Here is a 144,179-nt window from a genome sequence, read left to right on the forward strand (position 1 = left end):
TGCATAATCCTTTCCTAGACCATTCAAGGTCACTGAGACTAAATCATCATCTTCCACTGGCGACCCAATGGAAGCAAGTGCATCTGCAATCTTCTTCACCTTCATGTGGTAGTCATTGATGCTCATACTTTCTCTTTGCACATTGTGCAACTCTTGCTTGAGCTGCATTTTCCTGGCTTGCATATTTGTGCTATACATTTTTGACAAAGTATCCCATGCCTCCTTTGGCGTACTTGCATCTTGAATATGCACAATTATAGAGTCTGAAATGCTGATAGACAGCCAGTACATAACTTTCCTGGCTCTCTCATGCCATGCTTTAAATGCCTGCATTTGTTGTTGATTGGGAACATCAGCAAGAATTGGTTCTTCTTCATTTCCTGCAACAAATTCCCAATATCCTTTTCCCATAAGGAAATTCGTCATTCTAAACTTCCATGCTTGGAAGTTGTTCTTGTCAAGCTTTTCAATGACAATCTGTGAAAGAGAATCAGATGCCATTACAGAACACTGCAAAAAATTCTATCACTACAAAAAACACAGCTTCACCCTCACAAGGGAAAATCTGCAAAACTGGCGAAAGTGGTATTTGACCACACAGTCACTTCCTAGTGACGATTTTGCATCAACAGGCAACAGGGATGATTCTATAACTCCCAATGTCTCTGCGCACAAGCATACGATGCAATTTCTACAGCAACTTTTCACCAACCTGTAGAACAGTGGCTGCACAGCATAAAACTGGGCCTTTTCCTGAGTGCATGCAGAAAACTTTCGCCTCCAAAACAGGCCCCGAAATGGCCTCAAATCAAAAAAACAAGGTCGCCGACTGCCCTCGTGTTTCACCACGAAGGGCGTCTCAACCTGAGACAATGCACTCCTACACTTTCCGGCTGTGCTACCTGCAAAGATCTGCTCCCAAAACAGAAAATGAAAGCAACACTGCTCCTCTTACGAGAACACCGCGAGTTGGCTTGCTTTCTTGAGCTCCTTACCACGAACAAGGCTCTGATACCATGTCAATATTGTGGGAGAGAAGGAAGGAGTCTCACTTGAAGTTTTCTTGCTTGCACAATGGGGGAATACACACAAGGGTGGAGGCTGAAAACAGTTTTCCTCTTCTTAGTTGTCTAAGCCAAAAGAACTCTCATACAAAGAAATAGAAGAACCCTATATATGGGTCTTAAACCAAACTCAACTAACTAAGGTGGCATACTAACTGAGCCACGAACTAGAGTAGATGAGGATAGCTGTCATGTAGCTATTATTCATGGGCGGTGTACCAACCACGTCTGCAACTGACAAGTCGGTGACATAAATACACAACGGTCACCCTGGCGTATCACGAGTGGAGCTCGATATCTCAACACTTTGCAGTAGGTTTTTTCAGCTAAAATAAGTCCCTTCCCAAGTAGATCAGGAAGGCAAAGAAACTTGTGCCATCAGTTGATCCAGTAACTGAGCCCACACTATATCCACTCCACAAATTCTTTGCTTGGTACAAAATCCTGTTGTTCCCACAGAGGGCTCAAGGTTGCGCATAAGAAATTCAACAAACACTCTGCTCTAAGGAATCAACTGCCCTATTTTTGTGATGATGGACTAGGCAGCCATTTTGCAATGTAGCCTGTGCCCTTGCAATCTTACATGGTACGAACCCCTGCCCCAGGTAAATTAGGTATTTCGTGTTCCTTGAAGGTACTTCATGTTAACCCTCAAACGAATGAAGGTGGAAAATCCGGAAAAGCTAAATAAGAAGACAAAGACAAAGGCCAAGGCAAAAAGAAATTGAAGACAAAAACACACAAGGAGAAGAGTCCTAAATAAGGGAGAAAGGCGCACGAGGAAAAGCGCAAGTCAAAACTTTTGTAAAAGAGCGCAAGCGCATCATGGTTTAATTCAAGGAGCGCCGAGCTCTCACCCGTGCAATTTGTAAATGTAGATAGGTGGTGCAAAGGAAGATAGGAAGATAGAAGAACAATGGGAAAAATGGCCTAGGCTACGGCCAGCCATGTAAAAAAGGGGAAAAGGGGATGACCGCCCAAAAGGGATTTAGGGTTTTGTATATAAAGTTGAAAAGTGAATGAGAAGCTCATTCTTGTGTGTGGCCAAAAGTGGCTCTCCTCTTCTTCTTCTTCTCCTTCTTCTTGCTTACTTGAGCTTGTGCTTGAGAGAGGGAGTGTGAGAGTGTGAGGGAGTGAGTGTGTGAGGGTGAGGGACCGAGCAGGAGAAGCTCTCCATCTTCTCCTCTCTTCTTCTCTTCTCTTCTCTTCTCTTCTCTTCTCTTCTCTTCTCTTGCTCGCGGCAATGGAGCTTGGAGCGTGGAGCTTGAGGATGGAGCTTGCTTGAAGCTTGCACTTGGATCGTGGAGCTACCGGAGTGCACGGGAGAGGAGGTAACTCGAACGGCATGGAGGTAAGCTCACTACACCCGTAGATATGGATAGCGCGTCGGCTATGTGAGAGGTAGCCATTAGTGCTCGGCTTGGAATGCTTGAAACAATAAGCGGTCCAAGGGTCTTGGCGGTGGAGTGAAAGCTCCCACATTTTTGTTCCGTTGCCGGGACCAACGGATTCAAGCCTTGAGCGCTTGCGTGCTTCGAATCGAGCATCAAAGTAAGGGGTTTCCCCTGAATCGGTGCTTGAGATAGGTAGGAAGGGAGGGGGTTGAAGATGGTATTCGATCTCCTTAGCAAATAGGTGTTTTGCTTTCTTGAGATTTATATTGTGGAATGAATTAGTGTAGGTATTTACTTTGTGTTTTGGATGCATTTAGGATAGGAAAAAACAAAGAAAAAGAAACAAACAGTAGGGTTCTCTATTGCTATATAACAGGCTAAAACAGGAAAATAGGGGCACAGATCCTTGGAGTGCCATTCGATTCAAGCACCACAGTGGTTCCAAGCATGTCTGGCATTCCCTTGTAGTGTCTCGCACCTATCTGGAAGGCACTGGACGATTCGGTGTAGTAGGCGTCAGTCTAGATGCATGCAACCCGCGGGCCATCAGCCGCGTAGTCGGACCAGGTCGTCCGAGTCCCAGAATCGGACTAGTCCATACTTGAACACTCGGACTCGGACCACTCAGACCAGTCCATAATCGGACGCTCGGACCATCTTGTCCAATCGGACCACTCGGACCAGCCTGTCCAATTTTGGAACTCGAACCACTCGGACCAATCCGTCCGATTTTGGAAATCGGACGCTCGGACCACCATCCAATCGGACCATCCTGTCCGATCAGACCACTCGGACTAGCCAGAATCGGACCAATCCAGAATCGGACCGTCCGACTACTAGAATCGGACCACCCTGTCCGATCCGATTCCCAGAATCGGACCACTTTGAGAATCGGACTACTTTTTTTATCCGAGTCCTAGAATCGGACGTGACCAAAATCAAACCACTGGACCGATCGGACCAACCCAAAATTGGACGTCCGATTCTGATAATCGGACTCTTGAAAATTGGACATCTGAGAATCGGACAAAAAAGTGTCAAAATGGGACATGTATCTAGAACACAAATTTTGACACATCTAAACCCCGAGATTGACCCCAAAGGCTATCTAGAGCTAAAGGCACATGATAGATCCATCACTAGGCTAAAATTTAGAGCACTTAGTTCAAAATTTGGCTATAAACGGTCCTCCAAATTGTGCATGGCTTTGACTGTAACAGCCCTACGGGCCGGGGGGGACTGCCCCCCGGACCCCCGCAGAGGGGGCTCTACCCCCTCCGCATCTCCCCCGAGTAGGGTGGAGAGAAAACGTACGCCGTGACAGGTCTTGCAAATTGGACCGTAGTGAAGTGATGGCTCTACACGAGCATGGATTCTCACATGCAAAAGAGCAGCCAAAAGCCCATACCCGAACAGAGACAAACAGAGACCCTAGAACCTCAACGGGCCAATCTAGCCATCAAGGGCAAAAAGGCCACATCACTAGAACACAAAGACATTGTGTTCATACCATGTCTAGTCAAAGCAAAATGCAACATCAGCAAGCTACAAATGCCAAGATGACTAGACATGACACTCTTGACGAGAGATGTACCCTGAGCAACACTGCACAAACAACCCAAGATATTGGTGGAGAATTCACGTCTGGTCATGCAAGTGGGGACTCAAGGGCATCTATCAGAAGGCTTAAATTTACAAGCCAGGACCCGGAAGATGAAGACATAGTACCATCGGCTTATCTTAGGGTCAAACTCACCGCAAAAAGAGAGCATACTATCGATGCTCTAATTGATGAAGGAGCAGATTTTAATATCTTGACCTATGAATCATGGACCCTACTAGGCCAACCAGAGCTCACATCGACTGATGCAACTCTTAATCCTTACGGGGAACACCCACAAGCACTTCTAGGGAAGTGCAGAATCCTTGTAACAATTGAAACAGAAAGCTTGCCACTCCTGTTCTATGTTCCTCCCAATAGCGAGAATGGTGGAAAGGAAATCCTCCTAGGAAGGCCCTTCAAAAAGGCTACCAAGTGTGAGGCTGACTACGTAGCTCAGAGGATACACTTGACACTACCGGGTGTGAGGATTGTCACGACCTTTAGCAAGGGTGACCTCAGCAAACCTCGAGGGGGAGGCAAGGAAGGTGCTGACGTAACAGTCAAGCCCATTAACGAGAGCAAGGACTTGTTGTGGAAGAGTTAATACAAGCGCAGGTCGAACAACGAGAGCCAGTGAGTGAGGCCATGCCTGAACCGAGAAGGTCAAGAGACAATGCCAAGGACAGACCTTGGACTTACAAATATCGTAGAAGACCCCAAAAGGAGCCCAAGCCTTATAGACGCAAGCATCGATGGAGAGCTAGGACAACGCCACAATGGATATCCAAGGCATTGCTTCGTGCTCAAGGGTATTATGCAGGCAATCATTGGATTTGGGTGCCCAAACTCCCTACTAGGCCACCTCTATCGGAAGCCCAAATTATGTCCAAAGCAAAGAGGCGTAGGAGGAAAACTAAACGAAAGGCCAAGTTTCGAACCAAAAATATTGGAGTGATTGAGCCCCTCACTACTGAAATCAAGAAACCAAACATGGCCTATCAAAAAGTAGATCCTCAGCCTAGTGTGCTAGACAAGCGGACATCAGATGCAGCCATTGAGCGTGCACAAAAATCATTAGTGCCCAAGGAGCCTTTGCTTTCCCAAGGGGAGAGAAAGCATCATAAGCACAACATTGCTCAAGGCAAGGCTGATCGCTCAACAAAGCAAATGGCACAATCATCTAAAAGCCTCAAGCAAATCATTCAGCCAGTGCCAAGTCCACCTAAGAGTCCTGGATCTCCTACATCCTCTTTTTCTGAAAGGACACAGGAAGCACAACAGCGGTTGTCAAGGGAAACGGCTCAATTCCAATCTCTATCTCCATCTAAGTTTCCAAATGTTCAAGAGGTGGGACATGACGCCATCTGTAGCTCTCGACCCAAGGATATGCATGAGCAACCTAATGTGACTAAATCAACTCATGCTCGATCTACACAAATGAGTGCACAAAGGCCAACAAAAGACATGACCACTTCTGATCGCCCTAGGGACTTGACACTGCAATCCACCAAGGGTAGCTAGCCCACTAAACTAGCTGCTACTACTTCCAATCAGGGATCACAACAGTCACAGCCCTTGGCCGTGACAATGCCCTATGTGGAACGTGTCCTTAGAAGTTCACCTATGGAAGAGGTGTCACAACCAACTTCCTCAAAAACTCTAGCACTTTCAAAGGGCCTAAAGCCTAGGCTAGAGGAGTTAAACTCAAGGGAGCTGGCAGAAGAGCTAGACCCTCCGAAACGAGAGGTAATTGGGCTCTCACAACCTAGCAAGGCTATTCAGCAGGCCACGGCCATGTCCCGTAAGGACACACTAGAGAAAGAGAAGGCTGAGGCCCAACCAAGCACATCAATGGTTGATCTAGTCCAAGGTCCTGAGTCGTTGAGAGGGGCACCTTCATTGACCAAGAAAAAGAGGAGAAAGCAGAGAAAACAACAACAGTTGCAGGTGGTTGTGGACCCCAAGAACATTGAGACGAAGGGCGTTGGAGAGTTGATGAATAAAGCATCGAGTCCATCCATCAATGAACCCACTGATGCCTCTCCTAATAGCAGTGAATCCTTAGACACATCTGTGTGTTCTGAAAAACCAAAGCAACCGTTGCCATAAACAGTTGCTTGCAACACTCTATCCACTGACAATGGAACTCACATTGACCAATCAAGAGTGGATACAACGTCGTCACATCATGACAAACCTATACCAGTCACATCTGAGAAGAACCATGACAAAAGAGCAGCAAAACCTCAAGAGAAACATGAGAACCCCAAGAGCATAAGAAATCCTGGCGTTGACCAGTCTTGCTCATCTAGGCTTGAGCCCCCAGCCATGCTAAAGCCTAAGGAAACTCTTAGAACTTTGCATGAGATAGCAACCGAGAAAGCCCTCGTTGAACATAGAAGTGTCACAGAATGCTTAACTGAGTTGGATGCTAAGCTCAAAGTGGTCGCACATGTCTACATCCTTTCGGACATGGGCACAATCCCCAAGGAGCAGCTCAGAGATTACTTGACCTTTCCTCTAATATGGGAAGGACAAGAACATCTTAACGGGCACTAAGACAGGCTCATGCATGAACGCATGCGACTCATCCCTGACGAGGAGGCTGACGAACTGCGCTTAACCGTCACGTTCAATGAAATGCTCTGCCGACCGAATCTCGTAGACATAGAGCAACTAAAGCGACTGTCAGCAGGCCAGAGTCAATTTGAGTAGCGTTGGTGCGAAAGCCGCGTTGTAATGGCCGAACTAGGGGCTCAGATCATGACAGTTCTCAGAGGAGCGATTGGTCAAGTGGCGGTCTCAAAGAGACCCAACCTACGTGGCACCAACTTCCCTTCGAGTGCTGACTGCCATTCAGGGTATGGACTTAGCTGGAACTAGCCAAGAGAATGCTCTGTTTGATAAGGTTCTCACTAAGGAGGAGTTACATATAGCCAGTAGACTTGGGCAAGGTTCGATGCTACTCAATGTGGCAAAATATATGTCGGTATTAAGTAAGCTGCCATGAATACTAGATGTGTGTGCCACGCTCCGATACAACCCCGAGTTCTACACTTGGTTCTTATCCTCGTGAAGTGACATGGATTCATAAATATGTATATAAATAAACACTGCTTTTTGTGTCACCGTGTATAAACAACGTCAACACACACAAGCAATGATAGTCAGGCGCAGGGAGAAGAGTGGGGTCAGATAAACTAAGCTCCTCAAGTCCTCCTCTCATCACGCATTTAAAAGTGTGTGACCAGCCCCACCTCCAGGTTAGAGCATGCAACCCACATCGTCGCCATAGGAAGCCTTGACCAACAACTCTGATGGTGTAGGCAGGGTGTAGTCCTTTCCAATACACCTGCTTCCCTTTTTGGTCTATTCTTTTGAGGATGTGTCCTGTCCCACTCCACGACAACTTGTCCACGCGACTTAGCATAAACTAATATCCGCTAATGATTGGAGACCACGCGAACATAAGCATGGGGGCTATTCCTCTACAACAAACACCGCATGCCTCACCCCTTCCCTTCTTGTCATATGCACTTCATAAACCACACTAAAACCCCTTCCATGCAAACACTTGTATCGTGTATCAAGGTCTAACCCTTGGATTGCATCTTGCAGGTTTCCTTTTGCGGCGGAACGCATGGAGAATCATAGAGATCTAGCACGCAAAGACGCTCTTCGCAAAAGGCGGGAGCATGTGGCACACGCCCCTCCACCGGAGCGCTATGTGCCCACCATCAAGAGGTATGCCAAGAAGCGAGGCCCTTAGCGACACTGCCCAAGGCGAAGGCCAAAGAATCCTCGAGTCAAGAAAGTCGAGACTCGAAACGCGCAACAGGTGGCAGCACTAGTGGCATGAACTCCCAGCTCCCGCTCGGGCCCCAGATGCTCAAAGGCAGAAAGGACAGCTCAGGAAAGAGAAGAATTTAATGAATTATTTAAAGACATTCTGGAGACGGTAGCGGGCCGGGATTACACCATTCATGTCTCGGCTGACATGTTCCCTGCTCACCCCCACGGGAGCCTCACACCAGCAGAGCCCCAATCACTCGGCCACCCAGACTCGCCCCGCCTCGTACAAATCGAGTAGCCCATGATGCATAAAGGGCTTATCAAATGATAACTGGCCATAACTTTTTGTTTTTAAATGGTTAAGTGTTCCCGACTTGTATGAACTTTTCATATCTGCGTTTAATATGTTTTACGCCTTTAGCAAAAGAAAAAGCTAATCAAGCGCAGGTGATAAATGTCTAAGTCAACACCATAGAATTCAGATCAGTGATGTCTCCTTGCATTGCACTGGCTTATTATAATTGCGGCATATGCCATGCTTGTACTCTCATGAAGCGACAGGTGGATATAGGATGGGACAGATCTTTGGGCGAAAGTGTTCAATGCTCGATCACCGGAAGACCATCGAGCCCCCAAGGAGCCGCGGCAAAGCCACCCTGCCGAAATCACGAATCACCCTTGCCAACCGCCCACATTGCATGGCCCAAAACACATTCCTGGGCCACGCCCCCTTTCTGGGTCAAGCTCTATAGTTGGCTCGCGGCAGTCGTTACCTCAACTGTACCCACATCGCATGTGCTGCAAGGAGGGTTGCAATATCTCAAGTGTATCTCCCCCTTTCGCCAACTACTTCTCTAACAACGAGGCTAGGGCACAATCATCATTGTACTATCCATTTTCTGAGCCTTCGAAGCTTGACATTTTCCAACCCATTGAAAGGCTGATAGCCTCAACATATTGTAATGGCTGTACTCAAGCAAATCAAAAAAAAAAGGAAAAAAAAGAAAAGAAAAGAAGAAAAGAAAAGAAAAAGAAATGACTAGAAAGATAAGAAGCACCCACGATCACAGCACAGCACCTAGGGGTCCTCAAATTAGGTACTCTGGTGACCTTGGTCGATCGGCTTCGTCCCTAGTCCCCTAGCCCCTTACAATCACCCACAATTGTTCAGGGCACATCAAGGGCAGGACATACCTGGGGAGCTTGTCTCGCCTAGGGTTAGACCTGTCACCCTGACCCACTTGCACAATTTTCTTTTGCACTCTGCCTTAGTACCATTGCAATCAGTGGTGATAAGCACCGCACGATTGGCCATGAAAAGTCCACCGTACTCATCAAGCAAGTCCAATAGTTTCCAGCTACTGAAAGTGCGGTGTCCTTGTATTCAATTATGCTACATCGTGCAGTCACAATGCAAAGGATGTCTCATATACCTTCACGTGTACTCCTTCTCCACATGGACAACTTTGCTTCATCCACGCATTGTTATGAGAAACTAGCCCACGGTCTTCTAACTACGTAATATCTAAGTATGCATGAGCACTCACATAATATCTGCACCGAAGTATATCCATAATTTGGGTCCTCAGGTGTAGGACAATACTCTAGGCTTGCTTAGAGTTCGACCTGTCTCCCAAACTAATCAAATATGTCTTGTGCACGATAAGAAGACTAGCACTACCCCTTAGGGAGAGACCACACGAGAGGTTTTCAAATTGCAGGTGTTGAAGACTCCACAGAAAGTGTCGTTCGATCTTCATCAACAACCAACTCTGAATGCTTATCCTTTACTATCCGACAAGCCCGCAAGGGATCATCATGTGTGGAATCCCCAACAAAGCAACACTTGTGCTGGCCATCAATGCAATCCCCAACACAAAATAGCCCTACAGCCAACTCCAACAACCTTCCACCAGCCACCTTGGCCACCAACAGGCCCCCAGGACCTTCTACCACACCACCACCAACACTCCTCCACGGAAACCACCGGCGTCCTTGTCATCCACGTCTTCGGTGCATGCTACAGCCTACTACCTACGACGGTGAGTGCCATGGGACTGGCACTCGTCTAGGAGGGGGGTAATGTTAACCCTCGAACGAATGAAGGTGGAAAATTTGGAAAATCTAAATAAGAAGACAAAGACAGAGGCCAAGGCAAAGAGAAATGGAAGACAAAGACGCACAAGGAGAAGAGTCCTAAATAAGGGAGAAAGGCGCACAAGGAAAAGCACAAGTCAAAACTTTTGTAAAAGAGCGCAAGCGCATCATGGTTTAATTCAAGGAGTGCCGCCATGCAATTTGTAAATGTAGATGGGCGGTGGAAAGGAAGCTAGGAAGATAGAAGGACAATGGGAAAAAGGGCCTAGGCTATGGCCGGCCATGTAAAAAAGGGAAAAAGGGGATGACCACCCAAAAGGGATTTAGGGTTTTGTATATAAAGTTGAAAAGTGAATGAGAAGCTCATTCTTGTGTGTGGCCAAAAGTGGCTCTCCTCTTCTTCTTCTTCTCCTTCTTCTTGCTTGCTTGAGCTTGTGCTTGAGAGAGGGAGTGTGAGAGTGTGAGGGAGTGAGTGTGTGAGGGTGAGGGACTGAGCAGGAGAAGCTCTCTATCTTCTCCTCTCTTCTTCTCTTCTCTTCTCTTCTCTTGTCTTGTCTTGCTCGCAGCAATGGAGCTTGGAGTGTGGAGCTTGAGGATGGAGCTTGTTTGAAGCTTGCACTTCGATTGTGGAGCTACCGGAGTGCGGGGGAGAGAAGGTAACTCGAACGGCATGGAGGTAAGCTCACTACACCCATAGATATGGATGGCGCGTCGGCTATGTGAGAGGTAGCCATTAGTGCTCGGCTTGGAACGCTTGAAACAATAAGCGGTCCGAGGGTCTTGGCGGTTGAGCGAAAGCTCCCACACTTCACAGAGCATGTTGTCACCGAGTATGAAGAAGCATGTACCCCTGCACCAAAGGCACTCTGTGTGGCCCTCTACCTTACAATATACACATGGCACTGGACGAGTGGAGATCAACCAGGCCTATTCCATCTGTCGAACGAAATTTTTTACGCTCTCAGGGCACTACCAGAGGGATCGACAACAAGCACAAAGACCCTATCAGCGAGGTGCTTTTAAGTGCGGACGGGGCCGAATCGAGACCCAACATCGAGCAACCTCCCTCCGTTTTCTTCTGGTTCTTTCTCTATGGCCATCTGCAACCAGCGACGTACTTAATCACCTTCATCTGTTTCATTAGCAACAGAAGATGAGGCAACCTCATCATCATCTTCTACCGGTCAGACGTTCATGGTCTACTTCTCACAGCCACTTCGTCATCGATGTCACCACCTTCTGGATCTCTGCTGGCACGTCGTCCTCTCCATGATTGATTGTGTATGTCTGGTGGCCGGAGCAGGCTCGATTAATCCACTTGGTGCAAATGGATATGCTTGGTGCTTTAACTTATCGAATTTCTGTCAATCCAAGCTTTTTTTTGTTGTGATGTGAGCTTTCTGTATTCAAATTATTCGAATCAAGGCTGTGTGTCTCATTGAATAATGTTAATGTGAGCTTTCTGTACTCAAATTATTCGATTGCTCTCTGTCTCTCTTCTTGTGTCGAAGAGATGAAGTCTACAAGATTCATTACCACTGACTTGCCCCTCCGTTCGATTCCCACTGATGGTCAATACCATAAAAGTATCAGCCCTTCCCCCATCCTGATTCTGTGCATATTGCCCTCAAATCAGCTCCTCCTTCTCCTTTTTTGTTTTTTGCTTTTTCTTTTTCCCCTGTCGAGCTTCCTTCCACCCCATACAAAAGCAGGTTCCATTATTGTCCTTTTATCCAAACTACGCTCCACACTAAAATACCAAAAAGTACTAAACCAAAAGGCACCGAGAGCATAAAAATAACCAACTATGAACACATTTGGCAAAATATATTTGTGATGTCTAAATCCAGGATGGATTAGCCTTTGACAGTAGTAAAAGTTTGAAGTAATTCTGGATGGCATTTCTGCACTCCAACCTTGAGACTTGGTTTTTCCTCAACAAACATTTCACTAGATATAGAGTCATATTCTTGAGTTTTTTGCTTGACCACTATCAAAGTGGCTGAATGTGGCACCCGAGGAAACCAGAACCCGACCATCTCCTTGTAGTTACAGTTAAGTGCACTTGAATCCCTTGTCACATGACAATAACAGGTACTGCATTGCCTTCATTCATCTGGCCCTCACTTGCAAGCCTTGGCAGAAGATGATCTCCACCTTCTACACTTCCAAATTTGAGAAGCTGATCTCCGAACATGAGGCCATCAAGTGCTGCAGGTGACCCTTCTTGGATCTCATCAAAAACAGCAAAAGGTATTGCACGCTAAGAACCCTCACCAAGGTTTGAGTGCTCCAAGGAGAGAGTATGTATGGCAGGGTTGGAGTATTCAGCTCTATGAACAGAACTCATTCTCTGATGTGTTGATTCTTCCACCTCAGCTGTTCTTAACTTGAATTAGTATTCAGAGCCTAAATCCATTAATTGCAAACTTAATAATGTCTCTTTACATTATAACTAGAATGAAATTATCGTCACTGTTGACAGGTAATGAGCCATAGTTCTATAGTATAACCACTTGAATGCAATATGTCAGGGTTGAGAAATCATGATATACAATGACGTCCATAATATACTATAGAGAATGAAGATCTAAAAGTGCCTTCTTCCCCCTAGTCTAGCTCTACATAAGTGGTGAGCACTGCAGTCCACGAGACAACATCCGGACTTGATAAGCCATCAAACACTATCTCTGCTTTCGCAATGCTTCCACACTTGCCATACATAGAGATCATGGTATTCTCAATAAATATGTCTAGATGAATATTTCTGCAAGCATCAGCATCTGGTAGGTTTCTATACTCGACATACATGCCAACTAGAGCATTACAGATAAGTTCCTCTTGCTCCAAACCCCTCTCCACTATACTGCCCACACAGAACAAAAATGCAAACATAACAACTAAGTATGTACAAAATATCAACTCCCATACACAACTTTTGGTGGATTCCACACCTCGGATGCGCAGCAGTATGACAACAATTGACAGGCTGTAGATCTTGAATGAATCGTAAAGATCTATTTTTCTTAGGCACAGTAAACTATCGGTTTGAGTAAGGTGCTGAAGAATGTTCTAAAATCTTCATTCTGATCTTCTCATTTAGAAGTTCTAATAATTTGGGCAAATGCGCCCTTGGAACGAGAATGGGCTTGAGGTTCCAAGGCATATGTGGAACCATAAAAATGACCATAGGAGCCACAATATTTGGATCCACACAGCCTATTTCACTTAGTTGAAAAGCAAAAGCTTTTCCATGTTTCATTAGCATTTTCATAAAAGAGTGTTTTTCAACGAGCGAAAGGAAAGAATTTTCACCTATTTTGAGCTCTTTTATACTTTCAGATGTGAACTTGTGACCAATGTTGGAAGGATCATGAAGACTTGGCTGATTTGCTGCCCTGTCAGCAAGCCCTTCACTTTCAAGAGGCAATGGGACTGCCACAGGTTTGACTTTCTTATCCACTGTCTTGTATTTTGTCTCCACTTGTGCTTCAGCCTTGTTGAGTAAACCATTGTCTTCCTATTCAACAAATTCTTGAATTGTTTGATTAAAATCCAATGTACATACTTCTATGGACTGATTTTCTGCCTGATTTTCTGCATGAGCAGTTGCATATATTTCAGCCAATGTGTTTGTAGTAATCAGTCCAAAAAAAATGTCCGAAATATCTTCATTTTCAGCCATCATTTCATAAGTTTTCAGCTCTCTTTTTACATGACATAAATATTTTCTTTCAGCCTTAGTCATGGCTGGAAGAGACTTATAAGAGCCCATACTATTGGCTATACATACATATAAATTTGCTAGAGACAGAGTTTCTATTGCATGAGGAGGTTCAATATTTTTACATGACGCACTACCATAGCCTCCCTTTATAGTAGTACAGCCCAAAAACCCTTGAATTCTCGGGCATTAGGAGGCACAGGATAATCACTCAATCGATCTCTGTTTCGATGATGGTTAACACAGACAATGAGAGATTGGACAACTCATTCATTATCCTTGCTTCGGATTCGAGCATAGGAAGAACCATCATCAAGAGCTTTTGTTTCCAAGCGAGCTTCAGAAATGTAAGGTTTCCCAAGAATGATAGGGTAACTACAAGAGTCTTGAACAAAAAAGTGAAAATTGTCTTTTATGTCTCCAATAGTTACCTGCACATTAGGACATGCAGTATATAACTCTCCAGAAGAGTTGTTTGCAACTCTCATTTGCCAACCTGGATCAACATCTATGGGCCATCTGCCACTTTCATAAGGACTCCTTGCCATAACATTTATCTCTGAGCCATGGTCTAAGAGTGCAATACATGGTGTTTCTTTTTCTCCAATTTTGACAAATGTCTCCGTTGTTGCTCTTGCCCAATGCGTACGGGAGTAGTGACTGCTTGGAATGAATCGAGTCTCTTCTTCCTCATGCATGTGCTGTAGACGGCCTTCTTTTTGAGAGGTGGGCTGCCCAACTAGTTTGGACCAGCCGACCATTACATTTTTAGCTTTCACTTCTTTAATTTTTACATTCATGTTTTCTTTATCTTCAGCTTCAATTGCTGCAATTAATTCTTTAACTGCTTCAAGTTGAATTCCTTGTGAAGTCAGCTTCTCTTCATCCTGCACAAAAACTCGAAGAACTTGCAAAAAAGCATGCATTATTTCTTCATCACCAACATATTTTCTTTTCCTTTTGATTACATTAATAATTACATCATGGAATTCGCGTTTGGCAATTCCAAGAATTTCTCCTAAGGTGAATTCAATTTTGCTTCCTAGAATTCAGTCTTCTAGGACTCATTTGAGATCGGCAGATTCTATGTCAGACTGCAATTTGTAGCCTGGCTGCTTGCCTTTCTTCTTTTCTTCACTCTTCTTTGTTTATGGCACATCTTCCATCTCTTGATGTGGGGTTATATTTTCAGCAATCTTTGTTTATTCAGGTGTTCTTCTAGTTACCCGTTTTGGAGGGCTAGAAGAGGAAGGCCCTGGTTCATCTTCTCTTTTTTTTAATCAAGACTTCTTTATGATTGACATCAGCCAAATGTGCAAAGGCAGAAAAAGAATCTACCGGTTCTTTCCAACCAATTATTCCTCAAATATACTGGCTAGCATTAGCCAAATCTTCTTTGGCTGCTTTACCATGTTCCATTTGATCTAATGCCTACATCCATACTTTAGATTGCACATTAGCTTTACATGCATTCAAACTTGATTTAACTGGCTCAATTTGCAACCCATAGGTAGCTGCATCAATTGCTGCATAGGCATTCTCCACAGCTAAATCTTCTAATCTTTTCTTCATTCTACCATTGCCAAAATTTGGCTCCAGTGGAAGACCAATTTTAGCCACATGAATTTTTTCGTCTTTCCAAAAGATGAGCTTCTGTGCTTCAGCCTCACGGAAGGCAGAACACTCCCTCTTGTCATGTTGTTGGCTGTCACACCAAATACAACTCCTCTTAAAGCCTTCTCTCATGGGTCTTTGAGTTGATGCTCGTCCTCGCTCTTTGACTTTGACATCCAGTTTTTCTACTTTGGAACTAATTTCTGTAAGATTCACATGAAGGTCACGCATGCTTTTAATAAGTTCATCCATTACATCATTTTTTGAAAGAACAGAAGAAAAAAGAGCCGGTTGATTAGTCAAAGGAATAGGGGATTTTGAAGGTGGAACAAGCTCCATCAATGGAGTTGTTGAAGTTGAAGTAGAGCCCAATCTTAGTCGCATCCGCTCTCTTCGAGCAATCATGTTAACTGCATCAGTAATATCTGTCCATGAATTCTTGACTCTTGATTCGGAGGTAGCATCTTCTAGGCGATCAGCAAGCTTCTCTTACAGAATGGGATCTGCAGCCTTAAGTAATAATTCAATCTTCTGACCTTCCATACTTTGTTGGTCTTCAACATCAAGTTGTCCAAATTTACTTTCAAACTCATGGTATAGAGATGTGGTAGCTAAACCTTTGTTGGGTTTTTCATTAACCCATTCAGTGAAACTTTTCTTCGTCATTAGTCCAAAGTCTTCTAAGAAGAATTCTTCACATAGGGCTTTTTTGAATGCAGCCCAATCTGCATCTTGTTGAAAAAGGCCATGGATTCTTTCTTGAAGACCATGCTTGGCTAGTTTGGCAAAATAACAGCTCCATGCATGTTGTGGTACACCAAAGAAGAGCATTTTTTCAACATATAAGTGAATAAAAATAGAGACATTTTAACCATTAAATTGTTTTAATTCACGTCCAACTCCCTCTAGGGCCTTGATGGCTATGGATTCAATCTTCTCTTTGTCTTGCCTTTGTTGTTGTTGTTGTAACATTTGGATTTGTTGTTGTTGAGTTTGTTGTAATATACGCACCAATTGTTGTAGAGTATCTCCTGAAGAATCCCCCACCTTGGAGTTCTCTTACACTGACCTTCACGTCGGGTTCACCAATGTCACAGCGTGTAGGGTTGAAGGTAACCTTAGGGGTTTGGCAAGAGAAGAATGTATGGGGGTTCAAGAGCTTAGACTTCGAAGGTGGTAGAGATAAGAGAAGGGTTGAAGGTTTGAAGCCAAGTTCTTGAAGATAAGAGATAGCAAGGTGTAGGTAGATTCAAGGATAGGAGTAGACGGAAGAGAAGAGGTTCGAAGAGATTGAAGATGTAGAAGAAAACTCTCAAAAAGAATTAGAAAATATAGAAGAATACTAACAGAGATGAAGCCTATCAGTTTCTTTCAGCATTATGAGAAAATAGAACTCTAATAGACAAAAACGTATACAAAATAATATCTTTCTCTATGCTACTCAGATCGCCAATCTGATGCCTCCAATGGCTTTGAAAGGGGGGTTAAATACCAGGACACCTAGCTAGAATCCTGCCATATCACTCCTTCATCTCCCACTTTTGGAGTGCTATTCACTACCTGAAAACAGCGATCGCGCTTCGCAAGATTTTGCTAATCTTTTTTTTAATATAAAATCCTCTCAAATTGGCTAAAAGCTACATACTTTCTTTTACATGTCCTCCTAATCTAGAAGTTATCTATAGTTTTATGGATTTTTACAAGAGATAATATTTAGAAAATCAAAAATTGACTTAAAACTTGTCCAAAAAAATCTAATATTTTGAACCATGGACACTAATACTAATGTCTAAAGTGGCATTGGCTCTCTAAATCTAAAAGGCTGCCACACTCTAGATTTTTTTACACGGTGTGCGTGTAGCAGCATGACAATGTCAATATGCTTGTGTAGACAATAATGGATGGAAAGAGCGAAAAAGAAAGAATTTTGACTGCTTGTCAACACGTGAATTACCATTAGTTCTCTTTTTGCAAAATTTCCTCATCTCTTGTTTGTTAACACTCCTCAATACCAATTGAAGGGAATGAACCCTAAAGTGGAAGCACGGAACGAAAGCAAGCACTATGGTGGAGGGAGCAAGAGTAAGAGAACGAGAGAGAAACACACACACACAAGATGTGGAAACTCCAATAGTCACAATGTGTGTCCAGCCTTCCCTTTATTCAAATGTCACTGAAAGAATAAAGAATGAAGTGACAGTGATGAGCACTCGTCACCTGCAGTGTATAAGTATGCGAATAACTAATACACGGTGTGAGTACTATTAGTGTAACTAATATATGGGCAACTAGGCATATGTGCCTTTACCCCTAACATATTGATACTCATGATCATTCTATTGATGTGTAGCTCATATAGTTCTAGATGCACAATGTAGCCATGGTACACTAAGTATCCACCAACCTTGCTATGCTTGTCAATCCTCTTGCCCATTAGGTTGGATGGTCGAGTGTGTGAGGGGGAAGGGCCTTATGTTCAGCAAGTACACACATGTGCAGGAGGATACACATGGTGGAGATAAAGAAAAAATCATTAGCCTCTTTTACCCAAATTAAAATATAATAATAAATAATTTAATTATTCTATTTTTTTTTGTGCCCAAGTATGTGTATGGCAATCAATATACCAACATAAAAAAAGCAAGTGCCAAGGCTTCACTCTTCTTGCATGCACTAATGATGCCAGGAGGCATATTTCATGGTGGATTCCGTGCCACGGTGGATTCCGTGCCACGGTGGATTCCGTAAACTTTGTTGACAGGGGCTCATACACAAAGTGGATTCTTTGTGCGAGAAGTTGATGGGGACGCCTATCCTTTTCGGGTGTTTCATTAATTTAGTGTGTACATGGGTGATTTCATAGCGGGTGATTTCGTAAAATACATATTAAATTAATAAACGTTTATGAGTTTAGAGTGCGCACTCGTAATAAATTAAGGTTAGGATTGATTTCTAACCAGTTGATTTATTTATGTAGCCGAAGACTGCTAGGTATTCACTTTTATTGGTTTGATTGTATTATTTTACTAACGATTGTGAAGCTTCAGTTGATGTGTAGAGATAGCAGCAGTGGCAGAGGAAAGCATTGGAGGATAGCATGTATTCGAGTTATCACTTATATTTTGGTGGGCGCATACCTTAGGCATGGCGCCTATAGTTTTTCGCGCCTATTTATTGTGGTGTTGGATATTTATTTATTATTTTGTATGTGCATGGGCCCACGATTATGATATTTATATTTGGACATTGTATTGGATACGCCTAACTCTTTGGGCGCCCGCCCATTAGCTTTATTTCTATTTTGTGCTAAAGCAAACTCAAAAGCCAAAAGTGTGCTATTTTGTAATTTGGGCTATTATTTGAGCTTGAAGAATATTAAAACATAAAATACATGCTTTGTGGAGCGCTCACACAAGGCATGGGGAAAGATTGCACCCAATTGGTCTCTTGTTCATGTCGTGCATGCTTTTTACCTTGAGTTTTGTGCAAAAAGTAGAGTTATTTTGTTCTTGGGGACCTTCCGGCATTCATTACGCAAGCATACGGTATCCGATCTGCGCACCAATGGTATCAGAGCAAAGCTGAGATCGAGGGCTTCCAATCGCTACCCATCTTGTGCGAAGGCAGAGCTCTTGGAACGATCGAGCTCTACGGTCAATCTCATCGCGAACGGTCGATACGGGTGGATTCTTGGCGGTCAAGAACCTCTGTTTCCAGTCTCTGATCGCGAAGGACCAGCCTACAATGGTGGAGGACCACTCCTACATCCTCTTCTCCAAGTCGTGGATAAACAGAGATAAGTCTCCAAATTCTATAAGCTTAAAAGCTTAAGTAAGCTTAATAAGCTTAATAAGCTTAGTTTAAGCTTAAAGAAGCTTATAATTCAAAATCATTGATCAACAGCGGCAAGACATGCAGGGCAGCGAAAATTCCACTAAGGACATATTCATGTCCTAAAAAACGACAACTGGTAAAGAAGCTAAAAGTTTCTTAGTAACCTAAGTCTACTAAGGCTCTCCAACTCTTCAAGTTCAAAGTTACCTATCTTGCAAGTTCTGTTAGTCAACAGTCACGTAAATCTACCAAGTTGATCAAGTTTCGTAAGTCTGCAACTCTGCAAGTCATCCAAGTAACCTGAAGTCAGAACTGACTTGTGTTCAAAACTCCTATAAGGACTGTTCCTGCGCAGAAGTATCGAACTGCAAAGTTGTTCCCTGGAAGGTATTGTTCGCATACGTAGACTTGCTGAACCAGTTTCAGCACACGCAGAAGGTCAAAACGAAGATTTTTCAAAGATTTCAAATCCCGTGATTGCCAAAGACGAAGACTGTGAAAGCCACACACAAAAATATATAAGCCTTGTACACCCGATCTTGAGCTACGCTCATCCCGCTAATTGGATTTTGAGAGTGTGAGGTCTTTTGAAGTTTTGCAGGATGACGGAACAAAATATGGATGATTTAATGGCTGAAGGCAATCTTCCTGAACCTATGATGGAGCAAAAGCTAGATTTAATTATGATGCAGTTGGACGAAGAACAAAGAGACTGGCAAGCATTGCAAGTTCAATTGGCCAATTTACAAAGATCAACTACCGACAAAGAGGAACCACAATCTGAAGATCTTATCCGACGTACCATCAATGCGACTCTCGAAGCTCAATCCATCCACAAAGAAACAAAGATAAGTAAAAGAAATTTCAAATTCCGTACTTTCAATGGCACTCGAGATGGAAAAACTGTTCTTGCATTCATCAGTTAGTTTGATGATTACTTTCATGAGGAAACATACGCTGAAAAAGATAAAATCAAGTGTGTCACTAATCATTTAGTGGATAGAGCATCTCTTTGGTGGACCGTGGTTCGTAAGAGCATAGATTGTCCCACTACCTGGGAGAGTTTCAAGAAGAAGTTTATGCAGAATTTTCTTCCTCCACAATTCCATGAAAAAGCCATAAAGCAATGGGACCTTCTTCAGCAAAGAGATTGTGAGCCTATTCCTCAGTACACCGAACGCTTTTGGAATGCATTACTCCAGTTACACATGCTTGAAGACGTATCTGAAGCGACTCACAAATGCAAGTATATGTCTGGATTACTTGGGCATTACTACGCTGAAGTCAATATGTTCAAGTCTGCAACTCTTGAAGATGCAATTTCTTTAGTTCATGACACTGAAGACAAGCTTCGAGGAAGAGACAAGCGTCCACAACAATTTCAAGCCAATGGTAACTATGGATCTAAGCAATTCAATTCAAATTTTAGAAGATTTAATCAAGGTCGATTTCCTTCATCATCTTTCCATAAGTCTTGGGCAAAACCACCTACTTTACCATCGAACACCAATCAAAACCCTAAGCCAACTTCACAGTCAAATCCTAATATTCCTAGACTTCTTGCCATTGCAAACAATGTATCTAAAGCCAAACCTATAGTGTGTTATAAATGCCACCAACCTGGACATCTAGCAGCCAATTGCCAATCGAAGAAGCCACCTATCCATATCAACTATCTTGGAGCAATGGAAGATGAAGAACATGAAGAAATGCCTGACTTTACGGAAGATGAAGACGACATTACTACTCCTTCGGATACTTTACCAGGTATGCCAACTCCACATTCTTTATTGACAATGAAATGTTTAGTGCATGAAAAAGAAAAGATTATTTTGCATGATGATGGTAGTACTCATGATTTTATTTCTGCAAAGTTAGTGAATGAATTAAAATTACAAACTGTTCCTATGCATTATCACATTAAAGCAGCATTCTTAGGCACAAGGTATAATGGAACACAAGAGGTGCATGATCTAGAAATTCAAATTAGTGAATATATTGAAAGAATGAATTTTCTAGTTATACCATTACAGTCCAGTGATATTATTTTAGGTATGCCTTGGCGTCATCAGTATAACCCTAATATAGATTATTCCACGCATTCAATTGATATTCATTTTCAAGGAAAACATATTACATTGTATGGTATGCATGCATCTAATGCTTTTCCACTGCTTTCTCATACTCAAGCTAAACGTGCATTACGCAAAAGTAGTAAAGCTTATCTAATTTGGGTGAATGAACTGCAGGCTAAAGAAAAACATATGCACCCTAGGCATAAAGAATTTCTTGCATAATTTAAAGACTATTTTGCAGAAGATCTACCACCTGGTTTACCTCCTTCACGTCCTGAAGACCACAAAATAGATTTAATTCCTAGTACACAACCACCTTGTAAAGCACCATATAGGCATAACCAGATAGAGCAAAAAAAAATTCAAAATCAAGTTGAGGAATTACTAAATAGAGAATTGATTAGACTAGTTCTCCATTTGGTGCACCTGTTTTGTTGGTAAATAAGAAGAATAATACTTATCGTATGTCCATTGATTATCGTGCTTTAAACAAGATTACAGTAAAGAATAGATATCCAATTCCTAGAGTCGATGATCTTATGGATAAACTGTTGAGATATCGAGCTCCACTCGTGATACGCCAGGGTGACCGTTGTATATTTATGTCACCGACTTGTCAGTTGCAGACGCGGTTGGTACACCGCCCATGAATAATAGCTACATGATAGCTATCCTTATCTACTCTAGTTCGTGGCTCAGTTAGTATGCCACCTTAGTTAGTTGAGTTTGGTTTGAGACCCATATATAGGGTTCTTCTATTTCTTTGTACTAGAGTTCTTTTGGCTTACACAACTAAGAAGAGGAAAACTGTTTTCAGCCTCCACCCTTGTGTGTCTTCCCCCATTGTGCAAGCAAGAAAGCTTCAAGCGAGACTCCTTCCTTCTCTCCCACAATCTTGACATGGTATCAGAGCCTTGTTCGTGGTAAGGAGCTCAAGAAAGCAAGCCAAGCTCGCGGTGGTCTGGTAAGAGGAGCAGTGTTGCTTTCATTTCCTGTTTTGGGAGCAGATCTCTGCAGGTAGCACAGCCGGAAATTGCAGGAGTGCATTGTCTCAGGTTGAGACGCCCTTCGCGGTGAAGCAAGAGGGCAGTATATGCTGCAGGCGAGGGCTTTAGCCCTCGGCGACCTTGTTTTTTTGATTTGAGGCCATTTCGGGGGCTGTTTTGCAGACGGAAGTTTTCTGCACGCACTCAAGAAAAGGCTCAGTTTTATGCTGTGCGACCACTGTTCTACAGGTCGGTGAAAAGTTACTGTAGAAATTGCATCGTATGCTTGTGCGCAGAGACATTGGGAGTTTCAGAATCATCCTTGGTTCCTGTTTATGCAAAATCGTCACTAGGAAGTGACTGTGTGGTCAAATACCACTTTCGCCAGTTTTACAGATTTGCCCTTGTGAGGGTGAAGCTGTGTTTTTTGCAGTGACAGAATTTCTTGCAGTATTCTGTAATGGCGTCTGATTCTCTTTCACAGATTGTCACTGAAAAGCTTGACAAGAACAACTTCCAGGCATGGAAGTTTAGAATGACGAATTTCCTTATGGGAAAAGGATATTGGGAATTTGTTGCAGGAAATGAAGAAGAACCAGTTCTTCCTGATGTTCCCAATCAACAACAAATGCAGGCATTTAAAACATGGCATGAGAGAGCCAGGAAAGTTATGTATTGGCTGTCAATCAGCATTTCAGACTCTATGATTGTGCATATTCAAGATGCAAGTACGCCAAAGGAGGCATGGGATACTCTGTCAAAGATGTATAGCACAAATACACAAGCCAGGAAAATGCAGCTCAAGCAAGAGTTGCATAATGTGCAAAGAGAAAATATGAGTATCAATGACTACCACATGAAGGTGAAGAAGATTGCAGATGCACTTGCTTCCATTGGGTCGCCAGTGGAAGATGATGATTTAGTTTCTGTGACCTTGAATGGTCTAGGAAAGGATTATGCACAGTTTCGGACATCCATTTCAGTTCGTGAAAGATTTCCTGATTTTGAGGAGTTGATTGCTCTTCTAATTTCTGAGGAACAGAGAAATGGTGGTGCATCTTCTTCAGGAGGAACTTCAAAAGAAGCTGTCTTCTACTCAAATGCTGGAAGAGATAGAGGCAGAGGTAGAGGAGGCCGATTTGGAGGCCATGGCAGAAATCAGAATATGCAACAGACTCAAGAAAACCAGTCCTATGGAGGAGGACGTGGTAACTCTAGAGGCAGGGGGAGCCAAAGAGGTCGTGGTGGATGGCAAAGAGGCCAAAATGCAAACAGTAATGTTGAATGCTACTACTGTGGTAAAATGGGTCATATGGCTAAAGACTGCTATAAAAAGCAGAATGACATCATGAATGGAAAACTGCAACAAGGGAATTATGCATCTTCTAGTAGACAGGGTGATGACAGAAATGAGCACTTGTTTATGGTGCAGCACATGAACAATTCTATGACAAGTGCAGAAGAAAGCAATGATGTATGGTATGTTGACTCAGGTGCATCAAACCACATGACAGGTCATGCAGAATGGATGGAGGATGCAAGGAAAATGGAAAAACCAGGATTTGTGGAGACTGGTGATGATACTGCACATCCTATTGTGCAAATTGGAAAAATTCCCTTGTCTATGCAGGGTGGGAAAAAGAAATACCTGTCCGATGTATTTCATGTCCCGAATATCACCAAGAATCTGGTTTCAGTTGGTCAAATGGTTGAACAGGGCTTGCAGGTCAGATTTAATCCTCATGGATGCTTTGTTGAGGATATGAAAAATAAAGGTCACTTGATAGCAAAAGGAAAGAAGAAGGGCAGAATGTTTACATTGGATGCAGACATGTCTGAATTGAGTGCAGCAATGTTTGCACATGGGACCGGTGTAGTTGCAGATATTGATATCTGGCATAAACGCATTGGTCATGTTAATGTACAGCGACTTAAATCAATGCAGGCCCAAAATATTGTTGCAGGATTGCCCAAATTCAAGGTTGCAGAAATGCATAAGGTATGTGAAGCCTGTCAGTTTGGAAAACAGGCAAGGAAACCATTTTCTAGACATGTTCAAGAGAGTGAGAAGCCATTGGAATTAATTCACTCTGATGTGTGGACAACTAAAGCTGCATCTCTTGGAGGCTGTCATTATTTTGTCAGTTTTATTGATGACTATAGCAGAAAAGTTTGGGTGTATTTTATGAAAAAGAAAAGTGAAGTTTTTGGGCATTTCAAAACTCTTAAAGCTATGGTTGAAAAAGAAACAGGCTTGCAGATAAAATGCCTAAGGTCAGATGGAGGGGGAGAGTACCTCTCAAATGAGTTTGCAAAGTTCTTGCAGGAGCATGGCATAAAGCAACAATATTCATGCAGTTATACCCCACAACAAAATGGAATTGCAGAAAGGAAAAACAGGCATATTGGAGAGGTATCTCGTGCCATGCTCAATGAAAAAGACTTGCCAGATTTTTATTGGGCTGAAGCAGTTGCTACAGCAGTCTACATAATGAACAGGACTCCCACTGCAGCAATACATGGAATGACTCCAGAGGAGAGGTATACTGGTAGGAAACCAGATATTTCTCATTTGAAAATTTTTGGTTGCATTGCCTATGTACATGTGCCAGATGAGCTGAGATCCAAGTTGGATCCAAAAGCTGAGAAGTGCATCTTTATTGGTTACTCTCTGCAGCAAAAAGGGTATAGATGCTATAACCCTTCTACTCGTAACTTTACAGTGAGCAGAGATGTTGTTTTTTATGAGATGAGTAGCTGGTATAAACCAGTAAATGTGATTGATGATGAAGATGCACAAAATGGTAATGCTACACAGAATTCACAGCAGCAGTCACAAAATATTAGTGGACCTGGAGCGTCCTCTAGCAGTGGTTCACATTCTTCGCCATGGACAGGCAGATTGAGATCAGGAGAATCTTCTCAAAGCAATGCAGATAGTGGTATGCAGGTATCACGAAAAGGAAAAGAGAAGGTTGATCAGCCCATGTTTGATGTGAATGCAGGTCACTCTTATGTGGATGGTGAATCCAGTGGCTCAGAACAGAGCATTGATGATGAGTTGGGTATTCCTTCTATTGTTACACCTGGAGTAAGGAAGACCATGGATGTTTTGAGAGCACCTGGGAGTGAACCTACTTTGCGCAGGTCTACAAGAGCTAGGTATCCTGTGGATAGGCTGAAATATGATGGATTTACAGCCATTCACTATGCATATATGGTCAAAGTGATACAGGAACCAGAACCCACATCTTTTGAGCAAGCCATGGGAAAAGAAAAATGGGAGAAAGCCATGGATGAAGAAATGGATGCCTTGGAAGCAAATGCTACATGGGAGTTAGTACCTTTGCCTAAAGGTAAGAATACAATTGGCTGTAAGTGGGTTTATAAGGTGAAGCACAATGCAGATGGTTCTGTAAACAGATACAAGGCAAGATTAGTAGTCAAGGGGTATGCACAAACATATGGCATTGACTATGAAGAAACATTCAGTCCGGTTGCAAGGATGGCAACCGTAAGAGCAGTCATTGCTATGGCTGCATCAAAGGGATGGTCTTTACATCAGATGGATGTAAAGAATGCCTTCTTGCATGGTGATTTGCAAGAAGAGGTCTATATGGAGCAGCCACCAGGTTATGTGCATGTTGTTCATCCTGAGTTTGTTTGCAGGTTGAAGAAAGCCTTGTATGGCTTGAAGCAAGCACCTAGAGCATGGTCTGACAAGATAGGACAGTATCTTATCACTATTGGTTTTCAGATTTCCAAGGCAGATTTCTCACTTTATGTGAGAAAAACAGAGAAAGGTATTATGCTACTTGTCATTTATGTTGATGATTTGATTATGACAGGTGACAGTGTTGAAGATATCCTTCATGTGAAAATGCTATTGAAGCAGAAGTTTGAGATGAAGGATTTGGGAGAGCTGCGTTATTTCTTGGGCATTGAGGTGATTAGATCACCAAGTGGGATACAGCTCTTGCAGAGGCAGTATGGATTGGACATGCTGTCCAAATATGGGATGACAGGCTGTAAGCCTATTTCAGTTCCTTTGGAGCAAAATGTGAAGCTGAGCACAGATGCAGGTGAGCTTCTAGAAGACCCTACTATGTACAGACGCATAGTAGGAAGTTTGATTTATATGACTATTACCAGGCCAGATTTGAGCTATGCTGTTGGATTGGTAAGTCAGTTTATGCAGGCTCCAAGGAAACCACATTTGGATGCGGCTAGACGCATACTTAGGTATGTGAAGTCCACATTGCAGTATGGACTATTTTATGAGACTGGGGTTCAGATACAGTTGCATGGATACACTGATGCTGATTGGGCTGGTAGTATTTCTGATAGACGATCTACCAGTGGATATGTATTCTCTTTTGGGAGTGCTGCAGTCATATTTAGTAAAATAGATCTTAAATCTGATTATCATCAGGTGAGATTAGATAAGTCTGACATATTCAAGACTGCATTTAGAATACAATTTGGTCATTATGAATTTTTAGTGATGCCTTTTGGATTGACTAATGCACCTGCTACATTTAGTAGAATGATGAGCTGTCGTATATTTTTGAAATATCAGCATTGTGTTATTGTATTCTTTGATGATATCTTGGTGTTTAGTAAAAATGAGAAAGAACATTATGAACATCTGTCCTTGGTTTTCAAGTTGTTGAAAGATAATCAATTGTATGCTAATCCGAAAAAGAGTGAGTTCTTTAAAACAGAAATTGAATATTTAGGTCATATTGTGTCATCAGATGGTATTAAGATTGACCCTAAGAAGATAGAAGCAATATTGAACTGGCCTATACCTAAACATGTGCATGAGTTACATTCTTTTCTAGGTCTTGCTAGTTTTTACATGAAATTTGTGCAAAATTTTTCATTACTTGCTTTGCCTTTGACTAAACTTTTAAAGAAAGGTATTGTTTATCATTGGTCTGCTAATCATCAGAAATCCTTTGATTTATTGAAACATGCATTAACCCATGCTTCTGTATTACAACTACTTGATTTTAATAGACATTCTTTTTAGTAGTTACTGATACTAGCGGATCTGGAATAGGAGCCGTACTTATGCAAGATAATCATCCCATAGCCTATTCTAGTTGTGAACTGAAACCTTTTGAACTTAAATATTCCACATATGATACAGAATTATTAGCTGTGGTACAAGCTTTAAGACAATGGAAACATTACTTAATGGGTTCTGAGTTTATGATTAAGACTGATCAACAAAGTATTAGACATTTACTTAGCCAACCTCAAATATCTGACCGACATATCAAATGGGCAGCTTTTATTCAGAGTTTTCATCCCATTATCCAATATCAACCAGGTAAAGAAAATGTAGTGGCCGATACATTAAGTAGAAGACCCACCATTCATAATATCTTTGTTATATCATTTGATTCTCTAACTCCTATGAAAGATACTTATCATCAGGACATTACTTTTTATGCTGATTGGAATAAATTAGTTGGAAATAACTGGATTCCTATTGATTCTCTGTCTTATAATGATGGATTCACGTTTTATGAAAAGAGATTATGTGTTACACTTCCATTCAGATCTTTTATTTTGAATGAGATTCATTGTCCTCCATATCAAGGTCATAGAGGTGTCATATCTACTTTACGTACATTAACTGAAGATTTTTATTGGCCACATATGGACACTGATGTATCTAACTTTGTTTCTGAATGTCTGATTTGTCAAAGAGTTAAGAGATATCATGGTGAACAATATGGATTACTTATGCCTTTATCTATTCCATCAAGACCATGGGAACATATTTCTATGGATTTTATTACTGGTTTACCTAATACTAAAGCTAACCATGACATGATTTGGACTGTAGCAGACAGGTTTAGTAAACAAGCATATTTCATTCCATATAAGAAAACTTTAACAGCATCTCAGACAGCATAATTATTTTTGAAAACTGTTTTCACTAATCATGGATTACCAAAAGTTATTATTTTTTATCGTGATTCTAGATTTTGTAACAACTTTTGGATTACTTTGTTTGCTAACCTAGGAACAAAAATTGATTTCTTATCTACATTTCATCCTGAAACTAATGGACAAACAAAAGCCACTAACAGTACTATTTTAGATCTTTTACGTGCTTACACTATTTCTAAACCACAGACATGGGATACACATTTACATTTACTACAGTTTGCATATAACAATACACCACACACATCTACAAAGAAAGCACCGTTTGAAGTGATTTATGGTTATAGATTGTCTACACCTGTTGCATCTTTATCAAATAGAATTCAGAGTGGTGATGATATTGCTACTATGTACGCTACTATTTTTGATGAAGTTAAAGACATGATTGCTAAAGCCCAGCAATCATATACCAAACAAGCTAATAAGAAAAGACAAGCAATGAATTTCAAAGTTGATGGCTATGTTTGGTTGAGAATAGAAAAACGTAGATTACAAAGTATAGATAAACACCCAGTTGTGAAATTAGCACCTAGATTCTATAGACCATTTAAGATCATTCACAAAATCAATGACAATGCATTCAAGTTAGAATTACCACCTCACTGGAAAATTCACAACACATTTCACATTAGTTTATTACGACCCTTTAGAGGCCAATTACCTGTACACTTTGTTTATGAAAACCCACCTTTGTTAGATGAAGAGACTGAAATACTTGAACCTGAAGCTATCATGGATATTGACTTTATGACCACTAGAACTGGCCGAAGATATTCTAGATATTTAGTCAAGTTTAAGAACCATCGTGTAGAGGAAGCCCAATGGATGCACGCTAGAGACTTAAATGCTTTCCCCACTCTGTTAGCTCCACATTGAGCTAATAGCAATTGAGGCTAATTGCTATCCCACCCCGGGGGTATGATGCCAGGAGGCATATTTTACGGTGGATTCTGTGCCACGGTGGATTCCGTGAGGTTTTACGATGGATTCCGTAAACTTTATTGACCGGGGCTCATACACAAAGTGGATTCTTTGTGCGAGAAGTTGATGGGGACGCCTATCCTTTTCGGGCGTTTCATTAATTTAGTGTGTACATGGGTGATTCCATAGCGGGTGATTCCGTAAAATACATATTAAATTAATAAACGTTTATGAGTTTAGAGTGCGCACTCGTAATAAATTAAGGTTAGGATTGATTTCTAACCAGTGATTGTGAATGCTTCAGTTGATGTGTAGAGATAGCAGCAGTGGCGGAGGAAAGCATTGGAGGATAGCATGTATTCGAGTTATCACTTATATTTTGATGGGCGCATACCTTAGGCATGGCACCTATATTTTGTCGCGCCTATTTATTGAGGCGTTGGATATTTATTTATTATTTTTTATGCGCATGGGCGCACGATTATGATATTTGTATTTGGACATTGTATTGGATACGCCTGACTCTTTGGGCGCCTGCCCATTAGCTTTATTTCTATTTTGTGCTAAAGCAAACTCAAAAGCCAAAAGCATGCTATTTTGTAATTTGGGCTATTATTTGAGCTTGAAGATGATTAATACATAAAATACATGCTTTGTGGAGTGCTCACGCAAGGCATGGGGGGAGATTGCACCCAATTGGTCTCTTATTCATGTCGTGCATGCTTTTTACCTTGAGTTTTGTGCAAAAAGTAGAGTTATTTTGTTCTTGGGGACCTTTTGGCATTCACTACGTGAGCATACGGCATCCGATCTGCGCACGAACTAAGGAATCCTTTTATTTGTGCAATCATTAATGGCACCTAAGTATCCATGTTGTTATCTAGCACACACATTTCCCCTCTGGTCAATCACTCACCCCACCAAGATAGGTGAGAGTTACCAAGAAGGTGAGGCACGGTCCCAACCTATCATAGATACTCCGCTTCTCAACCACTTCACATGTAAGAGGTTAAATGCCCTAACTATGATTGATGTTGGGTTGCCATGGCATCCTTGGTAGTGTTGCTCTTGTCTTGTGGTGGCTTTGGGCTATTCCTCCTCTCTGATGGCTACTCCTCCCCTTTCATAGCCTTGCTTGTATTTTCTCTTCCTCTTGTTCTCGGAGTGATGCATCAATTTAGAGGTCCTTCTTTTTGGCAACACAAGTGATGACAATAATGAAGATAATGGTGTAGTAGATGATGACGGTAATGATGGTGCTGAAGATGATGGCAAGGATGGTGTAGTAGATGATGGTGTAGTCAATGATAATGATGGTAATTATGGTGCTGAAGATGATGTAGTAGATGACAATGTCGGTAATGATGGTGCTCAAGATAATGGCAAGGATGGTGATGAGGATGAAGATGATGGTGGTGAGAGGTGAATGATGATGGTGGAGAAGATAAGGATGAAGGTGATGATGATGCAAGTGAAGAGGGTGGAACGAGGGTGATGAGGTGTTGGTGATGGCAAAGAGGATGATAAGATTGTTGATGATGATGACAAGGACGACAAAGGTGAGAATGAATATGATGATGATGGTGGTGGTGGTGGGGGGGGCGGGGAGCACTATCGGTGGCCTATAGATAGGTGACCATGACGGTCTCGACTGTAGCAGCAGCTTAAAGCACCGGTCCGAGCATCATTGAGGGGTGCGTATTAGAGCGTTGTTGGTTACCATTGGAGGAGAGGGTGAAGTGATAGCGGTGGTGGGCTTCAACGAGGCAGCAATGGCTGCGACAACGGTTCGGGTATGGCATACTACAGGTAAAAGTGGGAGGGAGAGGATGGCAACGGCAACCACAGCGACAGGACCAACAACAGTGTGGTGGCCCGTCGCCTAGACAACGTGACAGCACATCATTAGGGTGCCACTGTGTGGCATTGGCTGCTTGGATAGCATGGCGGCACATCATTGGTATACCGCTATGGCATGGGCTGCTTGGACAGTACTGTGGTGGCCCACAATAAGGATAGCGCTGGTATGCAAGGAGCGGAAGGTGACCAAGAAGGCAGGGCGGCAAATCCACGAGGTGCAGTGATAGTGTGTGGGAGACCAAGATGGTAGAGAGCAGTGATGGCAGGGTAGATACAAGTGACGGCTCAAAATACTAAAGATGATGGTAATTATCAGGGGAAGTGCTTATTATGGTAAACCCCCCTCCTCTAAAGTAACATACTGCTTTTTTTGGTTTTTTTTTTTAATTTGTATAAGATAAATTACAAAAAGGGCTCAACCCCCCTTCATGCAATTATATTCTCAAAGGCCTATGCCTCCTTTCCTTCATGTGGTGTATCTTACAAGGATCAAAGCCCCCAATTGCAAGGCGATTTCCATCGTCAAGGTATCACTTGATGCTTGTACGAATGCAAGAATTGTGGATTCCTTCTCCTTGTGGTGCATTCACTTATGCACAAGGTTCCCAACTAGATCTTTCCCCTTCTCGCGCTATAAGGCATGAGCAACCATTGTAAATGAAAAACTTAATTATTGATGGATTTTTTTTATTCAAACAACTCTCTCTTGTTCTCTCATGTCACCCACTTCCCCATACGTATGAGGTCCACTTGTCAATTTCATGATTCACATACGATGGAATTATCAAAAATCATTTCAAAAAATGCAATCGAACTTAACTAAGTTTCACACACGTTTTGAAGTTGATGCAACTAGCACCTTCCTATTCCATGGCAAAACCTGTATGAGCAAGGATCCACGATTCACTTACCCTAGGTTCCAGCAATGAAACCAAAATGTTGTGCCACATGCTCGACATGTCAAGACTATCAAGGACACTCTTATTCTTTCAAGAGTTTGAATGCACATAATATCGTAGACTAGCTCTCATCTAATTACTCGCATGCGGACTGAAAACTAGCCATTCTATCAAGCATAGATTCATGTGCCTCCTACTAGAAAGATCACAAGTTCTAGCCCCATGATTCAAGTGAGTAGTCCATTGCCCCTCAACCCTCTATGTCCCTCATCATGCAAGAGGAAGAATGGTGAGCATGAGAGAGTACTAGAGAGGAGGCTAGAGGTTTCACTCTCCTTGTCCCTCACCTCTCACTCGCTCTCTCTCCCTCAATCACACGCACACGCACTCGCACACGCACTCGCACACGCACGCGCACGCACACACACACAAGGATTTAGAGTAAGAAAGTAGAGGAGAAAAGTTTGCACGCACAAGAATAACCATTTCCATTCAAGCTCATTACTTTTATACATGAATTCTAGGATTTAGGATATTTCCCTCCCCTTGGGTGTCATGCCTGAACTTTTAGCGAATGGACCGGTCTTCTCGCTTTTCCACACTTTCATGCCTTTTCCTGTGCTATTGTTTGACCATTTACATGAGAGAAGAGCTCTGCTCTCGAAAAATTAATACAAGGCTTTGAATAATTGATACAATTTTCCAAAAAATATATGGTTGCAAAGTCTAATATCTTTATGTTTCCAAACTTGTGAACATACTCAAAGAAATGGAAAGTGTGCTAATCAAAGATAAAATTTAGAACAAAATACTCGCTGCATTTTATTGTTGATCCATCAAAGAACAAGGACAAATCATAGGAACCAATTTCATGTTGGTCAAATTACTTATAGATCACGCCTCAATGACACCGAAATAATAATCTATGCACCAAAGGTGCTCAATCTGTAAATAGAAAACCACTGCATATGAATTACTATGGCTATTAATATTTGCTCACTAGAGACTCAAAACATAAATGTCTTGCCTATTTGACTAGCACACTATGTTCGATGCTACGTACATACATGGACAATGAGTATCTATTATGCAATTAATAAAATAATAATAATAATAATATACACAAATTAAATCCAATAAATAGCATCTTATTTTCATAAATACATCATAGAAATAAATCGGATTGAATACCATCATATTTGAAAACTCAAGCCTTTTGAGCAAAACTATAGTATCTACAATAGGGAACTCTTTGCATTTGTTCATGCTTTAGATATTTGGAGCATTAGTTAATGGGATATGAAGTTCTAATTAAAACTTATCGAGAAGCTATACAGTATCTACTAAAACAATCTTTTACATATTGATTGGGAATCTTTCATCCCAGTTTTTTCCATTATATTGATTTAGTATCAACTAGGTCGTGTTTATATATGTGTTGATGCACTTAATGGTAGACCTATAACTAATAATGCTTCATTGCATCATTTACCCACTTTTGATAAAAGTAAGCATGTGTATTTGAGCCAGAAGTCAAAAGTTGAAGTTCTAATTAAAACTTATCAATGAGCTATAATGCAATCTCTTCTTTGTGATTTGCATACTAAATGGGAATCTTTCATCCAAATTTTCTATTCTATTAATTTAGTAACAACTAGATTATGCTAATATACATGTTGATGCACTTAGTGGTAGACCCACTAATAATGCTCCCCTACATCATTTACTTCCATTTTATAAAATTAAACATGTGTTTTTTAACCATGTTTGAGAAGTTGAAATGTAAACATTTGATTCCATGATTCCCACTTATGCATGACATCATGATTTTTCTCATGCATGAAACAAATTCCAAAACACAAAAGACATTAGATACCCTCCCTATCCACTCAGCACAATGTGACTGATGCTACGAATGTAGTACATATGTAATATGTCATTATTATACAGCAATGAAAAAATAAAGCAAAACTCACAAAATAAATCCCATAAGTAACATATTTTTCATAGAAATGAATAAAGTAACAACATCCTCACTGCCTTCATCCAGTCGATCGTCACACAGACGGCATAAATGTCACCTCCCTATCCTTCACCGCCAGGGCGCCAGGCAAAAGAGCCACCAAGGCAATACGCATGTGCCAACATTGCGGGTGGAATGCCTGGCCAGTGGCGGCGGGCTGGTAGATCAAGCAGCCAACCAGAGCAGGCACCGCGCACAGGCGGCGGAAGCTAAGGTGGCAGAGTAAGGCTAGTAGCCGAGAGAGAGAGAGAGAGAGAGAGAGAGAGAGAGAAGGTGGCAGAGTAAGGCTAGTAGCCGCGAGATATATATATATATATATATATATATATATATATATATATATTAAAGTTATTAATTCGAAAAATATATTATTCATATCGGCTATTTAATTTTAAAGCACTAATAATTTAACTACAATACCAAAGTTCATTACATGACATGGACTATCAATAGCAAAAGTTTCAATGTATTAACCATATGGTTCACTATTATTACATGATTAATAGTGAAATATTAATGTATTGTTAACACACTAATAATTAATATTCAATGAGGGAGAGAGAGAGAAAGTTCAATCAATATTATCAAAGGAATTTGATTATGAGTATGTCAAATGTCCGCTAACTAATCTTGGTAAAGTTCTATTGATTTTGTAAAACTATGTTGACATAACATTTAAGTATTCACAATAACAAACAACTATATAAAAAGGCCACTATCAAGCTAGAGCAAAAACAACAAATAATAGTACAAGCCAATCATCTAAATATATAACTATTAATATAGAAAATTTAATATGAACACACAAACACATACATAAAGCCCTATGGTTAGTGTCTCTTTGAGAGCATTACTCAATGTTTGAAACTTTTACTATTCTATAGTTGAGAGGCAATAACTAATTGTAGACCAATTGCAACCAAACCAAGCCCTTACATACAAAAATGACTTGTATGATAAGATATGTGAGACTCTAAAATATTTGAAAAATCATAACCTAGATAGGGACAAGGAGGCAAATAGGAGTGAATGATAGCAATGCCTCTTATCGAGAATTATAAACAAAATTTTATATTAGTATTTTTATCTATTTACAAAACATTTTTTATCACTTGTAATTCTCTTGATGGGTCTTTGCTACATGAAGTATAGGCCTATAACTTGTTTATGACTTATATTGGACACTTTATTAATCACCACACACACTGTGCATGTCTCCACTTTTGGTTTCTTTCTAGAGAGAGGTGTGTTTTTTCTAGTAGAATAACATGTCCATTTTTTGTTTCTTTAAGATGATCTCCTAATTCCACCTACTTACATTTGCATTCGATTGACCGTGATGCGACTAAGGATGTGATCACTCGTGCACTCATTGATGAGGGTGCCAATCATAACACTCTTTCTTGTTGCTATTGGAGATAAGTTGGTCAGCCACTACCATTATAGTGCAGTGATCACCCACCTTGTGCAGTGATCACCCACCTTGTTGCTATTGAAGATAAGTTGGTCAGCCACTACCATTATAGTGCAATGATCACCCACCTTGTGCACTATACCCTTACAGAAAATTTGCCATAGACACTTGCACTATCCATATCATTGTGCCGTAGGCTCCAACCTTAGCACACAATCAACTGTAGAGGCAAGTTCACGCTCAACCGCTAAGACCCACGGATCGCTTATTCTTTCAAGCATTTCAAGTGAACACATATGGCTATCCCTCACCTAGCCAACGCACCTTCGATTCTACCGAGGTGTAGTGTGAGCTTACCTTGATGCCCAAATGAGTTGCCTCCTGCCTCAAGCACATCAGTAGCTCCATGATTTGTGATGTGAGCTCAAGCAACCTCAAGCCTCCACCTTCAAGCTCCATCATCCATAGCCCCGCGTGAGACAAGAGAAAAGAAGAGAAGAGAAGTAGAAAGAAGATGATGGAGAGCTTCTTCTCCTTGATCCCTCACCCTCAGACACTCACTCCCTCACACTCTCACACTCCCTCTCTCAAGTACACGCAAGCAAGCGAGAAGGAGAGAATAAGAGAAAAAGATGAGTCCACTTTGCCACACACCAAAGAATGAGCTCTTCATTCACTTTTTAACTTTATATACAAAACCCTAAATCCCTTTTGGGTGGTCATCCCCTTATCCCCTTTTTTACATGGCCAGAGGCCCTCTCTCCCATTGTCCTCCTATCTTCCTAGCTTTATTTCTACCACCCACCTACCTTTATAATTTGCACAAGAGGGAGCATAACACTCTTTTACAAAAAGTTTTAGGGGCGCCTTGCATTTAAGAATACACTTATGCCTTTGACTTATCTTTTGAGGCCGCCCTTGCACTTTTGGCTGTTTCCCTTCTTGCTTCTTCCGTTGTGTCCGATTTCCTTCTGGGCCACCTCTTTTAGGTCCCGACTTACGATTTTCCACTTTTTCCGCTTTCTTCTTGTGATTAGGTTAATATTACCCCCTCCTTGCACTTTGGTGGGGTGGGGATCGTGGCTTGTCCCACCCCACCAAAGCTAACCAATTGCAACCCCCAGTAAACACACCTAAGACCATTGAGTAGCAGCTCAACTAGGGTACCCAAACAACAATCGCCACCACTGTCTAGGAGCCAACCTACACGAACCCATAATCCTAGAAGCTCGCGCCCTAAGTCTAGGAGACAGAGTTGGCACTATAAAAGCAAACAAACAGCCACATGCCACAATGGGTTCCCAAAGCCCTATTGCACGCTCATGGCTACTACAAGGGCAACAAATGGATTTGGTTGCCCAAGGCCACGAGTAGCACCCATCCTCCTTAGACGCCACGTTCCAACCCATCTCCACAAGACAGTAAGTCAACTAGGAATGAGAAACCACTTGACCCAAAAGATACTAAACTCATAGGACCACAACATGTTTATCGACCAAAACTACATCCCTCTACACCGAAACTGACTCAATCTGACACCTCTAATGTCCTAATTGTTCCACAAGCAGAACGTAATACACCAACTGAGCCGCAAGACCAACCCATTGCATAAGTAGATGACAAACACCCTACTGACCAGTCCATGAAGCAAGCATTAGTTGTTAAGTTATCCAATCCAATTAAAACCCCACCAATTAAACCCCAACCTCTAGCAAGCCTTAGGCCCTCCTATGAGTGAAGATCTAACATTACTTTGGCCACCTTAGACCTAGCCACAAATACGAGGGATGACCTAGTCACCTGTATCAGACTTTGGGGTGCCACCTTTACCATGTTTACTAAAAGCTACGAACTGTTGGGTTTAAGCCTCCTAAATGAACCATTAGCAATGGATGTGTGCTCCTTGCCATGCACCTGGGAAGAATATGAGTTCATGTTTATTGAGATTCCCATAGTAGCCGAGGAATTGATCACCAATGAAATTTCTTGAGAGCAAGCTCTCAAACAATGGTTGATCCCCTCCTACAACAAGAGCAAAGTCTTTGCAACAAAGCAAGAGCTAGAAGAGCTGAAAAAGCTAGCCGACTCTTTCTTCATGCCAAAATGTTATGCTCTTCATCTCCAATGGGAATAAGAGGGTTACCAAATTATGGCCAATGTCGAACAGAGACATGCAATCAAAACCTCTAAGTATGACCCAACGTATGTGACCCCTACCTCGTTCAGGGTCTTGGCCATCACTCGCAATCGATCATTAAAAGATCATGTCGTGGCCCACTCCTATTTAGACCAAATCATGAGACCGAGGAAGAATTGCACATCACTAGCAAAATGAACTCTGGTGACTTCTTAACAAATGTCCTGACCTACATTACATACATAGGAATTAGGTTGTATGACATAGACCGTCATGCCCACTTAGACCATAACCCACACTTCTATGATTAGCTCATGAAGAAATAAAGCCCAACCAACCGGCATTGTGAACACCTTAATCCTTCATCCTCCAATCCTAGGTTAGATCTTCATCATTCTCGAGGAGGAGAGGATAAGGTGGATAAGAAAACATGACTTGAACCTCAAACCAAATTTCAAAAGCAAAAAAGGACCATTAATGTAAACTTATACTTAAGGAAAAATTTCATGAAATTCACGTTGGAATGTGTGGACTGCTTCGAGCAAAAATTTTCATTCTATACTTGAACATTTCACCATTCCATACCATACATTTGTGATCCTCTTACCTTTTTGCAAAAAGTCATTTCAAGTGAACTAATAGTGAGTTGTCACATCATGACAGGAACCCGAGATGGTAGGGCACCATGACAAAGACAGCTTGTTGAAACAACAGCCTTCAACTAGCTCAAATACATAAGCATTTAAAACCTAGAAGACAGGGTGAGAGAGGAGGTTGTGAAACAAATCCTCAACCAATGCAACCTCAGCAAGTACCTGGAGAAGGTCGGCCAAGCCATCGAGTACAACAAGTGCACAAAGTTCCTGCAACTTTGACGCCAACAAAAAGTGTGGCACAATGACGGTGAGGCATGGAGAGGAGACCCGAAGAGTAGAAGCCAAGCTGAGTTCTAAACTGGTGGAAAGGGCTCTAGGGCTTTGTCAACAACCCCAAGAAGCAGCCAAAAAGAGACGTCTATGTCATGTTGGGGATGGATAGGGACCAAGTGTACACAAATGATGGGATCAGTTTAGCCGACATCCCCAACCCCAACAACATACTGCAAGCAAAAAATGTCTACGCATTATTTTCTAGCCAAAGGTATAATGCTTTGATGAGCAGGATCAGAGTACCGTTGCTTAAGAGTCTTGCAACTAGATTCTTGGATGAAGTCAACTCGAACAGCTACGTATGTAAGACCATCGAGTCTTCACCAAAAATACTAGACATGGGCCCTAGAGCAACAAGTGGGGAGTCTCCAACTTCCACAGCGGAGATAGCAAGGAAGAAACCAATGGCCAAAGCAGTCAACATAAGATTCAAGGGCTTGCTAACCGCCATAATCCAAGAAGCTATGGGAGATGTAGAGAGGGCAGAAGTGATGGAAGAAACACCTGAGCGCTCGCCAACCCATGGGTAACCAATGCATTTGCCCATTAAGAAAGAAGTAAAGCAAGCTTTAAGGAAAAAGGAAACTCATCTCCAAGCCCGACAACAACATGAGGAATCAAGTGAAAGAACCGTTAGTGAGTGAAAAGATAAGGGATCTATCCCATTGAGCTAGGGAGAAAAGAGAAAAATTATGTTGAGAATTCCAAGCAAAATGAAGGAAACTACAATAGAAGGAAACAAAGACTTAGAAGCTACATAGAAAGAATCAAGGAAGCGAGAAGAGGAGCGAAGGAGAAAGCAAAAAGAGGAGAAAAGGCTAAAAAGAGAATATAATGAGCACATGGCTCTTGCCCTCAGATTGTCAGTCAAGCAAACCTCCTGATCAAAAGAGTTGCCAAGGATGAACCTAGAAGATGCACCAGGCACCAACTCTGTAGCAACAGAAGCAACTCAAGAACCTACAATGGCATGCAAGGAAAAGCTCCATTACACCCACTACCACCTGTCATGTTTCCCATGCCTACCACCACATAGGAAATTGCAGAAGCCACAATGAACCAAAGCAATGTGATGGCTTGGGTACAGTACCTAGTCAGTAGAGTGTAGCAGCTTGGCCCAACACTAAGTGGAGTAGCCCCAATATCCTAATGCATTAAATATTCAAAAAATTAAAAAAAAGTGACAAAAAAATAAAGCACAAGAAAAGCAATGAATGTTCTCATGTACCATCAAAGTGCCACAAACACTACATCTAGAAACAATTATCTCCCTAGCCCCTTCCCTCACTTCACACTTTAGGACACATCAAGGACACGACACACTTGGGAGTTTACACTCGCCTATGGTTAAACCTATATTTCTAAGTCATAGCCACAACACCTCCCCTTGCACAATCTAGGTCCCCAAATACGAGACACCACAAGCTTTGCCTCGACCCAACTCCCAATTCCACTAGCACGAACACCATGCACTGCTCGATGAGGTAGGCCCACCCCCAAGTAGTGCACTTTATTTTCCTTTTTAGGCACATTCGATAATTCATGACCAGCCACCGACCTCGAAGGTCCTCGTCACACACTTGATCTCTTCTCGACCTCCATAGCCTCACGTTCATTTTCTTATGCTTCTTCTATCAAGGAGAGGGATTGGCAGAGAGAAAGAAGAGAGAGAAGACTGCAGAGAAGAAGAAGAAGAAGATAAAGAGCAGAAGAGAGAAAGACATGTACTAGGAGAGAGAAAGACTAGAAATGGACAGAGAAAGATAGGAAGAGAGAGAGAGAGAATACATGGAAGCTTGGAGAGCAAGGTGAAGGAGAAAGAAGACTTGTATTAATTATCTGATGATGAAAAATTAAGTCTCTCTCACCTTATATACCAGCCAGTGTAGCTAGTATTTCCATGTTATTAAGTCCCCCTCTCTTACATTCCATCCCACCCGAAGGTTTTTGCCCTCGAAAACAATTTGGGCACGTGTGGTAACTCGGAGGGGCCGATCAGAGTACTACTCTGCGGCATTATTACAAGGGTATACTAATGAATGAAGAGGTATTATTGTGTATGATAGGTCATGGGATATGTACGATACATGGGCCTTATTAGGGATTTAGAAACATGAGTTTTGACCCAAATATCTGGAGTAAATGCGTGCTGCAGACAGTGGACAGCAAGCTATTTACTATAGGACCTTGCTATATATAGTGAATCTGTCATAACTTTATGTGGGAGGCTCCAAATGGGGTATGCTATACATCAAAACGAAGATCTCAAGAAGTATTTTCAGCCCATGTATGGTGTTCATTGTTGTCCATAGTGCAAAATAAAATCTACTTTAAAACAGAGTGTTGTCTGCAGTCAATCTAGGAGAAAACAGGGCCATAGTTAGCTAGATTTCAACCAAATCTGCTTCTAAAAGATATGGGAACTCTTCTAAAACTAAAGCTGGCCTCCAAGAAGCTTCCTCGAGTGGTAAACCTTGCCACTTAATCAAGTATTCCATGATCGAGCAAGAGCAAAACCTCTTTTCCCTTTGTCCTATGACTTTTTTGGATATGTATTGAATGATACCTTATTCATCTATCGATGGAAGTTCCTCAACATAGTCCACTGTTGAGCCAATGAAGGTCTTCAACTGACTCACATGGAAGACATTATGGATCTTCGTAGATGGGGATAATGCCAATCGATATGCCAAGTCCATAGAACCTTTGTGCCAACTTATTGCTGGACCCATCTTTAAGGGAGACATATCTAGACTTAGGCACTTTCAAGAGCACCAAATCCCCTTCTTGGAACTCCACATCCCGTCTTTTGTCATTAGCATAAAGCTTCATTTGATCTTGAGCTCTCTTCAAGTTAGCTTTACACTGGTGAAGTAAAGCTTGCATTCTATCCAATTCTTCCTTGCTTTGGGGATTTATTTTATCATTGAAGATAACCACAGAAAGAAACACCTTGTAGCCATGCAAGGCCTCAAAAGGTGAAACTCCGGTGCTAGCATGTGTAGAGTTATATTATAGGTAAACTCAGCCATGCTACATATCATGACAGAAATGCCTCAAGTAAGTTTCCAACCATTTGTTAACCCTTTCTATTTGACCATCTGTCTGTGGATGGTAAGCAGTGAAAGGGGCTAACTAAGTGCCCATAGAGCTGAAAACTGCCCACCAAAAGTTACTCATAAACTTAGCATCTCGATCATGCACAATGACCTGTGGTAAGCCATGTAATTTGAAAACATATTCCCATAAATCACTACACACATAGTTGCATGTGTATCTAAAGATACATTTGCTGAAGTACAACCATACATCCCATGCACACAAGAGTGTGTCATGCCATAATCATCAAAATTTCCATCATGCCAAGTCAATTTCTCAATTTTCCAAGAAATACCTACACCTACAAGCGAGTTTTGGGCTACGGATCACCGGGAGGTGGGCAAAGTTCCCCCTAGGTCTGATTGTGCATCCCTTCAGGGTCTTTGATGGCAAGGGAAGGTCACCCCTCTTTTGTCTTGCCACCTCGCCTGGCATCGAGCTTTTCCTCACCCGGAATATACATAGCATGAGATGCATTTTAGGAATGGAAATTTTGGGCTTTTCATGAAGTGCATGGAATTGGAATTGGAAATAGGGATAGAGAGCTTACCGACAATGACTCACTGCCAATTCACCCTTATACAATGGATTTATTAATCAATTCTTGGATCAGCCAATTTATAAGAAGCCAAACGGATTATGAATAAGCAAAAGTATAATCTCAATGAAGCTTCAACATGAATAAAATCCATTCCAATGCCATAAGATCAAATGAGAATGACTGAGATTAATATTCAACATGCATACAATGTTTGAGAATCCTATTACCTACTTTGACTCGTGCATCCTCCCAAACAAGTGGATAGGATTCAACAAGAGGCTTAATGGGAGAGAATGAGAGCTAAGAATCGGTTACCTTGTGTTGTTTGATGAAGATTGCAACCACTAATGCCACTTCAGTCCTTCATGAGAGCTCCAATTTGATCATGCATGCTCCATAGCTCCAAAATGGTTGTGCTCTGTCAAGAAGAGATGAATTCAACTTGGGAAAGAAGGATTCTTCAATGGGGAAAAGGCATTGCTTGCATAGACTGATCAAGAGAAGGATTCCTTTCAAAGGAGCACTCCATAATGCCTTCTTACTTCCAAGAAGCCTTCAAATCTTGAGAATGAGCTCCAATGTGGCTGTAGCTTAGAGATAGGATGGCTCAGGACCTTCCCATGAAGAGCTCTTGATGAAATTGAAGCTCTACTTTCATAGCCAAGGTTGCCCATAAATGCATGTCTTCAAATCTTGCTTCTAAACTTCTTCATGTGCTTCTTGATGGCCAAATCTTGAGCTAGGCTTGAAGAGTGAACCCCCACGACCAAGAAGAGACCAAAATCTTCAAGATTGTTGAGCTTGATGCCAAGCTTTCATGGCTGCCATGGACTACACATGATCAGAGTTACTAAGGTGAAAGAGAAATCCAAGAAGATGAGAAAGAAGGCTTCAATCTTGCCCAAAGGACCTGCAAGAAGCTGAGAATGAGAGCAAGAAGGAGAGGAAGCCGGTGGTGCTATAATTCTGGCCTAGAATCAGCCCGCATTTTGCGTTGAAAATGCGAAGGGTTGCCTGGAGGAGAGAGGAGGTGCCACACAACACTTCCACCACTTGCCCTGTAGCTCAAGGGCTTGAGGAACCCCTGGAAAGGAAGATAAACTCCATGGAAGTGGGAAAGCAAGGTTTAGGGCTTATTATCTCCATGGAAGCTTGCAAGAAGCTTGAGAAAGAGAGAGAGAGAAGAGTCTCCCTGAAAAGTAACCCTAACTAGATTTTCTTCTAACTCCTGTGACCATAGTTACTAAGAGTTTACCTTCAAAATGGACCAAAAATAACCCATGAGCTGCCAAAGTCGATCTTCCTTCCTCCAAACTTGATCCAAGCCACCATTAATGCTCCTGCCTGCAATCCTTGTGATCCAGAAATCTTTGGAAACTCCCCTACTGCTCCCTGTACCTGTGTACCTATGACTCAAAATTCCATGTGACTAGAAAGTTGTAACTAGGTAAAATGAAGGACTAATTGAGACCAAGAACCTAAGCTCTGATGCCAATTGTCAAGGAGAGGAACTGGGAGAGAAAGGAGAGAGAAGACCGCATAGAAGAATAAGAAAAGCAGAAGAGAGAAAGACAAGTACAAGGAGAGAGAAAGACTAGAAATGGAGAGAAAGACAATAAGAGAGAGAGGGAGAGAAGACATGGAAGCTTGGAGAGAAAGGTAAAGGAGAAAGAAGACTTGTATTAATTATCTGATGATGAAAATTAAGTCTCTCTCACCTTATATACCAGCCAGTGTAGCTAGTATTTTTCCGTTATTAAGTCCCCCTCTCTTATATCTTCTCCACGACCAATCTCACCAAAGCCCCATCACCGACCCACATAACAATGTGCTAAGTGTGACATCCACAACCTTACATCCATTATCAATGCTCACATGTGAGAGTTGGAAATGTGCTTTGAGAGGGAGTCTTGTATTGTGATCCTTACAACCATGGAACCATAATGAGGTGTACATGCCATGTTGTGGTTGGTAGTCTTTGCAAGCAGATCTCATGCACAAGGTACCCATGTTGCATCATAGTAGACCGTCCAAGGTGAGCTTTAACCCAATAAGGAAGCAAGTATGGTGCATGGCATGGTAAGTTGGGATTCCCCTATAGAAATGTACCTAAAAAGGAAAATGAAGTGCACTACTTGGGGGTGTGCCCATGACATACAACCAAGGTGCCTATATCATTAAGAATAGTTAGTCTCCCCTATGTTAGTTCTCCTTCTCAATGTGATGGCTTCTTATACTTCCCTTTATGCCTCACAATATTCTAGTTTTATGTGATGCAATGCAATGATTTAACATTCACCTTCAAAGTCTTACGTTTGTCAAGATTCCAATGTGTAGTGATTACTCGTATGTCTCAATCAAATGCTCATAATAAGTTAAATGCAATTTTATTTATATATGCATGTAAATCCATTTGAGTAACATTTTCAAAGGTCCTTCACATGTCCCTACTTAAGAGCGACCAAGGAATAGTAGGCCAGCCATGCACATCCTTCAAATCTACTTTTGGCCAGCCAAAGGCAAGCCATAGCGTTTAATTTTTTGCATTTGGCCGGCCAAAGTGCTTATTTTTCATTTCAATACATTTGAGGCACACAGTTTAAATCTGTGAGCTTATGATGTCGCACACTAGGTAGGAAATGCATCCATTGATCTCAAATGCACTAAAACTGACGGAACTAACTTCACACAGCCATAAATCCACTCATTAAGCTAGTCTTACAATTAATTCGATGATGATACACAATCCTCAAAACCATGAAAATTACAAGCAGTTTTTGAACCTCAGGAAGCCGAGTTGGAATGAATCGGATTATGCGCAGGCACCCAACCATTGTAAGAATGATTGCAACGAAAAAGTTGGAACAAATAAAGCCTATTTGCTTTGTGTTGCCTGCAGTGCAATATGCAACTACACAACTTTGGAGGTGAATCAGGAAACCTTATTGCCACAAATCCAACTCCTTACATGTTCTTCATCAAAATTTCCCTCATCAGTTGACTTGGAACTGCGACGCAAAAGCTCCTATGTTAGATTGAGAGACGACCCAGCACCATCGCACTACATTTGCAAATGCTTTGATAGTACGAATGCTTACCCCTTTGCTCGGTAAACATTTGGAACTGCTGCATGGCTTGTCGTATGAACATTTCAATGCCACTGACTGTGGCAGCACCTGCTTCCTCTGCCTCTTTCAACAGCCTCGTGATTCTCGGTGTGTAGACAGCATCAAACACTAGGCTATATGATCTTAAAACCTCCTGCAAATGAAATACCATGCATTCTTTAGTACAGAAATGCTCAACACACTTCACAAGCTTTTATTCACATCGTCTCTGTTGATAAACTATTAGACATAGAGGACCACAGATTATGACCGGGTGTTTCAAGGGGTAGGAGAGGATTCAACTAGCACATCTGCCAGAGAAGGAAAATAGCTCTAAAGATCAGGAACAGCAAGGTGTTCGAAATGCAGTCAGCCAGATTGTTACTGAAAGACCAAGGAAACGATCCAGGTCACAGGAGACAAGCATCAGAACAATCTCGCACTTGAAAATTTTTAAGGCTTGTTTTAATGGAGTTGTTGAAGGCATTATATGCATCCAGTCACACTCTCTTGTTCTGATACAACTCGCACTTTTTTAGATATGCACATCATATGTACCCCCTCACTTAGAGGCAGTACCTTACAGCTAAATTATTCAAACCTTTGAAATAGGGGTATCTGTAACATTGGGGTGCATGCCGACTGAGGTGGTATTGGCCAGGACCATTCCTGTTACAGGCTGGAATTCATTCAATTGTTGTAATGGCAATGCTTCTCCGCCCACTGCATCAGCAAGTGTCTTCGCTCTCTCTGCATAGCAACAAGAAAATGAAGAGGAGTACAACAAAGGCAGCAGAGAGCATTTTATAAGCCGAGAGATCTATAATGATGAAACAGTCAATGATAATCAGGAGCTATTTACCAAAACTTCTATTTGCAATGAACACTTTTGCACCCCTTTGCTTTGCCCCAAAAGCAAGTGCTTTTCCAGCTCCTCCAGCCCCAATCACAACAAAATGTCTTCCACACAAAGGTGACTTTCCATCCTCGTCCAGTTTTATTCCTGTTAAGCCACAAGAACAGCTGTCTGATAAGTGTTTTAATGCTCAATAAAAAAGGGTGTAGCTTCATGGTTAGCAGTTACTGGATTTTAACTATTTTGTTATATGTCTATATTGATTTTAAAGGTTTTCTCGACTCTAACAAAAATGATAGCACAACAGAAGCTGGTACACCACTCTCTTAGTCACTTGCATTCCAAATGAAGCTACAACCACCTCGAATACGTGCTCTCAAAAACATATACTACACTGATTTCAACATTCAACTATCCAAGCACCAGGTTCTCAATATATACCTCTTAGACCATCTTCTATGGCTGTGATTGCACCCTCACAATCAGTGTTGTATCCAACTAGTTTACCATCAGTTTTCCTCCTAACAATTGTATTTACAGCACCAATTGCCTGGAATGGATGTAATCAGTGGCAATCAAACACATGCTTGCTTAAGGAATCAATAGCTGGATAAACTATCAAAAACAAATAAAAGAAATTGCAATATAAAGAGGTTGTCAAGTTAATATTGATACAGCATATTAGTACTGCAAGTAAAAAGACAGAAAGTCAGCAACCTTGGCAAGTGGTTCAACTTCATCACAACATTCCAAAGCAGCTTCCTTGTGGGGAATTGACACACTGAAATTCAAGAATTTTTATGAAAACATTAGCAAATCCATCTCTTTCTGGCGGCTAGTTTTAGATCGAAATGAAAATGTATGTCTGGTAGAAATTCAGGTTCTCATGGTCACTTGACAAAAAAAGCATGATAGGAAATCTCACCTGAACCCAGCAAAATCTGAAGCATGGTATACTTTCAAAAATTCCACCAGATCATCAACAAGAAATGGCACATAGATGCCATCATAGCCAATTTCTCGGAAAGCAGCATTATGTACTATCGGTCCTTTGCTGTGACCAACAGGTTTACTAATGATACCATAGATTTTGGTGTCTCTACTAACTCGTCCCAATCCATAGACATTCCTTAGATCTAGCAACGTTGGCTGACCAGGAGCTGACTCTTTGCCTGATGCAAGTGATCCAAATGTTAAAAAACCACCAAACTTTGGACTTAACAACCGGCTTATCAAGCCACTTTGGCCCATCACCAGCGCAATCGTTGGAACCTGCATGTGGCATAAACCTACCATATTTAGAATTGCAATGAATGCTAATTGAATCATGTGGTAAGTAGCAAGCTAACATGATACTACGGCATTGCACTATGGCACCATGTACAGCATGTCAAAAGTTCAGACCTTCACTTCCTGACTCCTGTTGTTTAACTAACAGTATGTATGCCTTTGTACAGTTTTTAGTTTCCTACTTGCTCAAAAATCAATGCTTGTTAACTACCTGTTAAAATCAAACCAAGATATCATGGGGAGAGAGAAAGTTATATTGACCCCACAAGATGCCTGGTGGGCCAGACTATGGAAGGCAGTTACAATAATGCCATGGGGTGTCCCATCATGGAAACAGAAAGATAGAAGACAGTAACATGGGACGGGGACGGGGACAGGGACGGGAAAAGGAATGGGGATGAGGGCAAGAATTGCTATCCCCTATTACAATGAAGCAGAAACTAGAAAACTAAGAGGCAAAATGTAATACAATGGAATAAGATACACTGCAATGTGGCTTGGAAGTTGGGCTCACGTATTTAGGATGCTTGGGAGGATAGTGAGGATGTCCTGCTCTCTAGGATGGGTAGGTGGAACATGGTATGATGTTAGAGAACTTTCTAGCTTCAAGTTAATAGGTTCATTGTGGTCAGAGGGTGCATTACATGAGGACCCTCTATGACACTCCTAGGAGTCCTAGGTTGTGGAAGGTCTCGCTTGTCAACCATTATTGTATTTGCTCAACCACAAGAAAAAATAATATGTTTCTAACCATAATGGTATGATGCTGAGATCTCTCTAACCTCAAGTTAATAGGTTCATTGTGTAAGGGAGCACTCTAGGGTTTGCACAGAAAACACAAAATGTGTATGAACATAACTAACAACTGAACTTACAGAGAGACTCCAAAACACAAAGTGTAGGGTGAAGGAGTGGCTCAATGAACTGAATGATACAATGTATGTCTGAAGAGCGAAGCATAACTCAAACAACTGTCTCTCAAGAAGCGGGATGAGCAGAGGGAGTCAATGAAGACTGTCTCTAGAAGATTCCAAAGAAGCACACCATCAAAGCTCGGATGCCAAAAGGTGCCATGCACCAAGAGATGAGGAAAATGCTTTGCATCTGTAACTGGCCTGGAGGAGTGATTGGCAGTAAATGTAACCGCTGGAGAAGAAAATGCAACTGTACGAGAACTCCGTGATGCTGAGCAGTAACAGATCAGTAGCAAAAGTGGCCAACAATATTGTCATTGATGATGACATCAGCTAGGGCGGCCTGACCAGCAGCAAACGCAATTATGTTAGGTGTTGGGAACTGTTGAACCCCTTTTTTTTTTTTTTGCAAATAAAATGTGGCTGATTATATTACTCAAAGAAACTGATTACAATGGAGTGCTCACGCTCAACAGACTAGCTGGAGCTGATGCAGAAACACAAATACATCATGAATACAAGCCTCTCACGGTGGTCTGGGGGGGAATGGGGGCAAGAAGCCGTGGAGGGGGGGGGGGGGGATATCACCATCTGGGGCTGCCTGCCTGCATCACGAAAAACAGGTCCTGGCCGCCCCAGGTATGCATGAAGTGACCACAGAGCTCCTGACAAACCCTAGACTCGCCCTGCACCTGATCCCAACGGCCACGGAAGGAGTAGATGATGGAGGTCCAAAGCTCTGCTAGGGTCGCCTGTGCTGAAAGTCTCTCTCCGCAGAAAGTCTCCTGACACCGCGCCTTCCAGGTATGCCATCCAGTAAGACTCCCGATGATCTCCCATACCTCAAAGCCGTCTGCTGTGGGCTCCAGTACCTGGTGAATGGGTAGAGCCTCCAAACCGACCACTGCGCACGACCCTGCCTCAATGATGAATATCGTGTCCTGCATCCCGGCCTCATACAGAAGGTGACGGCCCTAGCTGACTGCCTGCCAGCAGAAAGCTCCCCATGAGATACGTCCAAGGCTGGGTGTTGTACGACGAAGGATGCAACATGCTCCTCTCCACACGAGCTGCGCCTCCTCACATGACCAAAGGCAGTGCTTTGGGGTTCCAGAGGCTGCTATGTGCAACACTTACAACCTCTAGAATTAGGGTTTCAATAAACAATCTCTTTATACCAGCCCCGAAAGCACATTGATGCTGAATTAATTAAATTCAATGGCTTATTTTCAGCAGTAGGTCAAATGCACTCTCAATCCTCTATAAATAGGAGCCTAGTGAGGGAATCCCTTCTCCCATCGTCATTATTCAGCCAATGCCCATCAACCCTCCTTATACCCACTGCTGCCTACACTCTTTGTGGCGGATACTACAGTTCATGGAGACTTGCAGAGTGCAGTGTGCTGCCCTTGCTGTTACCAGCCTTCCTACAGCTGGGTATCCTGTTTGCAATTGTCACTTGCCTGGTTTGGCACTCCCTAGAGCTGGTCATCATCATCTACAGGCTGCATTGAGAGTTTCCAGCTGCCGCCTACCTGCCGGAGCACTCCAGCTGCTGTTTTCCATCAGATCTACCTGCGTTTTCAGCATCCAGCAGCTGCCCAGCCTTCAGGACAGCATCACTAGTTGTCGTTATCACTGCCAGCCCTGCATTTTGCACCCAGGAGTCCATTTTCAGTCTGTTGTACACTGCATTTGTGAGAGTGCGCAACAGAAGAAGAACATGAACAAGGAGAGAGAAGAGAAAAGAAAGACTGCAATGAAAGAAGAGAATGCAAGTGATAAATCTGCACTGAACTCAAAAAGAAAGCTGAACACAATATGGATTGATCAATCCTTGCATGCAACCCAAGGAGTGAATGAGGGCACCAGATCCCGCTGATGACAAATGGCAGTGCTGGAAGACAGAGGAGTGTCCCAAATGGCAGTGCTGAAGACCTGAAAGGCAAAATGGCCAACCAAGTGGGGAAGGTAAGCAATATAGTGCTCAGCAAAAAACTGGCCAACCTCATCAAAGAAAGCCAAAAATGCTGGCCGACCTAATAAAAATCAGCACGCACCAAATAAAAATGCCAGTTGTTGCATACTAATGCATTTGCCTCCTGTCTAGTGTGAATAGACTCTCCAGCCCCACTGAAAAAGAAATGCAGAGAGCTGGAAGCTATTCTCTACCAGTGTGAGCACACCTAAAACCGACTGAAAAAGAAATGCATGCTCCAAACAAAGTTCCCTCGTCCATCAAAATGCATAACATGACGGACATATAGAATGTCATAGCTCCTAATGTCCTTGACTAACTTAGACAAAGGCTCATAGGCAAGAGATGAGAGTGCAAGTCACAAATGACTGCTAACAACATTTTGCTACCCAACAGGCCACCTTGTTGCTGGCTTCAAGTAGATTCAATTGACATCATCCACACTTCTCTATATTTTCAATCAGCTGATTGTCAAAGACTGCCTATAGCATTTCAGGATGTGTTCAAGGTACAACACACTCTTAGAGCTTTCATTGGTGACTATTACCTCCTTTTCCATCTCATCTCATTCTGAGTTCACTCAAGACACAAGGTTTGAGACCCATGGTATCATTCTTCATTTAGACGTCTCTTCATCTTGAGTCCTACTGCTTTCATTGTGTTTTTGTCGTACACTTTGATTTCTCTATCTCTATTCAAGCATTTCTTTACATGGTATCAGAGTACTCAGAGATACCTCAGCCTTGATCTAAAAGCTTAACACTAAAAAGGAGTAAGAAAGCAAAAAGGGAATATGTCACTATGAGAGTGTGCAACGGAGAGGAAATGAACATAAAGAGAAGAAGACAAAGAGAGAACATAGGTCAAAGAAGAAACAATGTGACGGCAATGGCTGAAGGTACAAGGCTTCAACACTCAACCCCAACACGCAGCTCTACACATCAATGTGGGTAGACACCAAATAGTAGCAAGGGGATGAGAGAACAAGGAGGGCTAGCTGATCACTAGTAGAGGAGATCACTTTTGGGCCTTGTAAGAATTGCCATGTCATCGTCTTATTAAAAGGAGAAGGCCCACAGATAACTATGCCCATTGTACCTCAAAACTATATCATGTAACATATCATTGGAAAGGTCTTAATGAGAGGATTCTAACGCACCAACCTCTTACAAATTTGGAGTTGACAACTAGTAGGGGAGATTTGGACTCACTTTCGAGCCTTATAAGAATTGCAAAGTCGTCGTCCTATTAAAAGAAGAAGGTCCACGGATAACTATGCCCCATTGTACCTCAAAACTATATCATCTAACATATCATTAGAAAGGTTTTAATGAGAGGATTCTAACGCACCAACCTCCTACAATTTGTATTGTGATTTGCCTTTTGAGTGTCTATACGACTTTCTCGAATGTTTTAAGTGTCTGTGGCCAGTGTAGTCCTATTTGTTGAAAAATAATTTAGAAAGGGAGTAGTTCCTGTGATACTTGGAGGAGTGGTGATGCCGATGGTGATGATGACTGTATTTGGATGGATTATCACAATTGCATTTTTCACATCCAAAATCCATAGTAAACTTGTAAGCTTGCTTGCAAATTGATTGAGTAAACTTTTGGTTCAATTGGGTCATTTTTTTATGGTGACAAACCTCTTTCACTGTTTGTTCAATTGTCTGGATGATTTGTCCCACACTGTCTGTGAAATCTCTGTTTTCTGCTTTCATTCTTTGTTTGCAGTAAAATGAAATTGGCTCCGAAAATGAACAGACTAAGTGTTCTTTCATAGTATTGTCATGTGCTCCCAAACCCTCATATAGTAGGTCTCTCATGTAGATCAAGTATTCCTTGTACATGCAGGGGTCACAAAGCGCTGACTTGAAGAAAGTTTCTCGAGCTTCAAAGACATCGTCAAGCTTGTTTCCTACTAACTCACCCAGTAATAATTCAAAAAATATTTGTACAAGGTCTGGGTTTTGTACAATAGCCAATTTTACCTGTGGATGTGTAGATGTCCACCAATGCTTGATGCCGCCCACAAAACCATGGGTGATTGCATTCAAGATATCAATCCTGCTTGTTTGCAGCTTGTCAACTCTTATATCCTGCATAAGCGTACATCATATAGATCAATAATTTTATTTCTCTAGTGTTTTCCCATCAATAGACCAAATAGGGAATGAGCCAACTTTCTCAAGGACTCTAATTTTCTTGTAAAACTCATTGTGAGAAGTTTCGGATGCTGAACTGGAAGTAGTAGCATTCAATGGAACAGTGGGAGTAACAAAATGCTAATGTTGGTGAGTATTCATTTGGGCTCTAAGAATGCTAGTAAGGGATTTGGACCTGTGAGGATTGATAGGTATAAATTCTTCTTCTATTACACTCTCATCATCTTCATTTGAAGATGTGATGGCATGAGCCATTCGTTTCTCAAAATATGCATGATCCCTCTAATACCATGCAAGTGTTTCGACAGGTGGTAAATTTGGTAGAGTTTGTTTTATACTTTCACCCAAATATCTAGAGTTGATCCTGTTATGAACATAGCATGTAAAATCTTCATTGTCTTGTTTTTCTGGGTCAATACACAAGGGCATCTGGTCAAGAACTTTGTTTTCTTCTCTTAATCTACTAACTTTTCTAGGTCAAGATCAATGTCATCAAAAGCCAATTTGTAATAAGATTCTGACCAATCTGAAAACATAAATTCCAGATACTCTGATAAATCAAGCGATGTTGATCCTGGCTGGATCGGTTTTTGAAACAGTGATGATTCTTGTGTTTCCTGATATGTATGTAACCATGAACCTGTAGGTTGACAATAAATATCTTGAATCTGTTGTAAGATAGCTTCTGGGTAATCTATGTCCTGCAGATTTTCATAGCATAATAGATCATTTTCAAGAAGTATGGGTGTAGTAGGGCCTTGAGTAGACTTAGAGATACCTTCTCATGTGGGTATGATTTCTTTCTCTTCACCTTTGAGAGAAATATGCATATTCAATGTACCAGTTAATGGAGAAGAGAAATGTGATGTCCAACCTTTATGTAGCCGTTTGTTGGAGAATGTGGACCAGTTTGTTACATTGCTTGGTGTTGGCACTATTGTTGTAGAGACAGTGGTTGTGGCTGGTTTTGTAATTGTATTTTTTTGTATTTGCTGACAAAGGACAAGTAATTGATCTGTGATCTAATGTAAGGATTTTATTTTCTCAATGAGTCCTGTTAGTGCAAGATGTGTACAATTTACCGCTTGTATTTCTATTGTCCAAGAGTTATTATCCTGGGGTCGCAAATAAGGTGCTACCTTGTAATGATTTTCTTCATACTCAAAATCCTGAAGAGTATTAATTACAAAAGATATGGCCTTTTTAATGAGCTTCTTACAGAGTTGGCAAATTCCATGGATAACTTGATCATGTGAGCACTGCTAAGTATAAAAGTTTAGAGTGTTTGCCCTTTGAGAGGGAGAAACCCTCAGCTATGGTTGCATCACTACTTTTGAAGATAATTGTTCTGATGGGGAATTTGTGATCACTTGTTTTTGTGAAAGCAATAATGTTTTTCCTTTTATATTCTGAACCTTTATAATTTTTGAAGGAAGTAATTCCTTCTTTCTGATAGAACTAATATCCAGTTGCCATTCAGTGGGCAACTCTATCTCAGACCAATTTACACACTCGGATAAAAACCTTTATGTAACCTCATCAAATTTCATGATGATGGTTTGGCCTTTGTCATTAGAAGAGTTTACTCCTTCTATAACCCTGGGGATGGCTAAAGACATACAACGGAAAACCATTCTATACTGTATTGCAAGGTGTGCAGATGACGCTTTCATTTACAAGCCTATGGTTCTAATATGTAACATAAGGAGTTCTGGAAGATAAGGATCATCTACTACTATAACATAATTTGGTCTTAGTTCAAAAAAGATGAGGCCATTTGATAATGGTGATACTACAACTCCAACTATCATATCATGCAGATTTAAATGACGTGTGTCTAAGACTGCTGCCATACAGAATGCATTTAAGCCTTTTCTAGACAGTGGGATGATACCCATAGCAATATATCCAAGGTGTATGTAAGGATATTCCTTTCTATTTTGTCGTTTTTGTATTTTTGGGTAGACAAGGGATAATAAATTTACATGCTGATCTTCTGACAGAGAATCTCTGACAGTTAAAATACTTTGATCTTCTATAAACATGATAGAAGCCTTGAACTTGAATATTCCATTTTCTCCATAGATTTGAGATTCACCAATCTTTGGCAAGATCCATTTAGAACTTGGTTGAGCTTCATCAACAATAATAGTAGAGTTTCCCAGTGATTTGTACCTTTTTGAGAGATGCTTGAATACAGAGGAGAAAGCATTCCCAACTTGTTTGAAAGCCATGAGGAATTTACTAGACGTAAGAGGACGGAAGTGCTCGAAACGGCAACACGGCAACCCAAAGCCTCAATGCCTAAAGATAAGCTAAGCCTCGTAATGTCACTGGCCACCTCACTTCACTCAAGTAGATGAATGAAAACTCTACTCTGATACCAACTCACAGAGTACACAGCAAAAGACGCAAAGAATAGATGAGAACACACAGTGAAATCTCAGATATAGTGCTGAAAAATAACAGTGCAGGTATGGAGACAAACGTCAAGGCGAATATAAGATGAAAAGAAGACTTGGTATTGCTTGCTGTCAAACTTGCTATGTTACAATGTTTTACAATAAGAGCCTTATATAGGGGAACTATGAGAGGCAAAAGCCTTTCCCACGTAAAGATTGGAGCGGGGGGAATCTTGGAAAGTTACATTCATGCCTTTTGGCGGGAATATCAAAGCTTCTCTGTAGGCTTTATTTCAAGGAGTCCAAAGCATGAACATCTCTGCTTGCAATCAGCATTCATCCACATACAAAACCAAGAGACTAAGGCCGCCATGTGTTGCCTTCTTGGTGTATAAGCAATGATCAACTTGAGATCTATGGAATCCTTGAGATGCATAAATGTATCAAATGTATGATATCATTCTCGTGGTGCCTGTTTCAACCCATACAAACTCTTGTTGAGTTTACATACCATGTGTTTTTTCCCCTTTGCAACAAAACCCTCAGGCTGCTGCATATAGATCTCCTCATGCAGTTCACTATGTAAGAAAGATGTTTTTACATCCATCTATATGATCTCCATATCTTCAGATGCAACCAAGCCCAAAATGATTCGTAAAGTAGTCATTTTAACTACATGAGAAAAAATTTCATCAAAATCAATTCCATGTTTTTGCTTGTATCCTTTAGCAGCCAATCGTGCTTTGTACCTTGGAAAAGAACCAAAAGTGACTTTCATTTTGTAAATCCATTTGCATAGTAGCAATTTCTACCCTTTAAGCAAATGCACCAAAACCCAAGTGCCATTTTTTATGAGAGATTCCATCTCTGACAGCATAGCCTTATGCCATTTCTTACTGTCTTTTCTATCCATTGCTTCCTTGAAGCATGACGGCTCACAACAATTTGTCAACATGACATAATCAGCCACATAATTGACACTAGGAACAAACCTATCTGGCTGTCTTTGCATTCCGGTCAACCTACAGACTCAATGATCAAATTTGTTGGCTGTTCATCTTGCAGATCTGCATTAACAGCTTGTTGTTCTACAGGTTTAGCATGTTTTACAGCCGGTTCTAGTTGTTCCAAAGGCATTTGTTCTTGCTGAAGTTGTGGTACATCATGAACAATATCTTGCTTATCATTTTCAACATCATTTTCTGCATTTTCATGGCCATTTACAGCAAGTATTTGCTGATGTCCAATGGGCATTATTTGTTGTGCTATCAGTGCATCTTCCCAAAATACAATCCTTCTGACTTCCTCAATCTTTTCAGGCTATTTGTGCATGCAACCTTCCAGGAAGATAACATCGTTGTTGCGTACAATTTTCCTTTTTTCAGGATCCCATAACCTATACCCCATTTCACTCTCATCACCATATCCTAGGAAAATACATTTGCAAGACTTTGGCTCAAGTTTGCTATGTTCTTCCTTACGAATGTGCACAAATGCCTCGCAACCAAACACTCTCAAGTGAGCATATGAAGCTGGCTTGCCCAACCACGCTTCTTGAGGGACTCCCCCACCCCCCCCCAAGTCCTGTTTGGTGACCGATTAATCAAGTGTATGGCTGTCATAACAGTCTCTGTCCAAAATCCATGAGGTAAAGCAACATGTGATAGCATTGTACGGACCCTATCTTGAATGGTCCTATTCATACACTTTGCACCACCATTTTGGGGTAGATTGTGAGGGATGGTGAGCTCCCTTTTAATCCCTTTGCTATCACAAAAGTTTTGAAAGGCTTTGGACACATATTCTCCACCATTATCAAAGCGAAGACACTTTAATATCTTGTTGGTCTAATTTTCAGCAAGTGCCAAGAATTTTTTACATTTATCCAAGGCCTCGTCTTTACAACGGATTGGATAAACCCATAATTTGCTTGTGGCATCATCAATAAAAGTAATGAAATACTTCTTTCCCCCTAGAGATAACCCTATCATCTGACATACATCTGAATGTACCAACTCTAAGGGTGAAGATTTTAGAGAGATTTTTTATGTGACATTTGAGCATGCTTACCATAAATACAATGATCACATTGTTCAAAATCAACATACCTCAAATACGGCAAATAACCCAAACGATAAAGCACTTTCATTCCAGTTTGACTCATGTGTCCCAACTAGCTATGCCACAAAGAAACATTTGACTCCTCGGTTAATGGCAACTATACGGTGACACACACTAGATACATACAAAGGATACAAAATATCACTTTTAGAGCCCTTGGTAACAATGCGAGAGCCCTTACAAATTTTCCATTTGCTATCCCCAAAGGTGATATGCTAGCCTTCATCTTCCAGCTGCCCTGTGCTTGTCAAGCTCTTCTTGAGCTAAGGTACATGTCTCACGTTATGCAAAACAAACATGGAGCCATGTTGAAATTCCAATTTCACACTGCCAATAACTGCAATTTGACATACATAGTTATCCCCCAAGTGGACAACACCATGAGCACCACTATTGTAGTCAAAAAACCACACATGGTGTAGTGTGACATGAAAAGACACACCTAAATCAAGTATCCAAGTGTAAATGTCATCATTAGAATCTGCAATTAGTGCATGTGCCGCCAAAGAAGAAGCAAGGAGTACAACACCGTCTCACTGTCATTCTCATGAGTGACTACATTTACCTCATCTATCTTCACACTACTTTTCTTTGCAGGTTGCTACCCTTTTTCTTAGCCTTGTTGTCTTCAATGTTTTTGCTTTTGCCTTTCTCTTTCTTCAATTGAAAACAGTCCCATTTGTAGTGCCCTTTCCTGCCACAATGATGACACTCTACATTTTTACCATGAGACTTACTGTATGCTCTATTTTCAAAACTGCCCTTTTACTGAAATCTGCCTCTAGTGTGCAATGCATTAGAAGACTTGTTTGCTGAATTATTTTGTCTATTGAGTTCTTCCATCAACAAAGAACTCTCCACATCAGAATATAACAGCTGAGCATTTGAGTTACTCAAAGTTGTCCTGAACATATCCCAACTTTCAAGTAAAGTACATAGCAAGAAAGTAGCCTTAAACTCATTATCAATGTGGAAATCCAAAGCAATCAACTGACTGAAAATCGAGTTAAACTCATTCAAATGTACAGGCATGGTTGTACCTTCCTTCATGCGAAGGTCCAACTTTTTCAACCAATTAACCTTGCTAGCTACACTTTTCTGAGCATACAATTCCTCAAGTCTTTGCCACATTTCATATGCACAATTCAGCTTCTCAATGTTAAAGAGCAAGTTATATGACATTGAGAGCTCTATGGTAGAGTATGCAAGCTCATCCAAATCATCCCCCTCTTCTTGTTCCATACCTGCTGATCTTATTCCCTTTGCTTTGATGGGCTTCACCTGTTTCTTCTGCACCAAGACCTTGTAGCACTGTTTTTGCCATATTGCAAAATTGTGTGCACCCTCAAGCTTCTTGAAGTGCAAAAAAGGTTGTTGCTGTCACTGTTTCCAACCATGATTTGCACCACTAAATTGACTCAAACATCAGCAAATGCAAGCCCAAATGTCACACAAATGACCACGGTACGTTGCAAGTACCAACCAGTAATGAAAATCAAGAAATTGCAGAAATTTCAGATCTACAAATTGATTTCCAGAATTAGAGAATGTCTACTACTGCACTCCACAATCAATTACAGCCAGATTTATAGGCCAATGCACCAATTGCATGTGAAATCCTCAAAATTCTGCCGCAATTTCTGCTCCAAATGCATTCTCGGGCACAAATTTGACGATTGCGATCAAAAGACCCAAATTTTCAAAGGCAAATCCGCCCAAATCACATCAATACATATACCCAAGTGCATATACCATGCATTTCTTGCACAATTTGATGAAATTCTGCAAAAGCCCCAATTTTCTTGGGTCCGGTGTGCACAAATTTCAGTGAAATTGACAAAATTTCACTAAAATGTGAAAAGCCCTGAATTTCCCAGGTAAATGTGCATCAAAATTTGCAATTTCTGAATCAAATTGTCCTATTCTGCATCAAAATCCCCAAATCCGAGAAAAACCCCAAATTTTCTGTTCAAAATTTCACATTGTGTTTACGCATGCGAAGGCTTGTCAGTTGGAAGGGGAACAGATTGCAGAAATTAATTTTTTAAAAATGATGAAAAAAGGCTGCCAAATCATGGCGCCGTGACGGCATTGGCCTACCTCCTATCGCATGGCTCCTATCACGTGATCTGCGCCTGCCTAGTCACGCCTGACCTGTCCAGCCCGTCGCATGCTTGCCAAGCCGTCGCCTTCTCATCTGACCTGTTGCAGCTCGCGGCTGACTTTCCAAGCCGTCGCCTCTACTAACGCCCGACTCTCTGACTGTCGCAGTTCACGCTTGATCTATCTAGTCAAGTCTGACCTATCGACTATTGCTTGCCTCAGGAAGCATGCACTCCTTTGTCGTAGCTCTGATACCAGTTTGTAAGCGGAGTGCGCGAGGATCGAGGCACGTGATGTGGTTTGCACAGTGAGAGAGAGTGAGTGCAGACTAGAGAGCGAGTGAGAGAGAGAGAGAGAGCACAAGACTCTATGTGGGTACAATCTCCAAGTACCACTTTAGGTTTTTGATCATATATATAGAGTACATGTATAAGGGTGAGTGCACACCCAAACATCGTAAAAGGCACAGTAACTCTTTATTCCCAACAAGGTCACAAGCGTAAAGAAATATGAATTGGACATAGTATATCTTGGTTGAAAAAGACCAACCAATCAAGATCAATGCCCAACTGCAACCAGACTTCTATCAACAACTCATCAATTTATTGACTAAGTTTAAAGATGTTTTTGCCCAAAAATACTCAATGATGAAAGGATTGGATCCTCGCTTCTATCAGCACTAGATTCCTCTAAAACCGGATATTGTCCCAATCCGGATGCAGCACTACAGGTTGAATCCTCACATGGCCAAACAGGTTAAAGAGGAGTTAAATCGACTATTGCGAGTTAGATTCATCAAGAGTGCAGAAGCTATGCTTACCCAGCCATGGTGAAGCCGACCCGACAACACTCCCCACTACGGCCATTGAGGACATCTTCAATCCAATTCTCAACAAAAAGTATCAACTAAGCAACCTCATCGACGCCCACAATCCCAAGCTCAATGCCCTTAGGTTCTTGCTCAAGGCCCACTACTTGCAAGCCAAGGCATTTAGCGTCTCCAAGAAGGTAGCCTCTCTTTTCTTCTCTCATTCTAGTACCCCTATCGCTTGGATCCATGTACTTCGGGAACACAAGGCGCCTATCCCACAAGCCATCCTCCATCAAAACCATGAAGGTGATGTGTAGACAACACTTCACAATGCTCTTCCCCCTACCCGGCCTTCTTAACCCTCCTTGCCAACTTTTCTCAGAGATACATCCATCTTGATCTAAAAGCTTAACACTAAAGAGGAGTAAGAAAGCAAAAAGGGGAACAATGTGACAACAATGGCTGAAGGTACAAGGCTTCAACACTCAACCCCAACACGCAGCTCTACACATCAATGTGGACACGTACCAAACAGTAGCAAGGGGATGAGAGAACGCGAAGGGCTAGCTGATCACCCATAGGGAAGATTTGGACTCACTTTGGGGCCTTGTAAGAATTGCCATATCATCATTTTATTAAAAGGAGAAGGCCCACGAATAACTATATCCATCATACCTCAAAACTATATCATGTAACATATCATTGGAAAGGTCTTAATGAGAGGATTCTAACGCACCAACCTCGTACAAATTTGGAGTTTATATGCTCAACTTATGGCCTCCCGACCAAAAAGTAACCTCAAAAGTTTCGTAACGGTACCCTCATCCTCATTTGTCATTATGGAATATTCCCTAGAATCCCAAAGAGCTTAAAAGGCCTAAAAGTGAGGTCAAATCTCCCATAACACAAAGATTAATGATGGATAATGAGAGTGGAAGAATATGCCACCTATATATAGGCAAACTAGGGCCACAACTAGTAATAAAGTGGCCAAGCCCAAAATGAAAGCACCCACGATAGCCAAAAGTGCCCAAAAAGAAATGCAGTAATGTGCTCTCCATCCAAAGTTCAAATACAATGTCAAAGCTCCTAATGTCCTCATCTGACTTAGACCGAGGCTTGCAAGCAGAAGATGACCACATACACACGACTGCTAAGACCCCCTCTCAAATCCAAAATGTGGTGAAAGGCCAAAGGAGATGCAGTCCAAGGGCGGTAAGAAAGGTGCCAATGCTGAGGAAATCTGTCAATAAAGAAAGCCAGCCAAGGAGCAAGACCCCCTCTCCAGATATAGAGCCAATCCAACGGGAGGCCACTAAAGGTCAATGGAAACGAAGAGGCCTCATCTATCAAAGGCTAAAGATGACTCCAACTCCTTTCTCTTTCCTTTCTTAATTTTTGGCAAGGTTAGACGGGCTGAAATTATTTTTCAAACTTATTTAATTTTGAACATTAAATGGCTGGATCATGCTGAAAATTGGGTTTAGAAGGTTGCTGTTTGGCAAAAATACCCGTGCAAACTAAGAAAACATTTTTTTGGGCTGTTGGAGGGCATTCAGATCAGTTTCTAGCTTGTGAGAGAGAGAGAGAGCGACAAAGAGAGAGAGAGAGAGAGAGGGAGAGTGCTGCAGATCAGATTTCTTATCAGAATTCAGCCATGTGCTATAGGCAACAACAGCTAGAGGCCATAGGAGATCAGGCAACAGCAGCAAAAGGTTCATCAAGGGCTGGTGACAACATCTGGATATCAATCTATGCTTTGTCATATGATTGATTTTGTGTTTTCTACGTTTAGAGCATTTCTTCATAGTCACTCGGGCAGTTGCTTCTTGCTGCAAAATGTTGCCAATGCTATGTCAGCATCTTTGTTGTGCTTTTCGTCAACCAAAAGGTGTGATCCTATCTATTTTAGGGTTTGTCGGTCTGTCATCTCCTAGTTGTAAACTCCTATTAGAGTCCTACCGAGACATCAGAGCTCTAACAATTTAGTGTGCATTTACATACATTTCTTCTACCTGTGCACAGGGAGTGTCCTTTTCTTGGGCATTTTCTAGATTTCCCAGCCTATCTCCATCTGCCAAACATTGTCCCACCAGTACCCTCGCATTTTTGCCACGTCAACAGCTACTCCGTACAACATTTGCTGCTGCCGACTGCATTTTTTGCTACAGTTGGTTGGCTATCGCCAGCTGTTGTTTGATAGCTGGCTGGGGGTTGGGACAGACTTATCCTTTTCTGCAGGTTGTGGTGCACACTCCATCTCTAGCGTACTCCTCCGTCTCCGGTGCTGCTGCCATCATTCTCAATCTAATTTCGTGGCCTCACTAATGCCTCTGGCTTGTGCAAGGACTGATCAGTCCACTCTATTATATTCAGCATTCGTCTATAGTCAGTGCAGATTTCTCTTTCTTCTCTTGCTCTCTCTCTCTTCCATTCTCTCTGTGTTCATAGTTCTCTTTCGTTGCACACTCTCACATGGTATCATCACCAAACAAGAGGACACAAAGTGGACCGAAGCTGAGGTAACCCTTCGAGGCTGAAAACGCAGCCTTCCACATTTGTGTTTTGCTGCAAACACATGTTTTTTCCTGTAGGCGACTGCTTCTCTTCTTCAAGCGAACCATCTACATCAATTCCATCACAAACCTATAGCTGATTTCCACTATTCAAAGGGCTGTTTATAGCAAACGTAGCTTTTCTAGGTATTTTGCAGGTCACAAAAGATGTCTTAGCACAAGTTTGCAGGTTTTGATGATTCAGAGGATGAGGGTTCTCATCATTCATCGAACGGCGACGAGATTATCGCCATGATTCTCACAACCGTCACCCTATTCTTAAGATGCCTCCTACTTCTTTGCCCAAAGAGGACCACTTGGATGGTTCCACCTATTCATTGTGGTCATGTACGGTGGAGTGCATTCTCGACACCTTTGACCTTTGGGAGTTTGTTTCCCATCTTGTACCCCATCCTGTGGAGGATCCAAAGTGGGATCAACAATGGACCATGCCACCCTATGGGGTTGGCTCAACTCACAAGCTAGATCCTTTCTTTTAATGAGCTTACAAGATTCTGTTCTAGTGCATATTCACAACTTGAAGACTGCCGAAGAGGTGTGAAAGAAGCTGGTATCTTTGTACCATCGGAAAGTGTTTGCCCACCACATATCTCTTGAGAAGAAGCTTCGGATGATCAATGTTGACGATTCTCCTTCCATAAAGGACCACATCAACAAATTGGAGGACATGAGAGAGAAGCTTGCATCTCTTAGACGGATTATATCTTATAAGGATATGGCCATGATTCTTTTGACTCAGTTGCCATCTCCAAAGTTCGATGTATTCTACACCAATCTTTTGACTTGGAGGACCCATGGCACTCCTCTTTGGGAGTTTGCTTCCCATCTCATACCCCATCCCGTGGAGGATCCAAAGTGGGATCAACGATGGACCATGCCACCCTATGGGATCGGCTCAACTCACAAGCTAGATCCTTCCTTTTAATGAGCTTACAAGATTCTCTCCTAGTGCATATTCACAAATTGAAGACTGCCGCGGAGGTGTGGAAGAAGCTGGTATCTTTGTACCATTGGAAAGTGTTTACCCACGACATATCTCTTGAGAAGAAGCTTCAAATAATCAGTGTTGGAAATTCTCCTTCCATAAAGGACCACATCAACAAATTGGAGGACATGAGAGATGAGTTTCCATTGCGCTTCCATTACATCATATATTTGCGCTTCCATTGCTGCTCCACTTTGGACGTGGTATCAGATTTCAAGATCGGTGCTCCTGCTGTGTTTTCTTGCTGATTTCAGGACTGTTTTCTGTGAGACTGCGCAACGAAAGAAGAACACGAACACAGAGGAGAGGAGAGAGGAAGCAGAGAATGAAGGAAGAAAGTCTGCACTGACTGAGATGAATGCTGAATACACTGGAATGGACAGAACAGTCCCTGCACGCAGCCCGGAGCGTCAGTGAGGGAACCAGGACAAACTAGAAGCAGAGGCAGCACCAATGCCGGAGACGGAGACGGAGGGAGCAGTGCTGTACCTGCAGAGCATGAATACTGGACTGACTGGGGGGGCTGCTATAAATAGCCCCCCAGCCAGCAAACTGGCCAACCAGCTAAACTGGCCGACCTGGCCAGATCTGGCCGACTATGGCCAGATCTGGTCCGACTGACCAGAACTGGTCCGACTGCCCAAAATAATGGGCAGTCAGCCCAGAAACAGCCCAGATTGGGCTGTAAAATGCCCAAGGCTGAATGCTGACTAAAGCAGCCTAAAAACACACTGACAGAGCTCCTCTGTCTCCTATCAGACTCTGACAGGAGCTCACAACCAGGAGATGACAGACTGAGACTGAATAAGAGCAGGCTAACACCCCCTCTCAACTCCTGGGAGAGTCTGAAGACCCAAGAACCGCATGTGATGAAGCAAAGAAGCCTGAGGCAACGGCTTCGTAAAGAGATCAGCTGCATTGGCCGCCGTAGGACAATAGACCACCACCAGCTCCGAATCCACGATCCGCTCTCGAACATAGTGATACTGAACCTCAATGTGCTTCGTACGAGCATGAAACACCGGGTTCTTGGCCAGAGCAAGAGCACTCTAGTTATCCACGCACAACTCCGTAGGTCCGGTCTGGGAAAAGCCAATCTCCACGAGTAAGCGACGGAGCCAAACGGCCTCCATAGCGGTCGAACATAGGGCCCGATACTCAGCCTCTGTAGAAGAAAGTGCCACAGTAGGCTGCTTCTTGCTGCTCCAAGAGACAGCACCAGATCCAAGGGTGAAAGCATAACCTATAGTGGATCGTCGCGAATCCACATCACCTGCCCAATCAGAGTCACTCCATCCAGAAAGGGTAATCCCATCTCCATACATGATCCCAAAGGATCGAGTCCCGTGCAAATAGCGAAGAACCCGCAAGGCCGCCTGCCAGTGATCCTAGGTAGGAGTCAGCATAAAGGAAGACAATAAAGCCACCACAAAGGAGATATCCGGCCGAGTGTGAAGCAGCCAGATAAGAGAGCCGACAAGGCACCTGTAACGGGTGGGATCGGTAAGAGGAACTCCAGCTGTCAAAAGCTTAGACTCAGGGTCCATAGGGCATGAGATAGGCCGACAATCAGCCATATCAAACTCCGAAAGAAGCTCGGAGATATACCTGTGCTGCGAGATAAAAATGCCCTGTGCCATCTGATAGATCTCCAGACCTAGAAAGAAGTGAAGGATCCCTAGATCCGTCATGTCAAACTCCTGCTGAAGAATGGACCGTGTATGCTCCACCTGCTGAGTGTCGCTCCCTGTAATGATAAGATCATCCACATACAAGATGAGGAACACCGAAAGAGAATCCACAACCCGTAAATAGAGGTTGGGATCATAAGCGGAGCGCGCAAAACCACTCTGTACAAAGAAGCGGTCAATCCGCTGGTACCAAGCACGAGGAGCCTGCTTTAGGCCATAAAGAGCCTTCCGCAGCCTGTAGACATGATCCTCCTTCCCCTGCACAAGAAAACCAGGAGGCTGTGAAACATAAATCTCCTCCTCAAGAACACCATTCAGAAAAGCAGACTTGACGTCCATCTGATAGACAGGCCAACGGTGATGAGCAGCAAGAGCCAAAAGCACTCGGATGGTGGACATCCTAGCTGTAGGAGCAAAAGTCTCAAAGTAATCCAACCCTGCACGCTGGGCAAAACCCTTGGCAACAAGCCTAGCTTTATGCTTGTCCAAGGAGCCATCTGCAAGATATTTGGTCTTAAAGACCCATTTCACACCAATCACCTTCCGTTTCGCGAGACGCGGTACAAGCTCCCACGTATGGTTTCGCTCGATGGAGTCGAGCTCGGCCTGCATAGCCCGTCTCCAAATATCCTGTGCAAGAGCCTCCTCCACAGTGGAAGGCTCGGAATCCTGAAGAATCTGTGACATAAGAGCATAGTTCACACATAGTGAACTGTCCCGCTGGGCCTGTAAACGTGCTGATCGACGTGGACCTGAAGAAGAAGCAGGAAAGTGAGTAACACCTGAATCCTGCATGAGCCGGCGATACCATAAAGGAATCCTGAGAGACTCCTTCTGTGAGGGAGACTGGGGGGTCTCCGGAACCTGTAAAGCACCCAAATCGGAGAGGGACTCCCCCTCACCGAGTGAAGGTAAATCCTCCGCATCTGAAGAAGGCTGTATATCCCGAGAAGATCCCGAAGTGGCTGTAGAAGAGCTCGTAGAAGACAAAGGCACATCCACCAAAGGGGAAAGGGAAGCCGAAGGAGGAGGTATAGGGGGGGTGCTAAGGGTGATCCTGGAAGGAAGTGAAGGGAGAGAAGGTGGGGGGGGGGGGGGGGTCCGTCGATGATGAAGAAACATCTGTAATAGAACCATCAATCGGATCCTCAGAGGCCGAAGCCTCATCAAAGATCACATCCCTGCTCACCTCAACCTGCCGAGTCGTCGGGTCGTAGAGCCGATATCCCTTCGTGGTCGTACTATAACCAACGAAGATAAGCTTTCTCGACTTAGAGTCGAACTTCGTCTTCCTCTTCTTCTTGTCCACATGGACAAAAGCATCGCACCCAAAGATGCGAAAGTGGGACACGGAAGGCTTCTTTCCAAAGAAAGCCTCATATGGAGTCATGTCCTGTAACGCCGAAGTCGGAGAGCGGTTGCGTATATGCACCCCTGTAGCCACCGCCTCACCCCAAAGGAAATGAGGAAGACTCCTATGCTCCAGCATAGATCGGGCCATCTCAATCATGGTCCGATTCGCACGCTCCACCACACCATTCTCTGATGGTGTGTTCGGATGGGAATACTCCACCCGAATACCATGATCCCTGCAAAACTGAGAGAAAAGGTGAGAAGTGAACTCTCCACCGTGATCAGCTCGAACACCACGAACCTTGGAAGTTGTTTGGGTCTCCACAAACACCTGCCACTCACAGAAACGGGAGTACGCCTCGCTCTTATACTCCAAGAAATAAGGCCACACATAACGACTAAAGTCGTCCACAATCAGCATCAAATACTTGGCCTTCCCAAGGGAGGCCGTGCCCATAGGTCCGCAAAGGTCGGTATGAACCAACTCAAGCGGAGAAGTAGCCCTCCTAGAAGCAACCTGCGGGTGAGGCTGCCGGTGCTGCTTGCCCCTCAAGCAGCTAGGGCACAAAGTGTGAAAAGGAGGGAAATCAGGAAGTCCCTCCACCATCTTCCTCCTAGAAGCCCGACGGAGAGAATCGAGGTTCAAATGACCATACCGAGCATGCCAGAGCAGCCCAAGCTCATGGGAAGTCCGCGCAGCCAAGGCTGTGAGCGTATAAAGCCCACCCTCCTGTGTACCTGTCCAAAGAGCATCACCTGTAGAAGCATCCTCCACTGTGACTGCATCCTGAGTAAAAATGACTCGGGTACCTAACTGAGTAAGACCATGCACAGATAATAGGTTAAAACCCAAATCAGGCACATAGAGAACTTTGGCGGAGGAAGACCGCCTGTCAGAAAACATAGGTAAAGTCCCCACTCCATGAACAGGAACTGTAGAATTGTCACCAATGGTGACTGTACCCCCTCTGGAACGAAGATCCTGAAGCCAATCCTGACGGAAGGTCATATGTGAAGATGCTCCACTGTTGACGAGCCAAGGCTTCTCCTGTGTGGTAGAAGCTAGGGCAGTGTCTTCCTCAACAAAGAGATGCACAAACGCAGATTCTGTTGTGGCTGGGGCCGCCTTCTAGTCCTTCTCCTTAGGCTTCAAATGGGGATACTTCTGCCAACACTTCTTCTCGGGATGAGTGCCCTTCCCACAATGGGGACACTTGGGCTTCTTCTCCTTCGCATCCTTCTTATCTTCCTCCTTCTTGTCCTTGGACTTCTCCTTCTTTTGTTTCTTCTTCTTGCCACCACCTGTGGTAGCCGTAAATGCCTTGGTGGAGCCACTGGCTCCCACCTCTTTGAGTCGCTCGTCATGCTCCAAGACAAGCGGGAAAAGCTCCTCCCATAGGAGAGTCTCACGGGTTCTCATAGTGATGACGCTGGTGTAGAAGACATCATAACGGGGTGATGGCAGCTGAGTCAACAGAATCATCGCCATATCCTCAGACGATATCAGACGACCAAGAGAGGCTAGCTCGCCTCGCATATCCTCCATCTTCGTGATGTGCTCCTTCATGGAAGAAGAACCATCAAGACTGAGCATCCGCAACTTCTTCTCCAGGGAAATCTTGTGGGCAAATGTCTTGTGCTGATACAAAGATGCAAGCTTTGTCCATACTTCCGCCGCGGTCTTTAACCTGTGAACATGTACAAGAACAGAATCATGGAGACTCATAAAAAGAAAGGAACGGGCTCGAGAGTTGAGCCTATCCCATAAGGCTGCACGGTCCATAGAGGTGCCATTGGACGAATCCACGGGGGGTCGGTCGATGGGCGAAGAAACAAGCTCCCATAGATCAAAGGTATCAAGGATGCAAGCCACCTTGCATGACCATAGGGAGTAGTTGGAACCATCCAACTTATCTTCCTTCGGAAAGGAAGGGAGAATCGGCACCTGTATAGAGGGAATCAAGGAAGGCATCCGCACAGTTGATGTAGTCTTCACTGAAGAAACCTTCGCAGTAGATGGAACCCTCTGAGATGCATGGACTGAAGAGGGACGAGTGCGAGGAGGGTCTTCCCGATGTCGAACTTCACGATAGTCCCGCCTCCGCTCAGAGGAATGATGAGAAAGAAGCTCATCCTCTGAGTCTTCAAAGCCTGAAAACTGGTAAGACATCTTCCAATCTGCAAAATACCAAAGAAAGTTGTGCCGCTGACGAAATAGGACCAGCAATGTGGTCACCAACCACCAAGACGCAGGCAGAGAGTGCCTACAAACACCTGGATCTGCAAAACGCAAATAGATCTGATGTCGAACACCAGAATCGAGACCACCAGCACCGGGAACAAGCCCAGACAGAGGTCGCCTGCAGGATAGGAGCAGCCGGGGTAGAAGCGACCTGCAAAACAGCAAAACGCAGGCTGTAGGAAGGTCGCCCTGCAGCAGAAGAGGTCGCCTGGCAGCAAACGCAGGGTTGCTGCGTCACTGGATGACGTGGCAGCCCCTGTGTACAGCAAACGCAGGCTGTACAGCCTTCTGATGCAGTCGCCTGGCTGGGATGGACCTGTGGGCAGCCGCCTGAAGGAATCGCCTGGCTGTTGTGGAACTGTGGGCAGCAGCAGTAAGGTATTTCTCTCGTCCTCCGTGCTCTCAATCAGGCGATGATACCATGTGAGAGTGCGCAGCGAAAGAAGAACACGAACACAGAGGAGAGGAGAGAGGAAGCAGAGAATGAAGGAAGAAAGTCTGCACTGACTGAGATGAATGCTGAATACACTGGAATGGACAGAACAGTCCCTGCACGCAGCCCGGAGCGTCAGTGAGGGAACCAGGACAGACTGGAAGCAGAGGCAGCACCAATGCCGGAGACAGAGACGGAGGGAGCAGTGCTGTACCTGCAGAGCATGAATACTGGACTGACTGGGGGGGCTGCTATAAATAGCCCCCCAGCCAGCAAACTGGCCGACCTGGCCAGATCTGGCCACTGGCCAGATCTGGTCCGACTGACCAGAACTGGTCCGACTGCCCAAAATAATGGGCAGTCAGCCCAGAAACAGCCCAGATTGGGCTGTAAAATGCCCAAGGCTGAATGCTGACTAAAGCAGCCTAAAAACACACTGACAGAGCTCCTCTGTCTCATGTCAGACTCTGACAGGAGCTCACAACCAGGAGATGACAGACAGACTGAATAAGAGCAGGCTAACATTTTCACCCTTGCTAATTAAGCAGCTACTCCTCCAACCAGGTGACCTATTTTACCTACGTTTTTTCCTAACATCAGCATCTGTACACCCTGCATGTCTGTTTCAGCCTATGTTTTGGTTCCTGGCTGAGCGCTTGCATTATCATGCCATTTTTTGCTGTTTTTGGCAGTTTTTTGACTGATTTTTTGCCTTTTTGCAGCAGCTTTTGTCTTACATTGGTCAGATTTTGGTGAATCCTGCATGTGAACTCTCATTTTCTGCAGTCTGTGCTTGTGGTTTGGTTGTGTTCCCTCTCCAAATACCTTCTTTTCTCTACCTCTCTTCTAAATTCTCTACAGATGGCTCCTCCATGCACATCCACTGATGACAAGCTCCATGAACCTGATTATCACACGTGGAGTGCAGCGATGAAGGCCCAGCTCATCCAGACACGGTTATGGTACATGGTTTGCGGAGCTATTCAACGTCCTCAGCGATCTTCTCTTGTTCCAGCTGATTTTGATGAAGACAACCCTAAGGAAGCACTGCTTACATGGGACTCAGACGATGCTCATGCTTACACTTTGATGTATCTCCAAAGATATCCTACTAGCGGTCATCTCTTGCAGGACAGCTTCCGAAGTATGGTTGAAGTTGTAGCTAATGTATGAGGCTCCTTCCACCATGAGAGTCGTTACTCTCTATGGCCAACTCCAACAGCCAATGTTTGAAACCAAAGATACGATCCAATCATTTCTACTTCAAGTTACCCAGATCCAAGACCAGCTTCAGACTATGCAATCTGCCCTATCAAAGGCACATCTTGTTGGTACGGTACTCTACAAGCTTCCTCCAAAGTTTGATGGAGTGGCGAATGCTTTACGGGTGCAGACATCTACGACTCGTGTCAGTTTTCTTCATATGTCCTCGATGCTGCTTAAGCATGAGGTGACTTTGCAACTACAGGGGCGGCTTCCGTCACATTATGGAGGTTCAGGTGAGGCTCTTGCAGCTTCAGAGAGGTTCAAAGATAAAGAAGTCGAAGGCCCAATGTTACCACTATGGCAAGAAGGGCCATTTGTGGAAGGACTGCAAAGAGTTAGCAGCTTCCAAGAAGAAAAAGGAGCAGAAGACGAAGCAGGATGCAGACTCCTCCGACAAGTCATCATCTGCCTCAGATTCCGACTCAAATCCTCCAGCCAAGGTGAAGTCCAAGGCGCGAAAGGGATCCTCTTCTTCAGATCGTGGGAAGCGCTTGGTGGCCCCTTCCTCACCTGCTTTCTAGTGGTGGTGATGAGGTCATCCCTCACAACTCTACAGTGCTAGAGAGGGAGTGTGAGAGGGTGGTGAGATGGGGCGGCCGTGCCTCATCTATATTTCTATACAGATGCACAAGATCCAGAGAGGGACGTCCCTGACACATCGACCGAAATCTGCTGGCAAGTTCAAATCCTAGAGCTAGGATTGGCATCCAAGTTCATGGGCTGGTTATTTGACACAGAGTGGGTGGCTTTCGTCTAGAGCTCACATGAGGAGACACTTTGGTGGTCTGGCCAAAGGCGGGGGATCCATGGTCATTTATATGCTACGGCCTTGGTGACAGGATGGTCACATGTGCTACATCAGAGGCATTATTGACAAACATTGAAAGCTACTACAATCTTCTCTATTTTCAAGCGATGGTATGATCGACATCGACATCAAGTTCTCTTCAAGGCACCTTGGTGGTGGCTTGATCACCCACTACTTGGGTATCCATGGTTCTACTTGGTGGTTCTCTGTTGTATGGACTATGATGAGTCATTTATCATTGTACCATTGTATTGTATCAGATCACCCATGATCTGAGAGAGGATGTTAGCAAAGTATGTCAACTCATGTGTGAGTCTGAGCATGTATTATGGGTTGGGCACATTATGTAGATATTTTAGGCATTTTTATTATGTAGCGTTTTATGCTTTATAGCATTTATTACTACCAGTCAGCCAGTATTAACGTTGGCTGCCCTAACATATTTTATGGCATTATTCATGCCTATATATTCTGGGCTTCTCCTCCTCAATCAATCAGTTCACCACCTAGAGGTCCCGTGGAGAAAGGAGCCAATGTTGGTGCCCACGCAACTAGTGACTCGCTGTTGTATGTGACAGTCTCGTGTCTGATATATGGATTCCATTTCCCGAGCATACATCTGAGTTCTCATCTATATTGTCTTCTTTCTTTCCCTTTTTCCTTTGTCTTGTGTTTCAACAGTTCATTACAGCATATATTTACGCTTCCATTGCTGCTCCACTTCTGACAGACCCATGATACTCTTCTTTGGGAGCACCTTGCCCCACTAGTCTTGGAGCATGACAAGTGGCTCGACGATGGAGGTGCCAATGGCTTTGGCTCCATGAAGTCTCTTACGGCACGTTCGGGGGAAGGACAAAAGAAGGAGAAGCCCCAAGGCCAAGAAACAAGAGGACAAGAAGGATGATTCAAAGGATTCCACAAAGCCCGAGTCCCACATTTTGAAAAGGGCACTCATCCGAAGGAGATGTGCAGCAGAAGTACCCCAATTTGAAACTCAATGAGGAATCCAAGGATTCAAAGACTACACCCGCTACCACTGAGTCGGCCTTCGTCCATTTATTCAAAGTGGAGGATACAGCTCTTGTTGCTTCTTCTACGGAGAAGCCTTGGCTTGTGGATAGTAGGGCCTCTTCCCACATGACTTACCGCCAAGATTGTCCTTAGGACATGAGATCCAAAGGGGGAATCTATCACCATTGGTGACAAATCTTCCGTCCTCGTACGCATGGGACCATTTCCCTATTGCCGAATCGGTATACTTATTTGGCCAAGGTCCTTTATGTATCACAGCTTTAACCTTTTGTCTGTTTGCGATCTTACGCAACTGGATACCTGAGTCACTTTCACCCAAGATGCAATCACTAGGGAGGATGCATCTACTGGAGCTACTCTTTGAACAAGTACACAGAAGGGTGGACTTTACATACTCACAGCTCTTGTTGTGCGGTCTTCACACGAGCTTGGACAGCTTTAACATGCTCGCTATAGGCATTGAAACCTTGATGCTATTAGGCAGGCTTCTCGAAAGAAGATGGTGGAGGGACTTCTAGATTTCCCTCCCATTCATACTATTTGCCCTAGTTGCTTGAGGGGTAAACAGCATAGACATCCTCATCCACAGGTTGCTACTCGAAGAGCTTCAACTCCGCTCGAGTTGGTTCACACCGACCTTACAAAACGACCATGAAAGGCTATCAGCTCTACAACCCAAAGACACAAAAGATCCAAGTGAGTAGAAATGTGATTTTTTATGAGACTATAGCCTCTGAAGATTCGAACAGTAGGAAGTCCACCTCTGGCTATGTTTTCACCTTTGCTAGAGGTGTTATTTCTTGGATATCCAAGGTGCAAAAATGCATGGCCCTATCTGCTACAAAGGTGGAGTATGTTGTAGCCACTAAGGCTTGCAAGGAGGCTCTCTGGTTAGGATGTCCAGTGACAGACCTTGGTATTACTGATGTAGTCCTTACAATGCATTTGGATTCTTTGAGTGCTATTCAATTGGCCAAAGATCCGGTCTTCCATGCAAAGACATAGCACATTGAGGTACATCACCACTTTATTAAAGAGGCCATTAAGGACAAGTCTATTGAGCTTGTCAAGATCTCAACTCACCGAAAGCTTGCATATCTGCTCACTAAAAGTCTCTCAGCGGAGCATTTTTCCTTCCTTAGGAAGATGATGGACATTGGATGAGATGATGTCTTTCCTCATCCTGTTGTACTTTATGACCATTTGTACTTTGTCACTTTTTTCTTGTTCTCTCCTCACTAGAGGCACATTTGCCTTTAAGTAGAAGATTGTTGACGGTAAAGGTATGTGTGTCTACACTGTCCATGTATTCACTACACTTTACTACACTTACAGTATCCTCACACCTGTACACTGCAGGCCACGAACGCCCATCACTATCACTTCATTCTTTATTCTTTCAATGACTAATGAATAAGGGAAGGCCAATCACACATTGTGACTGTTGGAGTTTCCATATCTTGAGTCTCTCTCTCATCATTTTGTACTCGTAAGCTATGTATTGTTCACTATTTTGGGACATGGGAAATTCCCTGAACTTCCAGATGTAACATTTTGGTCTCACACACAGATTTGGCCTTTTGTAGATGTTAACAACTTTATTTCTTTCTTTCTTGCTCTTTTGCTTTCTTTCTTTCTTACTCTCTTGCTCCATCCTCCATAGCTTGCACCTCCCTTGCTTCCACTTGCTCATGCTCCCACTCAAGCTTCTCCCTTCAGTCACCTTTATAAGGTTAAGCCACAAACCACCACTAACCACTATGTGCATCCTTCAAACATCCTCTTGAACTGACTCAAAAGTAGAGATGCATCTATAATCCCGTTGGTCAACAGATAACATATACGACCACTATCCTCTGTTCATCCACACCCAACCCATGGAAGCAGCAGCCAGCCAAACAAATCATCCTAAACTGGACCAGCCTTATGGTCACCATAACGGCTAGGTCCAACAAAAGATAAAAGAAAAACAGCCACGGCAACTTAAGAAGTGGACAACATGCTGAAGAGAAATGCCTGCACCAGGTACACACATTGAGTACCCATCAATCAAGATTCATCACAAAGAGATCCTTATACTTCTGCACATGATCTTGGGATGAATTACTCTAGAAGAAAATACAGCACAACTACCCACAAAACAGGAACATGCCATAATATTCTCATGTAATCTTTTGACAATGTTGAAGGAGCTCATTTCAAAAGACAAGAACATCTTCTTAGTTCATGATCTCAATTCAAATTAAGAACTTCCTATGAGTCTCCTTCTCCCACTATATCACCAATGGCTACTGAATATATTGAAGTTTAAAATAGGCATGGTTCCTTGATGTATTGATACAACAATTTGAATGTAAATGAATCTCTACACTGCAAGTTTATAAGGTGATCACATTGAGAGATACCAGACCTTCTGTGGACTTACTTGAGATCTCGAAAGAACTTGAAATACAGTTGCTACATCAGTGATTGTGCTTGCAGTTGTCACAAACTTTACAACATCTGCTCCAGTAGATTGGATTCTTGCAACCAATGCACCTAATTCTTCAGCTGAGGGTGTTGTTTGAAAATTGTGGTTGGACACTATAATTTTGGAGTCACTTGACTTTCTATCAGGAAGACTTGCTAAAAAACTTTGAGCAACCTGTAAAAAGTTTAAACCCCCCATTCCTGTTATTAAGAAGATCTTCTTGTGCAAAGGAGGTAATAGGCGAGTATATAACGGCTTACAGAGAAAGCTGAAGCAACATGGAATATAGCTACAGCTCGATAAAAATATCTAAGCAATTCTGCATCAGCCAAGTCATATGCACAGCTGAAGTTTCATTCAATTATCTCTATCACATGCCATCAATAGAGTGAATAAGCTTGCTGCATACTTTCATGCCTGCATATACTACATATACAAAGAGAGATCACTGAACCTGCAGTTCGACATCCACATAGTCGGCTCCAAGATGGATTGCCAACCTAAGAGCATCCAGGCGAGGGCCTTCATCTCCTGTATATTCTCCCCCTTCCCATGCTGGCCTGCACAAAATACATCACTGAAGGATTATGGAACCAAGTGCTTAGAAATATACTGAAGTGGAATGACATAGGAAGGGAAAGGTCCCATTCTAGGAATGGGGAGGGAACGGAACATTGCAAAACAGGAGAAATTAGAAAAATTTCATAACTCAGGTAAATATGCCACAAGTATTCAAAGACGCTCTAAAAGTGTCACTTTAAAGATCATATTGCTCTAGTCAAAACAAAGTGAACAGTGCACCATATATCAAGACCACTTGCTGCTGTAAATGAGTACACCTTACATAAAAAAGAATTGAACAAAGTGAGGTTTAAGCCCGACATTCAAGCACAGCCTGAAGTACATATGAAAAAAGGACAAAGGCCAATAAAAGGCCAAAGTGACGTATGAGACCATGAGTTACAACCATCTGTATGATGATACAACTGTCTAAAAAAACAGTAAATGTAAATGAACAGTAGATGAAAGCTAAGAGCTATAGGGCTAAAAGCTTTTAAAAAGTCCTAGCTAATACAATTAGGAGTGATAAAGTCTAATGTACATGGACCAAGGCTAGTAATATCATGGTGTTACATGGGGCTTGGCTCTAGCCCGCCGAGCAATAATCTTGTGTCCTCATATGCATGTCATTGACGCATGGGTCAAGATCTAGGACGTCTAGATTGACGAAGCTAGACCGCTCGATCAATCAATGTCACTCATGTAGGTGCAGACTATGGCTATGTTGGGGCCTCCTAAATGTTCCTCCCAAACATAGACTAAGATTGGGACGGCTCTAAAGCCCCTTGGGTTTCCCTTGTAAAGAACATTTGTAAGCTGCCACTGGATAGGTCCTGGTGCCCTAGAGCTCTACTCTTGAGGAAAGTCTCTCTAAGCCATCATCTCAAGGAGAAAGAGGTCAAGACATCACTAATTAGTGTAATCCATGACTCTCGATAGTGGCCCAAACCCATCTCTAAAGAGACCCGAACCTCATAGTAGACCAAGCAGCCGCTAATGTGGTGGTTTGTCTCTAGCTCTATGATACATAGTCACCCGTCAGATGAAGAGCAAAATCACTCGCGATGGCGGACTGACTCCTCTTGAACAATCAGTGGCACGAGACCTCCGTTTCTCCTCCCAACCTCACCTAGATAAGTGCTGGCACCTCCCTTCTCGTTTCCTCTGCCAGCCATCCACTTCAGGTGAGTCCTACTATTCTCGGACTCTCTAACTCTCTAGGCTCCCCTAGACCTCGTTCAGATGCCCAAGGCCCCCGGACGGTCATCCCTCGCGCCTGTCTCCCATAATTTACCTTATTAATGTAACATTTCCTTCCCCTTAAGAATCGGTTTCGTCCTCGAAAACGATACTTGGAAGGTCCAACTGTAAATTGGGAAACCTTTTCCTTAGGGTACTTACTCGCTCCCATGTTGAGCTTTCTTCTGAACAATCTTTCCACTTAACCAAACATTCTTGATAAATAGTATTCCTTGTTCGTCTGTTACGAACATTTAATATTCTTTCTGGTTCATGTGGATTAGATTGGTCATCTAATACCTCCTCAATGTTATCATTTAAGATTAGATTATCCAAATCACCCAGCTTTTTCCTTAACTTACTTACATGAAAAACTGGATGTATTTTACTACCAGCAGGTAGTTGGAGCTTGTAAGCCAGTTATCCCACCTTTTTAAGTATTGAGAAAGGACCACAATACCTGGGTGAAAGCTTTGGACATTGTCCTGTTTTCATGGTTTTAGTTTGTTCAGGCACCTTAAGATAGACCAATTCTCCTTCTTCAAAGGAGATGTCTCTTCGGTGAGGATCTGCATATGCTCTAGCTCGATTTTGAGCTTTCTTAATATTTTCTTGAGCAAATTTTAACATACTATTCATATCCTCCAAAAAATCCTTAGTTGCCTGAACCTTTTCCTTATGCAGTCCTATTGCATGAGGAACTCTGGGTTGAAACCCATACATTAACATAAATGGACTATATCCAGTGGAAGAGTGCTTGGCACTATTATATGCAAACTCTGCTATCAGTAGATACTTTTCCCAATTAGTTTGCCTTTTACTTACATATGCCCTAAGCATATTTTCAAAGATTTGGTTAACCCTTTCAGTTTGCCCATCAGTTTGCGGGTGGTGGTCCGCCGTACTCATGCTAAGTTTAGTATCCAACTTCCTAAATACAGCACGCCAAAATTGACTATCAAATTTTCTATCCCGATCAGAAACTATATTTGCCGGAAGGCCATACAATCGGTATATGTTGTCTACGAACAATCTAGCCAATTCTGGTGTTTTAACATCAGTTGAAGTTGAAATAAACCTAGCCATTTTGGTTAACCTATCCACAATCACCCACACAGAGTCGTGCCCCCTCTGTGTTCTAGGTAATGCAACAATAAAGTCCATGGAGATACTCTCCCATTTTCCGAAAGGAATCTCTAATGGGTGGAAAAGTCCTCCCATTTTCAATCTTTCAGCTTTATTAACCTGGCATTTATTACATTTGACCACATAGTCAAGGACGTCCTTATTCATTCCAGGCCAATAGAACTGCCTTTTAATAAGATTATACGTCTTATGAACTCCCGGATGTCCCGCGCTAGGGATATCATGACACTCAAAGAGTATTTGGCGCCTTATTTCTTCATGTTTCGGGACACATGCCCTACCCTTGTAGAGTAAATAACCATTATCAATGGTAAAATTCTTCCACTTGAATCTCATTTGAGCAACCCCTAATGCTCCATTTCTTTGTTGAACATCCTCAAATATTTCTTCCTCAGTAGAGGCCCTTCCACTTGGATCCCCATTTTCAATTGCTTCCCAAATGTTGGAATATGCCGGATCAACCTGGCATTTCCCTTTTAAATATTCAAGCAAATCGGAAGTGAACTGAGTAAAACTCAATTCATTTATGATGGGTATTCTGCTCAGTGCATCAGCCACTACATTATACTTTCCTTTTCTATATCTTATCTCATAGTCGAACTCTTGGAGGAGTTCGGTCCATCTGGCTTTATGCCCTTGTAGATCCGGTTGGTCATTAAGCCACTTAATGCTTTCATGATCTGACAAGATCAAAAGTTTGGCACCGTACAAATAGTGCATCCATTTCTTCATTGCATGTACTATTGCATACAGCTCCCTCTCATAAACAGAATAATTCCGTTTTGCACGGTCTAATTTCTTACTTTCAAAAGCAACTGGTCGACCTTCTTGTAATAAGACTGCCCCTGTCGCCTTATCACTGGCATCGGCTTCAACCACAAATGGTTTATTAGGATCCACAATTAATAGTACTGGAGCTGTAGCAATAGCCACCTTAAGTTTTTGAAAACTTTCATTTTGGTCTGTTCCCCAATTAAAACTCTTCCCTTTCCCTTCAAGTTGGTCTGTCATTGGAACAGCTATTTTGGCATAATCTCAAATGAATCTCCGATAAAATCTAGATAATCCTAGGAAGATCTGCAGCTCTTCCAGGTTCCTTGGAGATTGCCATTCAATAATTGCCCTTACTCTTTCTAGATCCATCTTAATTCCCTCTTTCGAGATAATATGCCCCAAATATTTGACCTCGTGCGAAAAATTCACATTTAGTTTTCTTCGCATAAAGGGAATGTGTTCTTAACAATTGGAATACTAATCATAAGTGTTCCAAATGTTCTTCTCTTGATTTACTAAAGATCAAGATATCATCCAAGAAGACTACTACAAAATGTCCTAGATAGGGCCGTAACACACTATTCATCAGCTTCATAAAAGTGATTGGTGCATTAGTGAGGCCAAAAGGCATCACTAAAAAATCATAATGCCCATATCTAGTATGAAATGCTGTCTTAGGAACATCCTGTGCCTTAATTCTTACTTGGTGATAGCCCGATCTTAAGTCTATCTTTGTGAAGAATTTTGCCCCTTGTAATTGATTAAAAAGATCTTCCATTCTGGGCATAGGAAATTTATTCTTCATTGTTACCTTGTTAAGTGATCTATAATCAACACAAAGTCGCATAGAACCATCTTTTTTCTTTACCAATAAATTTGGCGAAGCCCAAGGTGAATTGTTGGGTTGTATAAACCCTTTATCAAGGTAATCCTTAATTTGTATTTCAGCTTCTTGGTGCTGTGTTTCACTTAACTTATAAGGTGGTTTAGAAATAGGGTGTATATCCTTATTTGTGTCAATTGGGTGATTTATATCACCCCTATCTGGTGGAAGGCCACTTGGTAAATCAGAAGAAAACACATCTTTAAATTTCATCTAACAAACCACTTAATTCATTACTTATATTCAACTCACAAACATAAGAAATTTGTTGCTTTATATTACAGAAAGTAAAAGTGTTTTGCACACGAAGAGACCATAACATATATACCTCACAAGCTTCCTTCTTTATCAGCTTCTGAACTTCAGTGGAACATAACAAAGGGTTATCAGATACTTCATGTTCACCTTGAATCACAAAAGTCTTACCATCACTTTCAAATTCCAATGTATTATAATGATAACTACGTTTTAAGGATGGTTCCAATCCCCATAGCCACTCCCTTCCTAAAGCAATATTGACTCTTTCCATATTCATAATTTGAAAATCAAGTTTATCTTTATATCCTTGAATCTAAATTTCCAAATTGGATACCATTGTATCCCATATTTTATTATCTTGACCTTGCATCATACGAACAACATATTGATGCCCACTCTTTTGTTGGGAAAGTTTCAATTTTTTGACAAGTGCATAATTTATGAAATTGTGGGTAGCAAAGTCATCAATCATAACTCTAACCCTCTTTCCAGTTATCAATCCATGCACTCTAACTAAATCATGTGGCCCAAAAGTAGGCTGCCACATAGAAGTTGACATACAACACTTGTGTTGTACATCCTTGTGCAAAACCTCTAAAGATTTATACTTTTCATGCCCCTTTAATTCTAGAGTCTACACTACATGGATTTGTTTTTCTTTTCCCTTGCCCTTGTTCTTATCCTTTCCTTTATCTTCCCCCTTTTTCCTTTGAGGCAATTCCAGGCAGCATGATTAGGGGATAGGCAATTGAAATACAGCCTTTCTTTTTTGGCCTTATCAAAGTCATCTTGACTTAACTTTGGCCTTACATATTGTTTCTTTTCAAAGGGTTATTTCTTGCCCTTAAGAAATGGCATTTTCCTTTTAAATTTACTTACAAATTTTGAGATTTCTAGTTCCTTAGTCTTGGGCTCCATATCAGTGAGACTAGTGGGTTTAAAATGATAGAGATGGTCGTTTTTAATGCATGGACCATTGAACCCAGGTGTGAATTGTCAAAGTTTTTTTTTGAGTCCTTGGTAAGCTAGGTTTATTTAACCATTGTTATCATGGACATCAATTACAAGTGGTTAAAGGTGATAACATATGTAGTTCCCAGTGCGGTCTAGGTTTTTACCTAACAATTTTCATGTGCATTGATATATGTATAGCTTTTAACCTTACTATACTGGTGCTTGATGAATGTTGCTAACCACGGACTCCCAATAATGAAGAAAAATAATGATGAGGGTCATGCCTCTCTGAAAGACACTATCTTACCTATGCAAAATAGGATGAATCTATGATATTTTACTCATGAAAGTTCTTTTAAAGACAAGAGCATAACTTTTCTTTTTTATATATGGTTCAAATTTTTGTGAAGATAAATATTATTCAAACACACACCCACACCCACTATCCCTAGGCAAACACCATATATAATTAAGAAATTATTATGCTATCCTCCATATTCACTCTGATTACTCAATTAAGATTTTGATAAGACTAACTTGGCTGTTGTCTCCTTTGATGTTTTTAGAATACATGGATTCCTTCAATAGTGAATTTGGGATATGGTACTATATCTGCTGAAATTCAGCCTGAGGTTGAAGAGCTCAATGAAATACTCGTACCAAAGTAGATTTTGACACACAGAGTGGAAGATCAAGGGTAAGGTTTCTAGAAGGTTGATGAAGTTTCACAATTATTCACCAATGGATGCCAAATGGAGGGAGGAGGATGACTTGGAAGGCCATCCCCAGTTGTTGCAACTTTACCTTGATACTTTCCGGTTAGAGCTGACTTTAGTTCGAGCTCAATCAGGTTCAGCAGAGCAAGGTCCAAAGTATTACCTGATGCTCGTGAGGGAGCTAGCACCTCCACTCCTCAGTAATGGACAACTCTAGATGTAGTGAATCTCATATGTATTCAACATACATTCAGGGTATTGTTGCTGACAGTATGTTTGCCACCCAAGAGATCACTATTCAGTATACTAGTCACTATGTTTGGAATGCAAATGGGTATGGTTTTCACTACAGCCTTGAAACTGTACATTTGCATTGATTAATGATCATTGGGAATTGATTAACGAATGCTAGTTTTCAATGTAGGATCATTAATATTCAGTGGTATTCAGCTCGTTTTATGGATAGCAGCATATGTCATGATGTAAAAATTACACGGCGTAGCGAACAGAATCTGAGAAAGAGATAGAGATAGAGAGTACACAACAGATAAGAGGAGAATTAGAAAATTTCTTTAGCTCCAAACAACTGATACAGAGATAACTCTGTCCACCCGTGTGCTTCCACAGTGAAGCTTAGATGGCGATCTAGACCGAAGATAGGTGAAGAGCTTAAGGCTAGCTGGAACAACTCTGATTGGGTGAAAGATGGATGATCCATGGCTGTGAAGGGGTTTAGCTTTTATAGCCCGTGAAGGCGATTAGGTTGGCCTGACCGACCTACCGACCTACCATATGAGCCTCCACTAGTCGGCCAAGGAATATTCCCTTTACCGTCGGGTTGGGGCCGGGGACCCCCCATCCAAGGGCTGCTTCCGCGGCCCCCAAACCCCAAAATAGAGGCCCCTTTTAACTCCCTTGCCCCACAACTCGATACAATGTGCCTCAAGTTGCTACCAGCTAAGCTACTCAATCCAACCCAAAGATTAGACCCACAATGGTCACCTTTTTGCCATCCAATCACATAGACCTCATCTGATATACAAGTCAAGACTCAACCAATATCCGGGCTCACATTTGGCTTCTCCTCATAATGGGGACCTTACAACTTTGAGCACCATGGATCATTGGTGGAACCTTATGAGAGTGGGGCATTGAGCATATCTAACACATGATACAATTGATGTTTTAGCCATGGTTTATGCTTGTTTTATGCTATGCTATCATTTGGTTTTGCCCGATAAGTTGAGCTCATGAGAAACAAACATGTCACATGATAATCTCGCAATGTTTTTGAGAAGTCTTATGTTATGTTATGTAGGTTGGTAATTTTCAGCATGTGTTAGGCATATGGAATGTTTGAGTAGCAGTGCGCAATGTTGTGTTAACTATGATGCCTTGTGGAAATTCAAATCCACTATTTTGCTTTTGATGCATCTGGCAGTGCAATCGAGGACGATTGCAAGGATTTTAAGGGGGGGGGGGCGCGGGGAGGAGGGGGAGGGAAGGGACTGTCATGAGGACATGTATTTTTGAAACCTCACTTAACATGTGAATGAAGTTTTAATCACATGGTTAAGTAAATGTTGCACATGTGATGTGTAACTGGGATTAGAGTAAATTTACGAGCCTAAGACACGAGAAAATCATGGGATGTCAAAGGCAAAAGTTACTATAAGTTATGCTGCACAGATACTTGGTAGTATCTAGTGCCAGTTGTTGGCCTAGGTCATTCATTTGGCCATAAGTATCACTTGGTGACACTAGAGAAGTGGCATTCAATGGTGCCTAATGCCAATCTGATAGCGTAGAAATACTCAGAAATGGAAGTTGCCTAGCCAATTTAATTATTGGCCAGTCTGATTATTTTTATGAGCACCCAAAAATAAATTAATTTCAATATTTAAAGACTGAAAATTAATATTTAATTATGAATAATGTTGAAAAAACCATGTGGGAAGTCGGCCACTTGTCAAAAATGCCCATGCAAGACTGAAAAACATCTTTAGAGACTGAAGAGAGGCATTTTAGGGCATTCAACCTGCAAGAGAGAGGGAGGAGATGATGTTGGTTTGATCTACAGCCATTGGAGAACATTTTGAGGCAGCCAGGGGCAAACAGGTCGCAGGATCTACATGCTGTTGAGACAGGGCAGCAACAGTAAATGACTGATTTTCTTCATATCTTCACGAAGAAAGTCTGAATTGTCTCTCTCCTCATCATTCTCTCTTAACTTTTCTACAGGCTTGTTTCGAAGATTACAGCATTGAGATCACCAGAGACTGAGAAATTTCAGATTTCTCTACGGTGAACCCTAATCTGCAGCAAACATTAGAATTCAGCAACAACCTCGAGAAGTGTGCTAGAAATTGAAAGCTCCAAGACTTGGATTCAACAAGGCTGAAGCTGTTTTCAGTTAAATTCAAGTGGAGGGACCATCAAATCAATGAATTTTCCATCTCCATCAAAGCGGGTGAAGACCAATTGACTGCTCGAATTAAGGGGCAAATCTGATTGAAAACTTGTTGGTCATTTTGGACAACAAGGGGAGTTGGAATACTGAAAGAAATTGGGAAAATCCCATTGTACATCATCAACTTCTTCTTGAATTAAGTTAAAGAAATACCAAAAGGGACACCAATTTTGGAGCCAACAGGGTGTCCATTGTCCAAGATTGCGAGTTAATTTGCATTTCTAAGTTTTGTAATAGCTATAACTAAGTTTGTAATTAGGGAATTACCAGCCATCCACGGAAGGAAGGCTGGTTTCGGTTAGGATGGATAGGGGAGATAGAATGAAGTGAAATACACTTGGAAAGCAATCCTGAAGTGCCCACCATGCATGCGAGAAGTGTGCACAGTGATTGCAAATGTGGGCATGGGCATGGTAACTGCATGAGGAGCCCATGGTGGAGGGATAGGAGCACGAGTAGCAGCTTATGGAAATTCTTACATAGGAATGACCCAAGGGATGTGTGACAACAATCCATAAGCAAAGGATAGAAATCCCAGTGTCTCATAGGTCGTATGGGGGGGTTGTGAGTGGCCGAGGGTAGTGAGAGGGATGCCCATCACGGCCGGACCAAAGTGTAAAGATGTGGAAAAGTTGGGGATATGTGGAAGATACAGGATTAAAGAGCAGCATTCCCCCTAACAATGCACCAGGAGGTGTAGTGAATGGAGGGTAGGGAGATTGAGGGATGGAGAAAGAGAAAGTGCTAGGAGCCGAGATGGAAGATCCAGCCCCTAGAGTACTTCGAGCGGAAGTAGAGTGTAATCTAAGATTTTGGAATGAAGATGTGAGAAGACCAAAATGTGGAGAAGATAGTGGTGGGATAAAGGTGAGTTGAGAAGTGTAGTTTAAATACTTAAATGAATCAAAGGGTGGAGATATACTTAATAAAGGGTATTTGCTTCAAGAGCCTCCTTTATTAAAGTTAATATACTAAAAACCATCTGGATCCTGCACACCAAAATGAGAAACAGAAGAGGATTTTAGCTCATATAACTCAAAAAGATTATACGAACCTGACATAAGACCTGGCTATGATGAAGGAGATGCATTGCCACAGGCTGAATGTCATGGTCCCTCCAAGATTAGGGAGATGACCAATCTCACCGATCGGTCCAAACAAAGTAGTAGCACTCATTGGAGGGGTGTAAACCGAACTATACATGATATGCAAGTACTCCTCAAACTCTTCCTTTGTAAAATGACCAAAACATGATGAAGAAGATGGTGAAGGTGAAGGTGTGTCTACCTCCTCCTTAAGACCATAATGTCTTCTCAAAGCCTCCAATGATGAAGATGCTTAATAGGGCGTCATAGGATCCCTAGAAAAAGGTGCTTAAGACATGAGTCAGAATCGAGTTGCATGTGAGTCTCGCACAAAGACTAGCCGATGATCATCACCATCATCTTTGTAAAAAAACACTTGGGCAAGTTAACAATTTTCCCACAAGGAACACTGTCCGAGTAATACCTTGGGGCATATACATTCTCATCATGTAGTATTCATCTACGCATCTCATTGTACAAAGCACCCCTAAGCAGATCCTAAGTTGTCACAACTGGAAACTCTATTACCACCACACTTTCATACTTCTTCGCCCCTTTATTTCATCACCAACACCCTAGATGGGTGGTTGGGATAGTCTTCTATTTTGTAATGTTGGATCTAATTATCCCTTTATTTTCCCCACGGACACAATTTCCTTGCCCCCCATCAAAAAAATTTCAAAAAGGGAAACAATTCAAAGTGGTCCCATCACCTTTGAAAGTTTTACTAGGCCATTGTGCAACTGACACATATCCTTTGTGCGATGTCTTGGCCCATGTCATGAGGACATGTATTTTTAAAACCTCACGTAACATGTGGATTAATTTTTAATCACATGGTTAAGTAAATGTTGCACATGTGAGATGTAATTGGGATTAGAGTAAATTTACGAGCTCGGGATCCGAGGAAATCATGAGATGTCAAAGACAAAAGTTGCTATAAGTTATACCGCACAGGTACTTGGTGGTATCTGGTACCAGTTGTTGGCATAAATCATTCATTTGGCCATAAGTCTCAGCTAGTGACACTAGAGAAGTGACATGTAACGGTACCTGACACCAATCTGATGGTCAAAGATGCCACAGAGACACTCCAGAATGAAAGTTGCTTAGCCAATTTAATTATTGGCCAATGAGATTATTTTTCAAGGCACTGAAATAATTATTAGATTAATTTTCAGCATTTAAAGATTGAAATTTCATATTTAATTATGGATAATGCTGGAAAAACCATTTGGGAAGGCTGCCACTTGTCAAAAATGCCCATGCAAGACAAAAAAACGTCTTTAGAGGCTGGAGAGAAGCAATTTTTTGTGTACTTAGCTTGCAAGAGAGAGGGAGGAGATGTTGCTGATCTAATTTGCAGGCATTGGAGGACCTTCTGAGACAACCAAGGGCAAGAGAAGACCAATCAAGAGCAGGTGTCAGCATCTACACGCCGTTGAGACAAGGACGCAACAGTAAATAACTGATTTTCTTCAATTCTTTGCCTCTAGAAGCTGTTGAGATAGGGCAACAACAATAAATGACGGATTTTCTTCGGTTCACAGCGAAGAAAGTCTAAATTTTCTCTCTCCTAAGCATTCTCTCTCATCTCCCAGCCTTTCTACGACCTTACTCCGAAGATTACAACATTGAGATCACCAAAGACTAAGAAATTTCAGATTTCTCTGTTGTGAACCCTAATCTACAACAGCAAAAATTAGGGTTTAGCAACCTCCTCAAGAAACATGCTAGAAATTGGAAGCTCCAAGACTTGGATTCAACAGGGCTAAAGCTGTTTTTAGTCAAATTTAAGTGGAGGGACCAACAAATCAATGAACTTGGGGCATTTTCCATCTCCATCAAAGCAGGTAAAGGCCAATTGACTACCCGAATGAAGGGGCAAATCAAACCGAAGACTTGTTGGTCATTTTGGACAGTAGGGCGAGTTGAAATACCGAAAGGGATTGGGAGAATCCCATTGTACATCAACTTCTTCTTCAATTAAGTTAAATAAATATCGAAAGGGGCGCCAGTTTTAAGGCCAACACGGTATCCAATGTCCAAGATTATATGGTAAAGTGTGCATTTCAATTTTGTGAATTTGTTAATTGCTGTAAATAGTGCTGAATCAGGTTATTTACCACCTATTTAAGGAGAAAGACTGGTTACAGCCTCTCTGGGGTGACCCTTTGGCTTGTCGAGTTAAGAAAACCATTGCCTTTGTAGTCTTGGTAGATCTTTGGGTAGTTGACGTGTACCCCTATGGCTAGATGCCCTAGCTACTTTGGGGTGGGACACCTCAAGGTATTATCAACTAAGCTATGCTTGCAGTCCCTTTCTGTGAGAGTGCGCACCGGAAGAGAAACACGAACACAGAGAGAAGCAGAAAGAGAGAGAGAGAGAGAGAGAGAGAGAGAGAGAGGAAATAAAAGATGAGAAAAGAAAACTGCATTGACTAAAGAAGAATGTTGATACAATGATGATGGACTGAACAATCCCTGCACGCAACCCACAGCATCAATGAGGGCACCAAATCAAGCTGATGATGATGTCCATGTATGTCACTTCCCAACCGGAGCATTCCAGCTCAGCCATAAGCTTTCCAAGAGTGTGATTTCATTACATATGGCTACAACCCAACGAACCATTGGACACATCTAAGTAATTTCTTTTCCACTTTACCCATAACACATCAACATAGCACAATAACCACCTCATGTGTGTCACAGAGAGAGAGAGAGAGAGAGAGAGAGAGAGAGAGAGAGAGAGAGATGTTGTGAACTCAGTTGTATGTGACCATAGCTGGCCAAACTGCAATGCCTGTTGCATAAAACCTCCAAATTGCACTTGTGAAAGGGCGTGAGCATAAATGTGAGCAGCTTATTGAACGCAAGGTCCAGTTTTTGGGGTTACTTGTTGCAAGACATTCCACATTTAACCCTCTGGATAACTTGGTTTGAGATAACAGTTGCGTGAAATTTTCTGACGAAATATTACTACTCAAATGGACTGTCACTTGCCCTGATACTATGCACATTCATGCATCTTAACCTCTTGAAGCATCAACTCTCCTTGTTATGGCACTCATCTTGTACGTTCAAATAGTGAGGTTGAGTAGTAAATCTAAAAATTCCAGCTCGATACTGAAGGATTATACAATTGAAAGTACCAATCAACTCACATTTTGATATTTTGCCACCTTTGGTTTTTCCTTTTGTTATTGTGATAAAAGGGAATCTATCAACACCAAGAAGTAAAATTGCCAGCCAGAAACACCGCGCATAATAGCAGAGATGTACAAGAACCTGTAAGTAAGAATGGCAGGAAGTGGCCTTTCTTTGAGGAGCAATGGAACATCTGTGCTAGGGTTGAAGCCAACCAAGTGATCCACACGAAGCTCAACAATGTCCGCACCCTGAGCTTTTGCCAGCTGCATCTGCTCCAGCATCTCTGGCATGCTCTTGGCGATCAGAGGAGCGCAAAGGAGGCAGCCATTGTTCTCTGCCATGGTCTTTCTCGCTCCTCTCTCTGTTGGAAAGTACTGCAAAAACGGGTTTGATCTTCAATGTACTGTGCAGAAACACATCCAAGGGCCTCAGCTCATGAGCTTCTTCCCTATTGGCGATGGCTGCACTTTGATCTTCTTCGTCGCTTTGGACTGGTCATGTGCCCTGGAGTTGCTAGCTCATCAGGGACCCGAGCGTAGGGTAAAGGTCTTCTTCTTCCATGGCTGTAAGGCTTAAGCTTAAAGCTACTCGTTATTACGTCATGAGACCATGAGACCATCCGGACCAGTCTTCCTTCTCCATTTTAACAAATAAATGAGGAGATCAAACACACAATTTGCAACATGAATTTGAAACGTGTTTCTTGCCCCTTTTCGTTTCCTTATGCACAAACCTATTTTAATGCCAATAGAATGATATTGCTATCGGAAAATGTTTATAAAGCCTTTGAGGAAGAAGGGCTACGGGGTTCAAGTTGCTCAGGAAAACAACTAACTCTTTTGGATAAAGTGCTTGTTGCATTGCTAATAGTGCACAAACTTATGATTAGTATTGTCGGTTTGTGCATAGATTAACATACCACCAACTTAATATTATGATATGATAAGTTCAAAGCATAAGTATAAAAGACTAGTCAGACATATGCACTCAAGCTTTGAGCAAATTTTTATTGTGAATGTCATCTTCATCACTTGTCCACTTTACAATCTTATGCTTGGAAGGCAAGTAGCTCACATGAAATTTACTTAGTTTAAAATGTGCAAAGCACTTACCATGTAACAAAATGAAGACATTTCAAGTATGTTTCTTAGAGACTAGTGATATCCTCTTGATAAATAATACCTTGTAAAAGAGAAAACAACTAGGTAACAAAGTTTTTCAAAGCCTAGAATGCTAAAGCCTTGACATTACATTGTAACTTTTATATTACAATTACATAGCAAGAGTGCAAGAGTAAATACAAGTATGGAACCATGCTAGCACAAGTCTCTTTGTTTTTCCATAACTATAGGGGGAATGTGTCGTTCCACCATATAAATGAGATATATATTGTTCTATTATGTTCTATAGTAAAAGAGTAAGTACTAAAAGTATAGCTTTTAACAAGTTCCAAAACTTAAGCTTCTAAAAGAGTATTCAACCTTGAGATAGGACTAAGGTTATGTAGGATATCATTCAACATGCAGCACAAGGAATGACATCGCATTAACATCACAAAGATCTAAGTTAGTCAAAAAGCAATGTCAAACATGGAAAAGCACACTTGAAACTCTTGAACACGGTGAAACACTCTTTTACCTAAATCACAAGTCATTACAAAGAAAACGCAAGCAATTTTCAAAGAGCCTTCAATTACACGAACAATTCTTATCTCTTTCTATGTTCATGTATCAAGTTTGATTTAATCCTTTCTTATGTATATGCCTTTAAGCCTTTGAACTATTGTGAGAGTAACATATTCATTTTTAGGTAGTCTGTAAAATGTAGTGTGCAGCTATGACTGTGAATATTGGTCTATAAGCATTATATATAGGGTTAAGCCATCTGCTAGTCAAAAGTTTTATTGAGTTGGCCTTTGGTACATAAAACACTAAGTTCATAAGCAACAAAACGATGCCTAACTTATTTCTTGAGTTTCACACAGCAAAAGGAAAAGATCCCCAAAGGCTTTTGGAAAAACTAGAGGTTAGTTGCCTCATACACAAACATACCAATCCCTATGATGATAAGCTACAAATTCTAAGGTTCCACTTGTAGAGAGAGGGGCATAATTGGATTGAACAACATTTGAGCTTGCAAATACACCCACAAGAGTTGGAGTATGAGACCTCAAGGAGTGCATTTCAAGGAAAGTTCCAAAAGATGGAAAGTCAAGCTAAGCTTTGGTCCCAAATAGAGTCTTGCGAGCAAGGAGTAGATCAGAGTGTCAAGGACTTTGCTAGGGAGTTCAACAACACTTGGATCAAGTGCATCTTAGATTAATAGCATAAAATTCCAACATAATGCTAATGCAAGATAAAGTATGATACCTCAAACTAAGCATGTAGCATGTGGATATGGCACTAATTTATTTACTTCGTAATGGCACCTTTGGTGTAGCTTTTGGACTTACCAATTCATGAGGAATATTAAGTAGCTAGGGTCTTTACTTTTATAGTTGGTGAGCTTATAAACTAGCATGTGAACATGCTAGGGCCATTAGGGCCACACCAAAGGGACTATTTATACCACATATCAAGGGCATGGTTATTGCCACGACAACTTGTGCAAATTGGTGTGATAAACAAGACATGCCAAGGCCTCTAGAGCCACATGTCAAGGTCATTAGGGTCATGCACCAAGGAAATGTTAAGGCCATGTGTGCACCACACCTAGACCCGATATGCTCTATGGTGCTACCACAATAAAGCAATAACATGTTCACCCTGACAAATTAGTGACAACGTACTCGCCACACACTAGCATTGGCAACAACAAATAGTAAATGAAAACTCGCCATGTGCAGCCCACCATATCATACCAATAACTACATGATAGCTTGCCATGTAGCTTACCATGTCACCACATAGATGACATGGTGCACCAACAACTCAAGTATGTGTTGGGGCACATCTTGAATTAGACAATAGACTTGTCAATAGCTCTAAAGAGCCATCTTGTCTTCCTCGAACTATCTTGCAAATAGCTCAAAGAAACTATCTAGTCTCCCAAATTACCTTGCAATGGTCGTGTGACCTAGATCTAACCTACGCATGGCATTGGTCATTATGGGAAATTCAAAGACATTGTATCCTTTGGGCCCAACATTAGCATCAAGCAAAGATCAACTCACACTTGGTTCACGAAGAGTTGTAGCTACTTTCATGGCCTTAAGGATCAATACTCTACCACATTTTCCCCCTAAAATGGTTTGACCCTAAGGACCCACCACTCTATACTAGTTATTAATCAATTGCTTGTCATTCAAAAAGTTACCTAATTGATTTGGCGACTCGACCATAGGATGCACCCATGGAGGGCAACATCCATCAACTTTTGATGCACACAGTCAAATCAACTTTAGTTTCTAAGCACAACACACTACCACATTGTGTGATTACACAAAATCAACTCCCTTTTGTTGTCCTTTTATATTAGGTTCTTTGGAACATTATTTAGGTGCATAGAAGGAAAACAAAGCAAACATTCCTTTCAAAACAGTTCTTTGAAAATATTTTGTACCACTTGCCCCCTGAAGAGAAAATATCCAATCTCATTAAGAGTGTTGGCAATGGTCCATGATGTCCAACTTTTTTCCATTGTCCAAAAATATCCACTTTATGATAAAATGCTTCTAGAAGAAGATCTACACATGGCTAGCAAGCTAGGAGTAGGGAGCATGGTACTTGATGTTAGCGCATATGTCTTCTGCCTCACTCAAGACCTTGCAATCCTAGATCTATATGCTTCCCATCAATACAAACCTAACTTCTTCAACTGGTTTTACCCAAGCCTACATGATAGGAACCCTAAATCATCTCTTAGTTCTACACTAGAGTTACTCGAAACTCCTGAGCAAGAGAAAAACAGCTCTAAACACAACACCCACTCTCATAAGAAGCAATGGAGGCATGTTCCAATAGGTAAGGACAAGAGTCTAGAGCAAATGCCAGACTAGGAGGAATTACCAATGCAATCAGATGAGGAGCTAAACGTAGAGAAATTAGCTGAATGTTGGGCTAAAAGGCCCTTGGGCCTACCCGTGTACACTGACCACCCATATTCTTTATTCATATATATGACATAGTACAATAAGGCTATCATATCATTCTTGACAACACCTACATTGTGTGTGCTCTTCTCTCACGCATCTTCCTCTTCTCATTCTCCACTGCCATTCTTGACAACACCTACATTGTGTGTGCTCTTCTCTCACGCATCTTCCTCTTCTCATTCTCCACTGCCATTGCATCCACTTCAATTGGTATCAGAGCTTTGGATCAGAGCTTGATCGTGGAGCTTGGCCCGCCATTAATTCAACCTGGATTGAAGACCTAGAGCTTGGAGATTCAATGCTAACCATCTCCCCGTTCCTCATAGGCTCTTTGCATTGTGTTCCTTGGATTCATTGGGGACCTTGTATGCCCCCATTTTCCCCCTTATCCTTAGGATAAACAGCAGGCCTCACAATAGCAGCTCACTTTTTTTTTTGCGCCTGTTTCAAAGCTGGCTAAAAAATCCCATTTTTTCTCATATCTCAGGCATTTGGAACCCAATTTAGTCAAGCTAAGAGTCTAACTTGGGATTTTGGCATGCCCCAAATGCAATGACAGTGTCAAATCTGCCAAATTCTGATCACAATTTTTTTTGCAACAGATCTGAGCTTGATTTATAGCAAGAAAATGTCATGATCTTAACTTATGTGATGCTCCCAAGGCTTGGTATTTGATGCCTAGATGCTTTGGGGATGTTTGTCCAATGTTTTGAGATGGTTTGGGACTTGGTTTGAGCTTCCATAGCTCGATTTATGTAGGGATTTACTATTGTACATTGTTTGGGCAGCAAGGTTTTATCAGGGACGGCTAATGCATAATGCTCCTTGTTGACATTCGGATGTCCTATTGGATGTATTGATACTTGGTCATCATGGTTTATGCTCAGATATGCTATTTGAGAGCTATTGAGCCTTGATTTGGATGCAGACACTTCGTTATTGGTTGGGATTTATGCTACCTTGATTGACATGTTATTTTACCTCCAGTTTGGTTATGCATATGGTCTACAGGTGCTCTCGACTACTCAGGATGATATGTTGATGTATTTGGATGATGCCGCCTTGATGTTTATGCTCTCGGATGCTTCTTGAGCAAAGAGTAGAGCTCAATCTTGGTTCATTGTCATTTTCTTTGCAGTTGGCATTTCACTTGACAAGGTTTATGCCCCATGCTATCCATTACGGGATTGATGTCTAATGTGGATGCTTTTGGGTTCAGTTGTAGTATGGTAGATGTTTGGGCTTGGATCAACTTGCATTTGAGAATTTTGTGGAGCACTTTGCATTTGGTCAGCTTATCACTTATGTAGCTTGAATGCTATTTGGCCATTAATGCCCCGATTATGGATCTTGGATTTACTTGGATGCAGATTGAGCAGTGCTTGCTCCATTGTCTTGGAAGTTGGTTATTGAGCGTTCATTGCTCATTGATGCTTGGTTCTTTGCGGGTTACTCCTTGATCAGTGGACTTCTTGACCGTACTTGGGTTTAGCAATCATGGCTTTGTTGCTTCTGTGTTGCCTAGCTTCTATGCTAGTTGGGTTGCTTTTGCCCATACAGGTCAGAGAGCAGTTGCTCTTGATGCTTACCCGACTATGCGCTTTGTCTACTGTCATATACTTTACAGAGCCACTTATTTGGATGTTGTTGTACAGATACTTGGGCCTTTCTTAGAGCTTGACTCTTGTAGGATTTTTTGCCTCTTGCTGGTCTTGGCTTGACTTGGCTTTTCCCAAATGGCATTATGTACTGCAGAGCTATGCTTATGCGTATGGTTATGAGCTAATTTTATGGCTGAAATCCATATGCTCTTATGATATATGTATTTTGCTTTATGCTACTGTGGTTGGCTATGTCATGCAGTTACCTACGAGGTTTGTTTACGTGGGAGCTTCTACATCTTTTCTTAATACCTCTATGTTCCCTTTTCCATTATGGATGGATGAGTCCTTGCAGCAACATGCTTCTACCATTGATGTACTTGCTAATGGTTGTCTTGATGAGCAAGTTCCCTCTGTTGGGACAACCCTACACTCCTTGAGATCTTCAGATGTCTTGGATAGCCCTATTGATGAGGCTTCAGATGCTTCATCTTCTTCTTCTTCTACAAATGTATGCTTCCATTGTGGGAAGCTTGGGCATGTTAAAAGAAAATGTTTCAGATGGATTAGAGTGCAGTAGAGATAGAGATGGACTTGACATGAGCAGAGAGTCAGAGATACAGGAGATGCAATGGGTGTTACCACTATTACTAGTGGTGAGGCATATGTTGTTATCCATGATGATGCAGTTGAGCATGTACTCATGTCATCTAGTTTCCCTACAACTTTCTTGCTAAGTGATATGGTCTAAGCCTCATATTGGCTATTGGATTCTATGGCATCTTGTCATGTTACCCCTCATAGAGCATGGTTCTCTTCTTACAGGGAGGTTGACAGATGTATTGATTTGGGCCTTGAGCAGACTTATGCTATTGTTGGTATAGGGGACATACACAAATGGCATCACTCTGTAAGCGTCGGTCCCCCACTCTGTGGTGAAGGTTGTCTTGGATTGATCTTCTTCTGCTATCTGCACTTGGTTGTATCCATTGAATCCATCCAAAAGGGAATAAAGGTCCTGCCACTGTGTCCAACAGTTGGTCTGTGAAAGGGATAGGAAAGTGATCCTTCTTCGTCTTGGAATTCAACTTGCGGAAATCCACACATATTCGAAGCTTGCCATTCTTCTTGGGTACAACCATGATGGGTGAGACCCATTCACTGTTGGCCACTAGATAGATGAACTCAGCTTTCAGAAGCTTCAGCAGCTCTGCTTTCACCAAGGTCGAATAATTCGGGTTCATTCGCCTCTGTCGTTGCCATACTCGCTTGGCATCAGGCTCCAAATCAATATGATGCTGACATATTGCGGGATCAATGCCCTTTAGGTCTTTGTAAGACCATGTAAACACGTCCAAATTCTCTTTCAACGAGTTGTACAAAGTTGACAACTCCTCTTTTGGTAGGCTGCCACCCACCTTCAAATGGCGTTCAGTGCCATCTGCATCCACAAAGGTTAACTGCCTTTCACCTTCTACTTCACGGATGAAGGTTCCACGGATTGCTTCTGGGTACAGATCGCCAACTCCTTCAAGGGAGTGGTGTCCTCATCTTAGAGCTTGAGGACTCCTCTTCAGAGGATGCATCCAGGAATGTTACAAAACAGGGGCTCTCGGAATTCTATTGTGGCCTTGGGACTGGTACTTGTTGACAAGGAGCATCATCATTATCCTTTATTGACAAGTGTGGATGGGTGCGACAAGAACCACTGATAAAAGAAGGCTTATTTTGCTTGATCCACTTCTTATATAGGCTTTGCCTATGGAAAGATCCATTTACCAATCCAAAGGGTACCATTGCCATTCTGTCCCACAGCATGGAGTCGTCTGCTTTTGAAGCTTCTGGAACTCCCTCCCCATCTATGCCTTCTGTGGGTGGAGTGGTTTCTTCTGTCTCGCTTTCAAAGTCTCCTTCTTCAGATTCATCATCATCCTCTTCAGACTCTGGCTCTGGCTCTGTAGGCGCTCTGTAAGAGAAGAACAGGTCCTCTGCTTTGCCTTTTGCCTCTGTCACTGGCTCTGCTATGGCCATGTAACAAGGAGAGCAGTATATCCATGCTTCTACACTGTCAGAAGTGATTTTGGAGGGAGTTCCTGGTTCAGGTAGGAAGTATACGCCCATTGACAAGGACTTTGCATCTTGAGGAAGCTGGCTTACAATGCCCACTCTCAAGGACTATGCCTCTGTTTTCTTGGGAAGGATCTGTTTGACAGCATCTTCATTTGCTGATGTTCCATCTGTAGCCTCATTGGGGGAGTTAGAAGATAATTCCAAGGAGGTGGATCCATGTCCTTTTTGAGCACCATATAGCTTCAGCACCACTTTATTGGGTCCTCTACCCAAGGTCTGATGCCAGGAGGCATATTCCACGGTGGATTCCGTGAGGTTTTACGGTGGATTCCGTAAACTTAGATGACCGGGGCTCATACACAAAGAGGATTCTTTGTGCGAGAAGTTGATGGGGACGCCTATCCTTTTCGGGCGTTTCATTAATTTAGTGTGTACATGGGTGATTCCATAGCGGGTGATTCCGCAAAATGCATATTAAATTAATAAACGTTTATGAGTTTAGAGTGCGCACTCGTAATAAATTAAGGTTAGGATTTATTTCTAACCAGTTGATTTATTTATGTAGCTGAAGACTGCTAGGTATTCACTTTTGTCGGTTTAATTGTGTTATTTTACTAACGATTGTGAATGCTTCAGTTGATGTGTAGAGATAGCAGCAGTGGCGGAGGAAAGCATTGGAGTCTAGCGGGTTTTCGACCTTTGGACTATATTTTGATAGGCGCCACGCCTATATTTTGATTATGTCTATAGAGACATCGACTATTTATTATTATTTTGTATGCGCTTATGCGCCTGGATATGTTATTTTTATTTGGACATTGAGATTGGGCGTGCCAGACTCTTTGGGCACCGTCCATTAGCTTTATTTTCCTATTTTTGGTAGAAAGCAAACTCAAAAGCTAAAAGCTTGTCATATTTTTGTAATTGGGCTATTTTTGAGCAAAAAGATTGAAAATATATATTAAATACATGCTTTGTGAAGCGCTCACACAAGGCATGGGGGAGATTCAACCCAATTTGTCTCTTGTCTCATGTCGTGCTTGTTTTTACATTGGTTTTTGTGCTAAAAAGTAGAGTGCTTTGTTCTTGGGGACCTTTGGGAATTCACTACGTGAGCTACCTGCGTCCGATTTGCGCACCAGTGGTATCAGAGCGGAGCAGAGATCAAGGGCTTCCAATCGCTACCAATCTCGGGCGAAGGCGGAGCTCCAGGAACAAACGGCCTCTACAGTCAATCTCGTCGCGAACCGTCGATACAGGCAGACTTCTGGCGATCAAGAACCTCTGTTTCCACTGTCAGATCGCGAAGGACCACTCTCTGTCGGCGGAGGACCACTCATCAATTCTCTTCATCAAATCGTGGTTAACAGACAAAAAGAGTAAATTCTTTTTCTTCATTAAGCTTCAAAGCTTAAAGTTATCACTTAATAAGCTTAGTTATAAGCTTAAGAAAGCTCAATCAACAAATTCGTCAATCGGCGGCGTGAGGCTGTCCTGGTCGGCGCAAATCCGTCAAGGACATATTCTTGTCCTCAAAATCCACGACGGATTAAGAAGCTTAAGCTTCTTAATCCATTAAGCCAATCAAAGCTTCTAAGCTTTCTGCAAGTCACACAGAGCAACAAAGTCGACATACTCCGGGTCACGCACTCCAGAAGACAAGTTTCGCAAGTCGACACTAATCAAGTCCTGCAAGTCCTGCAAATCAGCTAAGTTCAGCAAGTCAACAACCCTGCAAGTCTGTTAAGTCTGCAACTCTGCAAGTCAGACTAAATCAGAACTGACTAACGTTCGAAACTCCTAGAAGACTTGTTCGTTTGCAAAAACTCAGAACTGGAAAGTTGTTCGCAGCAAGCTGTTCTACCTATCTGCAAGTTCGTTGAAGTACTTTCAGCAAACAGAGACAGAAATATTTCAGAATTTCTGAAAATTGAAGAAGAAAATACCCAAAATACATAGCCTTGTAACCCCAAATTTGAGCTACGCTCATCCCGCTAACTGATTTTGAGTGAGAAAGGTTTGTTGAGTTTTACAGGATGACTACCCCACATATGGAAGATCCTATGGCTGAAGACGATCTACCCGAGCCTACCATGGAACAAAAGCTGGATCTTATCATGTTACAATTGGACGAAGAGCGAAGAGCTAGGCAAGCCTTGCAAGCGCAATTGACAAAGCTACAAGGAGCGTCCACTGATAAAGAAGAACCTCAAGCTGAAGATTTGATACGCCGTACCATCGACGCCACTCTTGAAGCACAAACCATTCGAAAGGAATCCAAGATAAGTAAACGAAGTTTCAAGTTTCGCACTTTCAATGGCATAAGAGAAGGAAAGACTGTTTTATCATTCATTAGCCAGTTTGATGACTATTTCCATGAGGAAACTTATCATGAGAAAGATAAAATCAAGTGTGTTACTAATCATCTGATAGATAGAGCATCACTTTGGTGGACTGTCGTCCGCAAGAGCATAGAATGTCCTGCTACATGGGAAGATTTTAAGAAGAAGTTCATGCAAAATTTCCTTCCACCGCAATTTCATGAGAAGGCTATCAAGCAATGGGATTTACTGCAACAACGCGATCGTGAGCCTATTCCACAGTATACAGAGCGTTTTTGGAATGCACTCCTACAGCTACGCATGCTTGAAGACGTACCAGAGACGACACATAAGCGGAAGTACATGTCTGGACTTCTTGGACATTACTACGCTGAGGTGAATATGTTCAAGCCTGCTACCCTTGAAGATGCCATCTCCTTAGCTCACGACACTGAAGATAAGTTACGTGGAAGAGATCGACGACCACAGCCATTCCAAGCAAACGGTAATTATGGATCTAAACAATTCAATTCAAATTTCAGAAGGTTTAATCCAGGTCGTTTCTCATCACCATCTTTCCGCAAGAATTGGCCTAAACCACCTGCATTACCAACCACTGTCAATCCAAATCCTAAGCCTATCCAACAAGCAAATCCAAATATACCCAGACTCCCAGCCATTGCAAATAATGTGACCAAAGCCAAGCCTATCGTATGCTACAAGTGTCACCAGCCAGGCCATCTCGCAGCAAATTGTCATTCAAAGAAGCCATCAGCACATATCAACTACCTTGGAGCTATGGACGAAGACGAGCATGAGGATATGCCGGATTTCACTGAAGAAGAAGATGATCCTACTACTACTTCCGACACTTTACCAGGTATGCCTACTTTACATTCATTGTTGACTATGAAATGTATGGTGCATGGAAAAGAAAGAATTGTATTGCATGATGACGGTAGTACGCATGACTTTATTTCAGCAAAATTGGTAAAGGAATTGAAATTGCATACAGTATCTACGCACTATCGCATAAAAGCTGCATTTTTAGGCACTAGGTACAATGGCACACAAGAAGTTCAAAATTTAGAAATTCAAATTGGTCCATATATTGAAAGAAGAAATTTCTTAGTTGTCCCATTACAGTCTAGCGACATTATTCTAGGAATGCCATGGAGACACCAACATAATCCCAATATAGATTATTCCACACACACAATGAATATTAATTTTCAGGGAAAATCTATTACCTTATTTGGTATGCATGCATCTCATATGTTTCCACTGCTTTCGCATACTCAAGCAAAACGTGCACTACGCAAGAATACTAAATCATATCTCATTTGGGTGAATGAATTGCACGCAAAAGAAACTCATATGCACCCTAGGCATAAGGAATTTCTCGCATATTTTAAGGACTGTTTCGCAGAAGACCTACCACCAGGTTTACCTCCATCACGTCCAGAAGACCATAAGATTGACCTAATACCTGGCACACAACCACCTTGCAAAGCCCCATATAGGCACAATCAAATAGAGCAAAAAGAAATCCAGAGTCAAGTAGAAGAATTACTAAATAGAGGCTTAATTCGACCTAGCAATTCTCCATTCGGTGCACCTGTGCTCCTAGTCAAGAAAAAGAATAATACTTATCGGATGTGTATTGACTACCGAGCATTAAACAAGATCACTGTAAAGAATAGGTATCCTATACCTAGAGTTGATGACCTTATGGACAAACTGCAAGGATCTTCTATATTTAGTAAAATTGACCTTAAATCTGGATATCATCAGGTGAGGCTAGATAGATCCGACATATTTAAGACTGCATTCAGGACACAATTTGGCCATTACGAATTCTTAGTTATGCCATTCGGATTAACTAATGCACCTGCCACTTTCAGTAGAATGATGAACCGTATTTTTCTAAAATATCAATATTGTGTGATTGTTTTCTTTGATGATATTTTAGTATTCAGTCAAAGTGAAAAAGAGCATTATGAGCATTTATCATTAGTTTTTCAATTACTGAAAGAAAATCAATTGTTTGCAAATCCTGACAAGAGTGAATTCTTTAAGACAGAAATAGAATATCTAGGTCATATTGTATCAGAAGAAGGAATAAAAGTTGATCCTAAGAAAATTGACGCAATATTGCATTGGCCTATTCCTAAGAATGTACATGAATTACGTTCATTCCTTGGTCTTGCTAGTTTCTATAGGAAGTTTGTACGTAATTTCTCATTACTTGCTTTACCACTGACCAAACTTCTTAAGAAAGGCATTGTTTATCAATGGACTGAAAACCAGCAGAAATCCTTTGATTTACTTAAACGTGCATTGACCAATGCCCCTGTCCTACAATTACCTGACTTTAATAGACCATTCTTTTTAGTTGTGACTGATGCTAGCGGATCAGGAATAGGAGCCGTGCTAATGCAAGACAACCATCCAATAGCATATTCTAGTTCTAAGCTGAAACCCTCTGAGCTTAAATATTCCACCTATGACAAGGAACTCTTAGCAGTTGTTCAAGCATTGAAACAATGGAAGCATTATTTAATGGGTTCAGAATTCATGATAAAGACCGACCAGCAAAGCATTAGACATCTACTTAGCCAACCCCAAATTTCTGACCGTCATATCAAATGGGCTTCATTCATTCAAAGTTTCCATCCTATCATTCAATACCAACCTGGAAAAGAAAATGTAGTTGCTGATGCATTGAGTAGAAGACCTGCAATTCATAATATTTCTATCGTATCTTTTGATTCTTTGATTGCCATGAAAGACACATATCACCAGGATATTACTTTTCATTCTGATTGGCAAAAATTAGTTCAAAATAATTTCATTCCTGTTGATTCATTGTCATATAATGATGGATTCATGTTCTTTGAAAAGAGACTGTGTGTTACTATTCCATTCCGATCTTTTGTTTTGAATGAAATTCATTGTCCCCCATATCAAGGTCATAGAGGTATCATCTCTACATTACGCATGTTAACTGAAGATTTTTATTGGCCGCATATGGATGCAGATGTATCTAATTTTGTATCTGAATGTCTGATTTGTCAAAGAATAAAGAGACATCATGGTAAACAGTATGGGTTATTAATGCCTTTATCTATTCCATCTAAACCTTGGGAACATATATCTATGGATTTCATTACTGGATTACCAAATACTAAATCTAACCATGACATGATTTGGACAATTGTAGATAGATTTAGTAAGCAAGCATATTTCATTGCATGTAAGAAAACTTTAACAGCATCACAGTTATTTTTGAAAACTGTTTTTACTAACCATGGATTGCCGAAAGTGATTATTTCAGATAGAGATTCTAGATTTTGTAATAATTTCTGGATTACACTGTTTGAAAATCTAGGCACAAAGATTGATTTTTCATCTGCATTTCATCCAGAAACAAATGGACAAACAGAAGCCACAAATAGCACTATTTTAGATCTTTTACGTGCATACACTATTTCTAAACCTCAGACTTGGGATACTCATTTACATTTATTACAGTTTGCATATAATAATACACCGCACACATCTACAAAGAAAGCACCTTTTGAAGTTATTTATGGACATAGATTATCTACACCTGTTGCATCTTTGTCTAATAGAATACAAAGTGCCGATGATATTGCTGTTATGCATAACACTATTTTTGATGAGGTAAAGGATATGATTGCTAAAGCCCAACAATCATATACCAAACAAGCCAACAAGAAAAGACAAGCCATGAATTTCAAAGTTGATGATTATGTTTGGCTTAGAATAGAAAAGCGTAGACTGCAAAGTGTAGATAGACATCCAGTTGTCAAATTAGCCCCTAGATTCTACGGACCATTTAGAATCATTCATAAGATTAATGACAATGCATTCAAGTTAGAATTGCCATCTCATTGGAAAATTCATAATACCTTTCATATTAGTTTATTGAGACCATTTAGAGGACAATTACCTATCCACCCTGTCTATGAAAACCCACCTTTATTAGAAGAAGAGACTGAAATCCTTGAACCAGAAGCCATTATAGACACTGATTACATGACCACTAGAACTGGCTGAAGGTACTCTAGATATCTCGTGAAATTTAAGAACCATCCTGTAGAAGAAGCACAATGGATGCACGCTAGAGACCTAAATGCTTTCCCCACTCTGTTAGCTCCACATTGAGCTAATAGCAATTGAGGTCAATTGCTATCCCACCCCGGGGGTATGATGCCAGGAGGCATATTCCACGGTGGATTCCGTGAGGTTTTACGGTGGATTCCGTAAACTTAGATGACCGGGGCTCATACACAAAGAGGATTCTTTGTGCGAGAAGTTGATGGGGACGCCTATCCTTTTCGGGCGTTTCATTAATTTAGTGTGTACATGGGTGATTCCATAGCGGGTGATTCCGCAAAATGCATATTAAATTAATAAACGTTTATGAGTTTAGAGTGCGCACTCGTAATAAATTAAGGTTAGGATTTATTTCTAACCAGTTGATTTATTTATGTAGCTGAAGACTGCTAGGTATTCACTTTTGTCGGTTTAATTGTGTTATTTTACTAACGATTGTGAATGCTTCAGTTGATGTGTAGAGATAGCAGCAGTGGCGGAGGAAAGCATTGGAGTCTAGCGGGTTTTCGACCTTTGGACTATATTTTGATAGGCGCCACGCCTATATTTTGATTATGTCTATAGAGACATCGACTATTTATTATTATTTTGTATGCGCTTATGCGCCTGGATATGTTATTTTTATTTGGACATTGAGATTGGGCGTGCCAGACTCTTTGGGCACCGTCCATTAGCTTTATTTTCCTATTTTTGGTAGAAAGCAAACTCAAAAGCTAAAAGCTTGTCATATTTTTGTAATTGGGCTATTTTTGAGCAAAAAGATTGAAAATATATATTAAATACATGCTTTGTGAAGCGCTCACACAAGGCATGGGGGAGATTCAACCCAATTTGTCTCTTGTCTCATGTCGTGCTTGTTTTTACATTGGTTTTTGTGCTAAAAAGTAGAGTGCTTTGTTCTTGGGGACCTTTGGGAATTCACTACGTGAGCTACCTGCGTCCGATCTGCGCACCAAGGTCAAGGTTCCTTTGAACCAATCCGTCCTTGCTCTAGCTTCAAAAAGCCATGGTTTGCCCAGTAACAAGGGGTAGGATGTACCATAAGAGTTTGGCTTCACCACCAGATAGGTTAGCCAATAATTTTTTCTAGCCAATGTATAGTGTTCACATATGGGAGAATGCCCAAAGGCTTGATTCTGCTCTGATCCACCAATCTAATGAGCCATTGGGTTGGTTGCACACCTTCTAGGCCTAGATCCTTCATTGTCACATTCGTCATAATGTTCACTGATGAGCCACCATTAATCAGTGCATTTGCAATAAAGCACCCTTCTATCCACACACCAGTCTCTGGGGTACCTGGATCTAGGAAGGCATTAGCCACATCCACTTCTTTTGCAGGCTCTGGAGCTTTGTTGGACTTTGTTGCTATTGAGGGAGCAATCATTAATCCACGTCTTCTTGTCAGTATACTTTTGAACCTTTTTCGACAACTGGGAGACAACATCAACAATTGTCGGAATGTGAGGTTTGGTTTAAAGGTATCTAGATCTCTGACCATATCATATTCCTTAATAGGATCCACTGGCTTCTCTAACTGGTTAGGAAATGGGGCGACACCCATTTTCATTTCCCTTTTTACTGCCAACAGGGGCATCATGGGGACTTCTTCTGCCACTTGTGGCACGTCCTCCTCTTCTATCTCCTGGACCTCTGGTCCTGTCTTTGGAACTGTCTCTGTGACTCTCTGTGGCACTGCAGTACTCTGTACGGCACTGTCAGGCTTTGTTCTGTTCTTCTGTTTTGGAAGATTGAAGTTCACTGTTCTGGCAGGAGGATTATTTTCTTTCTGGACAGGTGGTTCCTTCTTCTTTACACGCGTGATGGCAGCAACTTCCAATTCCACTAAATTGGAGGTAGGCTCTTGGGCCTTGGCCGAACTATCAGTAGCACTGTTTTTCACTGGGGCTAGGCTTGGACAGTCTTTTGCAGTGTGGCCTTCTCCTTTGCATCGACTGCATAAGGGCTTATAATCCATTGACCTTCTGGGATTTGGACAATTTGGTGAAATGTGTCCCTTTTCTCCGCATCTGTAACACTCCACTACTGATCTCTAACCACCACCAGACTGTCTTCCTCTATAACTTTGGGATGGAAATCTTCTGGGTCCGAAATTAGGACCAAACTCCCTAGGCTTTGGTCCAATATCCTGTGTTTTCATTTTGGATCCCAGCAAGTTGAATCTTGCATCTTCTTCCTTCCTTCTCCTATCATGCATCTCCTTCAGAGAGCAAATATCCTCTGTATGGTTCTTCCACAAATAGTAGGAACAGAAAGCTCCAGGAATGGTTGGTTTTCGTGTACATTCAGTGGCTAAATGTCCTGCTTGATGACACTTACCACACCAAGTATTTGACCGCATCACATCTCTTCCTGCTCCTACAACATTGGATATGCTAGTGGTATTCACTTTCAGCGTCTGTAGCTGCTCTGTAATCACATCCATCAACTCCTTTTTGATATTTGCAACTAAGTTGGATAAATAATCCTTCAAGCTTTCTCCTCCTGAGACACTGGCAGTAGGGTTTTGAGGAGTCTCTGTAATTACTGCATAAATAGGTTGGGCTCCTGTTTGAATTGTTGGTTGTTGGCTCCAGTTGGTAGGGTTCCACTGTTGCTGCTGATTTGGCATTGGGGAAATTGTTTGGGATCATTGTTGTTGTGGTTGAACCATCATTTGAGGCATTGATTGTGGCCACTATGGATTTGGTGCACTGTACTGTGATACTGGGGGCATCTATTGGTAGGGGTAGGGGATAGTCCCTGGGATTGCATTTGGTGGGTACATCATTCCTGACATCAAAGGATGTAGGATTCCTCTTCCTGGATTCATCGCCAATCTAGCTTCCACTTCATCGTACAGTCTTGCACCTTCTGTTGCAGCTTGCAGTGTGGCTGGTCTTTGCCGCTCCACAAACTTACGGACTTCTGGTTGTAATCCTCTGAGAAACACTCCCTTCTGAATGCCATCATCCAGATTATGGTTAGTCCATCTCTTCAGGATGGATTCCATTCGTGAGACATAAGCTTCTACTCTTTCTCCAGAGGACTGGCTTAGGTTCATGAACTCCTCTCGCATTCGCTCTTCAAAACCTTCACACCTGAATTTAGTGAGGAAGGCCAACTTTAGGTCATCCCATGTGCCAAAAGTTCCTGCTGCTTGTCTCTCATACCACTGAAATGCTGCGCCCTTGAAAGTGGCGTGGAATATTGCCAAGCAATGCTCAGTGGTTCTAGCATTGTTAGTCACACATGCTACCATAAACTCTGCTACATGAAGATCGGGGTCTTCATTGTACTCTCCCTTAAAAATTGGCAACGGGACTACATTCGTTGGCCTGTCATCAATATTTCCAGGACGGATCTGGCTTGGAAGTGGACCTCCAGCAGGAGGAGGAAGGGCTTGATGTGCCATTGGGACTTCTGTAAAGAGTTCCGCAAGGGCGTCAAAGGCGGCTTCTCCTGCTAGCACGTTCTCGGCTTTGATTTTTGCTTTCTCTCTTCTCACGTACCTCTTGACTCGTTCTAATGCTTGCCTCTTTATTGCATCATTCATCAGGGGGTTGGCTCCACTATGTTGTTAGTGCTCCATAGAGGGATAACAGAAGGCTTCAGTCTCTAGAGGACTCTCTTGCCAACATTTCTTCTACTTCCTTATTTTCAACATCTCTGAATTCAGCTTTCAAACCACTACAGAGGGGAAGATATTATGTTCTAAAAGTATCAAAACTCATTCTTCTTAGAATCATTGTTGCGTCATTATAATAATGCCAGCTTCTGAGGGTTTCAATAGTGTATGTTGTGAAAAACACTCTATCTACCAACTTCTAGTGGGTTGCTAATTGAACAAACAGAAGATTATCAGTGCACCAAGCATCCCATGTATCTTGCTGAATGTTGAGCATCCACAAACAAATTCCAACTCTTTTCCTTCTTGTCATCGTGAACCTCTACAGACCAAGACTCCTGAAGCTTCTTCACAATCTCCCACTTGATGATGTGTAGAAACTTCTCAATGAATGTCAATCTTCCATGGATGGTCATTCTCTCTGTTTCTGCTCTTTAGTTTGTTCCCAAACAGTTTGCCACCAAGATGCAAGTTTCTGCTGCTTCAACAAGAAGAGGAAACAGTCCACCACATAGAGTATGCATCATGATGATGATATGTTTCCGTCATTGTGGGATGAACTTCTTGTGGAAAGTGGCTTTGATTATGATAAATTCCAACTCTTCAGTGGAAGAAGGAACTTTACAAACATCCATTGAATTCTTCTCTTCTTGGCAATGCCATTTCCTTCATTTTCAGCCTCTTCTGGTGCTTGTTGATGGCAAGTTTCCCCGGCTGCGCACCAAAAACATGGAGCCCCAAGAGGAACACTAAGGAAAAGGGAATACTCTTGCAATAAAATCTATCTTGTAACATCAACAAGCTTTTATTTCATTATTTTGATAATCAAAACAAAGAAAACAACAATTCTTCATGCAGCATCATAGTAGATATCTCCCACGGATTTATCTTTAACAAACTTGATCATGTTCTTCATATTCTTCATTAATAGACAGAGAGAACACAACTTTTGATGGAAAGAAATCACATAGTATTCATCTTCATTGTCTTCATAGTCTTTTCCCTCATAGAAAGATACAATGTTTCACATAGAATCGACTATCTCTTGCATATGATCTCTCTCACAATAGTATGCTCTCAATACTACATCATATCCTCACTACAATACTCAATAATCACTCACAATAATCCTTCTTAGGTCGTGGATATACCTCCCAAAAGGTATGTCAGATGTGAAAGGTCACCAGAGACTTCATAGTGTCCTGTGAGATCTGTCTTCTGTCACTTCTTCTGTAACCTTCTGTAAATCTTCATCAGCTACTTCTTCACTTCTTTTGACTTGAATAGAGCTTCCATTCATCCTTTTCCTAAGACAAGAACACTTCCCAAAATATCCATACATCTATCATAACACTCAACAGAAACAAACAGAACAGCGCCACAGAACAATAGAGCAACAGGACTACAGAGCTACAGAAGCATAAAAGCTACAGAACTTCATAAAAGATCAACAAAACCCATAAAAATCATAAAAACCAAAACAAAACCAATTCAATCTTTCATAAACCTTTTAACACATCCTCAATCATCTCTCAAAACATCCATTCAACCATCTCAACTACCAAAACAAAACCAAAACAGAAGAAAATAAGGCCTTACAGAACCATACAGAGAGAATTAAGAACTCTTCAGAACAACATATTTCATCAAAAACCAACATAAACCCTTTCAAACATACTCAAACCACTCCAAACACTTCAAAACATCTTCAAACTCAAACAATCAACCACCAAAAATAACCATTCAGTAACAAAAACAACAAAAAATCAGCCCAAAAACCAATTATTTCCACACTCGACACTTACTTTCCACTTCTTGAAGCTAAAAGAGACCAAAATTGACTCAAAAATTTAAGAAAATACTGAGATCTTCATGCTGTCCACTTTCAGCCATAACCAGGGTTGTGAAGGAAGCTTCAGGGCTAAAGGAAGGTGAAATATCAAGTAAGAGATGCCTAATACTTTAGATTAGGACTGCATTTGACCATGAAAGAGAGGGGATAACCTTAGAATGAGGAAGTGAGTTGATCAAGATGATCAACAAGAGGCTAAAAACTAGTGCAAACTGTCCCGGAGCTTCTCCTGCATCATGTGATGATTATCTTGATGAAGATCCATCAAATATGTAGTTTTTTTATTGCCCAGGGTATCAGGAATCATCTCCAATAGGTGGCTTGAAGAGAGATGATCATGGCAAATAGAAATGAGCAAAGATTTCATGGCAATTTTTAGCAAGAAGCTTGTTCCAAAAAGTAACCATGGTTTAACCTCTCTAAGCCCTGTTTATGTTGAGATGACAAGCTCAACACACGTGGACATTGGTGATGGACCGCCTGGTTAGATGGGTCCACACATCTACACTTAGCACGTCGGTGGTCATTATGACTCACACATGGCCACTGACTCATTACTTATTATATTCAGGCTGTTACACCTATTTACAGCTGGCATAGTTATAGCACTAGTCGACTAGTGTAGTCGGTTATGCATTGTTTGACTTAGTAGGCCACTTTCCTTTATGTTGTATCTTATCTATACTTTGTGTACATTGTAAAGTGTGTGGAAGAAGAAGAAGAAATTAGCAAGAAAACGTTTTGGTCTCCGTCTCTCTTCTTGTCTCTTGAGTGAGCTTCTCCTTGTGCATTCTGTGTGTGTTCGGTGCAACATCTTGAGCAAGTCCCCCCACCACGCGATTCTTGATAGTTTAGGCTTTAGTTAAGTCCATGATCCTTCAAAATGGCCAAAAATTGACAATGAACCACCAAAAAGACCATGAATCCACCATTATTTCTTCAGACATTCTTCAAGTCTATCAAATTTAGTCACAGTTTACTACAAAGACTTTAACTAGTCACAGTTTTAACTGTATCAAATCTTGTGACTAATTCTTATCCTCTAGTTACTCTGTGCCTAAATTGTAACTAGATTCACCATGAAAATGGCCTTCCCATTGGATCAAAATTGTGCTCTGATACCAATGTAAAGAAGCTAATTCCCACAGGAAGCCATTAAACTAAAAATACAAGAAATATACATAAATTGCTAAGAAACCATATCCAAGGTGTCTAGGCATTAAATGATATTACAATGTTGGCTAAGAATCAAATGATGAATGGCTGCAGCATGGTATGCACCCCAAGCTATGGTGGCCAAGAGTATTACCCTCTTAGATGGTGGGAGGTAGAAACCTCAAACATGTAATGTTTGAAAATGGCAAAAAGATCCTTCACATGTTACATCTCCACCTTTTATACTTAACCCTAGCCTACCCTAGACTAAGGCATTTATGCTTTATTACACAAAGCTATAAGGATTACTACCTCTCTGATACTTCTCGAGTTGCTTTACAATTATAGGTATCTTGCTCTAGCTTCTAGTGTTTGGGGTGATTCCCAGTCCAGCCAACAATGAAGTTGCTAGGGCTACTCCACTTTGCTCTATGGTAGTGTTATCTAATAGTTGCTTCATGAGAAGCTCACTCAATGTAAGATCAATCTCTAATGCTCTCTCCCTATTAGCATTTCCTGCTGCTTTGTTTCTACCTCTGATGGTGGCTAGGAGTCATTGGACCTCATTGAGCTTTCTCTCCTAAAATAGTCTCTAAGCACATTGCTATTGGTTATAGCTAGCTAAGCATTGCAAGGCAACTCTTCCTAGCCTCCTCTTCTCCTCCACATCAGCTATGATTTCATCTTTGTGGATCTCCTATAGTGTGTTGTATTTATTTGATGGCCATATCATGATATGAGTTGTTGTATGTCAACTGGAAAATATCCTAGGTCAAGTTCTTGGTTATTTGTGTGTATGGTGCTAACACCGACCATGTTGGCAGTCTCTTGAACCACTAAGGTATCAATGAGGTTGATTAGGTTGGTGAAGAACATGTCTCTAATTCTGGTTCATTCCTTTCTTCCCTTAGTTATCAAGTGGTTTGAGGCTATTCATCAGTGCTTAATGTTGGGTTTCTTGGTTTATTTATGTGGTCCTAAGGATTTTGCAAGTCCTACTGGTGGTTTTGTTTCTTAGATTAATTTCAATTTAGTGTGTTCCTTGTTAGTGAAATCACTTCGTAAGTTTATACTTACTCACATACTCAAATGGTGCAATGCAATGAGAGTTGTGCATTATCAAGCCTTCAACTTTTGTCATGCACTTAAGTGCCTATAATGCAATATGCAGCCTTCAATGAAATCATTCACACACACATCATGCCAGTCAGTTCTATACAATCACGTTCCTTTTACATGATTCGCAACCACACTAGTAGTCAATTTTGATCCTCTATGGAGTCCTGATGGGTGGTCCACCCAAGAAATCAAATAGTGTCTCTATTAGGAAGTAAATTGCAAGGGACGGGCCGATTTGGTCAATTCTTGGGATTGTTAAGGTGTGAATTCTAGTGTTGGTTAGCTCTATGGTCACATTTGCAAGTCTGGGATCCAACTAGGATCACCGGCAGTGGTAATTAGCTCACAGCCCTTAGTATGTTTGGGAGGTCTAGATGGTTCCAAAAAATGTGGTTTGGTTCAAGTAGTCTTCCAATGTGGACATCTAAGTTGCAGGTCTTTGTCCATCTTAGTCCTAGGCTCGGCCATCCAAGTGGTGAATTTGGCATGTCCGAATGGTCAGGTCTGATGATCAAACAAGGATTCCCGTTCGAGTCTGAGAAGGTATGTCCAAGTGGACAATTTGACAATCCAAGTCCGTGGATTGTCTGAGTGGACTTTTAGGTATTCGAGTGGACCAACTCATCCATCTGAGTGGGGAGTCTGAGAAGGTGTGTGTCCAAGTAGAAAAAAGTGACTTAGCCATTTGTTGAGAATCATGGACCTAGAACTAGATGAGCTATGGTGGATGCAAATCAAACACATGATACATGATTAGAATGAGAAATATTAACTCAAGTGAATTAAGTTCCAAGATAGATTAGCTTGGAATCATAAACAGAATCTTGAGTGACTCAGATTAATTGTACCATTCTATTGAAATGAGTGTCAAGTACATGCTTCTATAGCTTTTGGGTAGTACCACTATTCCTCACTGTGCTTATGGGATTTTGGACATCTCTTCATAGAGTAGACATCATTTGTCTATCTTCTAACCTCTTCACAGCATACATCTAGCCTCTATGGGAAAGCATCATTTGCTATTCTCAACACCCCCCCCTCAAATGATGAGTCTCTACCCTTGCTGGCTTTTGCTCCCCCTATATGATGACATGGCCCGAGAGACTAGCACTTTGGCAGCCAAGTCAAGTTAAGGCTTGAAACTTTACATTTTGGTAAGGGTTTTTACGTCCACTATGGAAAAAACATGATCCAGTAAGGGAGATCCATTATGGAAAATTATTTGTTTATTAGCTACTAAAATATCTTCATCTTCTTCTTGTTTCTTTGGCAACCTTTGGTGATCACAATCTTCTTGGTGTCTTTGATCTTCTTTGACTCCTTCTTGGTTTTCATGCCCTCATCCCTTTTGTTGATGCGTGATACTTCTCTTTTCATCTTCTTAACACAGTCTTTTTGCTTCATGCTCTTATGATTGCTTTGACTTGACAAGCTTTCTTTTGACATGCATGACATAGATTTTGGGATACATGATTTGTGGGATTTATTTGGCTTGGGCTCATGGCTCATCATTACATTGGTATTGATTGTTTGAGTATGGTTCAGATAACTCTTTTCGAATGCGAGGTGTGAATGAGCTGGATTTGGAGAAGTGTAGGTGAGAACAAGTGTGGGAGAGAGAGGATGTGCTGGTGTGAATGGCCTTTAAGGGCTAGGGATTTAACCTTATTAGCCTTTAGAAAAAAATAAAATGAAGATAAGCCCTTCACAACCCCTTCTTTATTCTCTAGTTGCAATGCATTGGATGGGGCAGCCAGCTCTGAGGTCTGTTGAAATGAGATTTGTCAAATATCTTCCTTCTTGTCCTCTATTTCCAACATCACTCTTTTGTTGTCCTTTATCATGTCACCCGATTGGTTCAGTCTTTCAATTGATCCTAGCAATCTTTGTCATTGGTCCATGGAAGCTGCAGCAGTGTCAGCAAGTCCTACCTCCAACAATTCATCTCGAGAAGCAGAGTAGCTATTTGTGAATATTGGTTTCCTCACTTCATTTTTCACATTGTTTAAGTTTGACTTGTACTATTTGAGCTTTGCCACAAAAGGACAGACTTTTGATTTGGCTGTAGATGTAGAGACGAGCTCAAGCTCAACCGCCAAGACCCATGGACCACTTATTGTTTTGAGCATTTCAAGCCGAGCACTAATGGCCACCTCTCACATAGCCAATGCACAATCTCTCTACGAGCGTAGTGATCTTACCACCATGACCGATCGAGTTGCCTCCTCTCTTGAGCACTCTAATAGCTCCACGATCCAAGTGAAAGCTTCAAGCAAGCTTGATCCTCAAGCTCCACGTTCCAAGCTCCATTGCCACGAGCAAGAGAAGAGAAGAGAAGAGAAGAGAAGAGAAGAAGAGAGGAGAAGATGAAGAGCTTCTCCACTACGGTCCCTCACCCTCACACAGTCACTCTCTCACACTCCCTCTCTCAAACACAAGCTCAAGCAAGCAAAAACAAGAAGAAGAAGAAGAAGAAGAAGAAGAAGAAGAAGAAGAGGAGAGATACTTTTGGCCACACACAAGAATGAGCTCTCATTCACTTTTTGAACTTTATATACATGCCCTAAAATCCCATGGGTATCCATCCCCTTTTTACATGGCCAACCATACCCTACTAGGCCCTTTTTTCCATTGTCCTCCTATCTTCCTAGCTTCCTTCCTACCGCCCATCTACCTTTACAATTTGTACAGGTGAGAGCTGGGTGAGAGCCCTGGGAGCCCAACGCTCTTAAATTAAATCATGATGCACCTTGCGCTCTTTTACAAAGGTATTGACTTGCGTTTTTTCTTGTGCGCTTTTCTCCTTGATTTTGGACTTTTCTGTGCTTCTTGTGTTTCCATGTTTTTCTTGGCATGCCTTCGTCTTCCGTCTCACTTTTGCCTTGGCCTTGTCTTCTGCCTTAGATTTTTCCAAATTTTCACCTTGTTGTTTGAGGGTTAACATTACCCCCCTCCTAGATAAGTGCCAGTCCCATGGTACTAATGTAGAGTGGTTGGAAGGGGTGATGGGTGTAGCCAAATGGATTTTTTTGAGTTTGTATACAAGCCTTTGCCGGGGATGGTGTCGGGTGGACCAGACCTTGAAATTGAAGATATAGTTGGGGGCATGTCCTTTTCTGTTTTATTGTTGTTGAGGGGATTCTTCCTTTGAAATTCAAGATAAAGTTGGACTGATCCCTACCTTCTCCTGTGTTGTTCTAAATGATCTTCTTCATTCACTTTTTGATTGGATCTGCCTCGATCTACCTCTACCTCGGTTTGCCTTCATGGAAACCTTGTCGCATAAAATGGCCCCTCTTGTAGGTGGTTGCTAGTATCGAGACATTGCGGTTTTGAGCTTATGAGGATTCGATGAGAAAGGGTATATATGTGAGTCGATGATGACGGGGCTGTAGAGGAATTGATCTTGGGAAGAAACAAATCACCCGGTTAAGGTGGTGGGGGCCAGGGGCATATTGCATGGATGATGGGGTCACCGAAGTCGATGGTTGAGGCCTTTGTTTGTACCTGAAAAGAAAAGAAGGTGCACTGCCTGGGGGTGTCTTTGCCTTATCGTGGAGTGCACAGTACATGTGCTTGTGGAACTGGGAGATGGGTGGGCTAACAAGCCCTCGGTGGTGTCCCACACTTGAGGACCCAATTTGTGCATAAGGGAGGTATGGTGCAAGGGGCTTAGGGTGACAAGTCTAACCATAGGCAAGAATTACCTTCCTAGGTATGTCCTACCCTTGATGTGCCCTAAGCATGTGTCGTGGGGAATAAAAAAGGGCTAGGGGATGAGACACGAAGCCGGCCGACTGAGGCCATTGGATGCACCTAACTTGAGAACTCCTAGATGCAGTGACTATGACCCTTGTGCATCGTGGTGTGTCTACGTGTGATATCTCTTTTCATTTCCATGTTCTGTGATTGCCTTTTTGCTTCGTACCTCCTTGTCTTTCTTTTTCTTATCCTCCTTATCTTTTTCTTTTTCTTTTCTTTTTCTTTTGCTTTTTTTTGTGTCCAAGTTACATGGTTGTGATAGAAGTTAGTCTTCGTCATCAAAGTGAGGTGGAGAAGGGGGCCGAATAGATTTGTTAAGGAATTGATGGCTTTGGAGGTACCCCTTGAGGTTTAGGTGGACCTAAAGGGTGGGGGTGGAGAGGAATGGATGATTGCAGGGTGCGAAGCGGATATCATTCATATCCTCTAGAAGAGCTAAGCAAAATGAAGATAATAGAGCAACTCGGGGGTGGGGTCTTGCCTAAGGAGTATCCTAAGTATTCTAAGGTAATTATAAGTAGTAATAAAGGTAGGATGGGAGCATGAAGAGAATTCGTTGGTGAAGTGGATTAGGGTATCATACAAGTTCTCTGATGTGAAGACGAGGGCATCTTCATATGTAGTACAATGAGGATTATAAATTATAGGAAAATTGTAGCGGTCTTGGACATTGGAGTCAAATCCACTCCCACCCTTCGAGGGTAGGGCATAAAGGTTGGGTCATTACGCTCGAAGGGTTGAGTGTAGGCCATCCAAGTGTCAGGTTGGCGTTGCAGACCCTTCTTCTCCATTTAGGTTGACATTCATAGCCAGGCACAAAGCTTGGCACTTCAAAAACCTTATTCTACCAAAATTCAGCATTTTCAGTGGCCCATAATGTGGGGTTCTGCTCGCTCTCCTCTAGCCATTTCTGTTTGAGCCTACTTCCAATGTCAATCACCCCCTCCACCACCTTGATGGCCAAAACCCTAGCAAGGTGGTGGGGAATTGGAAGTTAAAGTCAAAGGGGCTCTTGGACTTTTTTTTTGCCTCTCCCCCAGATTACAAGGTCAGTGTGGAAGCTTGCTAGGGCATCATCCTCGCATGGTGGGATAGGTGTGCGGGGTGCCCTCACTCCCTTGGGATTCCATTCTCTCCTTGTCTCCTCCACCATTTGTTTTCTTCTTTTCCTCAGTGCCACCTTTCTTTCTGTGGAGATGTCTGCGTGTTATTGCTCTTTAGGAGGTCGCGGGGAAGGAGGCAATGGGGCAAGCTCTTCTTCATGTGGTCCCATTCCAAAGTTCACATCCACCTCCCTCTATTGGCTTGGCTCATGTTGCCCTTCTTCGATGAACCCAAGTGCGTCCACTTCCTGCAAGGTTAGGCCTGCCAATAGGAGGTAATGGCATTGCTCTTCCAGGCTTGGTCCTACTTTCAACGCTCTACAAGCCATTCCCAGTTTCCTTTTCATGGCTTCTCTGCCTGGGTGATATCCAATAGAGTATCCAAGAAGGTGCGTTGCTGCATTTGGAAGCTCACTTGCACGGCATGCGCTCTGCTTTCAGCAAGTATTTTTTCTTTTTCTACTTGAGCGACAGTGTGCCAAAGCTTTAACTCTTTGTTCATTCTGGTTATCCCATTCTTGTGCTCTCCTTTCCAAGTCTTCGAGGCTTTTCCCGTGCCTTTGAGCTAGCACTGTTAGCCTTCATTTTTTATCTTCCATTTCTCCCTTTAGCTTCTGATGCTCTTTCTGTGCCAAGGTAGCTTCTGGGGTTAATCTCTCCACCTCTCTTTCATACGTGCGAGCTCTTTTCTCCCTTAGCACCTCCAGTTCTTCTATGTCTTTAGTGATTTTCTCTATTTCACCTTGCAAATATTCATAGCGTGCCACAATCTCTTCATTGTGATATTATACGCGTCGTACGGCCTAGATTTCTTCATTTAATTGCACATGCCATTCTGCTTTTGTCTCTTCTTTAGCTTGTTGTGCATTTTAGGAGCCGAATTTAAGCTGATCTAGAAGGAGTGCGAGCTCGTTTTAAAGCAGAAACACGGCCAGGACGAGTCAACGAGCCAATTTTCATGAAAAATCAAACGGAGGCCCATGGCCGAGCTAGAGTTTTCCTAGATGCGTTTCGACATCAGGAATCCAATGCAAGTCTAGGTTCATCAATCGGAGATCGTTTGACCTCCCATTTAATCCCCGCAAGGTTTGGTATTATAAAGCAGCTACTAGATCGAAAAGCCGTAAAGTGCATGGGAGAGGCCAGCTTTTGATGGACTTTGACGCCACGAAGCCGCAGTCCAATCGGATTGCAAATCTGAGTTCATTTGAGTCTTCAAAATTGAAAAATCCACTTGCGAGACAATGTGAACACAAAAAGATGAACCGGTTATTTTAATGTTTTAAACCTTAGGCTTAATAAAAGCCTTGAAACTAATGCAAAACCTGTGGAACAAAGGGAAGCATCAATGTGCCTCCTCATTTTTGCTCAATGCCTCTCCGATTCAAACCCGTTTGAAAAGAGAGAAGAAGAATCTCGATCAGGGCAGAGAGAGGAACAAGATGCCTGTAATCTTGCCCGTTTTAATGGAGGATTTAAAAATCTCATTTTTTAGTCTTTCTCTCTCCTCCCTCTCTCTCCTCTCTATGGGTTGTTTATGTGCATTATCTTGGAGGAGGAATCGTGAAGGAGATTGAAGCAAATGATGATGGAGATTAATGGAGATACTGAAGATTGATGTGCAACATGAAATTGAGAGCAATGGCGGCTCCCTCCACTGGTCACGCAATCATTCAATGGAACATAAAATTGAATTTCAATATGTTGAAGTGATTGGTATAAGGAAAAGTAAAAAATAAAAGTTATTATTTTCAAATAAATACTAAAAAATAAGAGAAAATAGAGAAAAAATAGAAATACGCTTCATAAAAATTTTAAAAAAATACAATGAGTGTTTGTGAGTGTATGGTAGTGGCAGAGCATGAGGTTTAGCCTCAATTTTTCCTATCTCTTTGTCAAAGTTTATGATTTGTTGCTTTTCCTACATCAAAACATGACAAAATGAACCCCTACACCTATGCAACAGAAGCACTACCTAAATGTAGGGAATGGGGTGTTTGAATAATGCGATTTGGGTACCCTTTAGTGTTGATTTTTCTGATGCATATCATGATATAGAGTTCATAGTTAATTAAGAGGATAGTAGCATGAGCCTTGTCTCGGTGCTATCCTTACATCGCCGCAATGAGTTAGTGAATGAGCATTGGAAAGCCTGGTTGTGTACGATACATTTCTAATTGAAAATTATGTTTGAGTAAATTAGGATCGGTCCACTTTTTCATGTGCATATCAACCATGGTATCAAAATATAAAGAACTAGATGCATAGCACCTATTTTTTGTTATGATGGCCTACGCTTGAGTGTGTGAAGACGTCCTAAGTTGTAGGCTAATCAATCGTTCTTGGGAAATTATTTGGTAAGGGCACATGGTATCTCCTAGAATATGTTCAAAATGAAAGAGTGGAGCTTGTATCGTGTGTACTTTATGCTTGAGTGATGCATCTTGGGGCCAATCCTCGAGGTATAGGAGAGTCGCAGTGGAGCCGTGGCAGTCAGCCGAGAGGTGCTTCCCTATGTGTGTGATACGATGTATTATGCCTATATATTATGCGATCTCCCTCTAAGGAGAAGGGATGATAAACATTGGACTATGACCTAGTACAAACACATTTAGTGTAGAGTGAATCTTAGACGCTCCTGGTCGTGAGGCCGTGTGGTGGGGTTGTTTGGTGTGTGCATGAGGTTCGGCTAGTGCCATAGCCAGTGCCAGCTCATTTTAGATCCCAGACTGGTGCGTTTGTCGAGAGCTACCTATAAGTGGCAGTTTTTGAATCTAGGTTGTAAAGGGATCTAAGTTTATAATTTCTATTAGTAGTGTGCTAAGCTGCCCATAAAATGGGGTTCGTTCAAGGATGGAAAACCTTGGCTTTCCCTATACAAAACTTACTAATGGATTTAGTTAGTTATGTAGAGCATGAGTCCTCTACAGAAGATAATTTAGGTGATGATAAGAGTAACCACTTATTGGTTACCCCATCCTCTAATGCGATGGCATGTCACCTTGGTGTGGTCTCTACCCAAGAGAAATCATGTATAACCATCCATCAATCTAGAGGGCATGGAACAAGTATGTTGGAAGCTATGGCAATCATGGCATCAACAAGTGATTATGCTAAAGCCGTAGTGCCATGGGAAATACTCGACATACAATGGAGTGTAGTTATGGCTAAAACATCCCATGTGGTGGGGTATCATGCCAAAATTTTAGGTATCATAAGGATGCTAGAAAAACTAGTTGTAAAGGGAAAACTGTTGCTTAAAAGGCACGGTCCCCGGGTCCTAAGTGCTAAGGATAAGTTTGCTTTTGATGAGAGGCAAAAGCTCCTAAATAAAGGCATCATGGAACTACCTAGGAAGGGGCAAGATATGGAAGATCCTCTAAGAAAGGATCGAAATGACATGCTAAGAGCTATAGGACTCCCTAGACCACTCTATGAGTTGGCAGAAAGGGATGACAATGATAATTTTAGCCTCCCTACACCATTAAAGGTGGAAAACGAAAGAGGTTGGAGACCCAAAGACACTAGAGTTAGGTCATGAATATGAAGATTTTAATGGCCCAGTGCTAATCCCAAAGGAGAGGACTAAATGCCCTCCTCCTTATAGGGATCTCCTAGTATTTCATGGGTTGGTAAATGAGGACCCAATGTTGCACTTAAAAGAATAATGTTGCACTTAAAAGAATATGGCCTAACTTTCCTTGCAAGTGGGTTCAATGATATTCATCGAATACTTGTATTTTCTAGCACCTTGAAGGGAGTAGCTAGAAAATTGTACTGGAGCCTCCCAAGGGGGTCTATTAAATCCTTTGAGGAGTTGAGTGATCAATTTTTAGATGAATATGAGAAGAAGGTGTCTATGACCCAAGTTTTAGGGCAACTGATGCAGATTAGGCACGAGTCCTATCCTTCTGTTAAAGAATACACTAGAGCCTTCGATGATATTCTAAGGCTTTGGCCAAGAAGAGCTACTGCATTGCCAGGTGATGTGCTATGTGAGCTCTTTTTGAGTGGCTTAGAGATTAACATGCAAATCCAAGTGGGAATGCCAAATCCTAAGTCATTATGGGAAGCAAAGATGCATGCCATTGATTATGAGAGACATATTCAGAGATGTTGGGAAAACTTTTAGAGTTTTCCCTGCTCAGTACAAGTGCATCCTAGCTTCCAACCATTTCTACATGGAGATAGCTCACTTGTTGATACCCAGGCAACCTATGAGGGGAATCTCAGTAGCCAAAATATCCAAGCAAAAAATTGCAATAGTAGGGATAATATAACCCCTAAGGATCAAAATATTCCAAGCCCAGCAAGTCCCATCAAGGCTTGCAATGCTTCCATGAGAGGTAGTTGTGACAGTAACATTGATAGAACCATTGGGCCTATGAGTGTGGATAAGTATCCTATGGGAGGTTTTAGTTTTGCTAGTGGAAAGGCTCTAAAGAGACCTTTACCATCTTTAAATGAGTCATGCTTTCGAGTAGATGTTGTTCCTATCAGTAAGAGCATGGTTCCTATAAAAAGGCAATTGCAAAGTGGACAAAGGCAAGTAAAGACATCTCGTGTAGAGAAGATGCGGAATGCCAAAGGGCCACCTGTACTAAATAGAAGCCATAAGGCTGTGAGGCCATCTAGTAATAGTGATAAATCCACAGTGAGTCCATTAGACCAATGTGGGTAGTCAAGGCAGCCTAAGAATGAAAGAAGGAATGTGAGATGGGGTTGAAAACCAAAGATCTCTCAAAATGTGGTTCGTGTGTTAGATACAAGGTCAATAAGGCCATGCAGATATATTGTGATCAATTCCCACATAGGTGTGATAAAAGGCCATAATGATACATCTAAAAATATGCACCGCTCTAGGATATAGTCATGTGATGGGTCTCGGATTGAAACCCTACCTAGTTTGGGTTGCAACATTGACTTATGCCACAAAACCCAAATAGGGAAGGTTCGAATGAGCACCAAGCTGTTATTCTTTCTGCCGAAGGAGCCTCTAAGTCGCTTGAATGACTTGTTCATTTGGATGACAATAAATGTGGGACATGAGAGCCCAATGATGTCATTCACCTAGCCAATGGTACCCAAGGAAGGATAGGCCATGTCGAGATTATATCAGTAGAAAGGCTTGGGCTAGTGGATTTACAAGAGCCCAAGATCAAACCTTGAGCTACGTGGCATGAGTAGCATGGGGCTAGCCGTCCTATTGTATGTTATCCTTGGTATCTTGGTTAGTTTGATAGAATGTGGTGTATATGCCAAGAAGACCATGTATTGCATGGATTAGAATGACCTATCCATTTTAGGCCAAGAGGGCCATTTGTCTATGTAGTGCAGGTGCATTTTACAGTTTTCTATTTTAGTGTTGCGCCAAACGGATTACGTGGAACTAGGGGGAGCCTTTATTGTGTCAAAGCTTCTTGTGTCCCAATCCAAGTGATATCTTTCCTTTTACGAGTACCATTCTTTTATGTTATATGTGTCTGTGTACTTGTGAGGGATTTCATTTTCTTGTTGGGGACCAGCAATCAAGGCATGAAGTCCCAGGTATAGGTTAGTATGTCTCTGGGAGGTCTGAGTAGTCCTTGCCTCCTGTAAAGTTATTGTCAAGCATTAAAAATAACTTTTTTAGAAGGCAATCCTAGTGACCCTGTTCTGCTGACCTACTAGGCGGCCGTTCTAGGAGTTCTTGTTAGTTATGAGGCAGTTAGAAAAGTCTGCCATACAAAATGATGATGCAAAGAAGCAAAATCCTGAATAACTGAAGAATAAAAATATACAGCAGTGTGTAAAAAGGGATTCTAGCCCCTCTAAAAATAGAAAAGGAAAGAAAGAAAAATCCTTGAGCAGTTGTTCATCACCTTGCGAAGGCTTGGTAGGTTCCTGGGGACGAGATAAGACCTGGGGCCGATGCCTTGTCTTCCTGGGGGTGGCATCTTGCCGACATTTTTTATTTTTTAAAAAATAAGAGAAGGTTGGAGAAAAAATAAAAGTGAGAGTCAGAAAATGATTAAGCGTCACCTTGCGAGGGCTTGGTAGGCTCTTGAGTATCAAGATAGATGCTAAGGCTGATGCCCTATTCTCCTTGGGTCACTACGCTCAGCTCCCTCCTTTTTACACGCCCGAGTATGGAAAATAAAGGCCTAAAAGGAGAATGTGCTAAGAGAAAATATTTCTTGATTAGGCTATGAGAGTCCTTGCCTAGTAGGAGTACCTAGTTGAGTTGTCCTCAGCTAGGGCGGTAGTTTAGACCACCACTTAAGGCGACCTCTTTGATAGTTCTTGTTCATGTGCATTATCTTGAAGGAGGAATCGAGAAGGAGATTGAAGCAAATGATGATGGAGATTAATGGATATGCTAAAGATTGATATGCAGCATGGAATTGAGAGCAATGGAGGCTCCATCCACTAGTCACACAGTCATTCAATGCATCTCAAGTTTCGTAGAAACACGGTATGACTATTTTTTATGAAAAAAATAAAGGTTTTTTTATCTTTTATGATGGAAATGATGTTCTTATGTGATGAATTTTTTTTTAGTGTTAGTTGCATCATGTTTAATTAATTTTTATCAGAAAATTTTGATTTCATAATGATTTACATGCACTATTTAAATCTCGCAAAACCCGATTTGCGGTTTTTAAGGGTAAAATGATGGTTTTGTCGTTTCGGGTCGGTGAAATGTGTTTCTTTGGGGAGAAATTGAATACTAAATTGAATTTCAATATGCCAAAATGATTGGTATTAAAAAAAGTAAAAAATGATAGTGATTATTGTCAAATAAATGCTAAAAATAAGAAAAAAATATGAAAAAAATAAAAATATGCTTCATAAAAATAAGGAAAAATACAATGAGTGTTTGTGAATGTATGGTAGTTGCAGAGCATGAGGTTTAGCCTCATTTTTCCCTATATCTTTGTCAAAGTTCATGATTTATCACTTTTCCTACATCAAAACATGACAAAATGAACCCCTACACCTATGCAACGGAAGCACTACCTAAATGTAGGGGGTGGGGCGTTTGAATGATGCAATTTGGGTATCATTTAGTGCTAATTTTGCTGATTCATATCATGTTCTTCTTTCCAACTGAGGTTGCGTCAAGGTTGTTAGGCCCTTGCAATGATATGTCGGCCTGCTTTGTCTACGTGCGGGTCATGACATGCAGTGGGATAGGCATGGCCTCCCCATCGAGTGTCTCAACACCAAACAACCCCAATGGAATCGATGGCTAATTTTCCAAACTAAAGAATGGCCTCTGTGTAGGGCAATTGACAAAGAGATGAGTGATTCCACACTTAGCACATCTTAAGTCAACCTTATCTCTATTTGCTTACTCCCTCTCGAGGCAACGCGAAGAAATGTGTCCTGGGTGACCGCAAGTCTAAGGCTCTTGGGTTTGTGCTCCTTGGCCTCTCCCTCTCCCTCTACCTAATGCCATCACCAGTACTGGTCAGTAATCCATAAGGACCACGTTCCTTCTTCATCGTATGATACATATGGGTTTACATAAGGCTTGTCTCGCTGCTAAGCTCGTCCACATAATGGAGTGGAGTATCACTTGCCGGATGGGTCATGTAGGGTCCATGTGGTCTAGGGATACATGTAGAATTTATCTCCATTCTAGGGAATGACAACTTAGCATCATTAGGCACAAGGAGGGCCAATGGGACTCCCTTTCCAAAGAAGTTAGATGGCGTATTTGCAAGGTAGGGTTGACTGTAAGGTTGCGGGTATGGGAGTCTTCGAGGTAGTCAACAATGCATGGCCTAATAGCCAAACCTACCACAATTAGTGCAAGGTCATGACCTAGGGTCTTTACACTCTACTGGCAACTGGTTTTCACTACAACGCACACATTGGACATGTTTGCACATTGGTCGTCTCATCATCTCCTGCAGTTTCGCTATGTCCATCCTAATCTATGCTAGCTATTGTCCTGAATCAGTGCCCTTCCCTTTGTCCTACGCACTTGATCCTGCTCTCTCACTCGGCGTTGAGACCCTCTCAAAACTTGTGCCACTGGACTCTTCTCAATTCAAGCCTTTGGAGCTTCTTTCCTTGAGCTGGTTAACCACTCTAATAGCTTCTTCAAAGACCCTTGCCAGTGCGTCTCACTATAAGCTCGAGTTGTCGGCCAAGGCTTTGTAGAGCTCTTCACTTTGTATTCTGTTGATGAATACCGTGGATACTGCTCTTTTGGTTGGTCTCTTATCCATAGGGATTCTCTTGAAGGGGCTCCTCACACGGTCACATAATCTCGAATATCCTCTTTCTATCTCTACTTGACGTTCATGAGTTGCACTAGCAGGTTATCAAAGTACCCAAGTTCGAAAAATCTCTTAATGAAGAGATTTTTCAGGCCATTGAAATTGGCACGCCCTATAGCATCCAAACTCGTGTACCAACACACCCTTGTCATCTAAGCATAGTCTGAAAGCTTGGGAGCATTGAATAGGATCAGTGAGGCCATTGGCCTTGCAGACTTGCTCGAACTGTTCCACAAAGTTGTATATCATTTTCTTGGTATTTGTCCAGCTACTTTGCTACCACAAGAATTTTTTATTGGCTCTTAGAGCCTTGGTTGACTCCTAACCCCTCTAGTAGCAATGTTGCTAATGTTGCAGTGCTTTGCTCTACTATCGTGTTATCTAGCAGCCGCTTTGTTAGGCACAAGCTCCTAGTTTTTTGGTCCTAGTTGTACACGGCTAGGCCCTACAAAGCCTTGTGTGCCAGCTTCCTCTCCTCCTCGAGATACGCTATAATGTCCTCTATAGGTCCACCGTGGTGTTCTAGCCAAGTTTGAGCGTCGTATTTGTTCACTAATTGTTGGACTGCCTCAAGAAAGTCTCCTAGGTCAAGTTCCTCGTTGCTTCTACGGCTTGAACTACCCTCTTCCATTTCTAATACTTCTTGTTACACCAAGTTGTCGATCAAGTTGATGAGGTCGTGTAGGTCCACTTCCCCAATAGTGTCAGTCCTCGCTATGTTTGGCTCTTCTATCGTGTTCCTCGCCTAATCCTACTTTTGGGGATTCGATTACCCGCCTATATCTTGGGATCTTCTCTTATTGGTGGGTTCCTTCAAGTTCTTATGTCTGGGTGAGTTCCTTGTTAATTACAACCAGTTCTCAACTTACTCTCACTCTGTCCATGTGTGTGCATGTGTACTCTTTTCTGTACACTATGTGAAATCAAGCTTTTAGCTCTTCTCAAGTGTGTTTCGACAATTGGAAATCAAAGTGAGTGAGAAAACAATGTGTCTAGGAAACTCTAGCACTCTCGTCACTAGTTTAGTCTGATAGGCTTGTATGCTCGATTTCTGGTCATCCTCGTTGGTTCATAGGGTTCTTCACTATGCCCTCCGCTCAGTCAAGATTCATTCGGGCTCTACGACTCCACTTGATGTCGTTAGCAGACCAGATCATTGGATGGCCAACTAGTGTCGCCTCTACGTTTGCGTCTCACCAATTCCTTTGTTTCTTATGCCAGAAAGACGTCTCAAGCATATGTATGGTCTTTGATGTTCATATGGGGCCGGTGTCTAAGCAGGTCTGGTCCAAACTTTTAAAAATTCTAGGAAAATCAAACAAGACCCAACAAGTTCGAATTGCATGGGCCGAGTGACTGACTCGGATGGGCCGAGCGACCAAGTGAGACTGGGCCGAATTAGGCTAGGTTGAATAACACCATGCTTGAGTGGCCGAGGCCGAATATGAAATTTGGATGGGCTAAGTGACTGAAGGCCGAGTACCTAGTTTGGCCGAGTGGATGACTCGGACGGGCCGAGTAGGAGTGGGCGGAATGGTAAGTGTCTGAATGTGCATGGGTTGAGGGCCGAATTTTCATGCATCCAAGTAGGATGGGCTGAGTGACTGAATATGAGAGGTCCAAGGGCCAATTCTAAATATGAGAGGTCCGAGGGCCAATTCTGGGATGGCCCAAAATCACGTCACTTGGACAGGCTGAATGCGGCTCATTTTTTCCAAAATGATGAAAAAATTCGTCGGGCCGAGTGATTATGGGCTTTGCACTTACCTAGTACTTTCAGATCCTACCTATGCATAAAGAAGAAGGTGTCAATATACCTGTAGTGGGCAACAAACTTGTCAACAGCACGATTGAAGTGGATCCATGCAATGGAGCTCTCTCTCTCTCTCTCTCTCTCTCTCTCTCTCTCTCTCTCTCTCTCTCTCTCAACTAGGGTTTCAAATGAGCTCTCCCTTGGCCTCTTGGCTATTAAACCCCTTCCCCACAAGGTTCTTGCCACTCCTTCCCCCTCTCTCCTCGACCTCAACCCCCTTAAGCACTCTTTCTTCCCCTTTTTCTTGATTTTTGCCTTGTTATGGCTTGGTTTACAGCAGCAAATCCCATGCTTTTCCAATCAATCTCTTAACCTTATCCTACTCTAAATACAACAAAAACAGAATGCAAAGTACTGAATTGATTTCTCCTATTATTCTATTCATCCAACTATCAAAATAGCCAAAATACTTACTTGTTGTGAAGATCAGAGACCCCAAAATTCCTACCTATCCCAAGCTCCGATTCGGAGATGAAACCCTTACTTTGATGCTCGATTTGAAGCACGTACGTGCTCAAGATTGAATCCGTTGGTCTCAGACACGAAACCAAAATGTAGAAGCAATCGCCAAGACCTACACACCGCTTATTGTTTTAAGAGTTTCAAGCTAAGCACTAATGGCCACCTCTTGCATAGCCGATGTGCTATCGCTCTATGAGTGTAGTGAGCTTACCTCCATGCCCGATTGAGTTGCCTCCTCTCCTAAGCACTCCGGTAGCTCCATGATCCAAGTGCAAGCTTCAAGCAAGCTGATCCTCAAGCTCCACGCTCCAAGCTCCATTGCCACAATTAAGAGAAGAGAAGAAGAGAGGAGAATATGAAGAGCTTCTCCACCACAGTTCCTCACCCTCACACAGTCACTCCCTCACACTCTCACACTCCCTCTCTCAAGCACAAGCTCAAGCAAGCAAGAACAAGAAGAATAAGAATAAGAGGAGAGCTACTTTTAGCCACTCACAAGAATGAGCTGTCGTTCACTTTTTGAACTTTATATACATGCCCTAAAATCCCATGGGCATCCATCCCTTTTTACATGGCCGTTGGCCATGGTCTAGGCCCTTTTTTCCATTGTTCTCCTATCTTCCTATCTTCCTTCCTACCGCCCATCTACCTTTACAATTTGCACGCAGGTGAGAGCCCCGTCGCTCTTAAATTAAATCATGATGCACCTTGTGCTCTTTTACAAAAGTATTGACTTGCACTTTTTCTTTTACGCCTTTCTCCTTGATTTAGAACTTTTCTATGCTTCTTGTGTTTCCATATTTTTCTTGGCATGCCTTCGTCTTCCGTTTCACTTTTGCATTGGCCTTGTCTTCTGCTTTAGATTTTCCACCTTGTTTGTCTGAGGGTAAATAGCAGACTTTTGGCCCCCAAGTCCATTTTGTCTTAGGGTTAATAGCAGACTTTTGGCTTCCAAGTACATTTTGCGGATCAGAGAATCTCTTTTACAGCTTAGATCCACTATTTGTTGGTCTCACCGTTGTTTTCAGTCATTCCTCCAATCTTGCATTTCACTCTGCAAGTTCTTGTTTCTTTTGTTCTCTGATAAGAGCCGCCAAGGAGTCACACTTTCTCCAAAGATTGGTGGAGAGCTCGAAATACTGCCTCTCGTAGCCATTGAAGTTCTCGCTCATTGTTAGAGGCTTCTCTCTTTGCTATCATATCTTTTGAGATTGAGTCCAAGGAGATGGAATAGGAAGGAATTGACGATCCTCTGATGCCTTGATCCCTCCCTCCCTTCTTCTTCTACCGATTGTCCTTTTCAAGGCTATGGATGCAACATGGTATCGATCCATTTCCTTGCCAAAACCAAGGGTACTAATACACTACACAAGCAAATTGTCCCAAAAGCTTGTCCTGGAGCCTCTCTTATGTCCGCATGTCTCTCTTACATAACAGAACAACAGCACCATCATCACAAGGTTGGCAGCGTCTTTTACAGCCATGCCCTGTTTCACATAGAAAGAGAGAGACATTGGAATGAAAGTGGACTTTGTACAAGGAGAAGAATGAAGGAAGGACAAATTGTAGATCTTGCAAAGAAGAAGAAATCACACGGTTAGCTACCTAGCTCAGCCATGTCTCTAATACCATGTTGAGAATCATGGACCTAGAACTAGATGAGCTATGGTGGATGCAAATCAAACACACAATACATGATTAGAATGAGAAAGTGTAACTCAAGTGAATTAGGTTCCAAGATAGATTAGCTTGGACTCATAAACACAATCTTAAGTGACTCAAACTAATTGTACCATTCCATTGAAATGAGTGTCAAGTACATGCGTATATAGCTTTTGGGTAGTACCATTGTTCCTCACTCTGCTTATGGGATTTTGGACATCTCTTCCTAGAGCATACATCATTTGTCTATCTTCTAACCTCTTCACGGCATATATCTAGCCTCTATGGGCAAGCATCATTTGCTATTCTCAACACCATTAGAGGCCTAGGCCACTATCCCAGTGGCAAAAAAAAAAGCCAAATGACACAAATTGATGACGAATGATGTGCTAAATCACATGTGCACCTAGCTATGATCATGTCCTTATTCCTCAATCAACAAAGAAAGGTTCTAACCATACCTAGAATCATCAAAAGTGATGGTATAATTGATTTCTGTTGCTTTTGTTCTCTTGACCTGCTACTCTCTCCTATGACCTATTGCTCTCTCTCTCTCTCAATCTCTCACAAGCTCAAATGAGCTCTTTTCCCCTCTTTTCTCTTGTTTTAATGCTCTCTCTTTCTTCCCTTTATGCGCTTTCCTTCTAAGGTATGCAAAATTTATCTTCCTTTCTTTCCCTACTACCTTGCTTCTTGGTTGTTACAAATACTTAGATTTTCTTTCTTCTTTCTTATTTCTTCAATCTTAATGCATCCTACTAATGAAAAACATCCTACCACTAATCTAACTAATATATCTAAATCTTTCAAAACCTAAACTATATAGCAAAGGAGATGAAACATCTTCTAACTCCCTTGCTACTTATCTAAAGCAAGCATTGTCTTGGAGATGAACTCTTACTCCATCACTCAATTTGGAGCACACACAAGCACTCAAGCTTGAATCTACTAGTCCCAAAAATGGAACCAAAATATCATCGCTATCATTAGCAACCACCAAACCCTACGAACTTCTTATCAAGTCAAGCATTTCAAGCGAGTGGCAATGGCTACCTCTAAAATAATCATGCACAATCTCACACAAGGATGTAGTGAGCCTACCATTGAATCTAATCGTTATAGTTCTCTTCCCATCGAATCCTTCGATGGCTCCATAATTCAAGGCATTAACCATCTCCATGCTCCAAGCTCCAATCTCCATAGCCACGCGCATGAGAAAATAGAAGAAGAAGAGAAAAAGAAATAGAAGAAGAAGAGCTTGTCCATGGTCTCTCACTCTCATACACTCACACTCTCCCTCTCTTCCTCTCTCATGCACAAGAAGGAAGCAAGAGTAAGAACAAGAAAAGAGCTAGTTTGCACACACACCAAGAATGAGCTTATCCATTCGCTTTTTGGCTTTTATACATGACCTTATCCCCTTGGGCACCCAACCCATTTTCAAGACTAGCCATTCACCCATGGTCCTCTTTTCCACTCTTTTCCTATTCTTTCCTATTCTCATGGCTCCTTTACATGCGCCTTTTCATTTATAACTTGCATAGGAGGAGGGAGTTTGGTGCTCTTTTTACAAAGGGCTAAAATGCACTTTATCTCTTGTGCACCTTGCTCTTGATTTTTTAAAAGTTTCCCATGTTTCTTGGTCTTCTTTTTCCATCGGACTATCTTCTTATGCTCCTTGTTATGCATACAATTTCAAGATGTTGTTTCCTTGAGCACAAAATGTTCTATAGCATACTCTCGCTATAGCACGAAGAATTTGCTTCATAATTAGCATTTGTTTTGAAATTGGCCCTTTTACCCTAGTCCATGACATAGTGCATGGTGTCAATTTTGGATATGCAAGGCAAAAAAAAGAAAGCACCAAGAAGAAAGAAGCACGTGCACACACACACACAGAGTTTTAACCAATGTTTTTGAGTGATAAAATGTTTTCACGTTATTATCAATCTCCTTCATAACGCTCACAACAAGAGAAATATGATCACGCTTATGTAGAATTAATTTATTGTTTCCAAACTACATTAAACTTTAAAACAAATGAAATTTTCTTTGAAAAGCAACAAAAGAAACCAAATTTGCATAGGGAAAGCCACAATAAACACCTACTATTAACCCAAAAAGGATATTGTGTCTTCTTACATTAGAAAAGAAAGAATGTTGTGATAGATGGATCTAGATTGGGGTGGATGGGAGAAAGAAGCATGTTACTCAAGTAGCTTTAAGGAGTGTTTAGGATGGGTATTTTGTTGGACTTGATTGTTCACCTAATTCAATAGCTTGGAAAGTGGAGTTTGAATGATACTTTTAATAAGCATAATGGTCATAAAAATTTATGGTTGACCATTTATCATAAGCTGCTTAACTATTGTTTCTTTTTTTTTGCGTTGAATGGCAAAAAATGCACTATAGCTTTCAAAAGATTGCATGGTAAAGGGATTTAATAGAAGCTATGTTAAGAGCTTACATTTTATTAAAACTTATTGCTTGGAGTTAATTACTTAATTTTATGAATCTTCAAATTCAATTGCCTTGAAAATTTCAATAATGATGCAAAGCTTCCTTTCTCTAATCAAATCTCCCATTCCAGCAAATGTAACCTACTTACCACCAAGATTGTTGTGCTTGCATAATGGATTTTTAACAAGAATATGCAAAACTATATTTTGGAAAGAATCTTATTGCAAATTTCTTACATGACATAAACTATTTGAATAGTTTGTATTTGACTAAATTTCGCCATTCAACATGTTCTTACTTCTTAGAGATTTCCATTGTTGTAAGTTTAAGATTAACCCAACACACCTCAAAATACTATTGCTCATAGAAAATCATTTGTAAAATCACTAAGTAGCGTAAAGATACACGTCTTTCATTTTTGCAAGAGTACATATAATTTAAACATTTTGATGGCATGTGATCGAGAAAGTTTTAAGGTTCATATTTCATTTTCCTTTCCTTTCATTTTTGCGAGAGTGTATATGATTTAAACTTTTTGATGTGATGTGATCAAGAAAGTTATAAGATGCATATTTCCTTTTTCTTTCATGAAAATAATTGAACTACCATCATTCCCAACAAATAAAGGCCCACATCTCTTTGTGCTAGGTGGGATTGCACCATAGCACTACCTAATTATGTACCATTCTTGAAAGCTGCTCAATGAACTATTTAGGATGGCATGGCATGCAAAGGACTTCTCACCAAGTTCATTAGGTAAGGGGGCCAACCATAAAACACCCAATGAGAAAGTGTATTTTTGAGGGGGATTTCACATTATGTATTTCTTAATAGATTGAATATATGAGCATATAAGGGAGGGACATCAAGAGGAATTGAATGAGTCTGCTGTTGGATTTTTAAATATTAGAATCCTTTATAGAATTTAAGAAATACAATTTTGGGGGTTCCGCAAGGTAATGGTACACTCTTGAACTAATAACGTAACACTATTTGGCAAATCAATGAGTGAAACCTACGTAATATTCTCAACATGTTACCTTTTTTTGGTTACATTACTAGCCCCAAAGTGTTTGCTTTTTGGCATCCTTCCCCTAAATAACTAGTAGGAGTGAGATCTTTGCCCCTCAACATCTAATACTATGACACGTGTCACTATTTGAGAGATCAAAGAAAAGTTATGCATGAGTAGCTCATCCACTTATGACCTTTCAAATGAGTCTCTATATGAGCATGTTGGTATGCATCATGATGTATAAACTTCTAATATCAACCCTACCAAGGCATGCATGCATACCAAGTAGATATTTGAGGTCACACATTTTGATAGAAAAGGGATATGCATAAGCTTTTTAACTCAATGAATGATTTTCTAAGCTATACATTTTAGTACCTTGCAAGAAAATTGTTGTATAGGATGAGTTGGTGTTGTTTATTGAAATGGCCAAATCTTCATGACTATCATTCCTCTTCATTTTCACCATTCTATATTTCAAAATTTCCACTTTTTTTCTTAATACAAAAAGATATTTTGCTTTAAAATAGAGTACAAATGGCTTAAATCAATTGAGTTCTTTACTTGTTTTGTATTTGACCATATGAAATTATTAGGATGCATGTATACCATTCGGTAATGTAAATATTAAGGTTCAATTCTTAATATCATACTCTTTCTTGGAGCCTTTATGTTTACATGAGTACTTTATTACGATGTTTGGTTAGGAATGTTTTTCGTGAGAAGAAAGTGATTTTTATGAATTTACTCAATTTTAAAGTTTGAACTTTTTGTTCTCATTCTCCTGTCATGTCATGTTGTTTTTGGTGCATTACATCATATCATGCATCAACACATCACATGATCATTGTTCATCACATCACATCATGCATTTAGTTGGTTGTAGTGAAGGATTCATAGCACCAGGCACAATTGTGGATGATGGAGTTTCAACCATTAAATCTTCTTTTCCTTTTTCTTTGTGTTCTTGCTTTGAAATGTTCAACTTTTTGGAGTATAAAGCCCCTATTTGAATTATGATAGCCATCTTAAAATTTTCTTTTTTGAACCTCGAAGGAGTGACCAAAAGTTAGATTGTAAAAGCATAGGATAGTAGAAAAGAGGCCTTGTAAGGCTTGGTGAAGCCTTAAAGGCTTATGAGCTTGTATATGCTACAAAATTTGACCACCACATATGATAAGGGGACTATTATAATACCCCTCTCTCCCTTGTTCAATCAAAAGTATAGTAAATATATATAATGTCCCCATTACTTAGTTTATTTTAATATGTGCATATACATTCCAAAAATTGATTTATGTTGAAAACAAAATGGTAAAGTTTGCACATTTTTAAAACTAGGTCTAACTATGAAGATAATTGATGAGGTACTATGTGCCAGTTCATGGAAGGAAGGCTTGGGAAACCCTCCCAAGACAAGCTTATTAAACCTATGTTTGTAGTATAGAACAACAAAAAGAACTAGCCTAGTGGATAGTCACTTGGCAGTTAAGTGCACTTGGACTGCCGGGATGGGCGACCTCTCGAGAAGCTTTTCTTATAGGCTAGTGGGAGCTTTTCGCGCGCAGCCAATGGCACCAACAAAGCCTTCATAGCCTGTTGCCAAGTATGCTAAGGTCTATGCCTTAGTCACCACCTTGAAGTGATGCCTACCTGATGACTAAAGAGGAGGAGAAAGGGATTTAACTGATAGGCGCTGATTTACGCAACATGCAAAAGGATGTAGCTTTAAGAATAGAGAAGAAGAAGAAGATGATGATGATGATGATGATGAAGGAGAGTCTCATGCACATGGGAGAGCCATGCTATTCAAGCTTTAGAGGGAGAGAGAGAGAGAGAGACAAAGACATGGAGCTGTAATAGAGAGTAGTGAACTCTCATTGTTCTCTTCTTCTTATTCTTCCATAATGCTTACTAAAGTCTAATCACATATAACTTATAAACACATTAGATCACTAACTAAGCGTACCACTAACTGTGGTTGAGTTTGACTGACTTAATTATTACAACACACATGTACAGTGACAGCTAAGACGAAGCTATCTATAGATATGGTCAATCATGTCGGTGATACTGATCATGAGCTTGATTCTCAACACTCCCCATCAAGCTCAAACTAACTATTGTTATCCAAGTAGCTTACTCAAATGCACAAACTTCTCTTTACCAAGTGATTTGGTAAAGATATTTACTACCTAGTCTTGTGTCTTCACATAAAGTAGATCAATCTTTCCAGCAAGTACCATATCCCTGATGTTGGGGTAAAAGGCCTCTAGGCCTACTCCTATACACTGTAATCGCCCATTCTTTATTCATATATAATATGATAGTGCAATAAGGCTGTCAATTTAATTGGACAACACCTACATTGTGTGTGCTCTTCTCTCCTACATCTTCCTCTTCTCCTTCTCCACTGCCATTGCATCCCTTTCAACTGGTATCAGAGCTTTGGATCAAAGCTTGATCATGGAGCTTGGCCTGGCATTACTTCAGCCCAGATTGAAGACCTAGAGCCTGGAGCTTCAATGCCAACCATGGCTTCTTCCCCTTGAGGTAAGATTTCATCTCCCGCCTCTCCCCAGCCCTCATAGGCTCTTTGTAGGTGTTCCTTGGCTTCATTGGGCACCTTGTATGCCCCCATTTGCCCCCTTATCCTCAACATAGCCAACAAGCCCCATAGTAGTAGCTCACATTTTTTTGCGCCTGTTTCAAAATCTAGCTCAAAAATCCATTTTTTCTCATATATCAGGCATCTGAAACCCGATTTAGGCAAGGTAAGAGTCTAACTTGGGGTTTTTGCATGCTCCAGACGCAATGCTGATATCAAATCTGCCAAATTCTGATCACAAAATTTTTTGTAACAGATCTGAGTTTATTTACAACAAGAAAATGTCATGCTCTTAGCTTATGTGATGCTCCCGAGGCTTGGTATTTGATGCCCAAGTGCTTTGGGGATGTTTGCCCAATGTTTTGAGATGATTTGGGACTTGGTTTGAGCTTCCATAGCTCGATTTATGCAGGGATTTACTACTGTACATCATTTAGGCAACAAGGTTTTATCAAGGATGGCTTATGCATAATGCTCTTTGTTGACATTCGAATGTCCTGTTGGATGTATTGATGCTTGGTCATCATGGTTTATTCCCGAATATGCTATTTGAGAGCTATTGAGCCTTGATTTGATGCAGATACTTCGTTGTTGGTTGGGATTTATGCTACCTTGGTTGACAGGTTATTTTACCTCCGGTTTGGTTATGCCTATGGTCTACGGGTGCTCCTGACTAGTCGGGATGATATGTTGATGTTTTTGGATGATGCTACTTTGATGTTTATGCTCCTGAATGCTTCTTGAGCAAAGAGTAGAGCTCAATTCTTGGTTCACTGTCATTTTCTTTGCAGCTGGCATTTCACTTGATAAGGTTTATGCCCCGTGCTACCCATTATGGGACTAATGTTTGATGTGGATGCATTTGGGTTCGACTGCAGTACGGCAGATGTTTGGGCTTGAATCAACTTGCATTTGAGAATTTTGTGGAGCAGTTTCATTTGGTTGGCTTATCACTTATGCATCTTGGATGCTATTTGGCCCTTAATGCCCCGATTATGGATCTTGGATTTACTTGGATGTAGATACATGTTTTGAGCATAGTGTTTGCTCCATTGTCTTGGCAATTGGTTATTGATATTTCATTGCTCATTGATGCTTGGTTCTTTGCGGGTTACTCCTTGATCACTAGACTTCTTGACAGTGCTTGGGTTTAGTAGTTATGGGCTTTTGTGTTGAATCATTGTTGATAGCCCCTTCATCCCTTGCATGACAATTGGGTAAGGCTTTGCCTACTACTTCCTAGCTTCTATGCTAGTTGGGTTGCTTTTGCCCATACAGGTTTGAGAGCAGTTGCCCTTGATGCTTACCCGGCTATGCACTTTGTCTACTATCATGTACTTTACAGAGCCACTTATTTGGATGTTGTTGTACAGATACTTGGGCTTCTCCTGGAGCTTGACCGTTGCAGGATTTTATACCACTTACCGGTCTCGCATTGACTTGGATGCTACTATGTGGTCTGATGTACTACAAAGTCATGTTTGCCATTATGATTATGGGCTGATTTCATGGCAGAATACCATATACTCTTATGATAAATGTCTTATGCTTTACCGTATTGTGGTTGGTTATGTCATGCAGTTGGCTACGACTCTTCTTCATGTGGGAGCTTTTGCATCCTTGGTTGATTCCTTTATGTCCTCCCATCTGTTGAGGTTTCATGAGCCTTTGTAGCATGCTTCTACCACTGATGTACTTGTAGATGATTGTCTTTATGAGCAGGTTCCCTCCGTTATAGCCCTCAACTGCTTGAGCTCCATGGATGCTATGGATAGCCCTATTCATAATGACTTGGATGCCTTCTTATCTTCTACAAATTCTTCTCCTTTAAATGTTATTTGCTTCCATTGTGGGAAGCTTGGGCATGTTCAAAGAAAATGTTTTAGATGGATTAGAGAGCAACAGAGACAGAGACGGACTCGACATGAGCAAAGAGTCAGAGATACAACAAATGCAAAAGATGTTACCACTCTTACTAGTACTGAGGTACATGCAATTACCCATGATGATGCAGTTGAGCATGTACTCCTGTCATCTTGTTTCTACAGCTTACTTTCTCAATGATCAAGCCTATGCGTTTGATTGGCTTTTGGACTCTATGGCATCTTGTCATATTACCCCTCGTAGAGCATAGTTCTCTTCTTACACGGAGGTTGACGTATGTATTGATTTGGGCTTTGAGCAGTCTTATGCTATTGTTGGTACAGGGGATATACACCTAGCTTTGCCTAATGGGACTTCTCTTATACTCAGGGATGTTTTACATGTTCCCATGCTCAAGATTTCTGTTAGTCAGTTGCATAATGCAGGATATACTATTTCTCTTCAAGATAGGTCATGGAAGATCTATCGTGGTTGCTTGGTTTTGGCCAGAGGTTCTAGAATTGGTTCTCATTACCTAGTGCATGTCTCTCATGTGGGAGATTTTATGGTTGCAGTTATCCGGATACCACATGCATTGTGATGGCATTATTGCCTAGGCCATATGCACCACAGAGAGATGGAGATCTTGTCTCGTTTAGACTCATTGTTGCCTCCTATGTCACTTACAGATCTTGATGCTTGCCCTAATTGTACTCTTGGTCCTTGCAGAGCCCCCTTGGCTTATGGAAATCATACGAGGCATGCTCCTCTAGATCTTTCCATTGTGCAGTATATGGACCTATGCCTTTCGAGTCACTTGGTGGAGCGTCATACTTTGTGACCTTTGTTGATCATGCTACCCACCGTGTTTGGGATTTTCCCTTGGTGCAAATTGAGAATGTTGCAGTTATGCTTCACAGGTTTATGGATTCTACTGTTAGCAAGCCTAGGTGCTTGCAGATGGATTATGAGAGTCATGCTCTCTCTCCTAGCTTTCGGAAATCTTATCAGCAATATGACATTAATTTCTTGTGCCCATGATATTATGGGATTGCTCATGGCATGTGGCTGACCTTACAAGCAAAGGTTGCTTCTATGCTTACCACAGCTAGGTTGTCTTATGGCTTTTGGGCTGAGGCCCTCATGACAGCAGTCTATTTGGTTAACACGATGCTGTGATTCACCTTGGATGGTATTACACCCCATGAGGCATGGAGTGGCATGTAGCCCTCCTATGATTACTTGAGGATGTTTAGCTGCCAGGCATCTGTATGTCACGTAGATGTATCCTCCTTGGTTATGGAGATGGTGACTTTAAGGCCAACAAATTATGGGATTTGGATGCCCAACAGGTCATACACAGCCATCATGATGTCTTGTATGAGACACAGGCATCTCTCAGGCCTCTTGATGAGCATTCAATATGCTTTATGGTTGATTTTATAGTAGCTATAGTGCCATTACATCAAGCTATTTATGTTGAAAATAAGGCACTTATTGGCCCATATGACATAGCTATGCATAACAGTCAGGGTCAGGATGTTGGTGGGCAGTTTGCTAGGCCCCTTTTTGCAGGCCCATGAGAGCCATTTTCTTGTAGTTTTGCAGGTTGGATAGCCAGCCATATGTCAATCTTCTGCTTCGTTGAGGCCACATGTAGTCTTGAGACCCCATTGGATGAGTGTTCGAGATGTTGGCTCTCTTTTAGTGATTAACTATGGAGAGTTTGACTATCTCCGGTGTCTTGTACGCGCTACAGTGATGCTATGTGCAACTCTAATGCTTTATAGCCGTACACTGATGAGTTGTGCTTGCTTCATGAGAAGCATTCTTGGATTGCTCCATTGTATGGAGCTGCACGATCGCTTATCTCCTAGATGTCCTAGACTCAAGGGTTGCTTGACTCTTCTTCTACAGAGTTCCCAACACTTCTTGCACAGCTCGCTTTTCGATTGGGTGTTGGGTGAGATGTCATGATTTCTCACCTTGTCTTTTTCTTTTCTTTTCTTTGTTTTCACTCCCCAGCCACATTGGCCTTTTAGTGGGAGGTTGTTAGGGTAAAAGGCCTTTGGGCCTGCCCGTGTACACTGTGACTGCCCATTCTTTATTCATATATAATATGATAGTGCAATAAGGCTGTTAGTTCAGTTGGGCAACACCTACATTTTGTGTGCTCTTCTCTCCCGCATCTTCCTCTTCTCCTTCTCTATTGCCATTGCATCCCCTTCACCTAATAAAATGGTAATGAACTTCTATGTGTTTGGATCTAGCATTTGTATGCCTTTCTCTCCTATGCATAGCCAAGAAAAACATTTTTGACAGCCGAGTCTAACTTCTTCCTCTTTTCATCAGGCACATGTAAGTAGGCAATGCAGCCAAATACTTTTAGGTGACTAATGGGCTTGTGCCCATACAATTTTTGATACAGAGTCAAATCATAAATCCTAGTTGTAGGTGTTCGATTTAACACATAAATTACAGTAACCACCGCTTCAGTCCAATAAGCATTTGGCATATTCTTTTCATTAAGCATTGTCCTGGCAGCTTCCATAAGCACCCAATTTTTTCTCTCTGCCCCACATCGTTTTGTTGAGGTGTGTAACTGCATGTGATATGCATTTTTATGCCATATTTAGCAAGGTACCTATCAAACTCTCTAGATACATATTCTCCACCTCCATCAGATCTTAGATAGGAAATATTACAGCTAAGTTCATTTTCAGCATGATTCTTAAAGTCCTTGAAGACATCTAGCACCTCATCCTTGTGCTTCAAAATGTATAGCCATGTGTATCGGCTGAAATCATCAATGAAGGATACATAATACCTAACACCACCAAAAGACACATTTTGGGCAGGATCCCATACATCTAAATGTATCAAGTGTAAAGGCCGATAACTATTTCAGACATGTCTCATGAATGGAAATCTCTCTTCTTTCCCAAACTGACAAGCAAAGAATACATGTCCAAGATCAGTGTACTTGAACTTTGGCAAGCCAAATACAACCTCTTTCTTATGCATATTTTTTAGTTTCTGTACATTAACATGATTGATGTATTTGTGTCAGATTTCTACATCCCAAACTACTCCATTATCATGGGCAAACATGGCTGCCTTCAATTCCGGGATAGATGCATCCAAAGTAAACATTATGCCATCTCTCTTACCTTTGACAATCAATTTACAACCATTTCCATATTCTTCAATAAAACAACCATTCCTGTTGAATCTGACTTGCAAATTCTGTTTTGTCATACATTCAACTGATAGTAAATTCTTGGTAATAGAAGGTGCATGTAGTACATCATGTAGGCTCTTCTTTTTGCCATTAGGCAATATGAGCAACGGAACCACACCTGTATGTTGAATATCATGCTGTATATCAGCCGAATATCATGTTGTGTATCATCACCAATACATACAAATCCATGAGACCCTGCTACTAGCTCATTAAACCATTCACCATGAGGAGTCATATGATTGGATGCTCCTGAGTCTATGTACCAGTTCTCATCTTTGCCATGCTTAGACATATTCTTCGATAAATGCTGCATAGCAAACAATCTATCTCCCTGGTCATCCTAACTACCACTAGAAGATGCATAATGTCCATGTTTCCTTCCTTTTTATCAGCTTGCTTTTTATGGAAATCCTTCATGACATGCCCATATCTTCTGCAATAATGACAGTCTTTATCCCTCTTAGACTGCTCATGTGATTGCTAGGAGCCACCTCTTCCTCTAGGTGATCTCCCGCTGCCTCTAAAGGCTCCACATCCTTGTTGTCCTTGCGTATTTGAGCTATGCCAAGCATTTTGTTACTGTTGTCCATGTGTATTTTGAGTATCTCCTCGACCCAAAAAGCTCCACGAGCTCTACCACCTCTAGCTCGCTGACTAGAGTAAAAGACAGTGTCTCTGCCCTGAGATGTGCTTGAACCTATATTTAAGCCAAGCTTTACTTCTTTATGTAGTAGCAGTGCAAGTAACTCATCCCAATTAGGGGGTTCTGTTCTCACAGAAATGGACGTAACCCATTCAATGTCATGTTGGGGGTAAAGGCGCCTCTGCCTATCTACCCGTGTATTACTACACTGATAGTACCCGCCACTGCACACTGCAGATGGGGGGTGCCTGTCACCATCACTTTATTCTTTATTCTTTTAGTGACCGTTTGAATAAAGGAAGGCCCGATCACACATTGTGATTGTTGGAGTTTCCATTTTGTGTCTCTCTCTTTCTTGCTCTTGCTCTCCCGCCATAGCTCTTCCCAAGCAAGCTTTGATCCTTCTCACCTTTCAATTGGTATTAGAGCATAGTTTCTTGAGCATCCGAGCTTGATCTATGACTCCTTCAGCTTTCTATTGATTACCTACACTCATTGGGTCTCCTTCCCTGCAGCCATAGCCGACTCTCTCGAGCTCCTGTCACTCCCTGGCTTCCCGAGCACCTACCTGGCCCATTTGGGTGCCCTCAGGGCATTCCTTCAGATATATTGAAGCATTCTTTTGAGTGTTTATTTGAGTTTGTAGGGTAAATAGGAAGGGACTACAAAAAAAAAATCGTTTTTTACTTCAATCCTCCCTTGGCACTCATTGGCAGCCTCATTTGGGCACTATACACTTAGTTTATGCTTGGCATTTGATCTCGAGCCTTGGCATTGAGCATTGATGTGATTTACTTCAAGTTTGGGACTATTATACACAGTTTACACATGCAGCCCAAAACAGGGCAACCCCATGTCATTACATTTTATACTTATGCTACATAGTCATTTGATGCCCAATTATGCCCGATTGGTCTCGAGTGGTCCCCGAATGTTTGGGCAATGTATGCCTATTGATTGGCCATGATTTGGAGCTGATTTACTAGCCTGAAACACTCAATTTTACACAATAAATCACTATTGTACACTCCAGGGCTAAAGCTTATTTAGTCACTTTATGCTCTACCTATTGATCACAGGTGCTTCCCGGGTGTTTCATATGACTATTGGGATGCAAATGACTGTTGGCAAATGCCTTGGATGGTTCCAAAATGTATTTTGAGCTTTGTTTGAGCTCCGTATTGGTTGGTATTTACTTGAAATTGGTCTACACTAGCATGCTTTGTGACAAAGGTTATACATGTGGTCTATGTATGACCCGTTGGTAATGCTTGATGCTTATGTTACCCACACATGGTAGTTACATTGTTTGGACTTGAATGCTACTGGAACTTCATTTGAGCTTGACTTTGGATATTTTGGAGCTTATTTTGGTCTTGCTTTGGCTTGTCAAAGATTGATTGGGATTGTCTTCATGACATTGGATGCTATCATTGGATACTTGACTGCTCATATGCTTTGGATATGTTACTAATGTATGATCTTGGATACTTCGTCATTCTTGCTCTTACATGCTTTGTTTGAGCTTATTTGCTTGACACTTATGGCTTTTGTGCCAATGGGAGCGTCCTTATATGCTTATCAGACATTGAGCAATGTAGGTTATGCATATTGAGCTTTTGGATCTTTGAGATTGGGATCTCCTCGTGGATGATGTGTGGTTGATGTACCTTGGTTATTGTAGATGTAGATGGGCTGATTCGGCTTGTATTCACTGAGCAGACACCGACTTGTGTCAGGTCTTGGCAGTGGTATGTACATTCTGCCCAGTTGATTAGGGGGTGTATCAACTTTACTGACGGACTTTGTCTGACATGCTTGGGTGTTGGCTCATGTCACTTTGTCTGTTACATGCTTGTTTATGCCCATTTGATGCTGCTTTTGCATTGAAAATCAGTGATTGACTTTGAATATTGGGTTTTGCCTAATGTCAGCTCTCATTGTACACTACTGTCATAAATTACATCAAGCATATATCTCCAAATTGTCATGTATTTTTCATGTTGAATCATCCTGGTTTGATGTACTTTTGATGATACTTGGTGGCCAGCATCATTAAATACTCATTTCTCGTCATTGTGCCTTGGTTTTGGCAGTTTTTTTGTCATTTTCTACAGTTTACAACAAGCTGTTTTTGAACTGTCTGCACCATTTTGGACTGCATTATGGCATCTTCTTCCACTAACATTGCTATCTTCAACATCACTAAGCTTGATGGTACGAATTATGCCTATTGGAAGAGCCAAGTTTGGCAGGTATTGGTACAAAAGTCGTAGATAAAGCCATTAACGATGCATGGTGAGCAGCTTGAAACTATGACTGATGACAAATGGGATGAGCTTGATGAGTTATGCAAGTCCACACTCATCTTGTCTCTCACTGAACAAGTGCATTACAATGTGGTTGAGGAAGCATAGAGTGCTTGGCAGTTTTGGGATAAAATAAAGAATCTCTATGACAACAAAAGTCCAGCAAGTCAAATGTATTGGCTAAGGCAACTTATGGACCTGCGCATAAAGGAGAATATGACGATGTCTGCTCATTTGAGTCAGTTCCATGCTATTCTCAAGAATTTGACTTCGCAGGGTATTACCTTTAATGATGAGGTTACTCCGTTGTTTTTGCTTAGGACTCTGAGTGAGTCGTGGGATGTATTTTGCACTGCCTTATGTGCTCCTACTACTATTTTGAACTTGCCTCATGTAGAGAGTGCTCTTTTGCAAGAAGAGATTAACCGTAAGAACTTAGGTGCCTCGTCTGTCGCATGCTTTGATTGTTAGAAGCAGAGATGGTACTGGAAAGAATGACCGTGGGAATGGCCACGGCAGAGACTTGCAGAAGTCTAGGTCTAAGTCACGTGGTAAGTCACACAGCAAGTCTCCGAGAGAAATGCTAATGTGACATGTCATCATTGTTGCAAGAAGGGTCATATACGCCCATAGTGTCATGAGTTATGCAATGAGAAGCACAAAGAGAAGGGAAAAGACAAAGTATAGGAAAAGTCATCTGATCACAACATGGTATCTACGAAATCCAGTGTGAAAATCGAGGAGATAAATGTCATGCAGACTAATGACTCCGATGGGGAGTACATACTTGCAGCTAGTTCTTGTGATGCTACATCGTTGACCGAGGTTCATTCTATGTATGCGCAGTGTTGGCTTTTGGATTCTAGTGCTTCATTTCATGTTACACCATGCTGTGAGTTGTTTCACTCCTACCGCACTGTCTCTGGTTCTGTTCGCTTGGGTGATGACAAGTCACTTGCTATTGTTGGCATTTGGGATGTATGACTGCAATTCTCTACTGGCAGTACTTTTTTGTTACAGGATGTACGTCATGTACTTGCGCTTACACGCAGTCTTATGTCTACAAGGCAGCTTGATGATGATGGATTTCGTGTTTCATTTAGGGATTCTGCCTGGAAGATCACCTGTGGCAGACTTGTGCTTGCTAGAGGTGCCAAAGTTGGCAGCCTTTGTCCTCTTGTAGTTGATGGGTCCTCTGTTGTCGACCATGTTTAGTCAATGGGTTCCATCCCACATGTATCTCTTTAGCATGCCTGTCTAGGCCATATGTCCTTGAAGGGAATGAAAATGCTTTCTAGTTTTGTAGTACTTACCTCCCCTTGACTACACATGTTTTCATTCATGTGAGCACTGTCTTTATGGCAGACAGACTAGGAATACGCATAAGAAGTCTGGTAAGACATGCATGAGTGAGCCCCTGGAATTGGTACATTCGGATGTCTGTGGGCCCATGCCCTCTCAGTCTATGGGTGGTGCAAAGTATTTTGTGATGTTCATTGACAATTTTTCGCGTAAAGTCTGAGCTTACTCCATTAAATGTCTTGGCTGTATTTCAAAGATGGCTTGCATTTGTTGAGAACCAGATTGGGCATAGGCTGGAATGCCTTAGGACTGACAATGGGAGAGAATATGTGTCATGTGCTTTTGGCTACCCCCTATACCCCACCCCAGAATGGTTTGGCTAAGCAGATGAATAGAACCATCTAGGAGCGTGTACACGGTATGCTTAGCCATGTATGCTTACCACCACAGAGCTTTTGGGCTAAGGCAATCAGTACAATTGTGCATGTCATAAATAGATCACCTTCTAGTGGTTTGGATTTCTAGGTTGTAGAGGAGGTATAGACTGGGAAACCTCCATCTTATGCGCATCTACATGTCTTTGGATGTGAGGCATTCTGCCATGTGCCCAAAGCCAAGCGTACTAAGTTGGATCCTAAGAGTGTCAAATGCATTTTCATTGGTTATGGGGATGCAAGCAAGATGGGTTACTGCCTTTGGGATCCGCAAGTACGGAAAGTCATCCACAGCCATGATGCAGTCTTCCATGAAGACAAGATGCAATGGCAATCTAAGAAGGTGGTAGAGATACACAGGGTTATATTCCAGGAGGAACCACGTGCTCATGCATAGCCAATCAGACAGCCTGCAGCAAGCCTACAACAGTAGTTGGTACACATGGCCAGGGTATTGGACTGGTCATAGAGCCTGCCATGAGATGATCTACTAGAGAAAGATGTCCACCTGATAGATTTGAGCCCTTGATGCATTATGTCTTGGTTGCATATGCAAGAGAGCCTCTCACCTATGATGAGGCTATGCATAGGGGTGACAATCACTCCCGGGAGAGGGCTATACAGTCTGAGATAGACTTCTTGCATAAGAATATGACTTGGGATTTGGTTGCATTGCCTTAGGGCAAGAAGGATTTACCATGCAAATGGGTGTACAAGCTGAAAAGTATCCCTAGAAACCCCAAGTTGGCTTATAAGGCAAGACTTGTCACTAAGGGTTTTAAACAGGAGCATGGAGTTGGCTTTGACGAAGTCTTTTCTCTTGTGGTCAAGATGACCACCCTATGCTTGGTTTTGGCCTTAGTCGCACAGCTTGACTTGGACATGTATCAGATGGATGTCAAGACTGCATTCTTGCATGGGGATTTACATGATGAGATATACATGGAGTAGCCTAAGGGCTTTGCAGAACCTGGCAGGGAGCACCTAGTGTGCAAATTGAAGAAAAGTCTTTATGGCTTGAAGCAGGCAACTAGGGAGTGGTATCATAAGTTTAATGCCTTTATGCAATCACAGGGCTTGCTATGGATCCGTGTCTTTATAGGAAGAAAGCCCGTGATGGCTCCTTGCTTATTTTGGTACTTTATGTGGATGATATGCTAATAGCAAGGAAAGCTCATGATGAGCTGGATGCTCTTAAATCTTAGCTGAAGAAGAGCTTTGAGATGAAGGATTTGGGACAGTCCTCTCACATCCTTGGTATGTGCATTAAGCGCGACAGGCATTAAAGACTACTGCACCTCTCATAGAGGGAGTACATTCATAAGATCCTTGAACGTTTTCGCATGCAACACGTAAAGCCTATTGGATGTCCATTACCTTCTTATGTGAAGGTTTCACATGCCAATTGTCCTCAGATGGATGAGTAGAGGGCTG

General features: G+C 41.8%; 1 protein-coding gene and 1 pseudogene across 2 annotated transcripts; both read right to left on the reverse strand.

Annotated features, from left to right (window-relative positions):
* Positions 1–44,341: 44,341 nt before the first annotated feature.
* MEE32 (dehydroquinate dehydratase, putative / shikimate dehydrogenase) lies at positions 44,342–88,502 on the reverse strand. Of its 2 annotated transcripts, none has more exons than XM_087699301.1 (10): positions 87,952–88,502; positions 75,030–75,135; positions 74,516–74,749; positions 46,859–47,205; positions 46,651–46,714; positions 46,375–46,483; positions 45,940–46,080; positions 45,679–45,827; positions 45,069–45,231; positions 44,342–44,978 (listed from the first exon to the last, which is right to left on the reverse strand). In XM_087699301.1, the coding sequence occupies exons 1-10, from the start codon at positions 88,152–88,154 to the stop codon at positions 44,935–44,937; spliced, it is 1,560 nt and encodes a 519-aa protein (XP_087555427.1). In that variant the 5' UTR covers positions 88,155–88,502; the 3' UTR covers positions 44,342–44,934. The 2 variants fall into 2 exon arrangements, with proteins under 2 accessions (XP_087555427.1, XP_087555428.1); XM_087699302.1 differs by having other exon boundaries at positions 74,531–74,749; positions 87,952–88,499.
* Positions 88,503–111,579: 23,077 nt separating this feature from the next.
* Positions 111,580–126,377, reverse strand: LOC148021429 (vesicle transport v-SNARE 11 pseudogene; annotated as a pseudogene).
* Positions 126,378–144,179: the final 17,802 nt, after the last annotated feature.

The sequence above is a fragment of the Lygodium microphyllum genome, chromosome 18, assembly GCF_053477565.2.
Source record: "Lygodium microphyllum isolate KBCC chromosome 18, Lygodium_microphyllum_v1.1.10, whole genome shotgun sequence".
NCBI classification, from domain to species: Eukaryota; Viridiplantae; Streptophyta; class Polypodiopsida; order Schizaeales; family Lygodiaceae; genus Lygodium; species Lygodium microphyllum.

What these genes read in the sequence shown, in the direction of transcription:
- MEE32 (XM_087699301.1), bottom strand. Translation starts at nt 88,154, where the DNA reads ATGGCAGAGAACAATGGCTGCCTCCTTTGCGCTCCTCTGATCGCCAAG. An exon ending in CTCAAGTAAGTCCACAGAAG is followed by an intron (nt 47,206 to 74,515) that starts GTCTGGTATCTC and finishes TGCCACATGCAG; the next exon opens with GTTCCAACGATTGCGCTGGT. An exon ending in CAGATACCCCTATTTCAAAG is followed by an intron (nt 45,232 to 45,678) that starts GTTTGAATAATT and finishes TTTCATTTGCAG; the next exon opens with GAGGTTTTAAGATCATATAG.